The sequence below is a fragment of the Aquila chrysaetos genome, chromosome 6 (genome assembly GCF_900496995.4).
Source record: "Aquila chrysaetos chrysaetos chromosome 6, bAquChr1.4, whole genome shotgun sequence".
In the NCBI taxonomy this organism is placed as follows: Eukaryota; Metazoa; Chordata; class Aves; order Accipitriformes; family Accipitridae; genus Aquila; species Aquila chrysaetos.
The window spans coordinates 11,483,178-11,623,752 of record NC_044009.1 but is presented as its reverse complement, the minus strand read 5'-3'; the positions used below and the strand labels follow the sequence as shown (position 1 = coordinate 11,623,752).

General features: G+C 45.0%; 5 protein-coding genes across 21 annotated transcripts in view; 2 read left to right on the top strand and 3 right to left on the bottom strand.

Annotated features, from left to right (window-relative positions):
* SH3BP4 (SH3 domain binding protein 4) overlaps positions 1-37,565 on the top strand; it is a 39,184-nt gene extending 1,619 nt beyond the window's left edge. For 2 of the 3 annotated variants that reach the window (XM_030018240.1, XM_030018242.2), the window contains exons 2-5: positions 22,026-22,248; positions 24,704-27,066; positions 34,538-34,726; positions 34,974-37,565. In XM_030018240.1, the coding sequence (XP_029874100.1) occupies positions 22,131-22,248; positions 24,704-27,066; positions 34,538-34,726; positions 34,974-35,198 (2,895 nt within the window). In that variant the 5' untranslated portion in view covers positions 22,026-22,130 and the 3' untranslated portion in view covers positions 35,199-37,565. Of the gene's footprint in view, positions 1-18,071; positions 18,152-22,025; positions 22,249-24,703; positions 27,067-34,537; positions 34,727-34,973 lie in introns of those variants that run through there. The other variant, XM_030018241.1, reaches the window with a different exon arrangement.
* Positions 37,566-45,561: 7,996 nt separating this feature from the next.
* On the bottom strand, positions 45,562-81,511 carry LOC115343050 (UDP-glucuronosyltransferase 1A1-like). 4 transcript variants are annotated; one of them, XM_030018509.2, is made up of 5 exons: positions 80,591-81,511; positions 49,407-49,538; positions 49,055-49,142; positions 48,022-48,241; positions 45,562-46,600 (listed from the first exon to the last, which is right to left on the bottom strand). In XM_030018509.2, exons 1-5 carry the CDS (start codon positions 81,434-81,436, stop codon positions 46,303-46,305), a joined length of 1,584 nt encoding a protein of 527 aa, XP_029874369.1. In that variant the 5' UTR covers positions 81,437-81,511; the 3' UTR covers positions 45,562-46,302. The 4 variants fall into 4 exon arrangements, with proteins under 4 accessions (XP_029874369.1, XP_029874366.1, XP_029874367.1 ...); XM_030018506.2 differs by lacking the exon at positions 80,591-81,511 and adding an exon at positions 61,035-61,957; XM_030018507.2 differs by lacking the exon at positions 80,591-81,511 and adding an exon at positions 59,233-60,155.
* LOC115342546 (UDP-glucuronosyltransferase 1A1-like) lies at positions 65,713-66,606 on the bottom strand. Its single transcript, XM_041124084.1, has one exon. It carries the CDS (start codon positions 66,604-66,606, stop codon positions 65,713-65,715), a length of 894 nt encoding a protein of 297 aa, XP_040980018.1.
* Positions 81,512-84,753: 3,242 nt separating the features above from the next.
* USP40 (ubiquitin specific peptidase 40) lies at positions 84,754-125,348 on the top strand. 12 transcript variants are annotated; one of them, XM_041124328.1, is made up of 33 exons: positions 84,754-85,051; positions 85,104-85,234; positions 87,847-88,063; positions 88,599-88,666; positions 89,680-89,793; positions 90,378-90,542; positions 91,129-91,275; positions 96,146-96,289; positions 97,246-97,374; positions 97,892-97,993; positions 98,333-98,440; positions 100,171-100,489; positions 101,009-101,090; positions 102,139-102,310; positions 103,079-103,163; positions 104,335-104,405; positions 105,559-105,878; positions 106,834-106,960; positions 107,724-107,781; positions 108,463-108,516; positions 110,204-110,292; positions 110,948-111,034; positions 111,834-111,870; positions 113,521-113,585; positions 114,186-114,260; positions 117,614-117,740; positions 118,698-118,792; positions 120,047-120,165; positions 120,569-120,634; positions 120,871-121,081; positions 121,203-121,298; positions 122,167-122,261; positions 122,683-125,348. In XM_041124328.1, exons 3-33 carry the CDS (start codon positions 87,865-87,867, stop codon positions 122,789-122,791), a joined length of 3,735 nt encoding a protein of 1,244 aa, XP_040980262.1. In that variant the 5' UTR covers positions 84,754-85,051; positions 85,104-85,234; positions 87,847-87,864; the 3' UTR covers positions 122,792-125,348. The 12 variants fall into 12 exon arrangements, 11 of the variants coding, with proteins under 11 accessions (XP_040980262.1, XP_029873928.1, XP_029873930.1 ...); XM_030018068.2 differs by adding an exon at positions 85,584-85,681 and having other exon boundaries at positions 84,754-85,234; XM_030018070.2 differs by lacking the exon at positions 85,104-85,234 and having other exon boundaries at positions 84,754-85,029.
* Positions 125,349-128,298: 2,950 nt separating this feature from the next.
* LOC115342876 (anterior gradient protein 3-like) lies at positions 128,299-134,155 on the bottom strand. Its single transcript, XM_030018072.2, has 8 exons — positions 134,112-134,155; positions 133,872-134,018; positions 132,749-132,812; positions 132,329-132,381; positions 131,085-131,161; positions 130,517-130,580; positions 129,758-129,841; positions 128,299-128,616 (listed from the first exon to the last, which is right to left on the bottom strand). The coding sequence occupies exons 2-8, from the start codon at positions 134,008-134,010 to the stop codon at positions 128,567-128,569; spliced, it is 531 nt and encodes a 176-aa protein (XP_029873932.1). The 5' UTR covers positions 134,011-134,018; positions 134,112-134,155; the 3' UTR covers positions 128,299-128,566.
* Between the last annotated feature and the right edge of the window lie 6,420 nt (positions 134,156-140,575).

Below are 140,575 nucleotides of genomic sequence, written 5' to 3'. Positions count from 1 at the left end.
GGCTATGCAGCTGTTCAGGAGTAAATGCCTCAGCCACAAGGGCAGCTTGGCGATCCTTGCACTCGGAGCAACTTCGGTACGAAGCAAGATGGTGGCAACCGTGATGCGGTTTTGTGCCTCTGCCCTAGGTAAGCCATGTTGCATCGAAGCCTGTTATGGACCCAGAGGTGTAAAGGGGTGTGGCATGCAAGAGCACGCAAATGCCTAGCGCAGCATCCGTGCTCTGGCATTGGGGATGCTGAGGAAGCATGTGTAATGGCCATCGCTACCCCCCAGCCTGCCCTTCCTGGCTAACACTACCTGAGATTTGCAATAATTAAGTTGTGGCTCTTAACGAGCAGAGCAGCAGCTTGGGTGGAAGTTGGAGGGGGATATGCGTTGTGTTGACATCTGTGTCTAGACAGCAAAACATCCTCCTCCACTCTGGAAGAAGGACTCATCCTTTATTTCCTACTGCCTAACTGCAGCAACGGGATGCTCAGATTTGCTTAAAACCAAAAAAAAACCCCTAATACTAAGAGTAATGTCCTCCAGGGATGTCTTGTAGCTCTGAATATTTGCATCTCATCCTGGCTTTTTCTCCCACGCGGCAGTTTCGGCACCAGACCTTGCACAGGTGCCCTCGTGCGACATCTCCAGTAGCACCTTTTCTCTCCTTTTCTCCTTTTCCTCTCTTTTCTCCTTTTCTCTTACCCTTTCCAGCGGTTAGGCGCTTGCCCAGGGTCACTGTGCTCTTCCTACGGCGAGCTTTAACCCCCTGGGCACGAGCAGCAAGAGGATGCAGTTGCCCGTGATGCTCACTGGTGCCGCGTGCTGTGGACCTGCAGCCTCCGCTAAGCGTGTGTCCTTCCGGGTGGGGATTTTTTGCTGGCAAAGATGCCAGCTTTCCATATATATATATTTCCAAAATAACTCCGGTCGGGCTGTGGAAGAGAGCATGCTTTTCAAAAATAGCAGCGTTGTTACTTTTAATCAAATAAAGCCTGAGCAGCGCGGTGCTGCGTGGAGTGATTGCAGCCGTTGCTTGCCTCTGTGCTTGACATCCTAATTATGTTTTCATTTTAATGAGAGGAAAACTATTTGTGAAGCAAAATATTTATTTTAGCCTGGTGGGGTTGTTCAGAAGAGCTTGTATCTATGTTAAGGAGGTGGTTTAGACACTGCATTTTTTTAAATGAGAAAAACATTTTAAGTACAGCAAGAAGCTTTTAATCACAGAAGCCTGTCTGTGCAAAGGGAGCTAGCAGCTGTAGAGGTCAGGACGTGAAGGGGAATTTGCATCCTCCTTATTCTTCTTATTTTCAAGAGGTCTGAAAGTTGCATCACCTTCTGGTTTGGTGGGTGGATTTCTGACGGCAGCTGAAACAGAAACGAATGCAAATAACCTCACCTCGGAGTCTCTCAACCTTAGGTTTGGCACCTGCCTTTTCTCTCCTTTCCAAAATCCATTCTGAAAACACTCGAGCTTTGCAGACTGCCCTGGAGCCTCCCCGGGAGATGCTAAGGAGGTGGGATGGGTTTCCAGCAGGTCAGGTTTGCCATCCCTGCAAAGGGTTGACAGGGCTGGCTGTGACGCTGCTCGACCAAGGGTGGTCCTCGCTGGGTGTTTAGGCACCCAGCAGCATCGTGGAGGGGGTGTTCACAGCAGCGGAGGGGTTCTCCAAGCAGAGGGCTTGAGCATCTCTTGCGCATTGGCTGTGGATGGCAACTCTCGGAGGAGTTTTGTAGCCAAATGTTGGCTTCCCGAGTGACCAATGACGAGCCAGGTTTGAAAGAGGGGGATCAATCTGCTGGAAAATATATTTGTGCTTATGAAGTGGAATATATACATTGCAATATATACAGCGAAATGTTCTTCAGTGCTTCATCCTTGCAGGGCTTTTGTTCTGGTTTGCTCTTAAAAGTTGCTTGGTCAGGACCTCCTAGAGTCAACGGGACAGGGGCAAATGTCAGGTTTCATAGGTGGCTTCGGTAGTGTCATGCATGCGTTGCTGTGGATGCCAAACAGATAGCTTGCTCCTTGTGTTGCGGTGATACGCCCAGGCCCGGTGCCAGGCTGGTGGGTTTGTTGCAGGGGATTTTATGTAGGCTTGCAAAGGGACAGCCTGGGGTGGGAGATGATGGCTTCAGCAAGGTGTTTATCAAGAGCAATGTGCAGCCGCAAAGCTGGGTGCTGCGTGGGGTGCCCTGCCCTCTGAATGATGCCCCGGTGCGGTACGGGAGGCATTTCCACTGTCAGCACCAGCTGATGGACCCATCCAGGCAGCTCCCTAAAATTTGTAGAATGAGGTTTTAGCTTAAAAAGCACAAAACGAGTCCCCCATCGTTCCACTCAGGACCTGAGCGCTCCTGGTCCCTGTGCGAGCAGAGGATGGTTTGCTTTTGCTCTCTTCTTGCAAGCACGGCGCGAACAATCCCTGCATTAACCCTGCTGAGGGGCCAGTGTTCGGGCACAGGGCTGTCATTGTTAAGAGGACGTCAAAAGCACTGTGCCAGCCTTGGCTGGGGCAGGGAGCACGCGGACCTCTTGGAGCTGGCACGGGGAAAAACCTGCTGCCTGCCGCGGACGTGACTTGGAAGCAAACCCCAGAGGGGCAGCGAAACCCTGGGGTGTGCTGGGGAGCAGCGGGAGGGTTGCTCCTCATGGGGATGATGGGCCTGGTTTCTCTCCCTGAAGGACCTGAAGGGTCGGTACGGGGATGCAAGGGCAGCCTTGCTTCTTAATTACGAAGCTGCAGGGTTTATTAAATTCAGAAGTGCGAATTGCAGCCTGAGCTCACTTTGTGGCCATAAGTAATGTTCGGGTTTTAAAAATAAAAAAGGAGAAAGCACTTGCAGGACCTGTAACTTTGGCTGATGGGAGCAGGTCCTCCAGTGGGCACATACATGTCCTGACAAGCCCCTTTCCTTCCAGCCCAGAGCCTTGGCTTTCTAAACTAGGCGGAGAGACTTGCTCCCAGCAGGTCAGGTGGTCGCATCTGGTTTTCATTGAATGCTCAAGTGATGTGCCGGTTCCAGGAACACCGCAACCATCTGCAGAACCACGCTGAGCAATAATTTTTGAGGATACCTGTGGCATCTATCACCTCCTATGGTCCTCATTGCAGCCTGGGGTCCTTAATTTCTCCCGGTGGTCCTTGGAGTCAAATGATTTCAGTGTATTTCTGCTCCCTTGGGCTTGTAAAGAAAAGCGTGGGAGTATGGAGAGGGGTGTATTCTGATGGCTCACAGCAACAGGAGCATGAAGGAGCTCATGAAACCCCTTCACTGCTCCAGCTGGTTTGCAGGTCCGGGAGGCAGCCACGCTCCCCTGTGCATGTTGATGGTGTTTCCAGGGTGAAGTTGGGTTTTGATGGGTCAAAGAGCTGACCAGAAAACTTCAAACTCTCTTTCATCCTGTCCTTGGATTCACATTTTTGTCGTCTGCTAGGCATGTTGACATTTTGGGTGAGTTGCATGTTTTTTGAAGAAATCAGTGGTGTCCCACAAGCAGCATCTATTATCTTTAATCCCTTTTTTTGGTGGAAGCCTAGCAGTGTCTATGGGCTGGCCAGTCTGCTGCTCCTCCGTTATGAACCCCTTGGCCAGTCCCCCCCAGCCCCCATGTGAAATATTTCTATTTTTAACCTGCTGATTTCATTTGGATTTGTGCAAGGGTTTATTTTCAGTGCCGAGAGGTAGTCATTCCCAGCTGGCGTATCAACGGGCTGCTGGGGAGCGTAACGCTCTCATTACCGATAGAAGAAAATGAATTTGCAGGTCCTAAGGCTAAATGTTCCTGCATGCTCCTACGTGAATAGGTGCTCCTGCTCTGCCGGGACGAGGTGTTGCTTCAGACCCATCAGCAAGAAGGCGGTGCACATTGCATCCCATCTCTTCACCGGTGACGGCTCGGCTGACGCACGCTGTCTGCATGTGCAGATGATGGATGTGAGAGCAACTTCGTAGCCTCAAACCTGTGCATATTAAAATACAAAGGCAGAAGGTGGCTGAGTCACTTTTTTTTTAATCTCTCCTGTGTTTCTTCATCATCTGGGTGCTTTTGCACAAATTGGAGGGACAGTAATGCACGTCTGGTTTGTAGTCCTGTTAATGATGGGGGGAAAGCTGCAATAATAATAATAATAATGATAATAAAAAATTATGTGAAAGCCCTTCCTTTTCACAGTTCTCTGCAGGCTCTGAGGTTGCTTCCTCTGCCCCCTCCTCCTGCCCTGTGGGAGGGTTGCCCTGGGGAGTGTCCCATCATTTTCAAGGGGGGAGATCACTGCCACGAAGCAAAAACAGATGTTTTCTAGCTGACTCCAGAAAACACCCTTTCGACACAGCAAAGAAGCGCGGCTGTGGTATGTAGTTGTTAGCCTGGGTTGCTCATCCTGTGCTGCAAATGAGCCCAGTGCAAAGCTATCCTTTCCTTCTCCCTGGCTTGCTCTCCAGGGGTAGATCCAGCAGCTGCCTGTATAAAGTGCTTTAGGTCATCTTTTAGTGGGAAAGCGTTTGCATGGTGTGTGGCCTTGTTGGAACGACGCTGGCTGTTTCCTTAGGAACAGAAAAGGCTTTTTTGGAGTTGAACAATGGTGCATCCCCGGCTCGGTCAGTGGAAGAGCAAGGCAGGAGACGTTTTACAGTCACTGCTGCCGTTAGCTTGCTGGTGAGCTCGGTGAGGGCTTTGGAGGGTTCATTGCCAGTTGTGATGGTCCCCTGTGATGGTGGCCCACAGCAGGTTCTGCTTGGCACTGCCAGCCTGATGGCATTGCACCGGCAAAGTGTTGGGGCTCGGGGAGGGAGCATGAGCCACGTTACGTTGAGTCAGGGGGGTTGAATTTGGAATAAGCCCACGGATGGTCAGTTGGACCTCTTGGCTGCAGGTTGGCATCGGTGCAGACGTGGTTTTGGCAAGCGCCAGGGCTGGCTGGAGCGTCTGTCGGTTTGCTCTATGTGGCGGGTGAAGATGCTCGAGTTGTCCATCTAGAAGACACCTACACCAGGTAAAGGGTGGAGGAAAGGAGCATAAAGAGCAGGAATTTGAATAACTGATATGGTGGTCACACAGGGAATTGAGACCGAAGCCTCCCAGGTCTCACATACCTCCGGGAGTAAAAATAATCTGTTTGAGCTGGGGTCATGTCTTTCTGGGAGACGTTAAAGCTTTAACTCCCGTGTTATTCCCTGCTGCCGTGCTGTCGTCTTCGTTCGCATCCGTTCCCAGAGCAGCCGGGGGGGACGCTGGGTCCCTCGGCGCAAGGGCTACCGCAGCTATAATTAAACAAAGAGAAACTTTTTATTTTTTTGTAACTGATCCAGCTTCCGGAAAATGGCAGCTAGCTGAAGGGAGGGAAACAAAACAAGCTTTCGCCCGGCCAGAAAAAGCGTCCTCACCTCTGTGGCATTTCCTTGCTTTCTCTCCCCCCCTCGCCAGCCTCCCTCCCCAGCCCCTCGCATCCTGGCTGCGGCATTGAAAACCTGCCATCAGATTAGCTGTGCCGGGGTGGGGTTGCTCTCCGCAGGCATGAGAAGCGTTTCCCAGCCGGCAGCGTGCATGCAAACCGAGCCTTGGAAATTGCTCTTCTCTCTTCCCCAAGCGCTGTGCCTCCTGCCCCAAACCCCTCCATGCTTTTTTTACCCCCTTGCTCACAAAAAGCAACCGTAGTATTTTTTTCTGTGCGTGTGCCTGCGCCTTTGGTGCAGATTGAGCTATTAAAGTCCGTAAGAAAGCGCAGGGAATATTTCCTACTGTACGTGGGCTGGGAGCAACCGGTCTTTTGCAATTCATTGGGTTTGGAGTTAGGAAAAAAGTCGTTGGGGGGGTATGTCCCACAAAAGGAGATGAGGAGACGCACGGGTGCGTCCTACAAAAGGAGAGGAGGCGATGGGGGGGTGCATCCAGCAAAAAGAGAGGAGATGGGGGGGTGCGTCCCGCAGCTTGTCTTCCTGAGCGCTGGCTCCTCCTCACCTAGGGATGCTGTTGGCTGCAGATTTATTGGAGCAGCCTCCATACGGGTGGTACCTCTGTAGGCATTCATCCCACGTTTGCTCGGATGGAGGAGGACAAGTAGGTTTTTTGCAGAAAGGGGATGAAAGCACTTGGTCCCCAGCAACAGGGTGGGTTGTTTTTTGGGTGGTTTTGGTTTGGTTTGGTTCTTTTTTAATACCAGCTTCCTGGGACACGGCTCCTTTCCAGCACTTTGCGGCAGCCATCCTTGTCGGGGATCAAAACAGCAGCAGCCACAAGGCAAGCCTTTCTTTTGGCCTTCACAAACGTTTTGCTTGGTTATCTCTGGGCAAGGGCCGCAAACAGACAAAGTATTTACTGTCCCTAGGAGATGGCGATTACCTCGTCAGCAAAACGGATAGCCCGTGCTGCCGGCTCTGGCCTTGGCCAGCTTATCATCCTAGGAGTTACGGGCAGCGTTGCTCGCTTCCCGGAGCTTATCACGTCTGCTTTGCACCGGACCGAGGGAAAGATGCTCTGGGTATGGGACATCAGGGTGGTGGGTCTCCTCCCGTGCATCCATCCGCTACAGCCTTGCCTTGCCTGGGTCTTCTCCAGCTCCACTGGGCATGTGGAGTCTGTCCTGTTCAGCCTGGAGGTGAAAAATAAATGAAGGTTTGGGGGGGGGTTCTGGGTTTTGGGGCGTTTGGGGTCTTTTTATTTTAATTATTTTCTAAGTTGCTTGGAGTCAGCAAACGCTGCTGAGAAACAGCTCAGTGCCATCAGTAAGCACTTCCAAGTAATTTTTTCCATCTCTGCTGCTGCTCCCGAGGTGTGGCCCATGCTCCCTGGAGGGAGCTGGAGCTGCTCCGGAGCGGCGCGCCTGAAAGTTAATCGCTGCCGAAAAATGCTTTAATTAACTCAATTAGCCAGACGGTCCATCTGGACTCTTGCAGCGCGTGGTGAGATCCCGTGAAACAAGGTCGCAACTCCATCCTGGTGATGGGGATACACACGCACCCCCCGACTCATTTGAGTCCCTGGGGAATGTGCTGTGGTCTCCAGCACATCCCCCATCCCTGCTCTTGGACCTGCAGGGAATGGGAGATGTTTTTCCAGGAGATGTGTAAAAAATGGCATGTTGGCATTAAGTGCAGATCCCAAATGCTTTTGGGTGAGCAGGGCTTACTTGTTTGTTTGTTTGTTTGTTCCTCTGCCTCGATTTTTAGCACCTTGCCCTGCAGCGGGACAGCCCTGCGGCTCTTCGGAGGTGCGACTGGCCAGAGCAGCTGGTGCCTCTCCAGCTCCTGCTCTGCCTATTAATAGGAGCTATTAAAATGTTCACCAAATCCAGGATGCAGGACATGACCAGGCATGGAAACAGTGAGCAAAAAAAGCTTTAGCCCAGCACGCTGTTTGAGCAGAGGAATGCAGGGCCCTGCAGAGGGGATTTGGGGAGGGCGAGTGTTTAACCCCCTCCCTCCAATTGCTCCGCAGCAGCGGTGACCTTTCCGTCCCGGCTTTACCTCCATGCATCGACCCCTGTTTTAAACCCTCGCCTTGCAGGCATCCTGGGGGAAAACTGCCTGCCATCCTGCTGCTGGTTTTCCTGCTACCTGGCCATGATGGGAAACCCCAGCACAGGCGGGCAGAGATGCATCCTTTAAGTAACGGGGAGGGATGCGTGTCCTGAAAGGTTTGGGTACCAGTGGATAACGCTGGGGGGAAACTGAGGCATGGAGCATCAGCGTTGCCTGGGTTCATGCAATCTGAGGGTTGAACCATGGTCTCTGCAGTCGTGGTGCCTGTGCCTCCAAAAATGGGCTCTAAAATCACCTCAGAAGTGCATTTGGGGTGGGGGGTGGGCGAGTATATCGCTGTGTCCAGATTGCCCTGCAGTCAGGCAGGATAAAAGGAATAAAAATATTTGCAGTCTGGCCTAATTTTTAAGGGATTGTGACTTGAAAGCGGTGATACCAGTGCTGCATCAGATGGTCCCCTCGCTCGCTCAGGGGAAGGGGAGGCGTTTTGCTTTGGGAAAGGGCGGGTGGTTCCTGGCTTAAGGCTGCATTGAGGCAATTCAGCTTGTTGAAGCAGGGCAGAGGGTAATTCCCTGAGGGGAGGCTGGCAGGCAGAGGTGATGCTGCTGTGGGGATGTTTGTAGGCAGAGCATCTTCCTGTGGGCTGAGCATCTGTTGCCCAGTGCTGGGGCGTCCCGCCTGGGTGGCCTGGGGAGGTCCCAGCTCATCCCCGGGTCTCAAGCAGTGCAAAGGCAGAGGAGTCCGAGCATCAGCCTGATTTCTTTCTCCCTTTGTGGATGGGATATGTGGGAATCATTTGGACCCAGCGGTCTGAGCCTAAGCATTATAATTCCTACATAGTGCTGCAAATGCTTCTTTCTCCCTTTTGCCTTTACGTATAAAATCCTCATCCCTCTTCCTGCACAAAAAAAGTGAGTAATGTTAGAGAAATTTGGGATGAGGCCCAGGAAATGATCGGATATCCGCCTAAGCACATCTCTGACTTCTGAACTAAAAGCTCCCAAATGAATAATGTGGCAGAAGCAGCAGCAGATTTTGAAGGATTATATTTTATGTAGGTGCTCTGCTTTATCTTAAAACTTCAGTCTGCAAAAATTGGAAATGGCTTTTTTTTTTTATCACCTCAGTATATTTGCTTTATGCTGAAGTGCTAACACGTTGTTAGTTGTCCTGTTGAAAATGAAGCTGACAGTAGTAAGCACTAAATTAAAAGTAATAATAATGCCAGCTGTCTTGTGAATGCACATGATGTGTTTTGGTTGATAGTCTTTATGTGGGCTCTGTGAGCTGTAAATGTTGTTTACTGGGATTGTGCATGGAAAAAAAGCTGAATTCAGTGTAAATGTGGAGAGTTGGGAGGCTAAAATGCCAGTGGATGTTGCCCTTAGTAATAATGGGTGGCCGTGGCTGTGTCTCTTTTTGTTTTCTTTTCTCCTGGACAGTGCCAAAAAAGTTTCCATTTCCTTCCTGTTGATTGGGTACTTAAGTTATTCTTCTAAATATAAATCTCTCCTAGTGCATCAGCTGTGCCTGGGATTTCACTTCTTTTATATGTCACTTCAAGCAAGTTTTAATTAAAAAAAAAAAAGAGTCTATCTGCATTGGTTTGATAGTTAGGCACTCTTTTCCCATCAAGAGCGTGTCTAATTCTGGCCTGACCCTGGCCCCTTTGACAGCAGAGTCCTTCAGGCTGCATGTGGGAATCAGCTGCTTGTGCTGGAGAGCATCCCTCAGCTCCTGGAAAGCTCTTGCTGCATCCTCTGCTTCTTCTTGCAGAGCTGCTCCATCGCTGGCACCAAGATCTGCTGCACTGCTGGACGCGAATGGCGTTGAGATATGGAAGAGCTTGGTCCTGCAGGGAAGAAAATCTGGGGTGTTGCTGTGAAAGATGCTGAGAAAAGGAGGTGTTGTCTAGGCGAGTCGGTGAAGACAGCTGTGGATGGTGGCAAGCTGGTTGTACCTGGAATTGTCTTCTCTAGCCAAAAGCCTGCTGCTTGTAGGTCCTAACCCATTTTTTAGATATGGAGACAAAAAGAAAATACACACATCACTGTGGTTATCAAAGCAGCCTTGAAACAGAGCTAGTGGTGGGATTGAAGTTGCTTTCCATAGAAATCAATAAACGGAGCAGGTTCTTTGCTGCATGTGGCCCAACGTTCAGCTGACCCAAAGCATCTGTCCCTGAATACGTGGGGCTTTTTAACCTGATTTTAGTCCTTACTTTCTAAAATGAGGCATTCTTCTAGAGACAGTGGACAAGCTTTGGGCTTTTCTGTATCCCCCTCCCTGGCTGTTGCTAACGACTTTGTCTTTTTTCCTCTTAATACGGGTGCTTTTGTGTTGGCCTAAGACAACCCCGTACCACAGCTGATAACGCTTCACCCCTAATTCAAGCTGCAATAATCTGAAATGCGGTGGTGTGGTCTGTTACCTTTGAAATCTCAGTGGGAATGAATGGAGCACCCGGCTCTCAGGCTCAAACAGGGAGGCTCTGAGGTTCCTCAGGGCCTCATGTCTTGGGCTTGAGAAGCGAGGGCAGGTATATCTCCTTACGGCCTCACCTGGGGCTGACTTCTTGGAGACAGTGTAGAGGGAATAACTTGCCTTTTGGAAATATTCCCTCCGTGGTGGCTTAGAGTTGCCCATTTTTTAGGGGGTGCCCTTGCGAAGATGCATCACCATGGTTTGATGTGCATACGGCAGGGTGTTTTGTGCTTGCAAGAAGTGCAATGCAGAAAGTTGTAGAAACCGACTCTGCTCAACCACAAAAGCTCTGCTTTAAGCAGGGAAAAAACTCTTCCATTGCTTTTAAGATGACTTTCAGGTGTCGTTTTAATTTTGCCTGTTGACTAGCACTGCAAAGACCGTGTCTGAGATTCAACTCTGCTTCGTCTGGCAACGAGAGCAAATTTGAGCAAAGGTGAGATTTTGCCAAATTTATGTAAATGACTATTTCTGTGCCCAAGCATCTTGCTAGAGAGGGGCATCTTTCCCCAAAATGTCTCACCCATTTTGTTAAGGATAGTGTCCCAGCACAGAGAAGCAGCATGTCTTTGACATTGCACGTGGTGGAGACTGATGAGAATGGACTTGGGCTTTCATTTCATACCGCATTAATTTTGAGAGTTTCCAGACAAGGGCCTCATGCATTTTTAACTGACGTGAAACTAAACAGTTCAAAGTGCGTAACTTTGTTTGTAGATAAACCCTTCCAATAAATGCTCGGGTCTTAAAATGATGAAATCGGTTTCTTATCAGCCATCTGACCCATGATGATGGGATTGAGCAGCTTTTAACCTGGCGAGACCGAAACAAAAAACTCTGAAGTACAGACAGATGGGGTGGGTGGTGTTATTTTGGGTTTTTCCCTTCATGGCACTGTTGATGTTATGGAAAGTGCTTGAAGCCACTGCTTGGATTATATCTGGCATCCCTCACCCCCAGGTTGCGTTCCCCTCTAGTTAATTTGCAGGTTGCACGAAGCCTCTGTGCAGTTTGATGGGCTTTAATTTCAGGGGTAGCTAATTAAACAAGCAGGCGTGGTGTTTGCTCTTGTGTTGCATAAACACTGGCCTGTTTTGGTTTATTTCAAACATCCTCCTGGCTGGCAGAGGTGGGTGCCTGCACCTGGAAAGCTCATTCCTACCTGTGGACAAGCCCTAATCTAAATTAAGGCAAGGATTTTGCTGCCGAAAACTGCCTGAAATGAGCCACAGGGTCTTTTGTGCCGGTGTAATGAGTCTGGTGTTAAAAGCATGCTCTGAATTGAAGCGGGAATGCTTTCTGGGGTGAGTCTGCAACTTGCTGGGTTTGCAGGTGAGATCAAATCGAAAGACCAGAGCTTTTTGCAGCAAGTCCTAATCCACACCCTGGGCTGGAGCAGGCTTCTGTCCTCACGTCTGCTTCTTGCCACACACCTCCAGAATGGCATCATCACCTGGGGGTTTGCTCTCCAGGTATCGTGATGCTCTCAATGAGCTTGCCCTCTTCCCAGCATGGGTTCGTGGTCTAGAGATTTGGTCAAACATGGAGCATCCCATGGAGCAAGCAACCCCAAGTCCAGTTTAACCCTGCATGTTGCTTTCCTATGAGACCATCAGCTCCAGCAAATGGTTAAGCTGTTTAAACCCAGGTATTGTGGGGAATCTGGTTTGGAAATGTTTACCAAGGACGAGTGCTTAAAAAAACCACTGGTTTGAGGAAATTCATTGCAATGTGCTGATTGCTTTTGTTTCTGCCTAACTCAGGCTTGTGATGGTTTTTGGCTCCTGTCAGCATTTTCAGCATAGCTGAAGGTGTCGTGTAATCCACCAACAGATCAGTACCTGGACTAATCAGCAAGGTGTGTAAGAACATTAAATCAAGGGTAAGCTTTTGCACGAGCTCATCGCTTGAATGTGTTCTTCAGTTTGATAATCCAAAGAGGTTTTATTCGTTAGTGAGAGAATCTGGCTGCTAGGTGGTGGCTGCTCGGTGTCTGTGGGCATGCTCAGGCAGCGAGCTGGGAACAAAACCCTGCTTTTTTTCCTAAAATGGACCTCCTGACCGAGGTCAGGAGCAAGTCCAGCTGACCTGGGGGCTGCAGCCGTGTCCTCGCTGCCTGCTTACAAAGTCACCTTTTGGGTGACCCATGGGTGGCTGCTGTGTGCCCATCCTGCCTGCGGCATCTGCGTCTTGAACGCAGCACCCTCTTTTTAAGTGATGAGCAGGTCAGGTAAGTCCAGAGGACCAAGCAGGACCGATTTTTTTGGTCACGCTGGTGGGACTGGTTTCCCAACATTGCAGCCGAGAACAAGGAGAGCATGTGGCTCTGCGCATTGCACCAGCAATTCAGCTGAGAACAGCTACTTCTTTCCATCAGACAAAGACGAAATTAGTGAAGGGTGATGGAGACAGGGCTCTGAAGTGTTGTTGCAGTTGAAGCTCTGTCATCGTCTCCACTTGGGGAAGCACAGCTTTTCAGGGACTTGGTTGCTTCAGCTTTTGACAGCTCTTGAACTCCAAATTAACATCCAAATTATCTAAGTAAGGAGACACTGCTGGGACTGGGACCCTCATGGGTAGCATGATAGGGAGTTGCTCCCAAGATTTTCTCAATGAAAGCCTTTTACTGTGCTTCAAGTTTTCATTGCCCTGGTTAATTTGGTGTCTTGAGAAGGGGAAGAGGGGTTTGCATGGCCCCCCTCAAGTGTTAATCAGGTGTTAATGAGACGGTTCTTGCAGCACCCGTGGAGGCAGGAAACCATTTCCCCTCCTTTTGTTTTCCGTGGTTGCCCTTTGTCTGCTCTTTGTGGATGTTGACCCGAGATCTCATGGGTGACCATAGCTTCTTTTTCGATCATGGCATCACACGGGGAGCAGTGCTTTTTCCTGGTGATGATCCTAGATAGGGCTGTAGCACAGCGTTCATACCATTCTGCCATCAACCGAGAGCGTGCCACCAACAGGCAGAGTGGATGCTGGCAACAGCTGACGAGCTTTGTCCAGCATCCCTGCTCTGGAGCAGCTCGTGCAGATGTCTGTGCCAGGGTGCAGACATGCCCTTAGGTTAACCCACTGATTAGTCTGCAGTGCTTAAAAAAGAAAAGGAGAGATTTTCTTCCTCTTCCAAGGCAGAGGATGATGACTATGAGCCATGGGCAGGATGTCTGGTGTCAGACAAGACCATTTTTTCTTTAAAAGTGTCCCTCTGTGGCCAGCAGCTGGACTGTGGCTCTGGAAATCTGGGTTTCATTTCTCCTCTGCCACCGACTGCCTGCGTGAGCTTGTGCTGTTGCCCAATCCAGCTCAAATCTGAGTTCTTCTGGTTTGAAAGGCACTCGGTCCTTGCTTTTGGCCCTAAGCATCCCTCAGGAGCAGTCTCGTTTTGGCCGCTGGCTGAGCTCTTGGGCTTGCAAAGGACTTTGGAGGGGCTGCAAGGGCTTGGAGGAAGAAGGTGCTCTCCTGGGCTCCTGTTCCCTCCAACTGTTTTAAACTTGAGTTTACAGCTTTTACGTTTAGCCCCTGGGAGCTCAGTGCTGGATATGATTTTGGGTTTTCATGTTTTTGTTGGTCTCTATAGGGACTTGGCAGGAGCAAACTCCTTGTCCTGGCAGAGGAAGGTCCATCCGCAGCTCCCTGTTAAAAAAACAGAACACCTTTGGGACTGCCCCACCTGAATTAGGAAGTGTTTTTTCCTCTTGGAAGAACATTGAGCAGACAGTAGGGAGAGGGTGGATCAAGACTGAACTCTGCCTCTTCTGATATGAGGGCTAGTGGACGTCAGACGGAGCTGGTGAGAGCCTATTCCTGATGGAGGTGGGTATTCCATTGCCCAGGAAGCAGACCCATGGAGTTCCTTGCTGAAGGACATCGTGGAAGCAAAAAGTGTATGTGGGTTCAAGGAAAGACTAACCTGGGCAAGAGGTCCAGCTGAAGTTGCAAAATGGGCAGAGCGTCTCTGTCGAGATGTTCTCCTTTGGTCACATTGCTTCACCATGAGATGTTTGCGCAGACACTATATTTTTCTTGTATTAATTTTGTGGCATGGAGAAGTCTGTTTTTAGCAGCATCGGCTGCACCGAGGACTGTGCCACTGGAGACATCCGTCTGTCTTGCTTTGTTGGGGGTGCCAGAGGGGGTGACTGGTCTTGCAGCCCATGGTAGCCTTGAAACCGTGGAAGCAAGTACAACTTTATTTACTTCCCTGCTATATTATCAGGACTCGCGTGCACGTAATGGTTTTATTGCTGTGAAGCATTGTTTTCAGGTAGTAGGACCTGGGCTGTCAGCCCAGGAGCACCCTTTTTATGGCCCTATAAACCTCATGAGGGTTCCCGCTGTGTATAGCACTGCCAGCACCTTCCTACTCTTGCAGGCATTTTAAACCTTTGCCACACTGGCACCATTTTCAGTGATTTTTGGGAGGGCTTTGAAGTTGCTGTGGATGCTCGAGGGTTGTACCTGCACCTCTGGGAACCTCCTGTGCCTTGGCAATCAGCACATCTGTGCTACTCTCTGCTTGATGCCAAGACAGCCAACTTTCCTTACCACGAGTGGCTCTCAGGCTGTACCCGACCCAGTCTTGCTGGCTTCTGCAGTTCGTTCTCCTGACTTGGTGGCTGATTGTATGGGACACGGGTGACCAAAATCAGTGGATGGGTACTGGGCTGGAGCCTGTGCTTGGCAGCAGCAGGAGGTCCTGCTGGGAAAACTCTCTTCCCCTACCCTCCCGCTCCCCTCCCCTGCCAAAGACACCTAATCTGTATTTGAGTCACTTGAAAGTCAGCGCTGGAGAAGGATATCCAGAGGGACTCGTGCTCCAAAGTCGTTGCTATAAAAGGAAACTTTCCCATCCTTCCTGCTTCGCTCATGAAGGGTGACATCCCCATCAGGGAGGCTGTAACAGACACCAGGTGCCAGCAGACACTGGCAACACATGCTTAGCTGTAATTACTTTTTTTTTCTCTTTTTTTTCTTTTTTTTCTCCCTTCTACCTCTGCCTCATCAAACCTCCTGTGTTTGGCTTGCCCTCGCCTGGAAGCAGGCTCAGCCAGCAGGAGCTGAGCCAAGCTTAAAGCTTGCAGGCAGGATTTTTCCATGGGGCTTGGCAGGGGCTGGAGGGGACGGCGTAGCACGGGGCTCTGCTCGCCAGCTGGCTCTGCTGCCGTTGCGATGCCCAAGCAGGGATGCTGAGTGCGAGCATCCCCGCCACTTGCCATGCGCAGTGGGGATTGGGTCCAAAGCAAACCCCTGGGAGATGAGGGTGCTGCAGGAGGGATGGGAGGTCCCGATATTTCCTCAAGTCCCTTGTTTGCTAGAAAAGGGACAAAACAACACATCTTCTGTTCTGCCACATCGGGAGCTCCAAGGCTTGTTTGGGATGTACGTGAGTTCATGCTAACGTGTTCTTTCTGGTACAAAGAGCTTATATTTTGTGTTGTCTTAAGGGGTGGTTTACCTTTGGTTGTTTTTTTTTTTTTTTTTGAAGATGAAAGCATTGGCTTTGCAAACACAAGTGGCAAAGTAGGAGGAAGAGATAAGAGAAAGGTGTCAAGGTCGGGAATCATCAGCGTATGTGGCATTGCTGGCATCGAACGTGCAAAATGCCTGGCCCAGGCTTCTGGAGGGAAAAAACCAATAGCAGCTAGCTCTTCCCCACCCATCTTCACCAGCAAGTCTCAAACTGCCTTACTGAAGAGGTCAGGATCGCAGGGAGCGAGATGCTTTGTCTCTAGGACAAAGGAGAGGGAGGAGGAATTGTCCCATTCTCCCTCCTAACCAAAAGCTGTTGTTCTCTGCTGGCGCTTGTTACCACCAGATGTTTGGAGACCCTTGGAGGCATCCCACGACCAGAAGACATCTCCCTGTGCTGCAGGGCATCTCCATGGTGTCCTGCAGTGGTTTGGCTGGGCAGACCGGTGGATGGGGCAGATGCCAGGCTGAAGGTCACTTGGTGGGGGTAAGGGATGGGGTTGGACAAGTCAGGGGGTCTTTCCCAACGCTGCATGTGCCCTGAGAGGACCTCGGGCCATGCCTTCCTCACGATAGCTTGCGGCGAGTGATGGATACACTACATGGCCACTCATGGAAGTGGGGAGTCAGCCATGAGCCCATCCGTCTGGCACTGACCTCAGAGGTGAGCTGCAAGAATGTCAGTCTGTCCGCCTTGCCAACACGGGTGGCAGGAAGACACCGGCAGTTTCAAAAGCTGTCCCAGTCTGGTAGGAGGCCGTAGAGGGCCTGGTTGGGTCTGTGCTGATGTTACTGGTTTAGAGGATGTTGTGTTTTTTACATGTGCTGGAAGATCTGGTAATACAAGCATGGAAAAAGTAGGCAAATTCCTAGATGGTCAGATCATTTTCTGGTGGGTAGAAGTGTGTTGAGCAACTTAAGCCCAATGGCCAAGGTTGTGTTGTAGCATAGTCGCAAGGAAGCTCTTGAAGGTGAAGAATCTGCAGGGCAAAACCAAGTTCTTAAATTAGACTGTTTGCTAAAATTTGGCAATTTTAGCCCAAAAAAGGCCAAAAATGGCCTCTTTTGGAGGCCATTGCACATTGCCATGACAGAATCCGGTTTGTGCTGGCGCTCCCAGGCACATCTTTTGGCTGTCCCTGAGCAGGGAGTCGTCAGCTCCCTCCGGGCTGGGGTGTCCCCTGTGCCTGTCCTCTGGGTTTCCAGGAGGAGTCTCTTTTGCGACTGCTTCTGTGGTCTTGAGTCAGTTAAGGTTTTGTGACTGTGATAAAAGCAACATTTTCAGTAAATGCATTGCGTAGGATGAATGTGCTCTGTGGGTAATGCTGTGGCTCTGGGAGATGAATTTCTAGCTACAAAAAGTTAAATTCACTTGTATTTAAGCAAAGTTGACTGTTTTTAAAAGAAACCTCCAAAAACGCTTCTATGTTTGTAGGAGAGCCGGAGGATCTTGACTTTGGAGAAGGAAAAGGCAAATTAAAAGCCATTAGCAACAAGTGCTTGGAGTTGGTCTTGGCTTTGATGTGGGAAGAGGATGATGAGTGATTGATTAGAAGCTCTTTCTTCTCTTCCCACCTTTTAGTTTGTGGCCAAGGGTAGGTGGAAGGTTTCCCCTGAACTTGTACCATGGGCTTAGGGCTTGAGGGGCTTTTTATGTGTTTCACAGGGAGAACAGGTGTGCAGGTATGGTAGTTATTGCAAGATTGGCCCATCTTGTGTCACGGTGGCTCCTGTTCCTGATGCTTCGCATGGACACATGCGTGCTGTGATGGGATGGACCCTGCAGCTCCCTGGCTTGGCTGAGCTCCAGGGAGGGCTGGGAGCTGTGGGATGGGCAGAGATGTGCATCAGTCCTCCCCACCTCCCTTTGCTGGTGGCAGGTACCGCGTACTACCCTAGCTTTGGCTGCACTTGGACAGACCTGGCTCCATTTCCAGCCCTGATAGTGCTTGGTACCACTCAGCCCTGCCAGCCCTCCCAGGTCTTATCAGCCCAAATTCTTGGCAGTCAGGAGTTTTCCATCATTGAGGCTTTTGGAGGGCTCCTCTCCCACCTGCACTGGGCTGCAGTCAGTGCTCATTGAAGACCCCCCCTTGGGCAGCAGCAGATCCTGCTTCCCACCCTCAGGGTTTGCACTTTTAGGTGTTCATGTGTTTTTACTGCATTTCTTTGCTCGTGGACACAGGGCTTAATACTGCCAGTGAGTATTTTTCCTGGGAATGCTTTTCTCTGCTAACCCCGTTCAGCATGGCCGGATGCCCATGCTATGTCTCTGCTCAGTGTCCGGGCAGAGGTGGGTCCATACCGTAATCCCATCAGGACCAGCTTGGCATGATGGATGGAGCTGGGAGCGTTGGGAAGGACGGGGCTCTGCTGCCGGCCCCGCCATGCCACCATCAGCCTGTGCCGGGGGGTCTCAGGAGGCTCCCCTGGGTCTGCGGGGCCAGGACGGGAAACCCTGTGGTTGGGTTTCCGGGCTAAGCCATACCAGACAGTTTGCAGAAGTTATTTTTAACCTTTTCTGTGCCACTGCACGCCGGGAAATGCTGCTGTTAGAAAGCTGAATGCTGTGCGTTCAAATGCTGCAGGAAAGAGTCCTTGGGGGTTGTTTTCTTTAATAGGTTTTAATAAGTTTTTTTAAATAGGTGCTACACCGTCACCAGCCCTAGACCCCCCCCAAACCTGCTGCTGCTCCATGCCTGGTGGAGAGGAGATCCAGGAGCAGGTAGAGCACTGATTCAAGACCCTGGAGATCCTTGCTGCTCCCCAGCTTGCTCGTAACAGCGTTTCTACACCTTGAGAAGTAGCCAGCCTCTCTGCAGAGAGGAGCGTGGCTAGGTCTGCATGTTCCATCTGTCCCTTCCCAAAAACGTTATTCACAGCCCCAGCTAATGCAAAGTTAAATCAATCCATGCTCTGCAAGTCCTTGTTGAAGACAGCTCTGCTGTTCCCCTGACGGGTGACTCACAGGATGGGTGTCCCGTGATGTCCCTGCCAAGCAGAAGCCCAGCAGATGGGCAGGGGAGGTGACACAGCTGCTGCGTCACCCCACGCGATGCCGGCGTAGGAGCAAGGGGTATCCAGAGAGAAGCCCTGCATCCCCCCACCGCGCACCATCCCTGCCGCTTCTGTGCCCCAGGAAGCCGGTGAGGATTCACAGGGTGCCAGCCAGCAGGTGTGGGAACGTGCTTGTCGGGGCTTCCCTAAAGCTTTGCCCAGCCCTCAGCAAAGCCTGTTTAGGATTTTGGAAAGAATAGTGACATGGCTGGTACTGTGGGGTGTAACCACCGTGGAGCCCCTCCCCGGGCAGCTGCTGCCTGCATGCTGCCTGCAAAGCTGCCTGTTGGATTTGTCGGGATGAGGGAAGCACGCAGCAGGTCCTCCTGGCTTGCAGGGTTGGATTTTACCCTGCAGCACTGCCTTTCCCTCGTGGGAGGAAAAAAATGGTGTGAAAAGCGGGTGCGGGTGCCTTTGAGCTGGTTGCATGACGAGATGCTGTTGCCTTTCTTGCTCGTGCGGGACGAGCTCTGGTTGCTCACCAGTTTCCTCCCCCCCCATTCATTTTGGATGCTGTTTATGGCTTTGGGTAAACAGATGGGGCTGGGTTTTTCCTAGTCTATATTTAATCCTAGTCTATATTTAAAGTGCTTTCAGAGGAGTTTGCAGACCATTGTCTCAGCCATAGCTGTAGAAGTGATTTCTAAACAAACCTTGCCCTGTCCACCCTTGTTTCCCCCCACCCGGCTCCCAACTGTCCCCTTTTATTCTCGCGTAGCCCAAGTTTGAAGGCTTGCTGGTTATCTGTCCTGCCTCTGCATTTAGAAACATCTCGGGTCCGTCCCCTGGGACTGTCGGCTCCAAAAAACGGCTCCCACCCCAAGTCCAGTTGTGGGGGGCATGTGCCCCCATCCTTTTGTGTGTGTGAGAGCATTGCTACATCCAGAGCGGACTGAGACGCAGCCAAGATTCTGCTTTTGGGAGAGGAAATACCTTTTCATAATCACTCATTTTAATGTATGTTCTTGCTGCCTTTTGAGACTGCAGGGTGCATGTAAGGGGGATTTTTCCAGCTGTTTTTCCACACAGTCACATCTGTCCAGACCTTTAGCATAAAGCTTCTCATATAGTTACATAAATACAGGACGGGGGAGCATCCCTGCAAATGCCAGGCAGTGCGAGGCATGTGGATACATCGGTGAGAGTTGTCAATGCACAGCTGTAATGATTGATATAAAAAATTATTTGGCACTGGACTACCAGGCAGGTGTTTAAAAATATATTTGTGGCTTGCACTTTGATTCATGGGAGAAATCACCTACCTGTCCCTGGTTTCTTTCTTGCTTCGTGCAGTGCTCACCCAGCAGGGGTGACGTTTAGGGTGTCAAAGTGGTTTTGTTTTTTTAACAGGATTGTGTGCAAGCATCACTAAAATTAGTGAAAACTTTGCCACTTGAGCTATTTCTGCAACGACAATGCTGTGCACCTCATGCTGGATTTTTTTGCCTGTGGAGCTGTGGAAGGCTTGAACCCTCCAGCTAGGGAGAAAAAAAAAAACCTAGCTAGTGTCTGCAGGGTCTCTTTAGGGGGAGGCAGTAAGTGTTTAGGGTCTTTGCATGCCAGCTGGAAAACGTTCAATCCCAAACAGTGCCTCGCATTAATGAGACACAACACCCTGCCCGCCATGGTGGTGCTCTGCAAAGGGGTGAGCTGAATGGGTGATGAACCGTGCTAGCTAACGAGAGCGTCTTTCCTCCCTTCCTTGCTTCCCACTGACTGCTTATTGCTTTTTCTTGCCGCTGATGGCAGCTCCAAATCCCCTGTCTTACCTGGCCCGGCTCTGATAAGCACAGTCTTGACTCAAAGCCTGGTTTCTCTGTATTTAATGCCTGCCAAGCCCTCTCCCCTTGGAGTGCTCCCAGCAGGACCCGAAGCAACACTCTTCTCAAAGGGAAAAGTGTTTGCACACAAGTTCTCCCTTCCCTTTCTGGCTGGAGCCTGGTGCATCCCTTCCAGCTAACTGCATTCCCAGCATACCGGCCCAGGGGATGGCTTGGGAAGCATTTCAAGCAGGCTGGAGTATCTCCTGCTCAGGCTCTCCCCTGCAAATTTCCTCTTACTGCATTCCAGAAAAGGGCACCGAATCCTTCAGGGCTTGCTGCTGCTCTTCCTTGCCCGTGCCGGTGGAGAGAGACCCGCTGGTTTAATAACAGCTGGCTGCAGCCAAAGCAATCGGCGCTTGTCTTCGCGTTTCCATCAGCTCAGTATTCCCACCTAAGGAATTTGGGTTTGGGGGTTGTTTTCTGCTTGATCTGATTTTTCAAGCAGAGGGAGAGAAAAAAATTGCATGGGAGGGGGAGAAAGGAAAAACAGTGTTAGGAGTGGATGAAAAGCCCTTTGGGTGCTAGACTAAAGCAAGGGATTTGGATAGAACTTGTAATTGCGCAGGACTTTATTTTTAAGAGCTGTTGGCGGTTTGTAGCCAGGCTGGAGTTTTATGGCAAGTTTGTAGGGAGCAGGTTGTAGGGATGCCTGTAGGGATGCTGGATGGCAGGATTTACCAGGATAATGCCAGGTATGTCAGACCGCATACCTGCTCCCTGACACAAACCTGGAGGAGCAAAGCATGGCTCAGGCTCTGTGCTCTCCAGCCTTGCCTTCAGCTAGCAGAGAGGCACCAGGGTTGCCTGCTCGCCCACATGCTCCTGGCCTTTCTGGCCACCCTCCAAGCCCCAGAGGACACAGGTGACACCACAGGAGGTCTGACCAGCGCTTGCATCAGTCGCGGCATTAGCGGACAAAATGCCGGTGTGTTCTGCGGGCAGCGGGAAATGGGTTAATTTTCCTCTCACCTCTGGCATGCTGATGCAGCTGCTCTTCTACAGGGTTTCTGGAAGTGTTTTTGCAAGTGTTTCTGGGGAAAAAAAAAAAAGGAGAAAAAGCCCCATTATTTTTATTTTGCCTCAAGTGAAGCAGGGCAGTCAGTGCAAGAAGGGACGTCTCTCTACCTGGACCCTGCCTGGTCGGCTGGGCAAAGGGGAGGGATGCAGGGAGCAAGCGGGAAGAGCCGGTCCCCATCCCAGGAGATCCCAGTGCTGCGGTGGGAAAGAGTGATGACACGGCTGACCGTGCAAAAAGCCTGGTCCTGTGGGCCCTCCATGCTTGCTAACCACTGCCCTGGGGTCCCACAACATCTAAGCGCTTGATGGTTTTATAAATATGTATTACAGCAATGTGCAGATGCCCTGAAAGCTCTTACAAAATGGGGAGAAGGACCAATTTATGAGCCTGGGAGCAATATATCCCCAAATAACTCTTAAAGGCAAGAGGGATGCTTTGTACGGGGTGGTGGCCAGCAGTAGCATCATGCAAGACCAGGCTCCCCTCGCTACCCAAAGCCCTCGGTGATTTGTTGGCAGTTCCATGCTTATTAGGAGCATCCAGGTTATCTTTCATGATGCTTTATGGAGAACATGAGGATGTTCTCCTGTACCACCACCGCAGAGTTGGCGTGTGCCCGGGGAGACCACCGTCGGCGTGTGGGTGGCATGGTGGGACCCAGAGCCTTTGCTAACGTGCTGGGGTTTGCTTCTCTCCCCCAGGCTGGTTCCCCAAGGTGACACCGGGGTCCCCGTAGCCGGCTCCGATCGCGGAGAGGCCATGGCCGCCTAGCGCTCCCCGGGACCACGGGGGTTGGCAGGCCAGAGATGGCGGCGCAGAGGATCCGGGCAGCCAACTCGGGTGGCCTGCCGCGGTGCAAGTCGGAGGGGACGCTCATCGACCTCAGCGAGGGCTTCGCCGAGACCAGCCTCTGCGACGTCAAAGGTGTGGAGGGACGGCTGGGCACCCCCACGGGATGGGTTGGGACGATGCCCCCTCCTCGGTTAGGGTGTACCCTCTCACCCCTAGGGTCCAGGAAGGGGTTGGTTAATAATTAGCAGATGGCAGCTGATGGGGAAGAGCAGCAAGCGCTGATGAGCGCATCCACGGGTACAAGGATGGGCATGGACCTGACACCAAGAGATGTAGCAGCCAAGAGAGGTGACAGCAACAAGGCGGTTGCAAGGGTTTGTTTTCGCCTTCCCTGGAGCTGGGAGCTTGCAGGTTGCTTGAATAATCCTTTTTCTTTTTATTGCTTTTTCTTCAGCTGCATTTACCTTACCCAGCATAAAAGCCGTGTTCAGTGAAAGGGGAATTAACTGTTCCCCCGGCAGAAACGGATCCCAAGAAATAACTCTGGGTGGAAGTTAAGCATGTGCCGAGGGCCTTTAAAAATAAACATGCACAAAAGCGATTGCTTTTGCAGGTGTAGCAAGAAGAGACCCAAACATCAAACGCTCTCACTGCAAATTAGATTGTTTTTAATGCAAAAATAGGAATTACTCATATTCTCCAAGGGTTTTGCTGGTTTCAGCACATCCGTGTTAACCCTGCTGCTGTGCCGGCTGCGTGCACAGCTGGGGGGCACACAGGGATGGCTACTTGCCCGTCTGATCGGACGGGATGGGGAGACCAAAAATGCCCCATCCTGCAGACAGCTCCGGCTGCCGCGCCGAGTTAACGGTGGCTTCCTACCAGGGTGGCAAAATAGTTTCAATACAGAGTTTATATATAGTTTTACGCTGAATAAATGTCCTCACGACTTTGCCTACCTGCTGGCGGAGGAAGTGGGTTAACGATGAGTTGTTTAGGATGTGTACAAACTCTTCTCTTAATATTTGATCCCTAGCATATGCTTAAAGACTTTTCCTGCTCATCTCTATCTTCTCTTGCCTTGTAGTTTCTGTGTCCAAGAAGTGCTGCCAGCCTGCAGCTAGTGACCGAAGGGACGCACAGTCTGATCTGCCATCCATTCATCTCCAGGATTTTAGGGGCTGCCTGTGTTTCTTAAATCCCCCTTTTCCCTCTAGAGAGCTCTCGAGCCTATCGAAGCAGGTTCTCTTGCAGCTTTGTATTGGTGAAAATCCAGCTCTCCTTGTTTTCTTAGGTCTGTCTAGTGAGATAAGACACATTTGAACATTGATGTAACATCATCTACAGCTTGTTTCTAGTGCTTTTTACAGGAATAGGTCCTAAAAGTCAGAGCAAAACCAATAAATACAGTGACAGTGTAAGTATCTGTAGGCTTGACCCAGCTATCTTGCTTGTAATTGGGATCCCCTGGCAAGATGACTTTCACCTGGCACTGCTGAAAGTGACATTGGAGATGCTACTAGGACCACAACAGCACTGCAGGATGGTGATGCTGTGCTTCTTTCTGAGGGTTCAAACTACATGACGTTCTTTAGAAATTGAGTTAATTTTTGTTGAGGAGCTTTGAAATATAGGTGCTGTGTAAAAGGAATGAGATGCTGGGGTTTTTGGCTGGTGTGATGTGAAAACGCAGGAGTATGACATGCCCTTAGATGTTTCTTTCACTGAAACATGTTTCACTTGTGCAGGACAGGGGTTATGGCAGAGTGAGAGCACTTTTAGCCTGTGCTGAAAGTTATCTTGGGTTTACGTTACCTTGGGTTATCACATCATCTCTTTGAAGAGCAGGCATTCACCAGCAGCAGCACAGATAACTATTTGCAAATGGAGAGTGCAATGGCAGTGCTAAAGAGCTGGTGGCCAAAGACCTTGAGATACCACTGAGCAGATTGGTAGGATAATGGCTCTTCCCATGTAGCAATCATTGAGAACCCCCTGTAATTAACTTCTGTTATTTTAAACGTGAACATTTAAGGGGGTGCCTGCCATTCTAGCATGTGCCTGTAGGAGCTTAGATCCCAACACGCCAGGTGAAAAGGAGAGCTGATAAGAAGCAACTCCCACTCCCTCAAAACTCCATCCAACACATCTTCTTGTGAATCGTTCATCAGGGAGTTTAGTGAGGCTCTGGGATGCTGGTGACTCGTAGAGGAGCAGCTGCATGGGGCCCTACATTGAGGGGGAGGCTTGTTGCTAAGGCACTTGTCTGCATGGCGAAGATAACAAGTTGCTGCTTCTCCTGTCTTGGCTCTGGTTGCTCTTCCCAGCTGCATCAATGCCCATCCCTTTAGATCATGAACCCTTTGGGGAAGAGGAATGTGAATGTATCAGAAGGAGCAGAGGGAGAAGTTTTGTTTAAGAATTTTAGAGGGGAAAAAAAACATACCTCCAGGTTTGAGAGGTTGTAAGACTACCTTACTTCACTGCTTAAAGTAGCATGGATTGCTGACCTGAAATAAATGCTTGCAAATAAGTTGTGACTCTCTTGTGGATTGCTTACAGTGCTGTTTTCTTCTTGGCTTTGCAGTGCCTTCTCCTAGTGCCTTGCTGGTTGACAATCCCACGTCCTTCGGAAATGCGAAGGAAGTAATAGCAATCAAAGATTACTGTCCGACTAATTTCACCACTTTGAAGTTCTCCAAGGGGGACCACCTTTATGTCTTAGACACGTCGGGAGGTGAGTGGTGGTATGCTCACAACACCACAGAAATGGGTTACATCCCTTCCTCCTACGTACAGCCAGTAAACTACCGCAACTCTTCCTTAACGGACAGCGGGATGATAGACAATCTACTGGAGAGCCCTGACGAGGGGGTCAAGGAGTTAGACCTGCTTGGAGAATGGACTGACGTGAAAAGAAACTCTGTGAAAACCTGCAATAACAACCCGTTCTTGAACGGAGTCCAGACAAACCCATTTCTGAATGGGAATTTGCAAACAGTGCCCAGCTTGGACAAAGAGTCCAACTCCAATGTCGCCGTTGACTTGCTGCTTTTTGACACGGGGGCTCCTACTTCAGCTGTTTCCAGCTTGGCTGCTAATAGCAGCCTGGGCAACATTTTTGATGAGTTTCCATCCACAAACAGGCTGGATCTGGAACAGCCTGTGAAAAGGGACAATCCATTCTTCAGAAGTAAACGCTCCTATAGTCTGTCTGAACTGTCCGTTCTTCAGGCCAAGTCAGACGCTCCAGCATCATCGGGTTTCTTCAGCGGTTTGAAGTCTCCCACCCCTGAGCAGTTCCAGAGCCGGGAAGATTTTAGGACGGCGTGGCTGAACCACAGGAAGCTGGCTCGGTCTTGCCATGACTTAGATTTGCTTGGTCAAAATCCTGGCTGGGGTCAGACGCAACCAGTGGAGACCAACATTGTCTGCAAGCTGGATAGCTCTGGTGGAGCCGTTCAGCTTCCAGACACCAACATCAGCATCCACGTGCCAGAGGGCCACGTGTGCCCTGGGGAAACACAGCAGATCTCCATGAAAGCGATGCTGGATCCACCGCTGGAGCTGAACAGTGACAAGTGCAGCACCATCAGCCCTGTCCTGCAGATCAAACTCAGCAATATGGAGGTGAAAACCTTCATCATTCTAGAGATGAAAGTGTCGGCAGAGGTCAAGAATGACATCATGAGCAAGAGTTTGGTAGGACTGCAGTGTCTGCGGAGCGACATGAAAGAGGGGCCATACACGCCGATGCAGTTGAGCTACTCATATGGGGACACGATCCAGGTGCAGCTGGAGAACCTGGAGCCTTGCATGTACATCGCGGCAGTAGCCCAGGGGCAGAACATCCTCTACCCTTACACCGTTTGGGATTACATCAGCAAGAAGATCACGGTTGGCGTCTATGGCCCAAAACACATTCACCCGTCCTTTAAAACCGTCGTGGCCATGTTTGGGCACGAATGTGCCCCCAAGACTCTCCTGGTGAACGAGGTCACAAGACAGTCCCACAGCCCAGCTCCTGTCGCCCTCCAGCTCTGGGGTAAGCATCAGTTTGCTCTCTCCCGGCCTCAGGACCTCAAGCTCTGCATGTTCTCCAACATGACCAACTACGAGGTGAAAGCTAGCGAGCAAGCCAAAATTGTGCGGGGCTTTCAGATGAAGCTGGGCAAGGTTAGCCGCCTTATCTTCCCCATTGCGTCCCACGACCCCAATGAGCTCTCAGACTTCACGCTAAGGATACAGGTCAAAGATGACAAGGATGCCATTTTGACCCAATTCTGTGTCCAGACGCCGCAGCCGCCTCCGAAAAGTGCCATCAAACCGACGGGGCAGAGGCGGTTCCTCAAGAAGAACGAGGTCGGAAAGATCATCCTTTCACCTCTGGCTGCCACCGCCAAGTATCCAGTTTTTCAGGACCGGCCGGTGTTGAGCTTGAAGTATGGCAAGCTGCTGAAGACGGTGGTGAGGCAAAGCAAGAACCACTATTTGCTGGAGTACAAGAAAGGAGATGTCATAGCCCTCCTCAGTGAGGAGAAGATCAGGTTAAAAGGGCAGCTGTGGACCAAGGAGTGGTATATTGGCTACTACCAGGGAAAAATAGGCCTTGTGCACACCAAAAACGTGCTGGTGGTTGGGAAGGTCAAGCCCAGCTACTTCTCTGGGCCAGATCTCACCACCAGCCTGTTGCTCGAGCAGATCCTGAGGCCCTGCAAGTTCCTGACCTACATCTATGCCTCTGTGAGGACTCTGCTCATGGAGAACCTCAGCAGCTGGCGCTCCTTCGCTGATGCGCTGGGGTACTTGAACTTGCCGCTCACTTTTTTCTGCCGAGCGGAGTTGGACAGCGAGCCGGAGCGAGTGGCCTCCGTCTTGGAGAAGCTGAAGGAAGACTGCAACAACGCTGAGAACAAGGAGAGGAAGTCTTTCCAGAAGGAGCTCATGACGGTGAGTCTGAGGTCTGACGAGGGGTCTTAATTCCCTGCTGTGCAGCGTGATGAGGGTGAACGAGCGGTGGAAGTTTCCTGATTCAGTCTGTAGAAAATTAAGTCCATCTTTAAGGTCTTCTGCAGGCTGCTCAGCACAGCCATGTGGAAGTTCAATCCTGTGGTTGTACGCGTTGGTGGGCTCCTAGTTTAATGGGATCATGGCCATAAATGAGGGACAAGTTGAGTGAAATACCATAAATACATGTTGTGTGAGGGCAGCCAACAGGCTTGCTTTGGAAGGTATCTAATCTGAAGCCCTTCAAGATCAAGGTGATTTTGGTCCAGTGTTTTCATAGCACTCGACAGGTCCCTGCTGCTGGGTATTTATGTTTGAGCCTTCGATGATGTACACTTCTAGGAGTTACCTGAAAGCTGCTGGTCTCCTCAACCCCAGTGTCAAAGCGTGCATCGTTGAAGGCAATGCTGATGGAAAACTGCAAAAAGGGCAAGAAACACAAAAGCTTTTCCTATACGGAGTGAGGTTGGTGAGCCACATCTCAGGTCACATACTTTTGCATCACTAGGTGTGTCAAAGCATACTGGAGAAGGGTTTTACAGCTGCTGTGAAGAATGATGCTATACCTTTGCCTTCATGAAACAACCTCAAATTCCTCTATAATAGTGTCAGGTTATGTCTGCCCCGTCTCTTTTTGAGTGGCAGCTAAACCAAGGGCACCTCTACGTCCAACTGTGGATCGTGTTTGTAAATTGAAATGCATGGCTTGCTTCTGTCCTGAAAGGCATTTGGGGAAGTGCTGCCCGCAAGTATTTCTAGGATGCTGTTTGGAAGTCTTTTGCGAGAAATCATGTTCATGATCATTTCTAGCGTTTCATATGAAGTGAGCCAAAGAAAATCCAGGATGAAATGTCTGGAAGAGCTTTGCAGCTCTCGCCTCTTAACAGGCTCTCCTGCAGAAGCAGGATAACTGAGTTATGGCGAATCATGTGGTTTAAAATGCCAATCAAATTAAGGAATAGCGACAGCTTCGCTTGGCCATGATGGGTGCAGGCAGCAGCACGCAAAATGGAATAACAAGTAGGCAGCCTGGGTAAAGAGGACTGGAGCCAAATGAAGTATTTCATTTCCCAAACTCCCTTTAATAAGGGGGAAATTTGAGGATTGAATACGAGGGGTGTAAGGTGTTAGGAAGAGTACAGAGCCCTTTGTTACTCATGGAAATATTGTCCAGCGAGTTCCTGGTGCCTGGCTATCACTTTGTGGCCCATGGGGCAATGTTTTAGCTTTGACTTTCGGGTGCCAGGTCAAGGCACCAACGCTGCTGCTGTTGAGCCATTCCTCTGGCCATCATACATGATTGTCTCTCTTCTTTCTGGGGCCATCCAGGAAGGGAAAATACCCACCGTGCCACCGTGGTAGCCAAGGCTGGTGTCTGGCCCCGTGGTTCCCCCAAGTAGGGAGGGTTTGCTCCTTTAATCATTAGCCTCGGTGAAGGATGGGATGAAATCTGTGCTCCTCTTGTTGGATGCTTCCAAGGGCTTTGTGCTGTTTGCCTTACTGATTTGCAAACCTGTAAGTGTTTCTTTTATCTATTCCCTTTGTCTCCAGGATTCCCAGCCAGTCTGTAGGTCATGGAAAATCTATGCCAGACCTCAGTGGGGAGACAAAGGGAAAGATAAGGCTCTTCAGATACTCAGGGAGCAACTAACTCAAGGGGACAGCCGTAAGCTGCAGGAAAACATCCCGCTCCCCAAGGGATGCCTGGAGTGCAAAGTCCCAGAGCAGGTTTTATTTTCCTTGTTTGAATGGAGGCTAATCCTGAGCGTTGGCTCTGTTTCCTATTCTTTGTGAGTCTGAGCCTGTCGATAAAGGATGAGCTCTCTTCCTGGTGGAAGATGATGCTTCTTCTAAACCCCTTGCTGCTGTCAAATCCTCCTTAGCTTATGGAGAAATTAGATTGAGCCTGGTTTAAAAAAAAAAAAAATTAAGAAATAGATGTTTCGGGGGATGACATCAGAGCAGTAATGTATTTTATTGTGTTTAAATCTGATTTCATTTGTAACAAATGGACTCACTTTCTGGCATCTGCTGGCAAGAAGAACTGGTTGGGTTAAGCTCTGATCTGACTGTTTCATCTTAAAGTTGGTTGTCTCCTCTCAAAGGGACTGTGAAGGGAGAAGCAGTAAGTGCTTCTGACTTCAGTGTTGAATACATAAATTGCAGTGGCAGAGCCATGTACCAGCAGCCAAGCATGGAGAAGCCTGGTCATAATGACTAGTTAATAAGTAATCTGCATTTAATTGTTATTTTTCAAATCTGGTGCTAGCAGTGGTGTGTGAAGGTAGCTGGGGGAACGTTGCTCAGAAGTTAGTCATCACATCAGAAAGAAACCTACCTATCCCCTCCGTCCTTTCTGCCCATTGAAAGCACACAGATGCTCTTACTAAAAAACCCTGCGCACAGATGCAAGAAGACCTCATTGCAGCTGGGCCACCGGTACCTGGCCATGCAGTGACTGCACTACCTGGTGCTCGGGAGCTGGGGTTAGGCCTGTCATGGGACACGGCATTTCTCTCTTTCTCTGGATTTTCGATATAGTGTTTTTATAGAGCCTCACATTTATCATCCTTTCCAACAGATGCTGCTGTTGGGAAAAACATGGGTCTTCTGGGAATGCCATTGGGCACGTCAGCAGAGAGTTGTGGAAACAATGAGCTTTTTCTTCTCCAGGGTGCTTCTACAGATCATACAGAAGATGATGTTGGGATGGTTTTTTTTTTTCCCCTTTGTTTTTTACCATTTGTTCTGACTGCAGGTATCTGCATGCTGCCTTTCTTCTACCAAAAGATACTGTTTGTCCCTGGTGTGTGCAGATCCCAAAGAGCTGCTGGTAGGCTCAAGCAGTCCTTAATGTCATGCAGAGCAGGGTGTCCATCACTTGGACCTTGCGCTGGCACGCCTGGAGCATGCCAGCCCAAGGTTGCTCATGTTGGGCCCCTCTTGCTCCTCCATCCTGAAGCAATCTGCTGGCTAATGGTAGTCCCTGTGCTGAATTTAGGTCCAGAGCGGAGAGCCCAACTCCTGCGCTTCTGCTTTCATGGGAACAAATCCCCACCACACATATAGATCCTGGACATTGTTCCTCTGAGGAACCACGCTGCACCCTGCTGAAACTGGTGGGGATGTTTTCTGTAGGGCATGGCTTGTCCTTGCATAGCCAAGTTGCTTCCAGCACAGAAGGAGAAAGAGTTGCTTGCAGGCTTCCAGCAAGGTCTTTTCATGCACAACACCTGAAAGCCTTGCCCTGTGCTCCTGTCAAGAAAGCTGTAGAAATGCCACCCGACACCTTTCAGCTGTCATGTTGTCAGGCTCCTTGCTCTGTGGACAGCATAAGCTAACCCACTTTTATTTTCTGGGTCTGGCAGGAAATCTTTACTGCCTTCCCATCCCCAGTGCAGCAGTTGCAGACCCTGTGTTCTTGCTCCCATGCAATTTTGCTCTTGCAAAAAACCAACCAACCAAAAAAACCCCAAACCCGAAAAGCCGCTTGCGGTTGCATTGATGGTACTTTCTCCAAGCCACCTGGGAGTGTGGCTGATGGCACTTGGTGTCATTTCAGAAGTGATGCCTTAAGCACCCCGAGACTCAGCCGGGCACCATGTTCAGGGAAATTGCCCCACAGAACCTGTGCCTGTGTTAGGTAAAAAAAAGAAATCAGTATTTAAGATCGTGAGTGTGTACCACAGTATTTTAAGTGTGTGTGACTGATGATTTTGGGGGTGCTGACAGCCAAAAGAAGCTGTTTAATGCCTAAAGCAAGTGTTGTTTTGGGGAGCGCTCGTGCAGAGGCGACTCCTTTGGCCAAAAACCTGACCCGTATCCTGGAGAGGACGGTGGAGACAGGAGCCTGTGCACGAGCATCCTCTCACCCTGTGGGTCTTGCTGGCCCCTTGGGAGCCCAGGACCTTTCTCCCCACGTTTGAGGAGGTCCCAGGGGGGAGCTGTGGCACGGTGCCACCCCAGGCACATTGCCTGCCTGCCACGCTCGGGTCGCATCCCTGCCCTGGCACGCATCCCTGCAGCAGTTAATGGGACGCTAAATATTACTGCTTAGGGTAACCGTATCTCCGCTTCCCCCACCGACGTTTCAGGGGGGTGACTAATGCGTGATAACATTTGGACCACCTGGGGTGCTTTCCAATTTAAATGCTATTTTTTTTAAAAAGTTATTAATTTAAAAAGTCCATTTCCATAACAGCTTGCACCACGCTTGGTGGGCACATGTGAACTCGGCGATGCTTTCCGCTCCAGAGCACGTGAGGGTCAGGACTGGATGGACTGTGGGGAAGCTGCCTATTTGTGCATGGGGGAGCGAGCAGGGCTGGAGGCTCGCAGAGTCGGGAGTGAACCGTGAAGGTCGCAGTGATGGGCATGGGCAGGGGTTTGCCACACATCTGCAGGTGGTCTTTGGGGTTGCCTCTGTCTTCTGGCTTGGCTTGCTTTCTTCCAGATGCTGGTTTCCATCATTAGAGGATGGGAAATGGGATTCTGCATTTCAGAGCCGGGATGCAAATTCAGCCTCCCTTGGATGCCTTTTAAGTAGAGGCGCTTCTGTGCCTCTTTGAACTGGGATTTGAATATCAAACCATCTCCTTTGCTGTGTGCTAGTCTGGTGGAGCAGGCTTGGAGTTCGCTCTGCTCCGAGGTTAATAAATGCTTTGGAGGTCACCGGCGAGGCACAGCCCACGTCACGCCTCAGCAGGGAGCACGGCTGGGTACTGAGGGACAGAGATGCAGCGGGTGTACCCAGCTATCCAGGGAGGCTTGTCCAGGGTGGAGGAGGAGGATGGAAAGAAATTGTAGTGTAATCCCAAAAGCGCCTGCTGGAGGATTAAGTCTGTTGTGAGCCCTGCTAATCCCAGCCAGGCAGTCAGGGCTTCCAGGAGAGCCCTGTGTTTTATGTATTTCTGTGATAGAGGGAGCGAGTTGTGCCCAGGCTAAAAAAAGTGTGTTGCTCTTACCACTAATATTCCCCCTTTGGCTCTGACCTTAGTGGCCCTGTGTCCTCCTTGCACCACATCCCCACCTGGATTTCGTGCTGTCCCTATCTCCCATCACCTCTGCCCACCCTCCTGCATTTTCCCCAGCCCATAATTTGTGTGCTGAGCCTCCCCAGCTCAAATCACCAGGGTAAAAGCACAGGAACTAGGTGGTTCTGTGGCCATCAGTAGGTTTCAGAGTTAACGTTCTGTGTGGCAGGGAGCAATCCATCTCTTCCAAAGCTGGTGCTTTGAGTGATTATACAGTTCTGAATTACATGGCCTCCCAGCTGCTTTACCTGATGCTGTTTTCTTGTTTACTTCGAGCAGCAGAAGGAACAGGAGAATCTGTCTCCTGCAGCTCTATCCTTCTTAACCCCTGCAGCACATTTTGCTCCAGGTGGCCTCCTCCACTGCTTCAGACCTGCTCGGCCTCTGGCAAGAGATGAGAGCGACTCATCTAGCCTGCTTTGCTAAATACCAGGTTGTTCTGGGGTTTGCATGCGGGTGATCCAAGCTGCCTGGAAAGGCAGGTTTGAGGATGCTAGATCTGCTCTTCATTAGGACCATCCGAATCCCCGCCTGCAGAGGAGAGGGTGATTAATCTGGAGGCTGGGTGGTAAGGTAGCATTGCTGGAGGGGAGGTGGTTACAGCACAGGTGTGAGATCTAAATGCTTCTTAATGCCCTTTTTAAAAAAAAATTAATGCTCTTTTGAATGTATTTTCCTTGCTTCCTTAAGAAGAGGGTTTATGACTTCTCTCCTAGTACAGGAAACCAGTGTAAGCACTTTGGAGGAGCAAACAAATGTGGGTCTGCAGCTGTAATTAGATTGAGCCCAGCTTTAAGCTGGAAACAGATAAGGGAAAAATCAACATGCATTTGCTTTGCAAATTGCTGGAGTGGTTTCAGATGTTCCCATCTTCCCCCAACTGTGCCTGTGAATCCGCCTATGCGAGATTTTAACCCTTCTTCTGCCCCAGAGCCAAAACAGCTGGGGTTTGCCTAGACCCTCCGTGCCAGGAGACGATGTCAAGACCCACGGTGGCAGAAAGCAGGAGGATTCTGGCTGCATGGGGACCACCACATCCATGGTTTCTGTAATAACCAGCCCTGTGCTGCTGTGAAAGTGTGGGTGATGTTTCCGATGGGGACACGTGCCAGCATGGTTCCTTGGGTGCTTGCTGCTGTTCAGCATCCTTCGAGGGGGCTGTCCCTGCATCCCTGAGCTGTGGTTTGCCTCTACTGAAGTGAACACCACCCCTTGGTGTTCACCTGTCCTGGAGCCACCGTCCTGAGTCCGCTGGTGCCACAGCTCCGGATCTGGCCATAGGAAAAAGAGAGGGTACTTGGCAAATTATTGCCCAAGGCAGGGTCTGGGGTCTGTTTGCTTGATTTCCATGTTTTAAAAAGGGGATGCCCATTTCGTAATGTAAAACACCTTTCTGTAACCACTTGAGGTTCAGGGTGGGATTTGCCCAGGGACGGGGGTTGCTGCTGAGGTTGTTGCAGTCCATGGGCTCTGGCAGAGGATGGGGGAGCCCTGGTGAGTGGGTTGTTGATTCTGTCTGTCAGATCCTGTCCTCTGATAGTTGCTACTTAAACCCTTCCTTTCATGGGCTGCACTGTGGGTTTTCCCCTTTTACAACTTGCTTTCCACTTTGAGCGGATGTTAGTGTGATTTGGTACCTAAAGATAGGAGCTAACCCTGCCCTGTCATTTTTTTCCTGGCTAAGTTATTGCTAGCTAGAAAACTCTTGACTGCTGCAATTCCTCTTCCCCACTTCTTCAAAACCATTTGCAGAAAATCTCAGCTTTTAGGTCAATAAATGACACAGAAGGAGGAGGTTTCTGAACTGGCACGGGAAGACAGAGGGGCAGTGAGACGAGCAACAACATCCCAAGCCGAGCGATGGTCCTGTAGTGCTGTCAGCTGGCCCTTCGCCTGGGTCTCACCCCAGCCCATCTCCTCCCGAGGCTGATGTCCAAGTCCTATCCCAAAACGTACTGGCTGGCCCGTGCCTGCACACCCACCCATGCTGAAAGATGGTGCTCCTCCAGGCTCGGGGAGCCTCAGGCTCATGGACCATGCTGGATTAGTTACCTTGATTAAAGGCATCTGTTCTTCTCAGCCCCTGGGATGCTTTAAACTGCTTATGGTGGTGCCTGAACATCTTGAGGGGTTGCCTGAAAATAAGGTTGCGTTGGCCAGCCCAGGCTGCAAGCCTCATTGAAAAGGGGTAGGGCGCTTGGTTCAATTAATGGGATTACTCGTCTGTTGAGCCTGGTGGCCTAATTTCACCGGCTGTTGCTAGAAAGGGGGTGGGAGGATTTTGGGGGTGGCTTCTCGATGGACTTCCCTGCATGGTCCCATGGGTCACCTGCCATCTACTGCCTGCCTTGACTTGTTTGGTTTTCACCACTGTCCTTCAGGCCCTGCTGAAAATGGACTGCCAGGGGCTGGTTGTCCGGCTCATCCAGGATTTTGTGCTGCTGACCACGGCCGTGGAGGTGGCCCAGCGCTGGAGGGAGCTTGCGGAGAAGCTCGCCAAAGTCTCCAAGCAGCAGATGGATGCCTACGAGGCCCCGCACCGGGACAAGACAGGGACAGTGGACAGCGAGGTGAGAACGGATGGGTCTTGGTCTCCATGGGTCCCCTAGGGTTGCAGATACCTCCAGAGCACATTCTTCTGGAGCACCTTGGGGGGATAAAAGGGATTTGGGTGTGCTGGGGTAATTTGGGGGTGTTTTTTTCTCAGGAATGTGCTTGTTCTGGGATGGGGGTGTGTTGGGGATGGCATCGCTTGCTCGCTGGCCACCCAGCCTCGCTCAGCTCTGATCTCCTCGCCCCTCTGCCCCATCACTGCAGGCCATGTGGAAGCCAGCGTACGATTTCCTTCTCACCTGGAGCAGCCAGATGGGCGACAGCTACCGTGATGTGATCCAGGAGCTGCACACCGGGCTGGACAAGATGAAGAACCCCATCACCAAACGCTGGAAGCATCTCACCGGCACCCTGATCCTCGTCAACTCCTTGGACATGTTGCGGGCAGCTGCCTTCAGCCCACAAGACCATGAGGATTTTGCAATCTAGCTCCTGCAGCAACATTTTTGTCCACTTCTCGTTTGCTGGGGTTTTTTTCTGTGCTTTTTTCCCTTTTTTTTTAAGCAGTTGACTTCAAAAAGAAGTGGAGGTTGCTCTCCCCAGGTTTTAAGAGGCCAAAGTTTGCAAGTTCTCCACTGGGACTAGAAATCAGCAGGAGACATCCCTCCTTGATGGGAAGGCATCCAGAGGGGAATGGCTTTTCCTACAGCATTCATACCGGTTAAACTATTTCTTACTAAAAAAACTTTAAAGGGGGCAAGGGAGTGGGGAGGGATCACAAAAGAGATCACATTTTTTAGGCATTTGCAAATAAAAGTCTAATTTTTGTAACAAGCAGTAAAGGTTGTAACCACTTTGGGGGGAAGCTGTGGTTGTTTTTTATGTTGTAGAAACTGCTTTTAAATTATCATTTTTGAGATGAACGTGAGTAATGTAAATATGTATTTTAAGAAGAAGCACAGTAAATGCCCTCCCCCACTGTCAGGCTTTGGCAGACTCCCAGACATGACTGTAAAGCACCCTATGAACTCGGGATGTCCTCAGCCCAACAAGCATCTTACACCAAAAAGGAGCTTGCTTTTTTTTTTTTTTAACAGGCCCTGTGACCCGTTTGGTTGTTTTTTGTTTTATTTTCATGTCTCTGCAAACATGCATTTTCTCATTTGTGGACAGGGAGATGCTCATCGCCTGTTTGCAGATGCATGGGTACTGTTTTTAACCAGGAGAAGCGGCTGCTGCCCCTTGCGCTTTATCCCACCCGGGTGCTGCAGGACATCTCTGGAAGAAGCTGGAGGTTTGGGGTTCACCAGAGACCTCCTTAGGAGGTAGACCAGGCGGATGGTGAGAGTGGCTCGCCCTGCCATGGCAGCAAACTCTCCAGATGCTCCTGCTTTGGAGAAGAGGCCAGAAAAGGGGATAGAATTGTTGCCATCCATATATCCCTTTACACACAGAAACAAAAAAAAAAAAGAAGGAAAAGAGAAGATGTTTCTCCTAATTTGAAATCCGAGCTCACTGGAGATGTTCCAGATGTGCTTCGTGACTTAATGCTCATTGCCGTTGTTTTCAGAGGGCTTCAAGTGGGGCTCTTCAAGGCTCCTAAAGTCCAGTTTAACTTGTAAATAGTCTTTGCTATAAACCTGGTGCCAACGAGCTAAATATTTGTGGCACAGAGTGCCCGGACATTTTCCCCCGTTCGTTTTATAGCCGAGGCTTTTGAATGACCTCCCCTCCTCTTCCCGCTCCCCAGCTTTCAAATATTTTACATGGGAGGGAAATATTTTTTATTTTTGCACAGAACAATTATTTTAAGTGCAAAGTCTCTTTATAGTGAAACGCTGCTACCACAGAAAGGTTAGTTTTTAAAGGATAATTTTCTTTCAGGTTAATAAAAAAAAAAAAGAGAGAAAGAATGGGAAAGGCATCCAGTGGATCGTGCCAGCACAGCGGCCTCAGGAGGGAATGGTCTCCTTTCCTCTTCCCAAAATCACGTCCCCAGAAATGATCACTCTCGATGGACCCCACAAGAAGTAAATAGCACCTTAAATTTCTCCTCAGGGGCTTTAAGGAGTTTCCTATGCAACTTAACATAGCACAGAGAGAGGGTCTGTCAGCAGCCAAGCCCACTACCCATCCCCTTTCTCTTTCCCTAAGGCACCCTAAGAGCACATTTTTCCATGCACGAGCAAAAATCCCCATTGCAGTAGGGAATACCTCCTGCAGGAGGGTGCGTGCAGGCAAAGGGACAGCTTTCTCCTGAGGTTTTACCCATATCTTGGCTTTCACCATTCTCCTGGCAAGGTCCGGAGCTCTGCAGAACGCCTGTGCTGGGGACCCCTGAGGGTGTCAGCAGCAGGCGAGGGCAGGAGTTGGAGCCTCCTGTGTTTCAGGGATGTCCCTGAATTATTTCAGTTCGTTTTGGTTTTTTTTAAACCCCCCCACCTTGGTTTTTCTAACTACCTCAGGTACTCCATATACCCAGCTTAACATTTCAGCAGCAGCCTAAACCATGCTGTGCTCAGCTCGGATGGTGTGCACTCTGAGACCCGTGGGAGCACAGCCGGCGCATTTTGAGGCCCGTGGGGTGACCGCTGCATAAATTTGTCCCTGTCCTCGGTCTGAAATCTAGTCCCTCCTCACATGCTGGGACTGGGTGTATGTCCCTTGGATGCCTTCTGCCTGCTAAACATCAAGGCCTTCTCCAAAACTTCTGTCTGGGCTCTGCATTACCACCCTTTGTGCAGTAACTGGTTATTGTACTTACCTTTTAATGTTCCTTTTTTTTTTTCCTTTTTTAAAGAAAAAAATTTTTGGAAAAAAAAAAATACTCCAATTAAAGCTGTTACTATTCCAGTACTCCCGAGTAGACATCTACTGTTGTCTCTTCATCTCAAAGCAGCTTTGATGCGTGGGATTAATTTAGTAGGTTTTCCACCATGCCAACAGCATGTTCCTCACAGCACATTTCCACACCTAGAGCCAGCAGTCCCCTGGGGCCGATCTGAATCTGATTCTCCTTCCCAGTGCCTTTCCATCCTGCCCTCTCTGGGGTAAGGTCGCTGGAAACCATCTGGCCTCCCAAGCTGCTGCTTATGTTCAAGTACTAGGTAAGAAACTTTCTGAAGCGGGGAAAGCTTTGGTTGCAGGATTTGTTCTGGCGTGGAGGTGTTTTTCTGGTTGTTTTCTGAATGGAGAAAACGTCCTTGTATTTAGCCAAGGCAGTTGCAGTGTTCCTGATATGAATGGAGTTCAGATTTCAAGCCGTGAAAGTGAAATATTCAGCTATCTGGCTGTGGCTTCAGTTTGCCAAAGGTGAAGAGGAGACGCGACGGTTTGATTTCATCCTTAGCAAAAGCGGCTTGTGGTCCAGCATAACAAGGTGCATCTGGGCTGCTGAGCCAGGACCACTGTGTCTCATGGGTCGTGAGGAGGACGTGTCGCACACAAGGATGTGCTTGGACCTTGCTTGGCACCCGTTGCTCCATCCATGCCTGGATGGGTGTGACTGTCCTCTCCTGAAAGCTTCGGTCCCTCGTGAGGAGGGTGAGCTTGCAGGGGGATGCACGCTGGTGGCTAATGAGCTCGTGAAGCCAGGTACCAGTGCCTGCTGATACCAGGCCAGCTGGCTCATGGAAGGAGACTGGAAATTTCCTTCTCAGCATAATGTGGCTTGATTTCCAAAGCAAAACCAAGGTCTAGCCTAGGAGAAGATGAAGAGAGCAGGGAAAAAAAATGAAAGTAAGCTTTTTGTGGAACTCATGAGCTAAGGAAGGTACTGAACACCCCTTTGCACTGTCAAAGGGAACGCACAAGCCAGTTCTTCCCAGACTCTTGCAGGGATGATGCACCAGGAGCCAGCTGTTGGCTCTCCTCCTTTTGTCTCCTGATGTCAGCTCTCCCTTGTTTCCCAAGCAGATACTTTCCCATCTGTCTAACCCATTTAATTTTTCAGCCCTACCTTCAGGAGGGTGTTGGCCTCCAAAACAGGGTGATGGACATACTGCCAGCATGCTTCTCCCTCCCAGGCTCGCTCAGCCCTTGCTGCATCGTTCCCCCCCCTTGCTTCAGTACCCAGAGCTGTGGCCATCACGGGATTTGGGCTGTGGTTCAGACACCGTCCAGGCTCTTGGGGCTTCAGTCAATTCATGACCCCAGTTGAGGCTCCCTGGAGAGAGCAGGGTGGCAGGGCGAGCACTGCTGCAGCCCAAAGGCTTGGCTGCAGCTATTGGAGAGTGGCTGTGTCGTGGACAGCATTTGGGCTTTAAAATTGTGCATTTGGGGCGAAGTTTTAATCAGGAGGATGATGCAGTTGAGCCACTATTTTACTCGTTGCTGCTGCTTCTCAGCCCTCTGTTTCCTACAGATGCTTTCCTAGAATGGTTCGTTGCTCATTTTGTCCAGATACACATGCTTTGAGATACGCGTGAACTGAGAAGAAAACCAGGGGAATAACAATCCCAGATTCAATTACACGTGTGGATCTGCTGGTCCAGTAACGATGCCTTGGCTTGCTTCCTTAAAACCCACAGATGGCTACGTATCCTATTGCCTGCCTTTCTTTTCCCTCATTTCCGATTGCTAGCAAGTTTCCACTGGTAAGAAGCTCTCTTACCTCAGCTGCCCGTCCTTCCTTGCTTCCTTTCCTCTGTGAAGTTGGTCAGTGCCAGCAACCCGTGGCTGGGGCGGTGGTTGATGTTGGGAGCCTCACAACGTAACGTGGTGTGAAAATCCATCCTCCAGCACTGGTACGCCCGGTAAGAATGCAAAAAAGTGTGTGAGATGATGTCCCAGTGATGGTCTGCTGTGGCATATTCTGAATTATTTCTGAATTATGTGCATAAAGAGTTGGTTTCTGCTGGGGTTATCAGTCCCCTCCTGATGGCCCTGGTACTGCAGGTTCACCCCTGGGATGGGTGGGAAGGATGCCCCACCATGGGTGCCTCGCCATGTGGGCACCTCACTCCTACATGGTCTGGGTAGGAAGGGCACCGGTCATCTGATTTGAGCAGTTCCCCATTAGCTGCTTCACTGCTGACTGACTCCCTCTAATATTTCAACTTCAAGGAGAAGATGTTGGCTTTTCTTCCTTGGGCCAGTCAGGGGAATGAGCTGCTTCAGTGCAGGTCACCTTGGAAATGCATTTGCACCATTTTCTCCACTACTTCAGCCATCAAAATTGAATGATCAGCTTGCATCAGCTCAGCTTGGCACTAAATGACTGAAGAAGATATGTCAGAAGGGGAGGGGAAAGAAAAGTCACCTCTGGGTTATCGGTATCTGTACAGAAGAGCTGCTGTATCTGTGATTCTTGCTTTGTCCTCACCAGCTCTTAGTGTCCAGATGCCCAGTGCAGTTTGCAATGAAAACTAGAGTCTACGATTAACAACCCTGGAGGTCTCTGGGCATCTGCTTTCATCCCTAGAAATCCCTGCTGAAAATTAATTCCTTTGCTTCCTTCCCAGCTCTCAATTAAATGCTTGTTGTGGATTATCGGCTGTCAGGACACCTTTATCTTGCAATAGGAAGAGTGGGTCATGAGTGCTTAGAGGAGAGGAGCTGGTTAAAGGGCTGCTTCTAGGTCTTCCTCTTGTTGGCAGGTGTCTTTTGCCACCAAAACCCCATCCTTCCCAGGGCTGTCCCCTGCGTCCGCCCTCCTTTGATGGCCGTATCGCCTGTGCAGGCACGGTGGTTTGCTTTGTGGAAAACCCTTGTAGAAGACACCCTCAGGGAGGATCCCATTGCATTGCTTAGACTTCTGCCCTGGGTGCTGGGCTCTGCCGGCATCCCAGGCACGTCTGGCTCAGCAGTCCTGTTCCAGATTGGGGTTTTCTTGTCTGCTGGACCCTTATGACCTTTTCACCTTAATAACCCAAGCTAATTTAATCAGGCCTGATCCCTCATAAAACATGGGCTTGAATGACTGTAAATTAACAACGGAGACAGTTATCATCCCTGGAAGTGCAACTCTCATTGCGCGTTTGCAGCATGACCTGTTCAAGTCTCCTGTCAAAAGCCCTTTTTTTTGATAACAGGCTTTACCCAAAGCATGCCCTGGGGCTCGCCTCTTCACAGCTCAGCAGGCTTAATCCATTGGTGAAATGCAGGGACTTCCAAGCAACCAATGACACGTTTGGGTTTTTTTATTATAATGGGGGTGAAAAAGCAGAATATAAAGGCATGTTTTTCCCAAAGGCTGTGTGCAGAGGAGCCTGGCCAAAAGAGAGGCAAGCCTCACTTGTTGAGCAGTCAGTTCTGCAAGGGGTGACTAATTGCTTGATCGGGGGTGGAAGGACCCTGATGTCCTACATGAAAAGGAAGGAGCTTCTGACTGGAGAGATGACTGTATTATTTTTATTGCTGTTTAACAGACTCGCTTGACGTCAGGAGCGCCGCTGGTTGTGGTTTCCCCTTCCTTCCCCTGCCCATCACTGAATCCATCCTGCAGCCTCCCTCGTGGTATGCTGAAATCATCTCGGACCCACCCCTCCAAGGAGTTCGGACCAACCATTTGTGGCCAAAACTCAAAGGACAGCCCCGCCGTCGCTTCAGCAGCCTCCGGAAGATAATGAACCTTGGGTTTCTGCCCTGCTTTGATTACCCCCCACTGAACATTAATTAAACTTTCCAGCAGATGCTTTGCGAAGTCCCGTCCGGCACAAAGCGAGTCACTGGGATGCAGTCCGGTCCCTTGCTGGGAGAGAGCGATGAGCCAGAGAGGGATGCTTGGTAACAGATGCAGCTTGCTTGGATCTGCCCCAGTGAAGGGGGGGGACCGTGTTCCACCCCCCCCACGCCCCCAAGATAATCTAGGCTGGTAGCATTTCAGGGAAGAAAACTGCTCCATTTGTCCAGGCTGGCTTTTGAAGACAGGTCACGCGGTTACATAAGCCAGCCAATATCTGGCCGGGGGGATTTAGGATTTGCCAATGCCTGAACAGCCCATGCTGATGACTTGCTTTTGTCATCCTAAGCAATCAGCTCTGGCATATGAAACCTTTCACCCATTCTTAATAGAAAGGGAATTGATGCTGGGAGCAGTTGCTAGTACCTGTCAAAGCAGAGTTGTGTGACAGCAGCTTTTAGCATGAGCCGTGACACCTGCCATAGGCAGGGCAGGAGTTCACTCTGGGAAAGATGAGCTCAGAGACAGCATTGCCTCTCCTAGAAATACCAGCACCCTCAGCCAGTGAGGAAACATTTGTGGATGGAGATTTCATCTTCTCTTTCCTTTGTAAGCCCGGTTCAGTCCCAGCAGTCCGTGGCACCAGCAGCGGCGGGGTTATGCACCAAGCTATGGACCGAGTCCAGCTGCCACATGGGCTTAACCTGGCTCACTGAGCTTAAATGCTAAAGCCAGAGCAGTTTGCTCCCTCTCTGGGTTCAGCAAGCTACATTCTTCCCCAGGGAGGGAGAGGCTGTCCTGCGTTTTGCGCCTGGTTCACTGTGGCAATTGCTTTTCCCCAGGTTTCATCATGCTTACCTATAAATAACTCCTAAAACCACCTCTGCAGGTGATAATTAATTGGAGAGCTGCGTGGCTGCTCCAGCTAAAAGTACCTGGCTTGCTAGTGTCGGCTCCCTGCCATCCTCCAGGCAGCACTGGGGACTGGCACTGGCCGACACGCAGCATGTCACGGGATGGGACGTCTCCAGTGCCAAACTCCAGGCTCACCCACGGGGATGCTGTATGGGGGTCTGCAGGGATGCTGCAGGGATAGCTCCAGAGAATGGTGCAGGGGCCAAGCCATGTTGTGGGGCAGCCTCAACCGTTTCCCGTGGGTTCTGTGGGGGGCCGTGTGGTGCTGCACTGCTCCCCAGGCTTTCAGGGAGGAGGGCAGGGCTCTGGACCATCATAGTCATTACGCCTGCAACCCCAAAGCAGCCTTGTTTGTGAATGCATGTGGTTTGAGTTGTTTTGTTTTGTTTTTCTTTTAAATGAGGCTGGTGCTGCTCCTGGCAGGTCGGCATCCCTTGTCCACACTCCTAAGAGAAGTGGGCACACACACCGGACTTGCTCGAGTCTCAAGCTTTCAGTGCTTTCCCATGGTGGGAAACAAGGCTGAAAGGGGATTTGGGAGCTCCTGTGAAACCTTCCAAACTGGAGTCATGGCTGGCTGCCGGCAGCAGTAAGTATTTACTTTTTACAAAGCCACCCAGAAGATAGATCTTTAAAAAAATCAAGTTAAGTAATTGTAGGTCTGAGTGTGAGCATCCAAGTGTGAGCACGCAGGGCGAGGCAGCACCGGGATGTGGTGTCTGGACACATCTGGACACATCTGTGGGTGTCTGGCCCTGGGAGCCCTGCACAGGGGAGGAGGAGGAGGAAGTGCTCGTTTGCAGGTCGCTGCTCTTTCTTGCTCTGCCCTTGAATAACAAGTGTATTTAACTTCTCAGTGTGTCTTGCAAGGGGGTGAGTCCCCCCTTCAAGTGCTGTGTCCCTATGGGACAGGGTTCTTCTTGGGCCCATGCACTGGGGAGGTAGAGGAGCCTGAGAGCTGCCCAGAGCTCCTGTGGCAGTGGAAAAACCTCACCGTTGCCCTTGGGGACTGGAGGGCTGGGGTGAGGCTGCAGAAACCCTGTGGCTGCAGAAAAATGTCAGCAATTCCTGTCATTTCCCGTGGTCCAGCTGGTGGGAAGCAGCAAGAGATGCCAGCTGCGTCTTCCTACTGGAGCCAGGGCTGCTGTGTCCCTGAGGACACCCCCCATCCCAAAACCAAAGAGGCTCTCACCCATGTTTTGCAGCCAGGGGGGTCCGAGGGTCACCAGAAGAGCCAGGAGCAGCACTGTCTCGCAGTGCTTTTTTTCCCAGCCTTACTGTTGCAAGCCGGGATGTTAAAATCCAGGCAAAAATAAAATAAACACTAAAAAAGTCCTCGGGTGGGAGTAGAAAGCAACAGCTCTCCTCTCCTTTCACAGCTCTGCAGGGGTGCTACGTGAGCGCTAGGCGATGCCGAGAGGCTGCTGGAGGTGGGAGGTGTTTGTGCCTGTCATTTCTCCAAGGGCAGCGAAGGGATTTTGGCTGCTGTCTCGCAGAGATTTGGAGGGTTTGCTGGAAAAGCTCAGGCTGCAGTTCCTGGAGCCCTGAGGCGATGTGGAGCCTGCGCAGCTCAGGGAGAGGAGCAATGGCTGGCCCTGCCTCGGTTTCCCCTTTGGAGAAGTGACCCCGTCTCAGCTCTGTTGCTTAGAAATACATTGTGGCCAATGGTTTCTCCTTCTCCCAGTAAAGGAAGCAGGGGCTTGGGGGTCTCTGCCCTGCTTAAGGGACAGCACAGCTCTATATGGCACCCAATTAAGGGGCAGTAAGAGGGGATGGCATCCGCAGCGTAACTCTTCCCTTGAGAAGGGCTGGGAAGGCTGTGTTGCAGTGATGCTGCAGCCCCTCTGGCTCCCTCCTCTGCACTGAAGCTGCTTGTCCCATGCACTTTGGCTCCTAATTCACCCTGAAAATCATCTCTGTGCAGCAGGGTCCATATTCCTGGAGCACAGGCGGATAAACAAGTCTCTATTGACTTCTACTGACCCACCTGGCCTGGCTTGGGGGGAAGGATGGCGTTTTGCTTGCTTCCTCCTGTTGGCGATATCGTAGTGTCCTCTGCTGGGCATGATGTGACAGTTGTCCAGGCCTGGCCTCACACGTCCCCTAAAGTGTGCCAAGGGAAAATAAAAAGCAGGACAAACTAGGCTAAGGAGAGCAAAGGGAAAAGGAGAGGAGGAGGATACCTGTTGTTTTGCCTTGGTTGTGTTTAAGATATTTCCAAAATGAAATGAAAGCCATGGGATGGGGTTTTTTATTCTTCTTCCCTTTCTTGTAGCTCCTTTTCTTCACCTACGCAAGAGGGTTTGAGTTGTTAAAAAAGAAAAAAACCAAACAGCTGCAATCACTTGGGAAATTTTTTTAAATTCTGTTCATCTGATCTGAAATCAAGGGGTTTTTCTTTCGTCCATGCAGAGAAAGTCACTGGATCAATCCAGAGCCTGTTTGCAGCAGGGTACTTGGAGAACTTCTCCATAAGGACATTTTAAAGTGCTTTTTGCATCAGACAGCTGCTGGAAGCCAGCCCCATGCTCAGAGATGACTGAAACCACCACGGCTGGTGGTGTGATGGGCATTGCAAGTTCCCACTGGGTCTCATTTCCAGATGCACAGATGCGCTGCTGTCACCTGACTCCAGCTGGGACCGTGGGGACAGCCAGAGCTGTCACTTCAGGAACACGAGGAGCCACGAAATCTGCATTTTAAAAGGAGGTCAGCTCTCATGCACCGTGGGGACTCTCTGCATGTCCCAAAGAAGGGTTTCCTTCTGTTTACTGGGGGTAAGAGGAGGGGAAGGAAAGGCAGAGGATGAAAAGCAACAGTTGGCATCGGTCCTGGACAGGTTGCCGGTCGTGTGGGTGCGCACAGGAATCAGGCACTGCAATGGGGACAGGCTGAGGAGGAAAGGGACTGTCTTCTTGAACTTAACAGCTTTCGCTGAAGTACCTTCTTTTTCAAACAGCAATAGAAAATAACAGCACCAAGTACTTAGCACCAGGTACTTAGCATGGCCTGTGCTGCCATGAGGTACCGGGATGCCCCAGCCTGTTTTGAGCCCTGAATATTAATTTAGGTTTAAGTACTTTTCTGACTTTTTCTACATATAGTAGTGGGGACTGTGGCAGCCTCAGGATGTAAGCTCTTAGCAAGGACCAAGTCGCCAAGCAGTGAGACAGTAATGCTGAGAAATGGCTTTTGTGCATTGAGGTGGCTTTCACACTGTGAGGTATTGAATCTTCCCCTTCTCCAGCTCTCTCCCCATGATTGAACAAGCATCCAGCCCTGTATCTCTCAAGTCAGAAAACACAAGAGCCGTTATTGTTAGTATTGGGGATTTATTTATAGGGATGGGGTTTGGGTCTTTACCTGAACATAGCTTAAAAAGAGTAAATCAGTTGGGTTTTATAAACATTGCTTACAAAGGTCTCATCACCTAACAGGTAAGCTCCAGATACAGCACTCTGCCTGATGGGGAACTTGGGTGAAACATCAGTGGCTTTACAACCACTTCCCTGCTGAAACCTTAATTTTGTTCGGGGTATTGTAAACACACACAAAACCCATTTAAGATGTGCGTCTAGCTTGGCTTATGTGACATGTATTGTCAGTGTATAACATTTGCCTCTTCTATAACAACAGCTATACAAAGATTTCAAAGTGCCTGATAAACCTCAGTCTTACACTAGAACAAATGGTTCTGCTAAAGCCCCTGAAGCAAAGTCTTATGAAATCCCTATATATCTCCACTGCATATAGAGGTAAAAAAAAAGGTCAATGTGAGTCCTCTGTACACCAAGACGTGGAATCCAGGAGCTTTGGACTTCACACTAATATCTTCCCAAGTGACTGACACAATCCTATACAAATTATTTTCAACAACCGATTCTTAGTTAAAGGCAAAAATTACATCAGTGAAACAATCCTACCCATAGTGCTAGTTTAAAGGAACACTATTATTTCTTGACTGAAAATCAGCAATTATTTTAGTGAAATTTGAGATGTTCTCTAATCCTTCTGGTCTGGAGCAGAGGCCTTATCTCCTACCACTGGTTTCATCTGCTAGTGGGACTTTGATTTGGTTGGCTTTCTTGTTCTTCCCTTCTTACAGCAGCACCTGCGGCAGCAGAACAGACAGCACTTAAAAGAAATGAAGAGGGAGAGGAGCACCACGGCGAGAAGGAAGGCGATGACATCCAGGGAGTGGTACTGGATCCAGTTCAGGTCGTGAGCAGCAGGTCGCAGGTGTGGGGCCCCTTTGTGTCTCATTACAAACTCCACCCAGTGCACAGCCAGGTCCAGGGGGTGGATGGGTCTGTCGAGGTGAAGGTCTGAGAGACGCTTGATGTTCTCTTTGTACCTGTCAAGAAAAGATGTTGGGTGTTTTCAGTGACTTGTGCTTCTGAGACTGAGTCCCCAGAAAAAAGGGATGCAGTGTCAGTTGTCTGACGGCCCACTGGGGGCTTCTCTGGTGTGTTTCCCCACCACCACTACCCCATGAGAAGGATAATGGCAGAGTTATAGGACCAGAAAAGTGCTGTTTTCAATGACCAAAAAAAAGAGGGAAAGGTATTAGAAAAGAAGAAAAAGAAAAAGCTTAGTTTGAGCTGTCAGCAAAACCTCTGGGGTGAAGGTATCTGGCTGAAAGTGAGACTGGGTGTAGAAAAGCCATCCAGCTGTTCAAGATCAAGATGCATCATCATCATCATCATCATCATCATTATTATTATTATTATTATTATTATTATTATTATTATTATTATTATTACTGTTGTTATTATTATTGCTATAAGAACAGTGGTTAGGAAACAATGGCAATAAGGTGCCATTTCTCAGAAACACGATGGGGAAGAGGATGCCAAGGACCAAGAAGCCCTAATGACAACAGCGAATGAGAGCGAGAAAGAGGAGGGTATGTCTTAAAGCTCCCCTTTGCTGTGATGCCTTAAAACACCTTAGGCATGCTGACTGTGATGTCTAGTGTGGTTCCCTGTACTGCCTCAGCGTACCCTTGCATTTTCCTCCTGCTCTGTGCTGGAATTGTCCAGCCTTGCTGAGCCAGGCACCAGCTGACTGTGCTCATACAGCTCCCTAGGAGCACTAGGCAGGGGGGAAATGACTGACAGAACTAGTCTGTAAAATAAATGAGTGATAATAACTATGTTTAGATGTTTAGTAAACCCTGCCAGCCAGAAGACAGTGCTTCCTGACACAGTACAGCCTCTGGACTATACTGAGGCGCTGCCACTTGCCTCCTTCCTCCTGCTGCTGTGCAGACAGCATCTCTAGGCAAGCCTCGTGCAAAGAAAATCCACCAGGCAGCTGAGCCTTTCAACCTTTTCAGGTTCTCCACTGACTCATGTCACCACTGATTTGGGGTAAAAAAGCAGTTTGCCACATCTCCCTTCACTGATCGCCTTTTCTGCCACATTGTGTCAAAGCCCTCTACATCACTGCCTGGTAAATTTGGCTTTAAGCGGGTGACACATCTTTTGTCAATTTGATTTATTCCGTTGCATCTATACCCCGTCTTCTCTGATACCTGCATCCTCTCATATCAGCCAGTTCTTGTCACCTAATGATTATACTCCCGGGCAGTGACAAGGATGGTGCTGTTACAGGGACAGGATGAGGTTAACCCAGGGCAAACATCAGTTCTCAATGATGTAACTTTGATATAAGAAGGCATATAAGAACAGATTAACATTCTGTTAAGCTGGAAGCTAGTGTGCTGGTGTTACACAACAGTAGAAGAAGAAAGGCTGTGATTCTATTACTGACTTTTTATCATTAATAACTGCTTTCAGGGCAGTGGATATGTCCTTTGAAGTCATTTCAAGTATATTCAGTGTCAGTCCTGCTCCTCGTGACTCTACTCGCTTGGCATTGTCCATCTGGTCTCCAAATAAAGGCATCAGTACCATCGGCACCGCATTGCATATGCCCTCGTAAACACCGTGTGAGCCTCCATGGGTAATAAAGGCACGAGTCTTAGGGTGAGCTGTGGAGGAAAGAAACACTTGCTTAGCTATTTGATTTGTTAAGTCATGGTAACACATCCCTGGGAAAAAACTTGCACAAAAATGGCACTGGTAGCTATAAACCAAGAACTTCGGGCTTTCATACACATCACTACTTTTGGACAGACTTAGGGCTGCAGAGAACATGACATTACAAGGGATTGAATGAACCTTGGGTTGTAGAGCTCTGTCTTGGTTTGAGTAATCTCTGGAAAGCCTTGGATAATCCTTCAAAGCTTCTCAGATTTTAGGATTAAATCAGAGCCAAGTGAGGTTAAAAATGGTGTTACCATTGCTTGCTTTTTTACCATGTCTTCCATTTGCCGGTTTTGCAGATCTCCCACAGCCGAGGCCTGTTGTCTAACCAACAAATGCACTCCTAGCAATAGCATGTACAAATTTACCACTTGAAAAGCCCGACGACCTGTCTAGAAATGCTCACTCAGGCACCTTAAATTTTCTTTTCAGTCCAGTAGACAAAAACACGACAAAAAAACATGGCTGGGTGTTGAGACTGGCTAGTTCGAGATACAGGCCCCCCATTTTTGACAGTGAGGGTAGTCCAGCATTGGAACACCTTTCCAAACAGTGTTGTTTCATAATTTGGCAATTTTGAAGTTTCAATCAGATAAGTTTCTAAAAGACGAGCTCTGGTTCAAACAGCAAAGGCTGTAAGGAAGTCCTGTGACCCACAGTGATACCAGGAGTCAGCACAGATGATGCTAACGGGGCCTTACAACAGCATTATCAGATTAAAAGAAACACCGGTATCACTCAAAGTATCTCAGACCTACCTAGAAGATCATTCTGTGGCAGCCATTTGACAAGCTTTACGTTCTTCGGCAGATTGGGAGGCACCTCTCCCGTGTATCGCCACAAAACCTTTCAAGAGAAGTAAACACAATGTCAGTTCTCAGCAACTGGCCTCTTGCTGCTTCTAAGTGGGTTTGAAGAGCACAGCTAAAAACATCTGTGGTGCACACAACCTGTTCCATCATGCAGAGCAGCTGGGGTGATAGTTTCTTCTGGCATCAGGGAGCAGGAAAAAGAAGGGAGGACCAAGCATACTGAAAGCTGAAGGTAATCGTACTGTATTTGAAAACAGTGTTGAATTGCTGTGCTGGAAGGGGAAGAGGGAAACCGTACCGTTTGAGGGACTGATGCCAAGGCATCTGCAATTTCTGTGGCTTTCTTCATAGGAATCTCAGAGACCATGGAGCCCAGCGAGAAAACAACAATGCCATGTTCTCCAGAGGCATTCACAATAGCTTCAAATTCCTGCCAACACAAAGCACATCCTTAGTCAAAGTCCCTTCCACATCATACACTGTAATTTTGTCACATTCCCACAAAACTATTTGTAAAGGCAATAAAATGAACAGTCAACACAACAAAATTATGATCAGGAAAATTAGTTAACTGTATGAAAATGAGTCCCAGGGGAAAAAAATGGGCACAGGTGGATGAACAAATTTATAGAGGTGCATGAGTGCTTGCAGAATTGAAGCCCGAACTGAGATTCAGTATGAACATGAGAAAAAATTTACTTTAAAACAGCCACATAGCAAAGCCTGCCTGCTCAAAGACATTGGTTTCTGTGCAGTAAAAAGATGCTGTACCAATTAAGGAGATCAATTCATCATCATACTTTTCCTGGCAACCAGCCCCCAGGTGAATACATTGTGGTTTATTTTCACATTTATTGCAAGTCAGATGCTCTGGCTTTAGAGTTGATGCTCTTCTTTTCAAACCATGCAGCTGCAAGAGAGAATTAAGATTTTGAAAAGTGTTCTGACAGCAGATAGCTCTAATTTCTAATATTTGGATTTATTGGATCTGCTTTGAGTATGATAATATTGAACCACTGCCAATTTTTTTTTACCTGTTCTGTTTAATTTAAGTAAAAGAAGGACTAGGAGATCTGTCACTGGAATCCAAGAACAAAAGGATTCCGATGAAGCATAGAAACAGCTGAAGGCTAAAAATCCTGTGCCACAGAAAAATATTTGGTAAAGCCAGGGAAGGAAAGACAAAACTGGAGGGAATTGCTGTGGGCATCAGAGTTAAATGAGTGGAGTAAAATAAACTAATGTTCCCATAAGTCTGGCAACTGAAATATCTCTAGATTCTGAGGGGGTAACCGAGATTGACCCTCTTAGTTTACACTCTGTTATGTATTTTTGTGGCTGACCAGAGTGCCGTGGCCCTTTGCTTGGACTGGATCCCAAACAGAAGGAGCCATCGAAGGTTTGCTGATAGCTGCACCCTGGACAGCAGACCTGGCACTCTCCTGGGGGCAGACAAGGTGAAGTGTAACACTCATTTTGGGGCTTGGTTCTGTCTTACCAGATTTCTCTGAAGACATGCTCTCCATTAAGGTGTTATAGATGTCTGGTTGGGAACTCAGACCTCAGTTCTATATAAACTCACAGACATCTGGGAACTGCAAAATCCTCCCCAAACTGCAAATGTGCTTTTGGTACAAAATTCTTTGGCAGTTCCTGATGCAGTGGAACAGATACAGCTATTTCAGGGTGTATTTAGCCCTATTTATTTTCTGTGGGACTAGTCACATCAGTTTTAATCTGTTCTTTAAATGTTTTTGTGTGCCAAGGTCTGACTTTCTGCTCAGAAATGCCACTACCATTATGAAACTTTTTGCAGCCCTGCTTTGGGAATAGGTGGGTTATTTTACTTAAGACTTTTTAACCAGCAGCTGCCTGTATCAGTGGGTGCTATACACAACCTTTATGAAAAACCTGCAGTGGACACTCACTGAAAAATAACAGAAAGCACTAAGAATTAGGAAGATTTCTTAGTGGAAAGTGGCAGATATCGCGTATTTAGGAAGTTTGGCATAGTTCAAGCAAAACACAGTTGCAGACCAGATCTGGGACAGAGTAGTTTACACAAAAGAAGCAGATCTCTTGCAGCTTCATGGGGTGGTGGGGATTTCATTCAGGTCTGCCACTGTCTGCAGTTCTTGCGGAAGTGGTCCTCTGCTCAAGAGCAGAGGACTAGGATGCTTTGGCCTGCTGCATTACCTTAGCTAGCACCAAGTCTTGTAAACAGGTATACAAAACAAAATTACTGGAAATAGGCAGCCAGAAAATACTGGGGAAAAAAAACTGAAGAAGTCCAGCTTTGTGTGCATGCTTGTCTGGGAATCTGGAGGTCTCCCACAAAGTAACGTACTCCTCAATGCACAAGGGAGGCAGAGGTGCAAAGTGCTTTCCCAGCCACTTCCACCTTGCTCTTTTCGCCTGCTATTATTTGTTACTACCAGGAGCTCCATCTCATGGTGAGAGCAAACACTGCAGCCACAGCTAAACTAGGGAAAAAAGGTAACTAACCTGTGATAATGCTTTTTCCTGAGTGCAGCTTATGCCTCCGATCAAGACCATATTAGGCATTAGGGGCCTGGGGTATTCAAACACAAAGTCATATTTCATGAGCCAAATAGACGCGTGGCTGAACAGCTCAAGCACCGTTGCCTCTTGTTGGAGGAATTCTTTGATCAAATGATCATACGGTGAATAAAGCAAGCTGCAAGCTAGAGAACTGCTCAAGCTAGCTATGAGATTGCCCACGCGCTGGAGGAAGGCCATGTGGTCCGTGTAGCGAGTGAAGAACCTAGGAATGTAAGAAGGAGGATTTGGACAGAGGGTAGCGTGGAAGTCTAGGCTGCATGGCAGTCCCCGTACAAGGTACACCGAAGGTAGGGAGAGATGTTCAGCCACTATCTGTCCACATGGAAAAAAAGGATCCATAAAGACAGCATCAAATTTGCTTTCTTCAAGGTATTCGATCAGCTCTTTGTTAGACAGAAGACGTTTGCAGGAATCAAAGAACATGGTTGTAATATTTGCCAATTTTGAGAATTTTTCCAAGAAGGGTTGAGGTGTGAAACTGCTATAGCCCAGCTTTTTAAATTCTGCCTCCACGTACTCCTTGGTGTAAGGCACAGAGTATGTTTTCATGGTATAATGCACTGATGAATCTATCCGCAAATTTATCTCTGGTGCAACCACCACAATTTCATGTCCCCTCTGTCGGAGCCGTCCCACAACTGGGTGCATGCTGAGCCAGTGGCTGCCATCGATAGGTACAACCAAAAGCTTTCCCCCTTCAGAAACAGTCCACAGGAGCAGGAAAAACACAACCCAGGAGGCAAGAGAATTAAATCCTGGATTTGAAGAAGCCATTTTCCTTGTGCTGTCAGCGAAGTTTTAAACAGCTGCAAAACTATTGCAGGGGATGAGGACTGAATCATGGGGTACTTTGCACTTTAATCTGAACTAAGGTAAGTGTTTAATTTTTAACGGACTGTACGTTGGTGGGCAGAAATTAGGGTAATTTTTAACTGTGGGTAAAGGTCGGGTTTATCATCTGTGCACAGTGAAGGCTTTAAGTAACTGGGCACTGCAAGGTGAAGTTGAATGCTTGAATTAACATTAGAGGATTCAAATGCTCAAGGGAAAAGTGTCATGCAATTGGCAGTGTGTCGCACTGAAAGGCTGAACAAGAGTCATGATTGGGAGGTAACACCTGACCCAGCAATCACTATCTTATTAACATCCAGTTAATGATGAACTCCCTGCCTTGAGTCTGCTCAGCTGATTGGACACAAAACTTGGAACAAAAGCCTGAACTTTGGATTACCTTGCACTGTCAGAGTCTAAACAAGAAGCAATGATTGACAGAGATTTGATATACAGTGGGTTGATAAGGTGTATCTTCAGATTTGTTTCTAGATCGTAGTAGTTATCAAAGTGAAAGCCCTGAGTCTACAGTAGTAAACGTGATGCAAGGTTTGCAATAACTTCTGCTGTTGCAACACCACTGCAGTCTGAAAAACAGAATAAATGACTGGCATCTGCACTATTTGCACAGCCTACTAGGGAGATTTAAACAAGCTAGGGAGGCAGGGCAGATAGTACAATCCTGAAGGCTTATTTTTTCTAGTCATCCTCTCATATGCTATCTTACATTGTTGCTTACACAAATTCAGAGGCAAAAGAATTCCCTCTTCCATCTTTGATTGCATACCCCTGGTTTTGGGGTATTCATCCACATTATGAATCTCTATGGCACACTATAAGTAGCTGGGTATATACATACAGAGTTAGTTCCACATTTCCACTTCTTGTCCAATCAAGTCTCCTGCAATTAATCAGTATTCCACAACTGTTAGAGATACTAAATTGTATGACCTAGAATTATTTTGTCATTTATCTAGATACAGCATACGTGCCATGATTGTCTAATATTGTGGTGATACACTTACAAAAAGCTACGCTATACCTAGGCAGCTACATAGCTTAGACAACTTCACCTAAGGTCTCCCAGAGAGAAACCCTTCAGCTGCTTGCAGGGAAAGTCTTGTGATCACTTATCAGAGCCTGAGATTCCCACTCCCAAATCATGCCATCCTGATATTCAATCACATATTGCCTCAAGCACAAATACTACTACAGGAAGTACTTAAAAAAGCAAATCTTAAATAATTGCTAATAAATGCTATAATACCCTCAACATAAACAATGACAAACCTTTGATAATGGCTTCTTCTGCTCACAGTTGATGCCTCCAATATAGACCATATTTGGCATTATTGGGCGCGGATACTCAAAAACAAAGTCATATCTCATCAGCCAAATTGATGCTTTGCTAAATAGTTCCAGTATTGTTACTTCTCTGTGAAGAAACTCAGCAGCTAAGTTCTCGTATTTGAAATAAAACAGATAGCAAAACAAATGCTCTGAAAACCCAACCAGGAGGTTCTTCACACGCTCCATAAATGTCATGTGGTCTGAACTGGATGTGAAAGTCCTTGGCACGTAAGAAAAAGGACTGGGACACTGGGTGGCTTTGTAGTCTAAGATACATGGAAGACCACGCATGAAGTACACTGAAGGGAGAGAGAGGTATTCAGCAACAATTGGTCCACAGGGCAACACAGGATCCACCATAATGGCATCAAATTTGCTCTCCTGGAGGTACTTCATTAGTTCTTCATCATATAAGAGATGCCGACAAGTAGAAGAGAACATGGTGGTCAGTTCTGATATATTGCTGAATAAAACTGTAATTTTTTCTAGAAAGGGAGGGTTGTCAAAACTTTTTTCACCGATGGAATGGTAGTATCTATCCACAAACTCCTGTGTGTAAGGCACAGAGTATGTTTTGATGGTGAAAGATTGTGAGCTTTTCATGAGCAAAGTGGCATCAGGAATCACCGCAACAATTTCGTGCCCCCTATCCCAGAGTTTCTCCAAAACCACACGCATGCTCAGCCAGTGACTTCCATCCTGAGGCACAACCAAGAGCTTCCCACCTTCTGCCAAACTCCAGAAAGGAAGAAAAAGAACAAGCCCAGCATATATCTGGTTCCTCCACATAACTGTCATGGGGCTGTCAGCAGGAAAAGAAATGAACTGTTCCTTCTTACTTCTTCCAAGCAACATATGAAAGCAAAAAATACTTGTACCTCATTTATAACTTGATGGTCTTTAATCTTTACCTCTACAAAATGTTTACTAAGAGAGGTTGTTGCGAGTTCAAAGATCACATTTTAAACAGTGATAAAAGCATTGATAAGAGTGCTATCGAGGGATCTAAAGCCAGAAGCATTTCCATGCATTTAAGTTATCTTAAATGATTCAGAACAATTAGCAGGGTCTTTGATTAGCAGAGGTAGCAGTTGTTTGCAGAGGGATTTTTCTGGGTCAGGGTTGTTTCAAGTGAGTCACTGTGCACTTGACTGTCCTGTGCTAGATTCAAGTCAGGAATCAACTTTTATGGCCACTGAGCTTCTCCAGAGAGCTTATAATGCAAGAAGTGTGTTGCACTATTGACATGAAAGACCTAAACCTCCAACTTTCTCTCTTATACCTTTGCTCAGAAAGGTGCCTGGAGTTCACACAGGATGTTCTACATAGTAAGCAGGAGCTGGCACACCAAGCAGCGGTGTCACCAAAGTTTGGGTAACATATTAACCAAACACCTTTTTATAAAAATAATGATGCAGCAGAATGTGCAGTTCCTGCTCAAGAGGAGCCGTAAGAGTTTGTAGGTGAGTGGCTCGAGGCCAAACGTCTGTTTGAAAGCAATGATTCAGCAGAATATGCGGTCCTTGCTCAAGAGAGGCCATAAGACTTCATAGGTGAGAGACTACGGGCCACATGTTTTTGAAAGTTCTTAATAATAGTTACTTTTAAAAAGAAGTTCATAAGGCTTGGCTGTGGTATGAGCCAAGGGAAGTCCACACTTGTGTCCTGTGCTTACCAAAAGAAAGAGAGAACAGAGTTTCTAAGCTGCTTCTGCATGTGCTATGATAAGATTTTTAAGGCAGAAAAAAACCCAAACCATGTTGGATGTCCTGTTCTCTGTAATACTCGACCGCAGCCTGCAGCTACTCGATGGACAGTAACAATGATGATGCGCCAAACTTTTCCAGGTAGCAATAAACAGTATAATTGGCCACAAACGGCAGTTTGAGAGATTTGGACTGAACATTTGGAAAAAGCTTTTTGAAGGTTTTGAAGGTTGGCCTGTATAAGAGCATGGCTGACGTGATCTGATGTGGAAGACAGTCCCACTCCAAGGACTTGTTTAGCTATCCAAATCAGGTTGATTTGAATGGGATTTAAGTGCCTACTTATTCTTGAGAACCTGGGTTGAAGCTGCAGCAAATGATGTAATGGAAACCCAGTGGGTAGATGGGTGAATGAAATAGGTGCCTATAAACAAATGAATGTCCTTAGATAGGGAGAACATGCAAAGGCACATGAAAACTTTCAAGATAAATCTCGAAAAGCAGATATCTGCAGTTTGTGCTTAAAAGAAGTATCTGACCAAGCAGATGTCATCTGCCATGAAGGCATGTTTTATAGAAAGGGAAAAGGTGGATGCCAAAAGTTTGCAAGTTTATGAAAGCAAAACAAGAAATAGGAATGGTAGCTGAACAAGAGCAATTGCTGGCTAGAGAAGAGAGACTGTTTTAGACCACTGCCCAGTTAGTTCCCAAGCAGCAATCTGCTCCCCCTGGCCAATTCCCCCCAGTTTATATATTAGGCATGACATCTGTGACCCCCCCAACTAAGCACACCTGATCAGAGCGAGCTCTGAACAGTTTCTTCATGCTGTGCAGCAGCCTGGAAGAGTTGCCTTGGAGCAGGGAGGAGTGAAGGGAAATCTGGTTCATGAAATGGCTACCTTTGCCAAAGGTACCTGGCTGTGATAAGCACATCCAAGGCTAATACTAAGTGTGTCCTAAAAAGTTTATTTTGATAGGAGATTCTCCATGTGGCATGTTAAAAAAAGTGATTCTCATAAGCCAGGAAGGAGGACTCTAATGTCTAAGGAAACTGCATTAAAGAGGAAGGAGTTTCAGACATCAATACAGTCCCATTCTGCAGCCTGTTGAAGCAAAACTTTCCCTCCAGCTGACAGTGAGGTGATATTAAAAGACCAAAAACTAAAGGAGGTGGACAGAAGGTATTCTCATGTGCCAGAGAGTTAGCTGCAGTACCTATGTGTGCATTTTCATGTTTCAGCGATAGAGGTAAAGATCTGACATAACAAGGTGATACAGCATTACATATGCCCTCTGGTGGCAGTATACACTCAGGTAGTTAACCTGGAGTTGCAGACATACTGTTACCCTATGCTAACATATAATGGGCCCTCAAATCTCATATTTGATACATAGTCACTTCCATGTAGTCTTTAAGTACTGATAACATTTCAGCCAAATGTGTACTATCCGTGTAACAAGAACATAAAATGCTATAGAACAACATTAAAGAGGTAAAAAAACCCAAACCAAACCCTTAAGACTAATGGCATGTTCATAAGAGTTTCAAAGTTGTGTCACTGGATTTTGAGCGACACACAAACACCCTTTCATGTGTATATGAGTCCAGAGACTGAAGTCCGCAAGTTCAGCCCATTCCAAAGGCAGGGGTGAAAAGAGAGATCTATCAGGAGAAAGTAAAGTTAAAGTACAAAGTTGAGTGCCAAGGTTGTACGCTGGAAACAGTACAGTCAATATCCCCAGTTAGGGGAATACATGATTACCTCTTTTGTAAGTCTACAAATCCTGGCAGTCAGAATGTACCTCTTATTAACCAGCCAAATCCTTTTTAAATTCATAGGTTTTGTCTACAAAAAACACTGCTGGCGTTGAGAGGCAGATTTTTTTTTTTTTCTTTTTTTTTTTTTTTTGGTGCATGGTGTGAAAAAGTACTCCCTTTTGTTTGCTTTAAGCTTGCTGCCACCTCATTTCAGTGTTAGTCATAGGTCAAGTATTGGGAGAAACTGCTTGTCAATATCCCTTTCACCTTTGCTACACTTTTCAGGATTTTACAGACCTCTGTCACAGATCCTCTGTCATAGTTCTTTTCATAGGTTTAGCTATATGGTTTATTCCATTGCTGCTTTCCTAGACTGAGTGCCAAGTTTAAATCCTCTTAAAAATGCTTCATTTTTATTGCGTGATATTCAGCTTTTTCTGAAAAATAAGCCCCATTTCACTGTTTTGCAAAGTCAATAGCTGAAAAACTTACTTAACAGAAATAGTTATTTCTAAAAATAGAAGCTATGATGTTACTTTGCAAACCACAAAATATATTTGAATACACATTTTAAAAAATCTTGACTAAATCCAAGATTCATTTTATAAGAAGAAAGTAACCTAACTTATACTTTATTTTTATGATGCCAGTTGATATTTTAAATAAGGAGTGTCACTGGCCTGGGATATGCAGAAAGAAATCCACAAGCTGGAGAAATGGGCCAACAGGAGTGTCATGAAGGTGAGCAAAGGCAAAAGCAAAGTTCTGCCACTGGGATGGGATAACCCCATGCCACAGGACAGGCTGCACTCCAGCTGGACAGACAGCAGCTCTGCAGAAAATGACCCCGGGTCCTTGTGGACAAAAAGTTGAATATGAGTCAGCAGTGTGCCCTTGCAGCCATAGAGGCCATAGAGGCAATAGCATCCTGGGCTACACAAGTAAAAGACAGGTAATCTCGCTCCTCTGTTCAGCACTTGGGAGACATCTGAAGACATGTACCCAGTTTTGGGCTCTCCAGTACAAGAATGACATTGACGTGCTGCAGCAAGTCTAGCAACAGCCAAGAAGATGGTTAGAAGCTGGGGACCATGATGTGCAAAAAGGGGCTGAGAAAGATGACCTTGCTCAGGATTCAGAAGAGAAGGCTAGCAGGAGATCTTAAGGTCTCTTAAGAGATCTTAAGGTGGTCTTTAACCACCTTAACGGAAGGGCATAAAGAAGACAAAGCTGTACTCTTCCGAGCAATTGACAGGGACAGGACAAGAGCCAACAGACACAAGATGCAACACGAAAAATTAAAATTGGATATAATAATAAATCAGATATAATAAAGTGTTTTCACTATAAGGGTCATAGGAGGTAATAAAAACTTGACAAGACATAGAATGGAACAACCAGAACTAACTGGACCTGCTTTGACTAAGAGGTTGGCTGAGAGGCCTGCAAATGAACTTCCAGCCTAAGTATTTTATGAGTCTATGACAATTCAAAACATAGAGAATCCTTCTTTAAAGAAAAAAAACAGGAATGTAGAGGAAATCAGCAATGACAAGTTGGACCCCAGGATGAGCAATGGTCTCCTCAAATGAAAGTCTACCTTGCACCGCATCAACAGTCCTGAGCAACCTGCTCTAAAGTCAAAGCTGGCTTTAAGCAGAGGCACGTGACCAATGGAGAGTTTCCCAGAGCTAAATTAATTTACAACACTTTCTCCATTTTTATACCATGATATTCAGATACCTTCACTGAAAGGAGTACTGGCACCTCTTTGCAAAGGAAAAGCAGTTTGAAATCCTTTTACGCACAGAGACCTTTCTAACAAAACCTGTTACAACTTTTCAAAGTATGCAAAAGCCTGCAAGAATGACAAGAAAAAAAAGAGTACGACCCACCTGAGTCAGCTTCTTGGGAACACAGTTTACTCCACTAACCATAATCATGTTGGGCATCAAAGGTCTTGGATAGTGTAAAACAAAGTCTAGCTTCATGAGCCAAATGGAAGCCTGCCGTAAGAGATCTGGCACAGTCACGTCCCGCTGAAGGAACTCAGAAGCTAGTTTTGCGTATGGTTGAAAGACAAAATCACAGAGAAAATAATTTGGGAGTTCAAACATTAGATTCTTCACCCGCTGGAGAAAGTTCATGCGGTCTGTAAGGTCTGTGAATACTCTGGGGACATAAGAAGGGGGACTGGGACACTGAGTGGCTTCCAGTTCTAAGCCACATGGTATTTGCTGCAAGAGAAACACGGAAGGGACTGAAAGATGCTCAGCCAGTATCTGCCCGCAGGGTAGTATTGGATCTGTAAAGACAGCATCAAACTTACTCTCCTCAAGATATCTGACAAGCTCTTTGTTGTACAGTAAGTGTGTACAGGTAGACAGGAACATGGCAGAAGTATTTTTCACTCCTTCATATATTTTAACAATTCTTTCCAGAAAAGATCCTTCTTCAAATACATGCTGGCTAGTTCTCCAGAAAGTGTGATCCATCTCTTCCTTTGTGAAAGGGACTGAGTACATTTTCATAACAAAATTCTTTGTTGGCTTTATGTACAAACTGATTTCAGGTGCAACAACGACTATTTCATGTCCCTTCTGCCTGAGACCATCCAGCACTTCCCGCATGCTGAGCCAATGACTCCCGTCCACCGGCACCACCAGCAGCTTCCCACCAGCAGCCAAACTGAGCACAGACAGGAGCAGAACCAGCGTTGCCGTGACTTGCGGATGAGCACTAAGCACCAGGGCCATTTCTGCACAAATCTGGTGAGTGCTGCCCAGAAAGAAAACCACTGGTGGCACTGAAGCAACAGCACTAACTCCACACTTTTAAGCAATCTGTGCTACAGCCTAACTTTTGATCCTTGGAGGTATTTGCTGTATGGTAAATGTATAATCACTGATTTGATAAAAGGCTGCACAACAAGCACTGGGGTTCAGCAATCTACGCAGGTGGGTGGTAAATGTGGTGGATGTAGCAGATAAGCCCCATCTGTTTCTATTAGAAAACCTTTGGCAGCTCTGTTGCCTTTGAGCAGGATCTGCCAAGCCACCATAACCCCTTCAAGCTCATTGATTTTTTTCTCAAATCTCACATAGCTATCACCAAGGTGAAATCTTCTGAGGCCTGCCTGTAAACAGAGACGGCGCTGCTTCTCCTGAGAGTCCACAGCCTGCAACATTCCTCCTTATTCCAGCTTTGGAAATACCCATGTGAAGAAGCAGACAAATTAATTAACAAAGAAAGAAGTGGTAAGGCAGCAAGGGTACACCAGGACAGAAGCCTGACATGCATTTCTCAGTAAATACAAGACCCTGCTACAACAATTTGCATAGTTGTATGGAATATATCTAACTGCAAGGCTGTGACAGCCCCTCAGGCTTGCCTGCTGCTCTTCCATCACTGACTAAGGGAGAAAGAGAGTACCAAGTTACTCAACATTACACAAAATGGCTTCACATACGTGTAATGAAAAAGGCATCAACCGAGCATACTTTATAAGTGAAAAGGTATAGCTGCCTACACAGAAAATGGGAAGTGAGGAAGAAAGTGAGAGAAAAATAACTTATTTCATGAGTATTTGCCTAACTCACTCTAAACGGGAACTTGATTCCTATCTGCACCACAAAATTCCACCCTTGTGAACACAGAAGTCTATCACAGCAAGAATTAAAAACAGAGCATGACCCACCTGAGGTAGCTCCTTGTGAGCACAGTTTACTCCTCCAATTACAATGATGTTGGGCATCAAAGGCCTTGGATAATCTAACACAAAATCTAACCTCATGAGCCAAATGGAAGCCTGCCGTAAGAGATCCGGCACAGTCACGTCCCGCTGAAGGAACTCAGAAGCCAGTTTTGCGTATGGTTGAAAGACAAAATCACAGAGAAAATAATTTGGGAGTTCAAACATTAGATTCTTCACCCGCTGGAGAAAGTTCATGCGGTCTGTAAGCTCTGTAAATACCCTGGGGACATAAGAAGGGGGATTGGGACACTGAGTGGCTTCAAAATCTAAGCCACACGGTATTCCTCGTAAAAAAACCACGGAAGGGACTGAAAGATGCTCAGCCAGTATCTGCCCGCAGGGTAGTACAGGGTCTGTAAGGACAGCGTCAAACTTGCTCTCCTCAAGATATCTGACAAGCTCTTTGTTGTACAGTAAGTGTGCACAGCTGGTGATCGCCAAATCAGAGGCTCTTTTCATACTTTGGTAGATTTTAAGAAATCTTTCCAGAAAAGATCCTTCTTCAAATACATCCTGTAAAAATACCTGGAAATTTTCATCCATCTCTTCCTTTGTGAAAGGGACTGAGTACATTTTCATAACAAAATTCTTTGTTGGCTTTATGTACAAACTGATTTCAGGTGCAACAACGACTATTTCATGTCCCTTCTGCCTGAGACCATCCAGCACTTCCCGCATGCTGAGCCAATGACTCCCGTCCACCGGCACCACCAGCAGCTTCCCACCAGCAGCCAAACTGAGCACAGACAGGAGCAGAACCAGCGTTGCCGTGACTTGCGGATGAGCACTAAGCACCAGGGCCATTTCTGCACAAATCTGGTGAGTGCTGCCCAGAAAGAAAACCACTGGTGGCACTGAAGCAACAGCACTAACTCCACACTTTTAAGCAATCTGTGCTACAGCCTAACTTTTGATCCTTGGAGGTATTTGCTGTATGGTAAATGTATAATCACTGATTTGATAAAAGGCTGCACAACAAGCATTTATTTCCAGCCAAGTCCACAGGATTGGTGGTGTGTGGTAGATGCACCAGATAAGCCCCATCTGATTCTATTAGAGGAACAGTAAAGAGTGTCCCAGGAAGCAAGCAGGGGTGGTTCTGGGTGGCAATGTATTTCTGATAGCTTCCCTCTGGCTGAACCTTTTGCAAGTGCAGGAGATGTGTCATATCCACATGACCATTCAGCCTTGCAGAGGTTGCTCGCTTCCCCCAAGCAAGACCTTTCCCCTCTCTCTCTTTGAAGAGTCATCTCTAGGAGGCTTATGGCCCCATAGCAGATGTGGAAGAGCTGTTTAAGATGGTTTCTAGACTGAGAAGACTGATGAAGTTGGAAGCAGGATGCCAGGTTTGTCTGCAGGACACATCACCCATATTAAGCAGTACTTCTAGTCTCCGAGACCTGCCTCGGGATGGAGGAGTTGGCTTTGTGAGCTCGGAGGGCAGAGCAGAGATGTATGAACACTCTTTGAGGGGGACTTTCCATGAAACAATTCAGGGCCTAATTCTGGCTTCTTTTTTGTCACCGGCAAATCTTGCATGGTGTCCAGCAGCGGTGGAGTTGCACGAATGCTCAGGTGGTAAATTACAGTGTGCAAGAGGATGTCTGTAAGATGCCACAGCCACATCTGCCACTTGGAGATGGGTGGAATTGCCACACAGGCTTTGTGACCTCACCCCATGGTGCACAAGTCCAAAATCATATGACAGAAGAGAAAGCCAGGGCACAAAAAAGAATAGCACAACTCTCCAGGCTGTCCCACAGAGCAGCAGAGGAGGCTCTCCATTAACAACTGCATGCATTGCTATATTCTACACCTGAGGCACCCAGAGTACATGCCACATCTGAGAGGTTAGCATAATCGCCAAGGCTGCATCCATCCCCTCAGTGCTAGTCATGCTGTGTTGGACATGTCAAATCAGACCTGCTCCACGGCTCCATTCATTAGGATAGGACTGGGGTTTTGAGCCTGGAAAGAGCTTTTAAGGTTTTCTGAGCTGTCCCATGGGAGCTGCTCATAAGACAAATCCAACACTTTGTCCTAATGTCCACAAATTATGACAATCACTTTGGCTGGTGGATACAACATCCCATCACCGATCTTCACTAGAAGAACCTAGAGTTTCTCTTCAACTGAGCATACTTTATAAGTGAAAAGGTATAGCTGCCTACACAGAAAATGGGAAGTGAGGAAGAAAGTGAGAGAAAAATAACTTATTTCATGAGTATTTGCCTAACTCACTCTAAACGGGAACTTGATTCCTATCTGCACCACAAAATTCCACCCTTGTGAACACAGAAGTCTATCACAGCAAGAATTAAAAACAGAGCATGACCCACCTGAGGTAGCTCCTTGTGAGCACAGTTTACTCCTCCAATTACAATGATGTTGGGCATCAAAGGCCTTGGAGAATCTAACACAAAATCTAACCTCATGAGCCAAATGGAAGCCTGCCGTAAGAGATCCGGCACAGTCACGTCCCGCTGAAGGAACTCAGAAGCCAGTTTTGCGTATGGTTGAAAGACAAAATCACAGAGAAAATAATTTGGGAGTTCAAACATTAGATTCTTCACCCGCTGGAGAAAGTTCATGCGGTCTGTAAGCTCTGTAAATACCCTGGGGACATAAGAAGGGGGATTGGGACACTGAGTGGCTTCAAAATCTAAGCCACACGGTATTCCTCGTAAAAAAACCACGGAAGGGACTGAAAGATGCTCAGCCAGTATCTGCCCGCAGGGTAGTACAGGGTCTGTAAGGACAGCGTCAAACTTGCTCTCCTCAAGATATCTGACAAGCTCTTTGTTGTACAGTAAGTGTGCACAGGTAGAGAGAGTAATGGCAGAGATGCTTTTCAGTCTCCGGTGCACTTTAAGAATCTTTCCAGAAAAGATCCTTCTTCAAATACATCCTGTGAAAAAGAATGGATACTTCCATCTACATCTTCCTTTGTGAACGGTATCGGATACATTTTCATAAAAAAATTCTCTGATGGTTTTATATGTATGTCTATTTCAGGTGCAACAACGACTATTTCATGTCCCTTCTGCCTGAGACCATCCAGCACTTCCCGCATGCTGAGCCAATGACTCCCGTCCACCGGCACCACCAGCAGCTTCCCACCAGCAGCCAAACTGAGCACAGACAGGAGCAGAACCAGCGTTGCCGTGACTTGCGGATGAGCACTAAGCACCAGGGCCATTTCTGCACAAATCTGGTGAGTGCTGCCCCAAAAGAATATCCCCAGCTCCATGTTTTTAAGCAATCTGTGCTGTGCTTTCTCCGGATGATCTTTAGACTTATTTGCTGTGTGGTAAATGTATAATCATGGGCATGGCAAAGACAGAATAAGAGGTGTTAAAGTTCAGCCAATTTAGCAGATAGTAATCAGAGCAGCAGCTAGACTGGGAAACACCCACCTCTTTGTATTGGAGGAACACTGGGATTTAAGGAAATGAGGGATCCTTTAACAAGTGATCTGCTCCAAAGATCTAATTAACAGATCATTAATTTTCCAAACAAGAATTTTCAGTCCAAGAAAATTCCTCCCCTCCTGCCAGTCCAAATCATTTTCTATTTGTAAAAGCTTAGAAAAATATTAATGCTTCACATGGGAAATGGTCTGGTTTCTTTATCAGTTTTATATCTTGACGCTGTAATGAAAATGCAAAATTGGCTATCAAAGTTCATTTCACTGAAAGGCCTCCTTTTGGAAGGACGAAGTAGGGGCTGGAAGGAGAAAGGACAAGGACACGGGGTTTGCCACCTGTATTTAAAACTGAATTAGGAACTCAGAAATACCGTTCCAGATCAGCTTGGGAAGAGTATGCCCCAGGGCCGTGAAAGCAAACAACATTAAAGCATAGGCAGGATTTGCAGACAGACAGCCCTAATTATGAAAATTATTGCACAGAAGTAATTTTGACAATACAATAATTTAGTACGGAGGTTGATATTATACATCAGAATTTTTTTTAAGTACATTTACTGAACTACTGCAGCTCTACGTACACCCTTTGCAGGGAAACTTTTCAGAAGGCAGCGTAAGCTGTTGCAGATGTGCAGTGTTGGCCAGCAGCTATGAAAACGTCCAACAGTTTTGCAGAAAATTTTGTAAGGAATCCATGCAGTGAAAGGATAAGCCTTGGACTGACAGAGCAACCAGAACATTACCTGCTGACTGATGCGTTATGACACTTTATTTCTAAATTATGAAAGGATGGTTCTATTAAACCGAAAAGATTAATTGTTCTTAAAAATCAACTGTGACAGTAAAAGAAATAGTTTGACTTAATAATACTGATCTGGCAAACACCAGCAGCAGACCTGCCTGGTAAGACAGCAATCACCGTCACTGGTGGGTGTGTGCCTCATTAGTGAGGGTGCAGTGAGGAACTACTTCTACCTAGCCCAAAGAAAACAATTATGTAAGCAAAAATGCTTATATCCTGCTAATGCTGTAGAAGAGTACCTGCAAGAGTGGGAGAGAATTAAAATCAACCCAGTTTTTCACCTATTTTCTTTGTCTTTACAGTATACCTCACTGCACATATAAATCCCACAAACCCACGTATACAATTATATACATACAGAGCATTTGCAAACAGCATTCTCCCTTCAGACATTAATATATTTCATCAAGGAAATCACTGACCTGAGATAATGTTTTTTTCTTTCCACAGTTTATACCTCCAATAAAAACTATGTTGGGCATCACTGGCATGGGATACTCAAAAACAAAATCCATTCTTTTAAGCCAAATGGATCCATGGCTTAAGAGCTCCTTCATTGTTACTGGTCTGTGAAGAACATCTGAGGCCAGAAGTTCAAATGGCAAATAGGCAAAATTGCAAATAAATGATTCTGATGACTTGAGAAATAAGTTTTCCACACGCTGGATAAACGTCATGTGGTCTGAGTTGTCTGTAAATGTTCTTGGGACGTAGGAAGGGGGGTCAGGACACTGAGTAGCCTGCAAATCAAGACTGCAGGGGAGTCCCCGTAAAAAGAAAACAGATGGGATAGAGAGATGCAGAGCCAGTATTTGTCCACACGGTACAACAGGATCTGTGAGAACTGCATCAAATTTACTCCCTTCAAGATATTGCATCAGATACTTATTGTGCAGTAAACTGCTACAGGAGGAGATGTAGAGATCGGAGATGACTTGAACTTTTTCATAAAGTGCAGTAATTCTTTGAAGAAAAGGTCTTCTCTCAAAAAGATCATTCGCAAATGAATGCATGCTTGCTCCCAGTTCTTCCCTAGTTAAAGGCACTGGATACGTTTTGAGAGTGTAATAGTCAGATGCCTTCACGTTCAAGTTTACTTCTGGTGCAACAATGACAATTTCATGCTCTTTCTGACTGAGGGCTGCCAGCAGTGAGCGCATGCTGAGCCAGTGACTCCCATCCATTGGCACCACCAACAGCTTTCCACCATTAGCCAAGCAAAACAGAGACAGGAAAACCAAAACCCCCACAGAAACTACGTAACTGTATTTACTTGCATGAGCCATGTTCCTAGAAATCCGAAGCCTGTTCATCTGCCCTGACCTAACAGATTTTAAGTAGACCCACAGTCGTTGTTGTCCGTCCGTCTGTCATCCCCCGCCCCCTCCACCAGATTCTCACATTCCCCCTTAACGATCCGGCTTTTCCAGCAAAACCAGTCACCAGTAACCATTCAAGGCATTGATGAATCATTAAAGAAACATGATAAATCAACCTAGGTTGGGCAAAACTGGGCTTAGTATCTGAGGCTCCCTTGGGATGGGTCCTTTCTGATTGTTTCTCTGTGCTGATTGATGTTAAATTGAAAATAAAATCAGACTTTGCAAAAACAAAATCCCAAGCCTTTGAATAGTGCTGGCACTTGGAAGTAACTGGGCTTGCTGAAAGCAGGTATTAAAATGCTTTCTTGCTTTCCTTCTTTTCTTTCTTTCTTTTTGATAAGCATTTTACAGCTGTTCTGAAATGCTGTTCGAGATTATGTTTGAAATTATGAAATCATGCCACTATACAGCACAATATCTGTGCAAATCCTAAGGAGGAGGCCTGTGATTTACATACAGCTCAGCACTGGGGCCAGATACACCACCACGAACAAATTTATTACAATAAGCAACACTGAAGCGGAGGCTTGCATTCAGGAAGGAAAACCGCCAACTGCTATGCATGACACTTCTTTTTTCTCGTCCTGACCTATCTCTCTGTGCCTCTCTCGATCATTTTCTTCTTCCAGGAGCAATAAGAAGGAAAAGCCGCACAGTTCCCCTTATACCTAATACAAGAAAGCTTGGACAGAAATACCCAGTAACAGCCCTCTTGTTTCAGGCCAGGAATTGATTTTAAATGGTAAGAGGTGGTGTTATTACTTCAGATGAAAAGATAAAAGCAAGACACCATGTCTGAGCAGTTAACAAGTACTTGTGATAAACTTGTCAACCTGCAAGACTGTATTTTGCCGTTAGATCTAACTGTGATGCAGAGGCATAGTTGGAAGACAAGAAGAAATCAGGACTGAAGAATCAGTACTTCTGCAATAAATATTACTGCTGGACTATGATCTTTAGCCCCTGGGCAAGATGAGAGCAAGAGTGAGCTTTGCCTTCAGAGGAAAGTCTGATTTTAACCTGGAGCTGCCACATGGCCTTGCCTGCAGGCAGGGTGCTGCTTTCCCAAAGGGTCTGCCTGGGTTTGTCCTGAGGAGCCATTAAGCAGCTCTGATGGACAGAACAGATAGGAGAAAGCACTACCCTGATAAAAGTGGCCATGGTGGGGATTGACAGGCAATTTGAATGCGACTTTTGTGAAAAAGCAAGATATGAACACTAGCAGCTCAATAGAAATAAACAGTACTTTCAATGGGCAGCATCAGGGGAAGTACCGGGAGGAGTAAAGCAAAGCCTGAGGGCTGTTAAGGTTGGCTCTGGGGAAGATGTGCAAATATAATAAAATATTGTAAAATGCAAATATATTTTCTTGTGAAGCTTCACTCATTCATGTTCAGGAAGGCCTATGAATTTGGGGGAAGAGTAAGAGTGGTGATAGGCAGGAAGAATCCATTCCCTAAGACTCAGGGAAGGCTGGCAAGTGAAAAAGGTTCAAGGGAAGAATAGAGGAAAGTCTGTTTATTTTTAAGCAATGTTCACAAAGGACAAAACTTTATCCTTTCTGGAAACCAATGTGATTTATTGCTGAAACGGCTGGATGACACTAACTACAGATTCATCATCTGCTGAGGAGAGCTGTCTCCTCCTATGTTCGTCTTACAGCACAAGCAAGCAAGAATATACATCACATGCAGCAACAAGCTAACATATATCATGAACACCAACAAGCTAACATACATCACATGCATGCCTTTATCAAGTACTTTTTGGACCACAGATGCCCCAGCAACCACCCATCAACATTTCCCTATCCAAAGCGGATGTCTCCTAAAAATGCAGTTGAGAATTCAGCTATCTAGTTTTTGTGATGGAAGCTGTTGTTAGACCAAAATCTTCACCACAAAATATTAGCCTTCGACTCAAACAGAAGGCTGCTGTTACAGAAAAGAGCACGTGATGCTATTGCACATAACTCAGTGAGTTACTTTTCTGACTGGATAAGCAGCTAATGCTCTTGAAGAAATATTCTACTGCCTCTTATGTGGGGCACAGAATTTTTGGAAGAGCTGTTATAATTCACCTGCCCTTTTTGCATTAATTCCTAGGCTAGATGCTGTTTGTGTACCTGACTTCAGCTGGAATTAAACTCAGCATAGCATGTGATCCCCTCACCAAACAAAATCCATGTGTTGGGCAGACCCAAGAAAAGGAGGTGGAATCACATCCTGTTCTGGTCCACTATACCACTCTGTTTTTCATGTGGATTGGCTATACAGAAAGCATTAATCTAAATTACCTCTTTAGGTAAGAAATGTCCATATCAAACACAGTATTAAACCTCACCCAGATCGTGCAGGTGTATGACTGCCAGAACTTTTCCCTTGTTATACCTTTCCCAGCCAGTCACTGACCTGAGATAATGGTTTCTTCTGTCCACAGTTTATGCCTCCAATGAAAATCATATTGGGCATTACAGGCATGGGATAGTCGAAGACAAAGTCAAGTCTCTTCAGCCAAATGGATCCATGACTTAAAAGCTGCGTAATTGTTATTGGCTTTTGGAGAAAGTCTGAGGCCAGGCTTTCAAATGGTGAAAAGACCATACTGCAGGTGAAAGTCTCTGAAATGCTGATGAGGAAGTTCTTCACTCTCTGAGGAAACGTCATATGATCTGTATTGAGTGAGAACATTCGTGGGATGTAGGATGGTGGGTCCGGACTCTGAGCAGCATGAATGTCTATAGCACACGGGATGCCCCGCAAGAAGAAAACAGTAGGGATAGAAAAGTGCAAAGCAATTATCTGTCCACAGGGTGTCAGAGGATCTGTAAAGATGGCATCAAATTTACTTTCTTTGATGTATTTCATGATCTCTTTGTTGTAGAGTAAGGAACTGCAGGAAGTTTGAAACATGGCAGAGGTCTTTCTGAAATTATCCCAGGTATTAAAAAATCTCATCAGGAACGGCTCTTCGCTAAAACAGTTTGCACTAAGTGAGCGCATAAGTTCTTCCATCTCTTCCTTTTTGAAAGGTACAGGGTACATTTTCAATTCATATATCCCAGAAGAATCTATCAGCATTTTGCTGTCTGGTGCGATGACAACTATTTCATGTCCTCTCTTGCTCAGCTCGGCCAGCACTTCCTTCATACTGAGCCAGTGGCTGCCCTCCATCGGGATCACCAGCAGTTTCCCAGCAGTGGCAAGACTCAGGCAGCACAAGAAGGGGACCAGCACTGCCACCAGCATGTTGCAAGTTAGATGGACAGGAACCCATGCACAAGAAAGGCCAGGGGTGGTTCGCAAGCTTTTGTAGCTATGCTCCACCTACGCAAACACACCACTTGGCAATGCTTTCTAATGATACCTCTGCCCTTTTGGCTTGCCTCACATTTCAAGTGTTCACAAGTTTGCATGCAGTGGACTCACAGTAGGTGACTAATGATTATAAAACCTTGAGATGAGGTTTGTACTTCAAAAGCGGGTTTGCATGAGCACGAGAAAGGTGTGTCTCCTATCATACACTTCGCTTGCCCAAGCTGAGACTACAGCTCAATGCCTCAGCCTTCTCTTCTTCCTCCCATAGTAGGAGCACAGCCTCTTGACACTTCTTACCACCCGCAACCCAGCACCTTTTGCTGACATTTAGTGACAACGTGCTCTAAGGTGCATGGCAATCCATGAAAGAAATGCATACACAGAGTGAATGGACAGAAACACTGCTGACCCCACATGGTAGTACTGGGTCTATAAAGTAAACGTAACTTATAGTAAAGATAAATATGAGAAATCAATGTTAAAGTACCTGGGTTTTGTTTTTTCCTCAGTTGGTACAACTGAGAAAAATGAATATTTTTTTTTCATTGATGCAAACATGCATTTTTTTTGAAGTAGCCAACAGAAAATCTTTCCCCATCTCTAAATATAACTTCCATCTAACCTCTTATCCTATCAGGTATTAAAACTAAATTGCAAAACAGCACTTCACCATTGTACTTCAGATAACATAAACCAACAACACGTTTCTAATTCATGAACTTATGAGTTCATGGCCAATGTCAGTTCAGTTCATGACTGAAAGAGTTCATCAACTCTGTGGGTCCAGATCCTTCTCAGCTGTAAACTGCTGGATTTTTAAATGTTGGTGATAAACTCTCACCATAAAAGTTTATAAGTAGGTGGCTGAGCAGGTGCCTTTCGGATACAATTTGCTCCTCCAAGACATTCAGGGCTCTACATCACTGGTGGAGCTTTCTTTCACATGCAGTATCTGCATGCTTATTTTCAAGCCTGGTGGGAAAGCTTTGACCTTGTTGAGAACCTGCCCTCCAAAAAGAGCAGCCAGCTCCATCACCTGCACTGTCTCCATATCGGTAGTTTCCAACATAGGATTAACTTAATGGGAATTTCCAAACAGCTTGGAAGAAGGTGATGCATAGAAACAGACCTGTCGCTCGTAACCTCTGACAAGGCTGTCAAATGTACACTAGAAGAAGATGCATTCAAGCTAGACTGACAGATGAAGACAGACAGTCATGCATGTCTTATGTGGGACATTTACGGACATCTGCTTGGGTCTGTAATACCTAGTCAGCAATCTTTCCCACTCCTGACTCCATGTCCTTTTGAAAGACCCCTTGTGAACAACTGCTACTCCTCTTCCTTTATTCGAACATATATAACCAGTTAGAGTGAACCAAGTGGCACTGGAGACTGTCCTGGTAAGAGGATTGGCTCTGCCACTTCCAACACAAGCACTAAACATACTTATCAGGACAAAAAGGGAGGTTATTAGGGCTTTCTTCTACTCTACTCTGTTTCGGGGTACTCACAATTTGCAATACTTGAATATCCCTTTCCTGCTTTTGATCTGCTATAGAATATGCTGTACATGATTCAGAGACCTGGTTGGTACCCAAAGACCTGAATGGGAATTTACAGAAGACATCCACACACAGAAAAGCTTAAAACCTAATTAAATAACCTATAAAAAAGGGGGGGAGGGTACAATTTAAAAAGGCTTTCTTTTAGGGGTTAGATATTGACACCTTGACATAATGGCAGAGATGTGAATAAATCAGTCTGGCAGATGGATGTGACAGAAAAAGAACTGATGAATAGCTAAAATCTTAAGTCCTATAACCTTTAGTGTGTATGAAAGGAGAATGGGTACATGGAAGTATGGATGGGCAGTCCATGAGACAGCTGGGAGGGGAGGACACCATGGGGCAGACAGAGAGCAGACTGTGCTTATGGGTTTTCCTAAGGCTACTCTTTCAGAGCAATATAGCCAAGCCCTGATCCTGGCTTTGGTTGCAGGGACAGCTCTTACAGAGATGGACACGGCATAAGAAACTTAGATGAAATGGAAGGTAACAAGTCTGGCTTCCTGTTGGGGAGGAAAGTTTGCAACTCACCAAAATTCAGGTGAGCTTCAGTTCAACAAAAGACCTTATCATTTGCATAAAAGTTACATGTCACTTAAATTCTCATATCTGATAAGGATTTAGGTTTGCCAGGATATGATATAATCTGAATGCTGGATATTAGGAAATAACATTTCTGCATCATGCAGTATTTCTCATTAGCTTTCTATCTTTAAATACCAAAGCGTTGGCAGTTAGGTTTTAATGTAAGGATGTTTAAACATTTATGCTCTTGCCTTTTCAATAAAAACAAAATAAAATTTTATACCTGAGACAGTTTTTTCTTCTGATCACAGTTTATCCCTCCAATAAAAACCATGTTTGGCATCACTGGTCTCGGGAACTCAAACACAAAATCGTATCTCATTAGCCAAACAGATCCACGGCTTAGAAGGTCTGTAGATGTCATTTTCTTTTGAAAAATCTTGTATGCAAGTTCTTCAAATTGAGCGAATATGGGCTTACAGTAAATGAACTCCAGCATATGGACCAGCATGTTCTTCATGCGTTGAGCAAATGTCATGCTATCTGAATTATTTAGGAAGAGTCTAGGGACATAGGAAGGAGGGTTTGGACACTGGGTGGCTTCAGAATCCATACCGCAAGGAAATCCCCGCAAAAAGTAGACAGAAGGAACTGAAAGATACTCAGCAATTATCGGTCCGCACATCATAATCGGATCCGTGAAAACCACATCAAATTTGCTCTCTCTCAAATACTGCATCATGTCTTCATTGTGCAAAAGGCTCTTACAGTTGGTGAAAAAGAACCCGAAAATTTCCGACATGCCTTGATACATTGTAATAATAATATTCAAAAGAGATTGTTCAATAAAATGAGCACTAACAAATGAATTGAGCAGAACAGCTAAATGTTCCTCTGTGTAAGGTATTGGATATACTTTCACTGTGTAATTCTGAGGCTCCTTTGATTTCATATACAAACTTGATGACGGTACAACCACAACAACTTCATGTCCATTTTGCTGGAGTTTCCCCACTACTGGGCGCATGCTGAGCCAGTGACTTCCATCCTGAGGTATAACCAGGATCTTTCCACCTTCAGCAAAGATTAAAGATGATGTCAGAAGAAGAAATATCCCAGTACATTGGTAAAAACACTGAAATGGAAGAGCCATTTTGGTGGAAGTAAACCGGAGAGTTCTGCTCTGGAGGCATCCGACACAGTCTTTTATATGAAGGTCCATGCAAGCTTTAACTTTTCTGCAGGGAACTTATTGACTGCAGAAATAAATATTTAACTTCCCAATATTGTTGTGGTTACCCTTCAGTATTGCAATTGCTCATGTAACAGGGAAGGAGAGCACACTGTTCTTGAAAAAAGATGTCCCCCTTTGTACTTTTTGTTAATTTTTAAGCTTGGAAGTATATCAGCACACTCCTTCCTTCATGAAACTAAGACGACCAGGGATGTCATCTTGTAATAATACTTGTGGTTAATACCATTGACTTGGTAAGTACCCAGTGAGAAAATAAGCCTGGTTTTGCTTTCAAAAGGCAACCTTTAAAATACACCCAGCAGAATGAATGGCAATTGCAACACCATTTCTTTTATGCGCTAGCCTAACTGAGAACACCTAACCAGTATGTAAAAGGCTGATGTTAAATTCCCACCTCCTGGAAGCAGTCAAACCTGCATGTCTTATGAATATATCACAGCTACCAGGATGTACCATGCAATCCCAAATCTGAGGAGGAGAAGAACAATCCTGTTTGGCTTTTCTCCCCATGGTACTAGATTGAAAAAATGAACTAAATGATGGGTTCAGGGCAAGCGAAGGGAAAGGAGGCCAGTGTAGACCTTCTAGGACACAAAGAAGGAGCCTTGGTCTTTGGTCACTGTCCTGAAAACCCTTTTTATATATTTTGAGCAAGACAAAATTTAGAAGGAGATATATCTTTTACTAATCCCACTGGTAACACACACACGGAAAACCCCAACAAGCAAACTAGGCTTCTGAGCTCTCCTCCTTTCACAGATACAGGCAGTAATGTAAGCAACCACATACAGGCGTCTCCTGGTCCTCTTCAGCTATAAGCCCTGACAGAGCTGCAAATTCGCCTTTCCTCTTCCATGTTCCCTTCTGAGCAGCAGCTCAACTTTGATGAGAAGAGAGATCCTCTCTTGATTAAATTAGCCAGGAACTTGGTAGTTGGACCTGTGGGTTTGAATCCACTCACAGGAAGGCACAAGCTGTCCCTAGAGTTCATGCTTCCTGAGGGAGGAACTGCCTGCTGGGCTGTTATAAAAAAACTAGGTGGAAATACCCCAGCTTGGGTTTCCAGAGAAAGCTCTACTAGGGTGGTGTGATCCCTTGTTTGCTGGCATTCACTGCTATCCTCTGGAAACATGCAGTGAACTGAGGCCCTCAGGGCTTTGCTGGAGGGATGTTTTGTCTTTATGCAAGTAAAAGCAATGCCAGACCAAAGCCTTTTGGGTGGTGCTAAGGAAGACGTCCCTGTGAAGAAAAGAGCTGATGAAAAACTATCAGCAGCACAAAGTTATTCCTGTTCCTTCCTTCTGTAAGTGGTGGTGGGATTCCCAGCATCTTCGGTATGGAGAAACAAACCCTTACAGCCTTAGGCAATGGAGTTTGTCTCAGTAGACACCCAAAGGGTGCTAGCACTGCTCTGTGTAGCTCCACACTGTCACACTGACATGGAGGAACCAACTTTAGACATGGAGGACCGATTTCTAGAGAGGGCCAAATATGGGGGAGTGAGAGGGGGGAGACAGTTTTGCAAGGCACAGACTGAAAGCGTGAGACTGAACAGATTTATGAGTAATTCTGATTAAATACTGGAGATTTGGAGATAAAGAATTTATTGCAACTGCTGTGACAGGAACTGACTAAATCCATTTGGAACTTGGTACTTGGTGTGTTTTTTACTCTGCACTTGGATATGATTTTCAACAGCAAAATTAGCTGGCTGAAAAGAGCCAATACAAAGTTCATCTTCCAGTGTCTGTAAGAAACTACAGCATGGCTACACTTTCTTATGGACTCAACAGACTCCCTACTTTTTGTACCAGACCATTAGAGCAAAACTGTGGAAAAGGTGAGGCAGCAACAGGAAGGACAGAAATAAGAAAAAGAGAAATTAGAGGTAAACAGAGAACAGATGAATGGATAAAGAAAAGATGAAGTTCTTAGGTTAGCACAGAATCAGCTGGGGTCAGATCTAAGCTGGGTAATAATTATTCAGAAAATTAACAGACTGGCTCACTTCTCAAAGCAACATGGTGAAACGGGGAGCCAAAGGAGCCTTAGTAGATATAGTAATTATCTAGCTTATAATGAAGTTAAAGAAATTTCAATAGAGGTAGACATGGCCCAAGGGGATGAGAAGTGATGCTTAATGTTTGCATTGTTGGTCCAAGAGGATGAGAAGTGATGCTTAATGTTTGCATTGTTGAGGCTGGCTGGGACAGGAGATAGTCCCTGATAAGAAGCAGCAGTCGACCTCAAAAAAACAGCCAAGACTGGCCTTGCAACTTTTGGAACTAATTTTAATATGAAGCGGGGATAGATCATGCCTATGTATAGCCGTATTGCAAAACTCCATGTATATGTAACACTTGACTGTATAAATTTGAAGCGAACTGCCGCGTCAAGTGTGCACGACTTTGGTGGGACTACCCCCCTGCTGCCCAGCGCTGAATAAACATACCTACTTTACAATCATCTCACTGATTGTGGAGTCTGTTTCCCCACGTCAGTGGTAGGTTTACATGTGTTTGTTGTTCATTATGCAGTAGCAAAGGGCACCTGGACCCCTTTCAGGTTACAAGGGTGGGGTGCTCATTACCGACTCCTGTTGTATGTGCAGATGAGCACCAGAGCAGTTTGATGAACAGAGGTTTTAAAGAGTGAGACCCACGTGCCAGCTTGGAGGAAAGGCTTCCCCACTGGATACTGAAGGACATAAGTTTTATGTTAAACAAGGCTGAACCTTGGGTGACCCACGAGTGCAGATTTGTTTTCCTCTCAGAAGTATCTCTTGCGATAAGGCTTGTGTGGGTTACTCCAGGGTTTGGCTTTGAGCTGGCAAGGAGCATTGCAGCAATGGAGCAGCACTGCACCAGCGTGAAAGCAGCTCTGAGGAGTTCAGACTGCTTGGACCCTAAGCCATAACCATGTTGAGAGGTTTGGGTGCAGGTGTGCTTATGCCTCACTGTATGGTTGCTTCAGCTGGAAAAGGTACTAAAACTCTCTCAAAGTGCTTATCTTTGAGTTGGACTGGTTGTGATGTGTGGATTTCTTCTAACCTGAGCAGCAAACAATGAGTGGCACAAAAGGAAGAGGATAGCAAATGGATACCTCAGCAGCTACTTGTTAATATGAGCAGCGCTAAAACTAGAACTAAAAACAAATGTTTTTTGAGACAGCCTGGAAATGTTGGTTTCATCTACCAGATTTGTTTTCCTGTTGTTAGATGAGATTGCTCACCCTCTTATGCTCTGGCTCTTGCAAGCAGGTTGCTCAAATGCAAGAGTGTGTGGATGATGTAATTTGATTTCCCAGGTTTCTGGATGATGGATCAGGCTTATACATGGAGGAATCCTTGTGTAATTGAACCCAGCCCTTTTTTTGATACAGAACAGTGCCAGGCAAATGCAGGTTGGTAGCTGCTGACATGCACCTGCCTGATTCCCCCCTTACGTTTTACATCGCTACGGAGATACACTGCCATTTGCCTGCACAGGATAAGATAGTATGTAGTTTCACTAGCATGACTTCAGAGGAAAAACAGGTCATAAAAGTGATGATATGTTGACTGCAAGTTAGAAAGTAATCTTAAGTCTTTGCAAGAGCAAGAAGCAGCACATGCAGCTAAGCAAATCACAGAACACAGATCATTTCTAGGGCAGCCCTTTCCTAAGCCATAAATAGAAATCATATGAAAACGATAGTATGTGATCGTGAAATTAATGACTGTATCATAACAGAAAGGTGACATTTAAGGCTGCCCAGGTAACTGTAATTGGAACATTTCCTAACTTCTGTAGGGCAATGTGTTTGATATTTGTAAATATAATACTCTATAACCTTTCTAGATTTTTGTGCATAGACCTCTGTCAAATACTTCACCTTTAGACTTCCATTAGAGGTGTTTTAATTTAACCAGCAGACAAACTTCCCATGGAAAGGGAAACTAAGGCAGTGGTTCCATTTGATATGAGGGAATTTTTGTCGAAAGAACTATTTTACAGCTTCCTTCAGTATCTCTTCTTCAAAATATGGGAGGCAAAGGGATGTGGACAAGAGCAAACTGAAGAGGACAGTGAGATGAACCGTTTGGTTAGAGCAGCTGTTTCAGGTTGATACATACTGTGCATTGAACACGAACGATGCATGACGGTTAAACTTTCTTTTTCAAAAGTAGTGCTGCTTTTACTTGTCTGATGTTGTGTATTTTGACATTGCAATATAAGACAGATGAACAGTATTGCCAGCTTTAAAGGTGCTCAACATCCTTTACAAAAGCATAATAAGCAGATGCTGACAGGATACCAGACTGCTCTGAACTGCCACTAAGTTCATCAACACCTTGAATATTGCACAAAAAAAATGACTCTAGTATTTGGTTCATGAACGGAGTGATGACTACTACTTCAGTGCAGAAAATGAAGAGTTCCCCTATAGCTGTACTAATCTTAGCTACCCATGTCAGCAAATTAACAGTACCTGCAGACACGACAGGATCCCTTCTGAGGTCACACAAAGTGACGTTTGGGTTGTGCAGGCTTTTGAAAAGCATGTATCTGTGTACCAGGTATGTGTGTGCACTTTGGTACTGCTTACTGTATTATTTGGCTTCTTGTCAAAGTCTTTGAATTCCACTTTAATCGCATATTTCAAAGGACCAGTTAGAAGTGTCTCCTTATCAGAGCTTCCCAGATTCTGCTGGCTCTGGCAGGAGGGTTTCAGAACAGGACCTGTCTTCTTAATCCTTGTGCTAGAGGGACAAACCACAGGGTATTTATTCAATTACACTTCTCTTTTACTACCTACTTAAATCCGGGGTTATTTTAATGTTTTAAGTTAACTAGTTGTTTAAATAAGTAATGGGTGGTTTAGATTAAAAAAAAAGGAACAACTTTGAAAGGTTGCTATAGTTTACATTTCTGAACTTTGTTTTGATCAAATCATATGAACTTTGTTTTTATGAGCTGCCCAAAAAAGCAACTTTGCATTAACTTTGGCTAAAGATGAGATATTCATCAAAATGTCTCAGGGCTCACAGTCTGAGTTCATTTGCGATGTCCCCCTAATGAGGGACCACTTACCATGCCAGCCTTCAGGTACTTCTGGAGTCATTAGTGCATGACGCTGGCACAGAACGTCTGCTCAGTCAAGATATTGGGTCTGATTTCCTGCAACCCTTGTATTAAACCTCCAGACACAGTAGGACTTGGCAACTGGATTTATGTGTCTGTTAATGAATATGTAACTGCTACTGAGACAGATGCCTATGCAAAGTGCAGGACAAGAGGAAATCCAGCCTGAGGCAGCCAGTGCGGTTATCTGGTTATCTTAGTCAATGAGTAAGCGCAGTTTGTGTTGCCCCAGGCCCAGTCCTGTGGTTGCATGTTCTTCCTCCCTCTGAGACTGCAGGCCACGGACAATGCTTACAGCTCAGGAGAGTCAGGGAACTTGGGATTTAATTCCCAGCTCTGGGCTAGATACGACACATATGCCCAGTTCAGCAAAAGCATGAGCTCCTCAGCGCCCTGACGCCTTCAGCTCCACAGCAGGTACTCCATGGGGCCATGTCAGACGTGGCAGAAAGGAGCCCTCTTTGGGAATGAGGCCACAATGCCTGATTTCTCTGTCTGTGGAAAACTATGGCAAGTGGTGTAACAGAAACATCTGTGGCTTAAGCTCCTCATGTGAGAAAAGAAACCACATTTTGAATCTCTCGTTCTCTCTCCCTTTCCTAGTCATCCTAACTTTTTGTTTTCTTGTCTGTTGGGCAATGGGCTACCAGGTTTTGGAGAACTATCTATTCTTACCATATGATTATATTTCTGAACAGTAATGGTCAACTCAGGGCTTATCACTGTGTATGCATAGGTAGATTTCTTTCTCCCATATGACCCACTTCACATTTGTTTACACTCTACTGCATTATTGCCTTGTTGCTGGGCACTGTTCAAACTGAAACAGGGGAAGTTCCTCTGCTGTCTGTAGGAAATGTAGCTAGAAGAGGCAGACTGAAGATAGGAGGAATACACAAGGTTTTTCAAGGTTTGGAAAATGTGATTTCCAGCAAATGACAAATGTCAGTGTGAAGATGGGAGATGCCAGGTATAAAATGAGGGCAGGATGGTTCTACCCTTGTAGCAAGCTACAAACTGTTTGCAGCTTTAAGACCTTCAAGATATAGAAGTAAAGACTTATGTCATGGAACCAGTAAGAATTTGCCTCTTAAATCTCAAACTACAAAGTGCCACTCTCTTGAGCCTAACTTGAGAATGCCTTATTTATAATAGTATTCTAATATTATAATTTATAATAATATTCTAATATTCTAATTTATAATATTATTCTTTATTAAGTTCAGTGGACTCTGCATAAGCCTGTCAAACATTATAAAAGAAACCTGAAAGAAGAAAGAAAATACCCTTCAGCTCAAAGATACTGTACTGCAGTTGTGCAGTGATATTGTGTGACCACAATTCAGAAGTGAGGGAGTAATTTCATAGGAAAGAAATTTGTGTCCTGCTTTGTGCCTGGAAAGAAATGTCTGGTGCTATTAATTGTTTTAGAGACTATATGATAACTATCAAAATAGATTTAAATTTCTAGATTAGCTTTAAAAATCCTGCAGAACAATTCTGGTAGGAGCAAACATCAAGAAATAGGTATGAAAACTTATCTGAGTTTTGCATACAAGTGTGTTTCACCAAATACACTACTTTAGATTAATTCTTCCCATTTCAAGGTGACATTTATATTTCAGCATGATCTACAAACAGAAACAACATAGACAGCCAGTTTGGAAACTGTATGTCATGAAAACACAATCAAAGCAAATTAACCGACTTTGCTGAGCTTAGAGTTAAAAACAAAGGAAGACTCTTAGAGCATGGTCTTTGAGCTTTTGGTCAGGTGAAAGAAATATATGTCAGACTCCATGAAAATGAAATCAAAACTGCGTCTGGTTGGTGAATGTTATACACTCACTGAGGACAGTAATTTGTAGCTGGTAGGTGAAGTCCATTTTTTGTTGGACTTCTCAGAAAATCCTCATTGATTCAAGTAAGTCATCTGCCTCCATCGAGGTAATTTGATTTCACCCTGTGGAAAACAACTGCCAGAACCTGGTTGTATTAAATCATTACCAGAAATAAAAAAAATCAGTAGCACTAAACTTCCAGAAACGATGTAATCGGATTTCATTGGAAAATGTATAATTTGGAGGAAAAAGAACATACCTCAGACAGTGGTTTCCTCTGAGCACAGTTTACACCTCCAATAAAGACCATATTGGGCATCACTGGTCTGACGTATTCAAACACAAAGTCAAATCTCAGAAGCCAAATGGAAGCAGAGTTCAGGAGGTCTAGCAGGGATACATCTCTCTGAAGAACTTCAGAGGAAAACTTTATTGCATCTTCGTAGAAACCGTTACAGTACACAAGCTCCAGGAGGGAAACCAGTGCATTTTCCACTCTCTGGAAAAAGGTCATGTGGTCTGAGTTGAAGGTAAACAGTCTCGGGGTGTAGGACAGAGGACTTGGGCACTGCGGTGCTTCGTAGTGTAAGTTGCACGGAAATCCTCTCATGAAGAACACAAATGGAAGAGAAAAATAATTAGCAAGTGTTGCTCCACACATAAAAATGGGGTCTGTCAGGACAGCATCGAAGCCACTTTGATTCAAGTATAGCAGGGTCTCCTTACTGCTGAACAGGTTCTTGCACTGAACAAAGAACATACGGAAAACGTGCACTGAGCTGTTGTATAGTGCTAGAGCGTTCAGAGGGAAAGGCAGGTCCTTCAGGTGAGTGGCAACGTACTCATGAAAGGCATTATCCAGCTCTTCTAATGTGTAAGACACTGGGTACGTTTTCACCGTGTATGCCTGTGTCGTTTCCATCTGCCAGCTTACTTCTGGTATAACCACCACCACTTTGTGTCCTCTCTCACTGAGCTTTTCAACCACTTGCCGCATGCTAAGCCAGTGGCTTCCACCCATGGGCACCACCAGGAGTTTCCTTCCATCTGAGAGGCCAGGCAGGAGGAAGATAAAAATCCAGGCACAGCAAAGCCTCAAAGTCATGTTCCTGTGGTCGGAGTACAGACTGTGGGAGAGTCTTCTCCCTCAGGCAGTAGCTTGAAGATGCTTTTGAATGAAGCCGATCGGTTTATCTGTTGAGTTGTGCTGCTTTGTCATAATCTTCTAGTTAATGATTCACTGCTTTGGGTTGTGGATGGTTTGGGTTTTTTTGTCATTACTTGTGAAGCCAAATGCTGTGACCCTTTCCTGTCCTGAGAGTCATTGGAGTTCCTCAGTGTTCAACAGAGAACTAGCTCCTCAACATGGTAGTCAGATTTCTTAGGAATTCTCTCTTGATCGTTGACGTGTCCTGTCTTACTCCTTGGCCAGGACCAAGGAAGGCAAGTTTGGTGTGAAAAAATCCAACACCACAGTAACAAATGAAAACAGCCTCAACAAATTTCATTGCTGTTTGAGACATGGATGTTCAGATCATTTCTCTGAGGACAGAACAGGACACCCTCAGGGTAAGGGGAAAGGGCAGATGAACCAACTCTTCTGAGCTAGCAGGAATCTGCCGTCTACAATGACACCAGCAAGAGACTCTGAGAGAGGCTGACCTGGCAGCTGAGGCAGAGATCTGTGAAGTTGAAGCCCAGATTCTCGCTTCAGAGCAGTAATGCAGTTGTTTCACAGCCTATGAGATGGCCTTCAGGCAGTTGAAAACTCCTCACCACTTGCCTATACATCAAGTAGAGTCCAGACATAGGACATGTACTAAATGTGTTTTAACAACTACAACTCCCTGCATGGCTTGGACTGTTCAGTAAAGACACAGGTGTGAGCCCAGGTATCGGACCTGACTTAGCTAACGAGCAGCTTCAGTGCAAGTGTGGGTTTTCAAGAGCCTTCAGCTTCACAGCATTGCTTTTGACGTTAATGGTGCCAAAAAGATTAGAAGCCTAAATAGCACTGTGACATGGAAAAATAATGAAATGTAAGATATTTAGAGCCATGCAGCCTCTGTCCCTCAGGAACACAACTTCTTTTATCTCACTTCCATACCATGGTCAATGCAATGAAATTAATTATGTATCATTTTCTTCATCTTTTCCTATCAGCCTTTTTATTTCTTTTTCCCACTTTACTGACATCTGTAACTTTTTCCTTGTGTAGGGAAACTACTGAGTAAGTGGCAAAATGCAGTTTTCTTTCAGGCACTTGATAACTTTTCAGAAAACAAAATATTTGAGCTTCAGAGTAGGGGGAGAAGCTCTGAGGTAAAAGTGAAAAAAATACTTTCAGAATCTTTTATGTTATTATAAACTGTAAGAAAAAAAAAAGATGGGTAATAACTAAAACGTTATTATTTCCAGCTTTATATAAACTGCACTTAAAAATGATCATTGGAAAAAAGACTGGTTTAGTAAACAGCATTTTTTCACAAAAAGGTTATTTTTATTTTTTAAGTTGTTTTTTTTTGGCACCCCGTCATTTGCTGGAGAGGGGTAAGCAGACAGCTATTAGGGAAAATTCCTGCCCTCCCTTCCCTTCTGCAGCAGGATGAATTTGCCATCCAAACCTTGCAGCACCCTTAACATGAAGGGAGTGGGCACAAAAGCTAGTGCAGGACAAGCAAAGCTAATCAGTACCTTAGAGGTGTTCCTGAGTGTTTGCCAGTGACTCCCTCCGTTGGCTTGGTTATCTGGCAAAGGTTGCTTGATGAGTTAAACTTTGTTGGGTTCAAGGGAGTGCGAGGTAAGAGTTGCTTACCCTTCACACATGGTCGCCAGTGCAAGAAGGTGGGAACTTCGAATTGGGGAAGAAGCTGCATAGCTGGGGGATGCCAGGGGAGGAATGGAAAACCCCAAGGGAGAGGGGCTGTGCTGGACGGCTGCAGCGGGGAGGAGGGACGCTGTGTCAGCACGACTGCTGCCTGTGGCCCCACTGGCACGATGTGTGTGATTGCAGCAGACCACAGTGAGAGTCAATGCTGGCAGCAAGCGATGTGCCAGCTGGGCCACTCTAGCCATGGTGGCAGCTGTGACCGACCACCTGCTTGTTTCAAAGAGGGAGCTGGTCGTCTCTGACTACTGGCCAGGCTCATCTGTATTTGAAATCCCAATGCCAGTACAAGCCCTGGCCTGCACCTGGTGGGGCCACACGACCTCAGGGAGGGAACTGGACCAGAAGGGGCAGGAGGCGAAGCAGCCCCCACCTCCGTGAGGGCTCTTCCTTGCAGCAGAAGCCCTTGTGCTACAAGGCTGGTACGCTGAGCTTCATCCCTGGCTACGTTTTTTGGAAGGCTTTGTTGCAAATACTTTGATAAAGATTTGATTAAAACAAAATCGTGAGATAGGAGTGTGAAGTTTGCAACGTAGTTATACAGACTTAGGAACATTACAAAATGTGCTAAGCATAATCATAAGAATACAAGTATTGTTGACAGTCAGTTAACCATCGAATTCTAACACAGATTGGTTAATTATAGTGGTTTGTTTTAAGAAATCGTTATGGACCTTAGTTCTGTTGCTTAGAAACCCTACTTTGATCAAAGTTCCGGTTAATGGATTATGTGAGATCGACCAATGATTGTTTTAACATAAGAATATTAATAAGGTAGCATGATTAGAAGGCCAATCATAGAAAAAGAATTAACATAGAATGTACTTTTGTGTAATCTAATATAATGGCAAGAATCGTACTGTGCAGAATCACCTAAGAAGAGGTCAAGAAGCGGACAAGTGAGGAAGACTATGGAAGACCACCAGAGGGCTTCTGAGGACCACCAGAGACCTTCAACGCGCTTGCGTAAAGGACATTTACATATGTTAATAGTTTCTCAGGAAACTAATGATTATGTATAACATTTCTCGGAAATCTAGTGAATATGTATAACAGGTGTGTATTTAACCTGCATAGTTAAACCAGACAGGTGCACACGCTAGGTGGAGCGATCCCCCGTGTGCCCAGCACTGCAATAAGGAGTGCCTGCTTCTTAACTTCTCATTGCTGTTAAGGAGTTTTATTCCGGATTTCGGCAACAGCTTCAGCAGGGCCTGTCCCTGGTGGTGGCCTGAGAGGTCTCGGTCATGGTGGAGAAGTGTTGCTCTCCTCCCCCAACGGTCCACCACCCAGCAGAAGCTGGGCCGGGGCAGGCTGGGCCTCCTCCAGGCCCTCAGGCTGGCGAGGCCGCGCAGGCCGCGGGGTCTCCACGGCAACCCTTGCCCCCCCGCCCCCAGCAGGCTGACTCCCACCATCCACCGCGGCCTCCAGGAAACTACAGCCCCCAGAAGGCCTCGCGGGGGGGCGCCTTCCCAGCGGGCAGTGCGGCTCCCCCTCCCCTCCGTCACGCCGTGACGCTCCGGCGCCGCACTACGACTCCCAGCAGGCTGTGCGCGGCCGCGTTGCCGGCCGCCCCGCGGTTCGCATGGGCTCCCGTGCCCGGCGGTTCCTTTCCGCTCCTTGCAGGAGGCGTCCCTCGCTCCGGGCGGGCCGCGGTTGTCTCTCCGGGACTTGGCGAGGAGCGTGAAATCCCGGAGCGGCGGAGGCCTTTAGGTTCCAGCGTGCTTTGCGCGGCGCCACAACAAACATGGCGGCGGCCGCGGGGCCGTGGCGGTAGGTGCCGGCCCGGCTCTGGGTGCTGGCTCTGAGGGGTGAGTCGGGCTAAGCGGCGGCCGAGGAGCCGCGCCCCGCCAGCCCCGGCGCTGCGGGCTGGCCGGGGTGCGGGCGGCAGGCCCAGGGTACCGGTCCTCGTCCTCTCTTCGCTACCGGTGAGAGCGCCTCTGAAGACTGGGCCCAGCTCCGCGGGGGCTCTGGGACTGGAGCGTATGGGAGGTGGAGAGAGGCAGGGGGAGCCGGGTGAGTTCAGCCTGAAGAAGGGAAAGCGAGGTGGAGACTGTACTGCTGTCGGGAGGGGGCATCGGCGCAGCCTGATTCTTGTCGGGGGTGCAGTGGGGTAGGATGAGAGGTGCCAGACCCAAGTTACACCGTGGGAAGTTCCCATCAGAGGGAAGGAATAGAGCGCAGGGGCTTAGAGGGGTTTGGGGATCTCCTTTCATGGAGTTATTCTGACTTTGGCAGGGCAAGGCCCTAATAAGCGATGCTTTTTGAGGGTGTTGGACCAGAGACGTCATCCAGAGTTTTGTTCTAATCTATATTACTGCATCCAGAGATTCATTCTAATCTATATTGCTGTATGATTTTTAAGGGAAGGAAGCTGCTAGCAGCAGTGCTTTGAGGATCCAGAAATAAGGAATGAGGGAGGATTTGGCACTGTCCTGCTGAAGTGGTTCTCTGGAGTGGTGGGTGGGTACAGCAGACTGTCAGTAAGATGATTGCTGTCTTCTAGATTTGTGCTTTTTTATGGTGAACAAACCTATTAGGAGCAAGCTATTGTGCATTTGGGTGAGGAAAATAGGAATAGTCATCATCTTTGAATGGTTAAATGCTAAAGTGCGGCAGGTCTAACTGGAAAAATGAATGAAGGCTGTGAGACAGTTTGGAAAGAGTGCTAAACCTAGTAATTACGTCTTGAAGTATGGGCGGTGGGACCTTTACAGACTTTTCTTTTTTAGGCAGTCAAGGTATAAGAGCTGCATTCAGAGGAGAAAAAACTAATACAAAGACATCAAAATTATTTCTTTCCTGTCTATGTTCATTAAGAAGTATTTCCAGCCATGTTATTTTATTTTGTGAGGATTTATAAGGGGATATCTATTGTGTGAAGTGGTGAAGAAGCATTATAGCACAAGCAGAGTGAAGAGTGTCATGCTGCTTCATAGTCAGCTGCTCTGAGCATAGCCTTTTGCCTAAAAACTGCTCTATTCTGGGAAGGACTAAAATGGGCTTAATGTAATGCTATTTTATAGAAAGTTACAGGAAATGCCTGACGAACTACCAGTTGGTTGAATGGGGAGCTATCAACTTCATTTGGATTTTCAAAAAGCATTCAACAACTTTTGCCACTGAAAGCTTTTAAAGAAATTAAGCTGACATAGGAGAAGAAAGTTGTTGCTTGATTAAATGATTAGCTAAAAGATAGGATACAAAAGGTCAACCATTACAGAGGGGGAGTTTCTCTGTACTTTTGCTAGGGCCTGCATTCAGTGTATCATAAACTGTCAGCAATAAACAGCAAATGCTGAGATGATTAATTTTTCTTGTGAAGTCGACTGATACATTGCAGTAAAGACAAGTGCCATCAGTGAAGCTTTAAAGTCTTTATGCTAATAGGCCGCTGAATGAAACAATAGCAGATGATATTCATTGTAGGTGAGTCCAAAGAGGTGTAGCATGGGGCAGAGCTGATCACAGCTTTACAGTTATATATACACATGTATTTCTGTAAAGTGCACGTATAGTGGTCGGGTTTGAAGTGAACACACAGGAGTGATAATTGGGGCAATAATATATGTTGCTTAAAAAAAAGTAGTTTAGTGCTCAGCAGTTGTACAAAAGAGAACAAACCAGAGCATTATTATTTAGCTATAGAAGGCCATGGTTTGCGCACATCTTGAACATGGTAGGCAGATGTGGTCCTCTGATCTCAGAAACAGATAAAGGAGAACTTTAAGGCGTTCAGAGGTGGTAGATAAGGATAATTGAAGATAAGGGACAAGTTCTGTTGTAGGAGTAAATACATCTTTGTGGAAGCTTTTGTCTGGAAGAGATGTCTGAGTGGAATATGATAAAGATCTGTAAAATTGCACATGAAATGAAGGTAAATAGAGGAATGATTATTCGCTGCTTCAGTATAACTCCTTGATTACTCACTGTTAATGCAAGAGCTACAGCATACCAAGTGAAATTATGGGGTGACAAGTACAAAACAAAAGTGAGCTAGCTTTTGGAGTCCTGGGACATGCTAAGAGGTCGTAAGGTTTCCAAGAAGGACTGAAAAAATTTCCATAAGAAGAATTAGTTGCCATTGAGTTTCCGGCTTGAACATCTGGAAGCAAAGATAACATTTCCATAAAATATCACTGTATTTTTTACTATTTATTGCACTCTTCCCATCTGATCTGGCCAATACTAGAGACAGGTTACTTGTGCACGTGGATTTTTTTGAGAGACAGCACAGGGATTTTGATGAGTTTGAGAGGCCTTACATACCTTTCCTGCAGGAAGCTGGGCAGCTTGAACACTAGTTGATTATGGATGTTTAGAAGGATGTATTTATTTTGCTATGCATGTTTTTGCTGATGCAAAGTTGAAATGTGATGTATTTGGTTCTAGTTAAAAGTCTGTTCAGACCTGTGCTAACATAAATGCTTTTAATTCACCCTTTTTTGTTACGTTAGTGCACCCTTTTATATGGATCTGACATTCACTTTTAGAATAAACAGAATAAGATAAAAAAAATTTATAAATAAATTTGTCAGTCATGGATGAAAGGCTCATCTTGGAGGATTAGAGGTGGGTGGATTCAATTGCGGTTTTTATAGTAAATAGATTATTTTATATTTTTAAAGGACTGTTTTGCCTTCACAATGTTTGGGGACTTATTTGAAGAGGATTTTTCCTTTATTTCAAACAATCATTTTGGAAAAGGGAAGAAATCAAAGCCCAGAGATTCTGAGCCTCCACCTCCCAGGGATTTCACCAATCTAAGTGGTATCAAAAATCAGGGTGGGACCTGCTACCTCAATTCCCTTCTGCAGACTCTGCTTTTCACACCTGAATTTAGAGGTAATGTGTTCAAAATCTTCTTAAAATAACGTTGGAATTGATATTTTATACCTGCATTTCTAGTTATTTATTAAAGAAACATGACAAACACATTGTTTTCAGGAACAGTTTACTTCAGTTCACTTCAAATAAGTTATTACAGAATATTCAGAGCTATTGGTCTGTAAAATTAGTATCATCACTTCTGCACAAAATGTAAGTATTGTAAACGTTACCTTTTCTTACAGGTGGGTGGTTACAGTTTGTGTAAATAAGAGGGGTTATTGCTGTCTGTAAAGTGTCATTCATTTTTTTTTAATGCAACCACTACAATTCCTGAAAAAATATTTTGCCATCTAAACACCTTCATGCTTACTTCTGCTTTATTGTTATAGCTTGAACCAGTTGCAAGGATGAATGATGTTCAGAAAGGTTGTTTAATGTCTTAATTTGCCAAAAAGAATAGCATCATAATGCTTGGCAGCTAAAATACAGTTAATCTTTAAGGAGGGGATATTGTCTTTTTTTAAATAGGCATTTTTCTTTACAATTACAGAGGCGCTGTTCTCTCTAGGACCTGAAGAACTTGGGTCTCTGGATGATAGCAGTAAACCAGATGCAAAGGTATTTAAAATTTTCTTGTCATTAGTCACTGCTGAATGTTGATTCAGAAGAACATTGTTTCAATTCACATGAAACTTCTTATGAGGATGAATGAAAGCCGAACTCTGATACTGCAAGGCAGTTTGGTTGGCTGATACTCAATTTTTCACACAGTTGTAAGTTTTCAGTGCCATAAGTGTTTGCTTCGGAAGTAAAATACTGAGCCTGTCTCTGCTGAAATTGATAGCAGAGATCATTTTGTCTTCAAGGTGAGCAGGAGCAATCCCAAATTCTGTACAGTCCTTTTTTGGATTTTTCTCTTCTGTAATTCAAGCTACAGTGTTTTGACTTATTTGTGTCCAGGAAAAAAAAAGTAAATGTGAGCAGCCTAAATGACTGCACTGAGGCTGTCTGAAGATTTAACAGCCCACCCGTGCACGGGATGGTATGGGACTGGAATTTAATCTTTGTTTAAAAAGTGCTTACTAAAGTTGACTACAGAATTGCATTCTTTAGTTCTCGGGTTAAAGTGGCACAACTGGTGGCTTGGAAAATTTTTTTCTTTGTAAGTCAAAGATAAATATAGGTAGCTGATTAAGCTTACTGACGTTAACCGTTCTCCTTCCCATCTCGTTCCACCCCACCACCAAACACCCTTTACTGAGCAAGGAGTAGCACACATTAAATCTGTATGTCATGATGTCTTGTAGCTGAGTTCTTAGGGTTTAGTATTATGGAAAACATCAGAGGAAGTTGTCCTTTTTTATGATGGTGATGGCTTAATTTTAATCTGTACAGTTTTGCTTTATCACAAAACGTATGTTCCATGACTGTATTTGCTGAGTAAGGTGAGGCACTGTAGATTTTGGGGAACCAAGTCTGACTGATGTTTTGGTGTGAATTGAGTAACCTGTGTTATGAAAGCCATAGACAGTGGTGGTTTATTACAAGTTTTGTACTAAATTATTTTTATTTAAATGATTGGTTTGAAGACTTTTTCTGATCTTTTGGGTATATTTGGTTTTTATTTCTAGGTTCGAATAATTCCATTACAACTTCAACGGTTATTTGCTCAGCTTCTGCTCTTGGACCAGCAGGCTGCATCTACAACAGACCTTACTGAGAGCTTTGGGTGGAACAGCCATGAGGTACAAATCACCATCAGTGACACTATCATTGATAAACTTTTTCCTGAATGGAGATGATTTTTACTTTTTTTTAGGTCTGACATTTAAGAAATATCTTGAAATACTTCAAGCTGTGGAGAAAGCATTGAATTGGGTCAGCTGTTGTTGTATACTGTTGTATCTCCCCATGAAATACATGCCAATTGTTTACAGCAAGTAACAGAAGAAAATAGTTCTGTTAGATACAATTTCAGTAGCTTTTTCTTTGTTTTTACAGGAACATTTTTCCAACAGTAATTAGGGTTCTTGTCCTCAAATACTTAGATTCTTACCTAAATTGAACTGTGTAACTCATCTTAGAGTTTAGTCTAAATCTACCCAAGTGAAAGTGTCTTATGTGGGTTATAGTAGCTACTTAGAAACCATATCTAAATTAAGAATAACAAGTAATAATAACGGTAGTAATTTACTACTCAAGGTAGTAAATACATGGGTAGTCATTGAGGCAGCTGTCTTTGTCACACTTAATACATGTTGTTTTTAAACAATAAGCAAAGCAGATGGCACTATTTTATTTCTTCAAGTTTGTTTTTTTTATCGTGCAGGAAATGAGGCAGCATGATGTGCAGGAATTAAATCGGATTCTGTTCAGTGCTTTGGAAACTTCCCTTGTGGGGACTTCGGGTCATGACCTTATTAAGCGATTGTACCATGGGATTGTTGTCAACCAGATTGTTTGTAAAGAGTGCAAGAATATCAGTGAGAGACAGGTAAAGCCAGACTATTTTCCAGGATGGGTTTCTGTTCAGTCTGTTGAGGATACTTTAAATGTTCTTTTTTTTAAACTCCAAAAATAGTGACATCTTACTTGCGTGTCACTGGTGGTCTTGTTGAATCTAGGTAGTGTGTATTGGTTAGAGTGCCACAGACTTGAAAATGTGAAAATTACATGTGACTTGTTGTTAAGTCTTGGCTGGCATTACCTAAACCACCTACATCAGGCTGTGACTCAGAGGTAAAAAACATAAGTGTTATTGCATCTTCTGAGTTGGCAAGCGTTGCCTTTAGAAGGTGTAGTTGGCAGAGAGCTGAACAGTGGGGTAACAACAGTAAAACATACCTTTACAGTCTTTTATGCTCTTTGTAATTTAAAAAAAGTTTGGTGGTGTTGTTTTGTTTTGTTTTGTTTTTTTTAAATTAATTTATCTTCTGTGGATATATGGGGTTTTTTCCCCATCAGCAATGAAAGCAAAATGAATGCTTACTTCTGCTGTGGTGAATGGGATGAGTATCTTTCTAATGTACTGTGAACTTACACCACTTACTACCTTATTTTTTTGTTGTACTTCTGCATAGGAAGATTTCTTAGACCTAACAGTAGCAGTAAAAGGTGTAACTGGCTTGGAGGAGGCCCTGTGGAACATGTATGTAGAAGAAGAGTACTTTGAAAATGAGAACTTGTATCGATGCGGAGCCTGTGATAAACTTGTTGAAGCTTCAAAGGTAATGCATTGGCAATTCTCAGTGTTCAGTCTGCTGACAGTTAGAACTTTGTTTACATTGCTGTGTCTGCCCTCTGACTCAGAAATAAAAAAAATCTATGTCTTTAATCAGACAGTATACAACAAGAGGATGCCAAAATCTGACCTGTTTTTTAAACCTCAGCAACTATGTCAAGAAAAGCTCATGTGACTCTTGATGATTTGTTAACTTGAATGTTGTTGCAGTCTTTAATCTAGCCAATGGTGGATGGGATGGCATGTGGTTTCAAGAGTATTGCCTTATTCACACACCTCTATGGGCACCTGGCTTTGGACATTTCAGAGGATAGGCTAAAAGATAAGCTAGACCCTGAAGAAAAAAATAAACAGATCCATGAAATGAAGAAAACTATGGAAATTCTCTCATGAAGAGCACAAATAATGGAGAAAAATAATGAGTAACTATTACTTTGCACAGTTGAATCTGTTGATCTAGGTATTGCATTGTTTCCCTGAGGCCAAACAGGTTCTTGCAGTGATAACTTAACACCTTAGTAGGTGTTTTCAATATGTTCTGTAGTGCTAGAGCCTTCAGGTGAGTAAGAATGTATTCATGCAAGGAACCATCCCGCTCTTCTAATGTGTAAGACACTGGGTACGTTTTCACCATGTATGCCTGTGTCGTTTCCATCTGCCAGCTTACTTCTGGTATAACCACCACCACTTTGTGTCCTCTCTCACTGAGCTTTTCAACCACTTACCGCATGCTAAGCCAGTGGCTTCCATCCATGGGCACCACCAGGAGTTTCCTTCCATCTGAGAGGCCAGGCAGGAGGAAGATAAAAATCCAGGCACAGCAAAGCCTCAGAGTCATGTTCCTGTGGTCAGAGTACAGACTGTGGGAGAGTCTTCTCCCTCAGGCAGTAGCTTGAAGATGCTTTTGAATGAAGCTGATTGGTTTATGTTGAGTTGTGCTGCTTTGTCATAACCTTCTAGTGAATGATTTGCTGCTTTGATCTGTGCTCAGCTATGGGTGAGAACTGTTGGGTTTGAGTTGTTTTTTTAAAAAATACTTGTAAAACCAAATGCTGTGACCCCTTCTCCTGTGCCGAGTCATTGGAGTTCCTCAGTGTTCAATGGAGAACTCTTGACATTAAGCCTGTGATGTTCATTGAGAGTGGTCCCCAGGAACTCAGGGACAACCAGACTGGAGTATTCCTTTTTCTGGCCTGGTTCCCTGCCTTCACCCCTGGGCACCTTGGGAAAGCTTCAGATGCTTGACACTTGTCTATATTAGTATCCTCCAGAGGAATTGTGTATGTGACCCCAAGTGCTTTGTTAAATGGTGGTGTGTCTGATAACACTGGTCACTGTATGCCAGTGCAGCCTGCAGCATCCTTGTGCTGACAGCTTGTCCCTGTTTGTTGGTTTATGACAGTTTGGACTGGTTTTCCCAACACAGTAATTGAATTTAAGGCTTCTTATTTGTCTTCTCATCTATCCCCTTAGGCAGGGCCAGGGAAGGGCAGCCCAGTGAGAGCTTTATGAGAGTTGTAGGTCTTTGAATTGCATTTCTCCAGAATGATACAAAGTGGTGTTTGGTTTTCTTCTTTCATGTTGTAAGTCTTTTATAAAAAGTTGCTCCTTTTTCCTGTTATTCCCACTATTTTTTGTAAAGGGGAAACAGACGTAGACAGCTGTTAGTGCACTCTGATGTATTCTGTCATCTTCACAACAGCAAAGCTCTTTGGCCTACTGTGGTGACTCTTTTCTGCAGCAGGATGACTGCAATCCAAACCTTGCAGCACTCTTAATGTGGAAGGGAGTGGGTGCAAAGGCAAGCTGAGGACAGGTGAAATTAATCAGTGACTCAGGAGTTCAGAACCATTTGCCAGTGCTTCATGTGCCTCCTTCCAGTCCCTAAGGGGAGCCTACAAGAAAGCCGGGGAGGGACTTTTTTACAAGGGCATGTGTCGTGGTTTCAGCCCAGCCGGTAACAAAGGACCATGCAGCCGCTCGCTCACTCCTCCCGCCCCCCTCCGGTGGGATAGGGGGAAGACGGAGGAGAGAAAAGAAAAAAAACTGGAACCTCGAGGGTTGAGATAAGGGCAGTTTACTGGGACAATGCAAAAAAAGTTACAACGACAACGACGGTACTAATGAAAGAGTATACAAAAAAGAGTGATGCACAGTGCAACTGCTCACCACCCGGGACCCGACGCTCCGCCACTTCCCCCAGAGAGAGCAAGAGAGCGCCCTCCCCCTGGCCCACTCCCCATTTATATACTGGGCATGATGTCACATGGTATGGAATAGCTCCTTGGCTAGTTCAGGTCAGCTGCCCCGGCTATGCCCCCCCACCTCCCAGGTTCCTGTAAAAATTAACTCTATCCCAGCTGAACCCAGGACAACATGTAGTGATAGGACAAGGGGTAATGGCTTTAAACTGAAAGAGGGTAGATTTAGATTAGAGGTGAGGAAGAAGTTCTTCGCTGTGAGGGTGGTGAGGCAGTGGAACAGGTTGCCCAGAGAGGTTGTGGATGCCCCATCCCTGGAAGTGTTCAAGCCCAGGCTGGATGGGGCTTTGAGCAGCCTGGTCTAGTGGAAGGTGTCCCTGCCAGTGGCAGGGGGGTTGGAACTAGATGATCTTTAAGGTCCCTTCCAACCCAAACCATTCTAGGATTCTGTGTGGCTTGGTTATAAGGGCTTGTTTGAGTTAAACTTTGCTGGGTTCAAGGGAGTGTGAGATAAGAGCTGCTTTCCTTTCATACGTGGTCATCCATGCAAGAAGACGGTGCGAACTCTGAACTTGGGTAAGAAATCACATAGCTGGGGGATACCAGGGTATGAATGGACAGCCTCAAGAGAGGGGCTGTGCTAGAAGGCTGTAGCAGGAAGGAGGGATGTTGTGTCAGCATGACTGCTGCCTGTAGCTCTGTGACCCTGCTGGCCTGATGCACTTGATCACAGCGGACCATGGTGAGAGTCAACACTGACAGGAAGTGAGGTGCCATATGAGTCACTCTAGGCTTGGTGGTAGCGTTAGGAAGGCAGCTGCCTAACAATGCGACCACCTGCCCACACCTAGCCTGTTTCAAAGACAATATGGTCCACACCTACCCACTCCATTCCTCCCTTTCTTCAGTACACTGTGAGTCTTTGGATGTTCTTCTTTGCCCTCTTTTGTTTTGGCCTCTAGGGAATTTAGTAGTTGAAGAATCTTGTGTTCCAGAACTTGATCAAATTTTAATGGTACAGTCTGATTTTCACCCTAAACTTGGAAGAGCATGCAAAATCATTTGTGCCACTAAGCTCTGCAAAGTAGTCTCCGCAATTGACACAAATGAATTACCTAATTCAGAGACTTTCTTAAGCCATAGGTATGTTCCTGGGCGGCTCTCTGGTATGGCTCTTCAAATGGAGAGTTGGGTGGAAATATTGGAAAGGCCCAGAAGTGTGTTCATTGAATCTACACTTACATTCAGAGGTGATACAAGACGATTGGTTTTGCTTTGCACCAGGGTTCCTGATGCTCTCTCAGACCAAGTTGTTCAATCTTGATTAATATTCTTCCTTAATAAAACAGATTATGTTGGCTTTCCTGCCTTGAAGGTCCTCTCCCGTATAAATGAGGGAGACTTTAACCCTTGCTTAGTTGTTCTGTGGCTGTCTGTAGGGTCTTCCAGGATATACTTACGCCATGCTGCTTAGGCACAGCATTGTCCTTGTTTACCGTACGTAGCCCACAGACCTTGGTCAAGGCCCTTTTCTTCAAGCAGCCTGGCAGATCTTAAGCAAAATGCCACTGTGATATAATCTGGTGACATTTTTCAGACTGTTTCTGTTGCACTTGGAGGCAGCCCAGCAGTCACTCAGCAGCAGGCTGCAAAATACATGTGGGAGTGATCTCTTTTTCTGGACAATACACACCTGTCAGAGCTAGTTGTGTTACAGATAGGATCATTTCTGACTTCCGCATTTGAAAACACTGTGCCTGTATGAGCCCTGACCTGTACTTGGGGTCACACAACCCCAGAGAACTGGAAAACTCCTCAAAGGTCATTGGAATAAACCTAAGGTGATGTACAAATGCTGTGTTTGGACAAGATGACCAGGAGGGGCCAGAAGAGTAATAGCCCCAGCCTCAGTTGAGGTCATTTCCTTGCAGCAGAAGCAAGCATGTAGGCTACATTTGTAGTCTGAGCTTCATTTGTAGTGTTTGGGTTTCGGTTTTTGGGTTGGTTTTTTTTTTTTGGAGGGGTGGCTTCAGGGCCTGTGCCAGATGCTGAGTGCCCCACTGTTCATCTTGGAATGATGAAGCTACAACGAAGCTGTGTTGCTCTTCTGCAGCACCTGCTGTTCTCAGCAGCAGTTGAGTGTTTGTGCTTTTTTCTCTGGGCTCTCAAGGTCTGTGTGGGACTGGTGGTTGCAGGTGCTGTGCAAGGGGCCAAGAGCAAGGTTGCTGGGAAGATGCTGTATAGTCTGACTTCATGGGTAAGCACAAACCCAGGGGTTTGAAGCAGTTGCTTCTTAGTATAAAATTCAAGAAAATCCTCTCACAGAGAACATGTGAGCTATGGAAATGAAATTACTGACTAGCGTTTCAGCAATGTCCTCCTTTGTTTTCTGTAGGAGGATAAAGCATGGGTCTGGTGATCACCATGCAGTGAAGGTGTAGGTCTTAACAGAGGGGAAGGATCTTGATTACTTTTAGGATGTCTAGTTGGTAGGGAAACTGAGAATTAGGGATTACATTTTAAAAATGAAAAAGCAGATCATGTCTGCCTGGTTGTAACGAAGCTTTGTTGGAAAATAAACAGTTGACAGTAGCAAGGTGCAAACCACTGTTGTGTATAACTTTGTACTTACAATTTTTTAAAATCATTTTACAGTCTGCTAAACTACGCAAGTTGCCACCCTTTCTCACCATTTCTCTCCTGAGATTTAACTTTGACTTTGAGAAGTGTGAACGATACAAGGAAACAAGCTGCTATACGTTCCCTATCCAGATAAATTTGAAGCCTTTTTGTGAGCAGGTTTGTACTGTTACATTTGTTAAAGTTTCTATATACTCTGCAGAGAACCGATATCTCAAGGCCAAGTTCTCTTTTATTTTGCATTTTGTCAGGGCAAGGAATTTGAGAAACTTTGTGGGGTTCTCCTCTGTGCCCGATTCCAAGTTTTTGGAATTCCAATTTGTTTCTGAAATACCACTTTCTAACTGAGTGGGAAATACCTTGTAGCTATACAGGGGGAAAGGGTATAATAATGACCTAAAACTTAATCTGATATTTGTTTGAAAGGAAGATTATCACCTGGATATTGAAATTCATTTTTGTATTGTCATTATCTGATAATGTCATGTATAAATTTTGCTATATATGTTTCAGGTGCCTGTAGTTATTTCATTTTTCTTAGGAATCTGTCTTTGCATTTATATATATGTATTTTGATTATAAACTGAGCTATACCAGTGCTTGATGCCAATTTTTGATCCTTAAAATATGTAAAGAATATACTTAATAGAGGCACTGTTCTTGAAAAAGAAATTTTTCTGATCGAAATGTTGCAGTGCAAGCTTGGAAATTTTTCAGTGTTTGCATTTGAGGAAGTCTTTTTTTTCATTTGGTTTGTGTATATAAATGTGTTGCTTGTTTTTTCTCTAGTCCTTTTAAGCAAAATAAGCCTGGTTATGAACAAGCAGGTTGAGCTGTTCTATTATTTTCATCAGTATGTCATTATTTTAAACTTTGAATTTCTAATATTGTTCAGAATCATGCTTAAAAAGTTGCTTAATTAAGCCTGTGCCTTGGTCCATAGTTTGTGTCAGTCTGTACTTGTGTTCCCCAGCACTGAAAAGCCATTTCAGTCTCTGCGTATGCGAATGCACAGTGAGAAATATCTGAAGCTATGCTGATGGTGTAAAACTGTCCTTATATGAAAGACTTACTGATATATGTTATTGTTACTATTATTGTTTTTCTTTTTAAAGACTGAAATGGATGATTCGGAGTACATGTATGAGCTCTTCTCTGTTATTATACATAAAGGCGGCTGCTATGGAGGACACTATCATGTTTATATCAGAGATGTGGATGAATTAGGAAACTGGCAATTACAAGTAAGTCCTAAAGGTTTTTCTTCCTTGCTTGATATGTCTCATTTTTCAGAAAAATATTAAGAGCTAGTGGATGAAATGTATATCCAAAGTAATGAATATTTTAGCGAGGCATTTGGTCTCTTACCTCATTGAGAAGGCTAGTTTTCCACAGTATGTGATCTCTATCAAAATTTTATTGCAAATTTTAGCTTTCCAATCTGCTGAACTATCTCACTTTATTGGGCTCACTTTTTCTGTCCCAAATGAATTAATATCTTTGCTCAAGACTAGCACAGTTATTTTAGTGGATGACACTGGCTGGCTGTAAATAATGCAAATGCTTTTTCTGTTAAAAAAAACGATGGTGGATATTCTGTATGACAATATACAGTCAGTAGCGGGTGGCAGAGGTAGCTTATCAGAACTTCCTTCACACTTCTAAATTGTGCATGCTAATGTTAGTACAGACGATAATCGAAAACTGCTAGTTGTGTGTGAAGCAACAGTATTTGTGAGTCTTTTTATTTTTCTTATACAGGAAGAAGAAGATAGGCTGATTGAAGATACGGCTTTAAGAGATAATGAAAATGCCAAAGAAGTAGAAAATCCGTTGGCGGTGTTGAAAGGGATTTTGTCAGAGGTATGGTATGTAATGAGTTTATTGCTTTGATATTGATGTTTGGGAACATAGAAGAAGGGATTAGTGTATGCAAGAGTGGGCAGGTTTAGTTGTACAGAACTCTTCTGAGCTTATTGTGAAGCACATAACCAGACTTTAATACTAATAGTGGCTCTTCATACAGAAAATGGCCCTTTTTGAGTATTTCTGAAGTTGCTTACCTAAGCTGTTGCAAAAGGTGAATTTTACATTGTTTTATTAACAAACAGGAGTGATTTAAGCACTTCAGAATTGGCTGCTTTGTGTTGATCCCTTGACTTTTGTAGCCTTCGTTATCCTTGGTTTTGTATTTCTCTGTAGGAAGAATCTAAACAAATGCCCGTGGATCAATTAGGGCAGAAATTATTGGAGAAAAAAGGGATGTCCTGGAATAAGAAATACCGAAAACAGTATGGAGCATTACGAAAGGTAATATGCATGTATGTTAGTTTGTTTTTACTGTTAAGATAACTTTACATTTATATTCCTATTGAATAGTCAGTAGGATGGTAATTGAAAATACTGGCCCTTGGACTAGCAAGACAGAGCACGTGTAAGAGAGGTTTGTAAGATAAATTAGTAGACTGGAGAACATGGACAAGATTCTAGAGGGATTGTCTGCCTGAAAGCTTGTATCTTTTTTTTCCATCTGTATGGTTGGCCTATAAAAGAATTAACCTTACCTGCTGAACCTTGGTTCACTTGTGTCTGTGGATGAAGCTGCAACAACAGTACTACCACTTGAACACAGAAACACTGATGAGAATTAAAGAAGAAATACAGTACCTCTTCACAGTCATAACAGAAATGAGGTTTTGAAAATGTATGCCACTTCTTGGTTGATGAGGGCATATCCATAAAATTAACACTTCCAGTAAAATCTTGTCGAGTAGTTTACTGTATTTTCTAATGCTTTAAGGAAATACTTGAGCGTTTGTGTTATAGATATGTGGAAAATTGATGTTTGACTGTTTTTAGACTAGAACCAGCAATGCAGTTTTCACAACAATTATTTAAAAGTAGTTGTGAAATCTGAATGTGAATCTTCACTGGAGGTAGATGCTTTTCTGACTTTGACAGGGAAGTGATAGAAACAAGTTGTGAGCAACCCAGTATTAACCATTTCAAAGTTTGAGTGCTATTGTGAATATTACTAAAGCTGACTTTTCACAAGTGCTGGATCTATACCAAAAGCATATTGATCAGTGCAATACTTGCCTTATTGAAATAACTGTAAATTGTTTTACACTTTTTGAAGTATCAAATGAGTTTCTGATTACAGTTGAAACTGAAATTCAGATTTTGGGGGGTTGTTTTTGTTTGGGTTTTTTTTTTTGAGGGGGGTTGGGTGGGTTGGGTGGTTTGTGGAGTTTGGGGGGGGACTGGAGTGTGGTTGGTGTCCAACCCGTCCCTCGCCATCTCTCAAGAGCCGTGATTTTGTTTTGTGTAATTTGGACACTAATCTTGTTTGAAGTATCTGCATACCGCTAAAATGAAAGTAGACAACAGAGTGGATAAGCTGGGCGAAATGGAACGAGTAGGTTTTAAGTTCTTGAGCTGCCACAATGAGCAGCATTAATTTGGGTAAGGTACAGCTCAGCAGACCAGAATTGAGCTCAAGATCCCTGTCTGGTAAATACAGAAGGGAGCAATGCCGCACATACTAGGGTGTGGATGTAAAAGAGCTAAACTAGTTGGGATGTTACTGTGTGTCTGATAAAGCAGAAGCTTTTTGATTGGCATAGAGTATCACTCCTTATGCTACCTTTCCCAGAACAGAGAGTATGCACTTGTGAGAAGTGTTTTAAAGGACTCCAGTGTCTCAAGCAATCCTTGAAATTCAGAAGTTAATCTGATTTAATTCTTAGTGATGCATGTATGTTGAAAACAATTCTTTTGCAATTTCTTGCCTGGTAGTTTGAAGTTATATAAGAAATGAAGTGAGCAACAGCATATAAAAGATCAGACAGATAAGTGGTGGTAGGGGAATTACATTTTCTGTCTAAACTGAGGAAGTACGTGAGGAAGTATCATAAAACCAAGTTTGAAGGGGTTGGGCCTGTGTATCAGTTTGAGAATGAATCAGGTGAAGTAGCTAATGCAGGTTGCTGTATTTAAAACTGAGTATCTTCTTCATCTTGTTGTTGCTTTTGTTTTAGTATTTGCAGAATCATCCTCACATATTTCAATTCAGTCCTGATGAAAATAAGGTTGGTCTGAAGGAAAAACACAAGCTCCTGTTTAAGTCAGATTCTCAAGGACAAGGTCTCCAAAGCCCTCCTCGGAAGAATGATGTTCAGTGGAATTCAGAAAAAAAACCTACAAGGCTAAGGGACAGTTCTGGTTGCCATTGGTTTGATCTGAATGATTCAAAGGTCCAGCCAATCAAGGAGATGGATATTGAGAAACAATTTCAGGGTAAAGAGAGCGCCTACATGCTGTTTTATCGAAAATCTCAGTTAAAAAGACCGCCTGAAGGTACACAAAGCTCATCGTGATATTCTGGGGGCTTCCTTCATTGGCAGTTTGTTTTCTGGAGGGCAAAGGGCCTTTCTGTCCTTTCCAAAAGTTGAAGATAGAGTTTTCTTTCTAGTGCTCATTTGAAAAAGAAAAAAAAGGGGGGGGTTAACCAAGATACACAGAGGTTGCCTCCAAGGAGGTGGTGACCAGTTAACTGGCTGTAGCTGACACTAACGTTTTTCTAGTACGCTTCACAAATACCAGCAGAACATCTACTGAAACAAATACACGTTGTTGCTAACGGCATTTGTGTATCATTTTCCCTGAGGGAAAGATTGATGGGAAGAAGTAAAAGCACTTGTTTGTTCTTTGTATCATCTTGTGGTTTAATTTTCTCTGTTACGAAAGGATACAACATTATTGCTCTGAATTTTCAATGATTACCCTACTGTAATATCTCATCTTGATCACTTTTATTGTTTGCCAAAACACATTTTAAGCAGCCGAGGCCAAACTAGCCTATATTGTTTGTTGCAGCGCGAGGAAATCCAAGGTACCAAATTCCTGAACACCTTCTGAATGAAATGAATGCTGCTAATACTGAGCTGCAAAAAAAGAGGTATATTAATGTAACTGTACCAGTCTCTTAAACAGCATTCTTAATCTGCAGATATCCAAAGTGATTTAAAATGAAAGAAACTCATTGAGTAGAGCCAGATACTAAAATGATTCAATGTCATAGAGATTAATTGAGGAATACAACTTGTATGTCCAGATTCTGCCTTCTGCTGGTTCCCTGCCTCCCTGTTAGTGGTGTCACTAGGTGTTCTACAGAATTTCATGGGAAACTTACTTACAGTTTAAAATTATACCTTTTTTTGTGAAAATCAGGGCAATTCTGGAAGGAGGATGGAATATGTTATCATAATTATGTTTATAGAGGGAGTTCTCCTTTGGGAGAAGGGGAATGACTTGCTTTACTGTGAAACAACAGATAAATGGTATCCTTTGCCAGAAACGTAGAGGAAAGAGATAGTGGTATTCAGGTTGGTTGAAACTCCTCCTTCTGTTGAGGAACACACAGAACTGATAATATGCCTGAATCACAGTAAAGCTATCAAAATACAGGCACACACACGAGACACAAGTCCTGTGTGATATATCTCCTCTGTGCAAGTTTCACTCCTTTATTTTTTAAATGGCATATTTGCTGCTATGTTTAGTTAATAGAACTGCATAAAGGTATAAAGGAGGAAGGCATGGCTGTGTCTGTCCTCACTCAGTTTCCATGCAGTTTTTCTGTCTGCGTTTCAACAGAGTACTGATCTGGAACACAGCCTGAAAAAAACTACAGTCTCCATATCCCTAAAAATGAAGTTTGCCATTCTGTTTAGAAAGGTAGAAGCAAGGTGTAGAAACACACAGAACGTACTGTTATAGTGCTTATGTGGAGGATGTCTACGCTAGCTCTGTATTGCACAACGTGTAAATCACTGTCATCTTTGAGCACCTCTTTGCATACCCCTTGATGGAGGGGGGAATGTGACAGTGAATTTAGCCATGAGGGTATCAGTTCCAGGACAACTGCACAGAAGCATCTCTGTGATAAGCTAGCCGTTTTTGGGGTGTTAAATTCACTGGTTTATTATTGTGTTATTCTTTCAAAGAGCGGAATGTGATTCAGCAAACAATGGCATTGATTTACATCTCCATTTGAGCTCATGTTATAAATTTCACAATGGGGCTTTGCATCCTTCACTTACTTGGAAAGAGGGTGTTGTGGATTTGACTATTGATAGAAGAAAAACGCTAGGAGACCTTCGACAATCAGTATTCCAGGTATTTGCTATGTTAAATGAATTCAAACACTTAGTTATAAATTTTCAACAGTAAATATAGTTTTAGGGGGCTAAAAACTACATGTGTTTACACAGGAGGAAACATTAGTTTGAGGTCTGTTCTCGAAGGGTTGAAGAAACCGTGAAATTGATGTAACATTAACTATGTAGACTTTAAAGCTCTCATAAGCTAATAATTTATATTTGGGCAGCACATACATGGACATGGATTGACACTTTGCAGAACTCCAGACTTACTCTTAACATTTCAGTTTGTGACAGATTTGTCTTTGTATTTTCTAGGAGCTAGCTGTCCTTAAAAGGAAATAATCAGAGTAGTTTAAGAAAAAAGAAAATTAGTTAAAAGATATTTATCTTAACTCTTGAAAGTGTTATCTTTGCATTTATTCTCTACTTTGTTAAAGGAATATGACAATTTATAAAATGCTTTTTCATAGATATCTAAATCAAAGCTAACTCAATGTCAGGAAACGCTGCTTTCCCTGTAGCTCTGCCTAGCGCAGCGCTCTCCCCCTCTCTCGCGCCACCCCGCCGCCCCCCGCGCCCTCTCTCTCTCGCCCGCCATCTCCCCACCGCTCTGGCCACCTCTCGCTCTTGCACCCCCTCGCTCTCCCCCTCCGGCTGTCTCGCTGTTGCTCGCGCCCGCTCTCCCCCACTTGCGCCCACTCTCTGTCTGTCATCTGTATCTATCTATCTATCATCTATATCTATCTAATTTATTATTATTTTTTTAATTCTTCCTAATTAGATGTTGGAATCTTGGGAAGGGGACATGATTCTCAGTATTGCCAAGCCTTTACCAGCAGGACTGCATCTTTACCAGATACTTGATGGTAAGACTATTGCATACAAGGCTTCCATGTTACTTATATGTTGTATTTACTGCAGACATCGAGGATTTCATATGTAAAACATCTTGGAGACGTGTATTACTGAACACTCTTCAAGCTCAAACTTACATGCAAGTCCACTGCCAAGTTATTTAGGATACTCTTACGAGTGAAATATGAAGAGTTTTGATACCTTTATATGTAATCTTTGTTGTGAAGTGCAGTAAGACTGCAGATCTTATGCAAGTTAAACGTATTTGCTGACAAAAATACATCAGTCTGTATTTTGACCTTGATTGCTTATGGATGTTTGCTTTCATAGTATTTACCTAGTAGGTGGAGGAGAGGGTATAAGAGAGGAACCAGGGTGACATCAAAGAAAAATGTAGATTAGACCTAAGCTGAAGTAGGAATTTTTGTAAAGGAAAATACTTACATAGAGAGTATGTTAATTTATTAAGAGTACATTAGTATTTTAAAATCATGAGTTCTGTCTCCAGCTTTGCGTTGTTACGCAATTATAGGTGTTAGTCTTCAAAAGCCTTTTCAGCCATTTAAAAATTTTATAGCCTTTGTGGTCTGTTTCAGAAAATTAGGGTTCTACCAGAACATAACCCAACTTTCCATGATGTTGACGTCAAAATACAGAGGCACTCATAGCTGCTGTAAATATTCCTCAGGACGCTAGTACAGTTCTTTAAATGACAGTGACTTAAAAAATCTGAATCTGACTTACGGTAGGAAGGTAAAAGAAACTGCAGCATGGGCATTAGTATTTCAAAGAATGGGCTTGGAATGTACAGTATGTGACTCGTTTATTAAATCCAACCTTTTTATTTTAGATCTATTGATTTGCTCTTAAACTTTATGTAGATAATCCTGACCGAGCAGCTTTGCCAACTGCTAACTTGGGCCTCAGTTTGCAAGGGAAATTGAATTGAAACCTTTGTGCTGCAGCCCTCTTTACTCAGTGAGAGTGCTGTAGGGGTGTGTACCCACTTGCGTTGCTCTTGCTACATGAGTGAAGCCTAACTTACCCACTGTAAATGCTGAACACAGAGCATCTTTTGTAATGATATGCTTGAGCCAGAGTAGAATGTGCCAGCATATTTCAGTTTACCAGCTGACCCAACTTTTGTGGGGGGCAAGAACTTGATGATTTGCTCCTTTTTAGGAGATGAGCTGACACTGGATGGCATTGGGCTGGCTGATGGAGCAGACATCTTTGTGTGGAATGGAAAAGAGGTAAAAGAACCAAATACCCTCTCTCCTTGTCAGTGTCTGGAGATTGCATCTTACCTCTTCAGAAGTTTTGGAAATGTTGATCTGTTCTGCAGATGTGCTACTGACATACCAGCATTAGCTTTGGGGACATCTCTTCAGCCTCATCTAGGATACTATGTTTTTACAGCTTGTCAGTAGACCTTGAGGGATGTATGTTGTGCTGCTTGATAAAATTATAAACAGAATTATAGCATGCAGAATGCGATATGGGCAGATTGATGGTGCCTGTAGATATCCAATGCCAGTTACATTGGAGTGTATTCTGAAAACATCTGGTGCCTCTTGGAAGGAGATCAGTTGATAGTAATGCAATAACAAAAACTTATGCCCTGTGGTCAATCATTCCACATATAAAATTAGACCTGTCAATGACTACTTCTCTGTATAGTCTCCCTGAAATACTGTGCTCCTTTTCTAGTGTTGCATCTTCCTTCTTAATATTAAGGCTTCTGCTTAACTTTCAAATACTTGCCTCAGCAGTTATGTAACACAGCATTTATTCCATCTCTGTAATGGAATAAAATTTTACTTTTAAAAGAGTTTTGTCATAAAAGTATACATTTTCTTTCTGATTTATCAAAAAAAACCCAAAAACCTAAACCAAACCAGAAGAAAACATCTAGTAACAGAGTCACTCTTGTCTTGGTTGTACTTGTGGTCTTCACTACTCCAGCTTTCTGTGTGATTAAATTGCCTTCAGCAAGGAACTATATTCTTTGCCTAGGTTGAATATCAGAAAGGCCAGATTTTAAAATCTCTTTTGATCTGCTTCAGTCACACTTTTGGGTAGTTCTTTAATATCCTGAGGGGCTAAATTCCTCTGTTAATCTGATGGAGACCAAGTGTGCACTGGTTTCCCTGCTACTGTTACCGATATATTTACAATGCATGCAGACTTGGAACAGACCTTAGCATTATGTTTTCTTTTCCCAACACCCTTGAGTTACTCTAGTTGTTTGTTCAGTAGGCATTTGGTCAAAGGTTGTTTATTTCTAATGAGGAGAGAGGGTCCATCTTTTTGTCTCAGTAATTTTATTGTTGTCATTTATTGCTGTCCAGTCTTTTCTGTATTTTATTGATCACCACTGCATAAATCTTGCATTCCTTACTTCAGGTTGGTGGAACAAAGGTCATGACGGGTGCTGATCATGAACCTGTGGTCATAAACGTTCTTCGTTTAGCAGAGTATAACGAAGGAGGGAAGGGTCAGCATTTCACAGAATCGCAGCACGTCTTTTCATGCAGCACAAAACTGGGTGATCTGCGCAGAGCCTTAGCACCGTCAGGAGGAATCATTCTAAAGAACGGCTCAGGACCAGATAAAGAAGCCAAGAACTGGGAAGTCTTTCTTGAAGAAGATATGAAGGAAACAGTGAAAGGTGTTGGCCTGATGGATGGATGCTCAGTACTAATCTTAGACAGCCATGACCAGAGGTAACCATTTTGATTACAAGTCTAATTAAACAAAAAAGCAATTTTGGCAAAATCAGTTCAGTTAAAATTATGCTAGCTGTATATATTCTTTTAACTACTTGTCACTTTGAGCTTTTTAATTCAAGATAATATAATCTTAAGTTTTGGAGGTCAGGTGCTTATCAACTATTAGATATTTCTTTGCTCTCGAAGTGCACATGTAGTCACATCCTTTGACTTACACTTGTAAAGGGGAAAAACCTAGGGAGAACAACTTGTGCCCAGTGTGCTGGCACATCTTCGGCATAACCTGAATTTCTGAGGCTTGAGCTGCATGGTTCACTGAGGGACTTGGTGGGATGAGAGAACAGAGCAATATCAGAAGAGTATGCAGCTCTGCTCAATCTGCCAGTTGAATCTGAAGTTGGCAGGGGCAAATTTCTGGTCTCGTTTTGTTTCCCGCTGTATAGCCCTGAGGTTAGGTTCCCATTTTCAGAGACGTGTATGTGCTCGTTACCCAAACTATGACTTCCTAGTTAAAACAGTAAGAAAAAATTGAGATTAAATCAAGCAGTGAGAGGGTTCTACACCAAGGACTGTTTCTGTGTTTATATACGGTAGCAGAAAGAGAGAGAAAATCTCAAATTTTTACTTATAAGTAGGTATGCTTTTACAGTATTTTTTCCAGAAGCCTTAAATCCAGCCTCAGAAAGTGACTTTAGACTCTGAAGTACCTTCAGAAGCTCAAGTCCCATTGAAAGCCAGTTGCCAAAACATAGTTTTTACTGGTTTACTCAGTAACCAGCCCAGAGGTGCCTGGATGCTGCCTGAGGCCTCTGACTCTTACTCTATAACATGCCATCACTATTAATGACCTAGGCATTATCACTTTGAGAGCTTTGGTATTTAGCAGTCTAGCCCAGACAATGTGTAGTTTTCCTGTCTTTGACCATCTTTGCACTGCTCATTTTTACAGCTTCGTGAATATGTCAAGTGGCAATTTGACTGCTTTTACATATGACATCAGCTGGCTCCAAGTTAAAAACTTCTGCAGAACACAAGATGAAGAGAAACATGTTAAAATTACTGCCACTATTGAAACAGTAAGGAGTCTGATTGTTCAGGGATATAACACAGGCTGTTTCCCTGAAAAGCTTGGCCAGTGCACTTGGGCCAATTAATTGGATTTAGTGGATTTAGCCTTGAGGCTGAAGTTTTTCTGTGATGAAAATAGTGTGCAACTCAGAGTTACTGTTACTGGGATACTTAGACTGCTGTGTAATAAGACTGTAGCATGGGTAGCTTAAACCAGTGTAGTCTACATTAGTGTGTTTTAGTGTGAAACAATTTTCTCTTTGGACTGTCCTGTAAATGTATGTTTGTTGAGGCTATGTCAGTAAACAAAACCTAAAAGAGGAGGAAAGTATTATTTCTTGCTTTCAACATAGGATAGGAAAAAATGCTGGTTTTCCCCAAGGGGTGGGCTTTTCTAGTACCTTTTCTGCCTTTTAAGTTATTTCTTGTTACAGAAAATAAGAAGTACTACTTAGTTTTGCTCACAAAATTACTATTTGTGAAATATTAGTCTTCTGGTAAAACCAAATATTAAATACCACTTTCTTTTCTTTGGAATACTGTTTTTAAGGAAAATTTCCACAAATGTGTTATGATACCAGTACATTTATTTATTATATATATTCGGTAAGATAATGTTAAATGTATTCTCATCTGTATATAGTGTTAACAGGAATAAGAAAATAACTAGGATGCATTTCAAGTGAAGGCTGTACTTTGTGGACTGGCATTTGAACAGCAGGTGTGTTACTGGCATCCTGTGTTAGAGGTGTTAATATTGCTTTCTTTTAGGTAATGTCTGATATCAAAATGAAAGCAATACGGGAATTTCAGCTAGAGGAGGAGCTAGGTAAGTGTTCAGCTGCTTTACTTTTAGATCTGATAACGTTAGAATTTACTGGCTGGCATCCTGCTTTTTGCATCAGTCCGTTCAAAACAGCAAATCCATTGCTGTTAGGAGTTTTTTGGGAAGGAAGGAGAGTGCAAAGGACTTAAAATTCATCTAATTCTGAAGAAAATTACTATTTTTCCTAGCTTAAAAATGAATCAGTGTAAGTCTTGATTAAAATACATTTTATGAAGCTCTTACTTTTTCAGAAGCTGTTTGAGTAGGAATAATCATGTTGCTTTACTGAAATATTACACTCAGAATTGAAGAAGAATGTTTTTTTTTTTTAACCTTATTCCTTTCTTTGAGACACTCCAGTTTTCTTTCTTTGAAGTTTTTGTTGATGTCTTTACCTTTGGAAGCACTTGGTCGGTTTTGTAGTATTACTGATTGTGGCTAACAGCTGTCTTCAAAAAGAAAGTAATCTTTCACTGAAAGGATAAAAACTAAGACTGTTCATGAAGTCTCTAGGAATCTCTCTCCAGTTGTACTTTTGATCTAATACCTCCAGATGGAGGCCTCTAAGATAAACCTGTTGTCATTAATCTTAAATACGTTCTCTGTCTAAACTTCTGAGCCAAATTTCTTCTTATTTGACTTACTTAATATATCCATCTCTCTTTCCTCCCCTTTTTGTTACAGCAAATGACAGCTGTCTTAGACCTGTTAGCGGAAATGGGAAACTTCTGTCTCCAGGTAAATATATTTAATCATCATTCTGTAACAAGTTCAATTGGGAGACTTTAAGCTTCCCTTTGTCCTCTCCTGGGCGAAGTACACACACATAACTCCACTGATTTCCAGACTTAACTGAAGCAGTTGTGTGGGGTGTTTTTTTCCAGTTTTACTGTTTATTAGTAGTACCAATACAAAGGTAAAACTTAAACTTAAGTGTTCAGCTTGGTTTTATTACTTGCATCCCTAATGAGTAAAACTGATTAGCATACCTGCTGTTGTTTATCGACCACTGGCCGTATGCTTCAAGGCTGTGGGAATTAATAGAAAATTCTTTTTCCCATATTTATTTTATAAATTGAAAAATCTCTACATTATCTGTTTTGAATCATATTTAATACATTTACAGAGCAAATTTCTAGATATTCCAGGAAGCAGAGTCCTTGTTCCATGTGTTTCTAACCTATATTTCCTGAAACAAAATGGACTAAATATATTTGTTAAAGTTTGATGCGTAAAATTGGATTTCAGAACAGCTTGAGCAGCAAACTTGATTGAGTCCTGTGGTGATGGAGGAAGCACTATTAGGTTCCTGTTTACTATGAGAAGGCAGCTTGTGTCTGTGGTGTATTAAGCCCACTGAATAACATGTGGATTTCTGCTTCCATAAGAGTGGAGGAACATGTTCATGCCATAGCCTGCTCTTCGGTTTACACGAGCATGCGTTACCACCTGTCACTATATAACTGTGCTCTTGATGGGCAGTGTTCAGCAGAAAAGGACCCACAGCTTTGCTTTTGCCGTTATTGGGGCAGTGGTGAGAAACTGAGTGGATCAGCTTTGTGCTTGCCGGGAAGTGTTTTCTGTATCTTTGCTATTTTGCTAATATATTGCATTAGTAAAACATGGCCAGGAAGCCAAGGAGAGATTAATTCCTCTCCATTCAGCACTTGTCAGACAACACCTGGAGTATTGTGTCCATTTTGGGGGGTCCCCAGCATGAGAAAGAAGCCCTTACAACCCGGAACCAGTCCAGAGGAGAGCACCCGCAATGGTTTGGGAGCTGGAACATGGGAAAGAGGAGGGAAGCTGGGCTCTTCCAGGCTGAAGAGGAACAGGCTTGGGGGAAGGAGGAGTAACTGCCATCTTTAACTCCTTAACATGGACCTATAGAGAAGGCAGAGCCAGATTCTTCTCAGAGGAGCACATGGAAAGGATCAGAGACAGCAGACACAAGTTTCAGCAAGGAAAATTCCAGCTGGTATGGGGGGGTCAGGGGGGGCAATATTCACATTGGGAGTGGTCAAACAATAGACAGGGAGCCCTGGGAGGCTGGGAGATATCCATCCCTGGAGGTATTGAGAGCTTGACTGGAAAAAGCCCAGAGTGAACTGATCTGACTTCAGAGCTGGTTCTGCTTTGAGCAGGGATTTGGACCAGACAACCTACAAAGATCCCTTCCAACCTCAATTCTTCTGTCACCCCATATACAAGGGGTGGTGGGGAGAAATCATTATACAAATGTTGCTTTGCTGTCATCATAGGAGGTTTACAGATCTGATGTAAACACTGTGGAAGTGAAGTTCTCTAAATGTCACTGAACATTTTTATCTTACTCTAAGGAGCAGCATAATAGAACAGATATTTTCAGGAAGCAGCAGCTTATGATGTTCTCATCATAACATCATTGGTTTTGTCCTTCCTGAAGTGCCTGAGGATTATACTGTCAAGGAAGCGGAACTGAAAATGGGAAGCTTGCTAGGGCTGTGTCATGGGAATGCTCCAACTTCTACTCAGGTATAGTAGTGCTGTGACTGAAAAGAGTCTCATGCTCCTTTGATACTTTGTTTACATTTCCCAATATTTCATGTAGTCCTCTTTTTACTCTTGTAATGGTTGTAAATGACATGGAAAAAATGCTCAGTGACACTAAGAATTATACGTATCAGCATGAAGGCTCACACCATTTATCTCAGTTGCAGAAGGGCAAGAGCATATATATGACCAGTTAATATAGCTCATATGATTAATGGTAAATCGTTTATCATTTGTCTGTGGTTGTCCAGCTTCTGTGCTCTGATGTGCATGTACTTTTGTAAAGAGCATAAAGTAAGAAAAGGGGGATATTGCTCTTGATATCTACAAGTTATAAATATGCAAGAGAAAAAATAGTTGTATATTTCTAAAGATCAGAGTGCTAGCAGGTTTTATCTCTCATTTGTAGCAGACATGTACAGATGGTTAAAGAAGCTCTACTGATGGCCATAACTCAATTGCATATGCATAACTCTGTCCTGCTTAGATTGTTTACTTTAGCCCAAAGTAGTTTCAGTGCTATTTGACTGATGGCAGGCTTGCAATAGCTGGTATATGTGTGTGCATCAGGGGGTGTTATTTCACAGTATTTCCATACTTAAATATGTATTCTGATAGCTTATACTTGCTTTTTTAGCTCTTCTTATATTTTATTGTTGGGAGTGACCAAAACGCAAGCCCTGAGATGGAGATAGTTGTGGAGGAGACTGCCTCTGTCAAAGAGGTAAGTCTAGCTGCTTTTAAAAGCTTTTGTCACGCCTAGGTCAGGTCTGTTGCTCCTGGAGAACTTTGCCTTATAACCATGCGTCACTTCAGGTCACCAGGAGACACCAAGGCAAAGGAAGTGTTTCAACTTCAAAAGGCCAGCGGGGAAGAATGTCTTAATCTTTCACCAATTAGTAAAGAGACATCCGTGCTTTTTTCCAAGAAGGAACATAGCCTGGCTGCTTCATGCATGGCTAGCCGCTCCTTTTGTACACAGCAGTCCTCAGAATGATAGGCAATTATGGCAGAACCTGCCACAATTTCTTGTAGTTCATCAAACTCTGAACACACAGAACTGGAGTGAGAGGAGTCAGGAAGAACTGCGCGCAGAGCGAAAGAAGCAGTTGTCAGTACTGCCAATCCAGACTTCTGGCTCAGAGTGCCAACATCTACGAGTAGTGACTGGGAAGCATTGAGTTTGCAGGTTTGATTTCTAAAAGGTGCATCTTCAAACTCTGGAACAGAGCTTGTTCAAGTAAAGCAGCAAACTGACAGCAGAGATTTTTTTTTTTTTTAAGTTTGTAAAAGCTGAGTCACCTGACATAGTAAATTTCTTGCCTGAAAACAATCTCATACTTGAAGAGATTAATACATAGCTCAAATACACCATGTCTATGTAATTATATTGGTTTTAGGAACTGATCAGGAATCAGTCGCTCAGTTTTTATGTTGGCAAATTCTAGTGTAGATTTGCTGAAAACTTTTTATTTCCCAACCTATGCTTTGAGACAAGTCTCACCATATGTTTCTTTTTTCAGTGTCTAAATTTAATGCTGGAAAAATCTGGATTATCAGGTTAGTTGTATTGTTATTTAATGATTTTTTTTTTTTTTAAAGGAATTTCCAGATTTCTAAGACAGCTCTTTCTACCCTAAAACTTAGAAGTTGTAAGTTTGTTACAATGGTCTATGTGTCACTGTAGTGTGAGGAGGAGAAAGAACTATAAACTTGCAGTCTTACTCTGATAAAAACTGGCTGTGCAGTTCCTCTTGAAAATCAGTTTCAAGCTTTCTACTTAATCAAAGTATGGGAAAATCCACAATTCCTAGACTATTTGCTTGGGTGCATGTGCAGGTGGAGGTGTTTGGCTGTTTTGATAAGATTTGCTGTCCTAGTGGGAACCACCGCATGAGATTAACTATAAAAAATAGGGTTTGGTCACTTTGCAAAAACAAGTTATTCAAAATGAGATCACAGTTTGGCCATTATTTGGGAATCTGAGTGGTAGCAGTTACTTGTTACTAAGCTTTTACGTGAGGATTAAGGGAGAGATATAGACAGCACTAGCGTGACACATGAATTTCCTGGCTGAACATCTCTTTTTGTTGATGCTGATGCGGGGGGAAGGAGGAGAAGAGACTTGGAGTGGCATTGTTTTCCAGCTTTCGTTCTAAACATTCATTGAATACTGAATGTGTGTTACAGTGGAGTGATGGCTGCAAATTCAGCCATGCTCCAAAACCCATAAAAGTGCACCTGAAAGACATTATTGTCAGAATATACATTGAGTAGCCCAAATGAAAATTAAATAGTGTGCCCTTGTGTACATGTACGTATGAGTTGAAGTAGTTAATAATGTCTTGAAATAAACTTAACCTTTTTCATTTCCCTATAGTGTAGGTTTACTGCCAAGAAACAATGGTTCTCTTTTTATTGCTGTATTTTATATTACCATTTTTAAACAATTGAATTTGACCTTGTGTAGAGATTCGTGATCTGACTGCTCTCATTCAAAGAAATGTCAGACTTCAGTGGATTTTGATGTTCTTGCTGTTTAAAAAGACTGCAAGTTTGGTTTGGTTTTTTTGTTTTGTTTTGGTTTTTTTTTCCTCCATGGAATTTATTGATGAGATTCCTTCTGGGCCTGAGATTTTTTAGTTATGACAGTCAGATTTTACACCTTGCAAAGAATAAAGTGCATTTTCATCAGTTATTTTGGTCAAATTAAAAAGTTCAATTGTATTTGTTCCTTCTGTAGCTGGTGCACTTTATATATAGGTGATAAATCTAAAGTATTGTAGTTTCTGGACTACACCATCTTTTTTTTTTTTTTTCTCCACCATGAAGTCTCCTGGTAGACAGTTGGGGAGGGGAAGTTAGATTTTTCCTTATAGTATGGTTTTCATTTTAATGAGCCTGTCATTGATTCAAATAGTAAATTGACATGGGAATTCCTTCGCTTTCCTCTTAAACCAGGGAAATCAATTAGGTAGGTGAGAAGGAGACACTTATGCAAATAAGAGAAAACCATTTCCAAACAGCAAAGTGTTTCTGGGGTCTGGGGAAGGACATGAAGGTGGTACCTCATTCAATTTGTCAGAGCTTTGTTTAAAAAACAAGCAAAAGAACCCCTTAACGCTTGTTAAGAGTTTTTTGTAATGTTTTTTCGAAACAACATTGTTGGCTAACTAGTTTTGCATACGTATGTTTTTGGTTTTTTGGTAGGTGACAACTGGCATTTGAGAAGGATTGACTGGTGCTATGAAGCAGGGGAAGCATTAAGTCAGGAAGTAAGAGCATCCTATTTTTGACTTGAATCATGCAGTAGTTTATGTACTTCATTTTTGTGTAGAGACTTTCCCTGAAGAGAACTGCATTAAAGCAAATGCGTGGGGGGTTTGTGTGTGCTACATTAGTACACACACTGTTTTATTTTCACAGGGCTTTATGAAGATAGTGTTGGGATACCTATGGTTAAAATGCAAATCTTGCGCACCTGCCTGTTGTGTTCAGGGACTAGGATTAAGCCATATCCACATAGCTTTTTCTAAAGTCTAGGCTTACCATGCATTAAAGATACATCTACAAAGAAGCATGAGGTGTCAGTTGGACAGCTGCGGAGGTGCAAAGGAAATCCACAGCTGAAGGGGATGCACTGGAAGGACTCCTGCAGAGCAGACTCCTGTAGGTGCAACACTTTTTTGCGTGCAGCTGCAAAGCTGTCTCCAAGCAGTGGATGTTAAATGGGTATTTCTGTGCTCTTCGGTGGAAAAGCAAAACACCTTGGACCTTTGGCAAGCATGGCTTGAAAAACTGCCAATGTATACTTTAGAAAACAAAGCACAAGAACATGTAGACTTACAAGCGTACTGTGCTTGCTTTTCCTACAGAATGCCACTCTGAAGGAACTTAATGTTTGCAGTGGAGATACTTTGGTTGTAACTGAAGGAAAACTTCCAGCAAAGGTAAAATGAGCGAGATGGTGTTCTTTAGTCAGTTGACAGTGTCTGGAGACTTGGATATGATAGTTGTTTCTTTTTTTCCCTTGCTGATTTTAAAAATACTTCCATTGGAAAAATTCCGGTCGGCCGTAATGAGCAATGCTTTTTGCAGTTTTACAGCTTTTTTGATTTCAGTCAACGCTTATAATATTCTTAGTCTGTCTATATTTATTCTTCTTTCAACTTCTCTAGCAGAAGGCTTTCCCATTGCAGCTTCTTTGCCTAGAAGTGTGTTAAGGTTAACAGATCTGGAGGAAATCAGTATTTCTGGCATGCAAGGTTCTTGCGAAGGCACAACTTGTGTGCTACTACTTCCTCACAAAGTGATAAAAAAAGAGGAGTTTAAGTGTTTGCCTTCAGTTCAGATTTGTACTGAGGATGGCGTTTGAAAAGGGCCCTACCGGGAGATCCTCTTGTCAGCGACGATTATCCAAACGGAAAGATTCTTTGCTAACAAACCTCAAGCAATATCATAGGACGGTCAGGGTTGGAAGGGACCTTTAAAGATCACCTAGTTCCGATCTTTCACTAGATCAGGTTGCTCAGAGCCCCGTCCCACCTGACCCTGAGCTCTTGCAGGGATGGGGCATCCACAGCTTCTCTGGGCAGCCTGCTCCAGTGTCTCACCACCCCCGTGACCAGAGGCCGTTCCCTCAGCCTGCCCCAGCCCCTCACCGTCTCCAGGGCCCTGGGCTGGGCCCACAGCCCGCGCACCAGTGCCTGTCCTGGACTGGGGAGACCAGGAGGGGACAGAGGCGTCCAGCTGCAGTCGCCCGAGTACAAATAAGAGAGGAGGAAAGCACCTTTACTGCTCCTTCTCTTGTTTTACGGGGCCTTTTAAAAATGGGCGGTAAACAAGTCTTGAGCAGAACTCCTAACGAAGCAGCTAGAAGGCACCCTAATGCTGAAGGCCAGCACTTCTTCCTGGCAGACCTGTGGTGGTCTGCTTCCGCAGGGGAAGAGCCGCCTCTCTGACTTCTTCGCTTGATCCGTTGCTGCTCTTTGTGCACCGCCGCGGAGGGTCTGGCTTCCTTCTCAGGCTGGGCCGGCGGCAGGGCGCTGGGCGGGCGCTCCTGCGCTGGTGTCGGCGTGCTGTCGTGGAGGGGAGGCCTGGTGTAGTGGTGCCAGGGGAGCCGTGCTGGAGGTGGATCCGCTTCCATCGGCTCTTCTTGGTCTTCGGGTGGATCCACCTCCATGGGCCCCGCACAGTCAGCCCGTGCAGCTGATAGTGCCTCCCCTCTGACACCGCCTCCTCTTCCTCCACGCTTCCTGCAGCCGCCTCTGTTCTCTCCGGCTCATGCTCTCAGCCACCCGCCTTGCTGCCGCGAGACCTCTTGGTACCAACCGTTCTTGGCAGGAGAGGGCCTCGAAGCTCAGAGAACTGTGGGCCAGCTGCCGGGGTCCCCTCTTTACAGGGCCCGGAACAGAAGGCAGTGAGGCGGCTTGTGACTTCAGGAGGCCACGGGATGGCGATGCATATGGCCGCACATGTCTGTTTTGGGAGTTGGGGGCCTGTGGCCTGAAAGATGCCCTGATGTGGGAGGAGGAGGCGGGTTGGAGGGCTGAGAGCCCCTTTGCTGGGGATCGGTCCCCTGTGCGATTCTGCTGCCCCTTGGGCACGGGGACTGCCCTCCGCCTGCCCTCGTGTGCCCGGGGCTCCAGCCCCCTCCTCATCCCATGCCCAGGGTGCCCCGGGCGAGATGGTGGCAACAGTGTTCCGGGAGGGTCGGGGTCCTCAGTGACCCCCTGCCCACCCAGCTCCCTGCAAGTGGCGCAGTGCCCCGTGCCTGTCAGCGGTTGAGAGGGGGCAAAGCATCCCGACAGCCCACAGGCGGGAAAGGGAGGCGCAGCTGCCCTGAGCAAGGTCTCCCAGCGCTCCCTGAAAGAATTGCCAATTGCCAAGTGTGTGGGCCCTTGTCCCCCAGCCCTCCCCATGGAGCATGGGGAGGTGCCATCTCTTCTGCACTGAGCCGTGAGGGAGAGAGGAAGAGAGAGCCTGGTGACTTTGGGGCTGCGGTGCCAGTGCAACACGAGGAGCCTGTCGGAGGGGTTCCTTGCAAGTGAATATCTTCAAACATAACATCAGTTGGGTTGTAGAAGAGACTTGAACTGTTGCTCATTGCCAAGAGGTATCTTCTAGGTACGGTTGCCAGGGAGTTACGGGAGGCCACTGATACTGATTATTCCTGAAGGCATGTTACAGGACTAGCTACAGTCCTAATCTAGTTTGACACCTGTGGTATGCGTGTCCCCATTTCCATCAACCTCTTCCCTCTGAACTTGTGTTGTCATATAGATTGTGTTTTCATGATTCTTGTGCTGAAGCTTTTCTGCAGAGATATAGTGGTGTTACAAGATTTCCAGTTTGTCCAGCAAATTTTGGAGTTCTTCACAAATACTGTTCATAAAGCATCTGAACTTTATGCTTTGTATGGATTACATAAAGCTCAGATTTTTGCCCTGCGTAGACAAAATCTCCTATACGTGGCTGTCTTCACATCCTGGCACATTTTCCTCAGACTGTGACCCAGCTATATCTGAGGAGGGGAAGGAGGGAAATAAGCACAGATGCTGTCTTAATGAGCAAATACAAGAGGCATGGAAAACCATGGGTCTGTACCCGCTGCTCTATCCCCTGAAGTATAGGGCATTGTAAGTTGAAACAAGGCTAAAAGACTTTGCAAGAGCCAATGGGCAGATAATATGGATCTTGGCAAGTCCATGGTGAATAAAGCTTCATAAAGGAGAACTAGATACTTTTAATATGTTTGTTCTCAGAAGAAAAACGTAGGATAAGAGCTTACAGCAGCGGCGCAGTGGGTGTTAATAGCCCAGTTCAGAGTTGCATCTGAAAGCAAGCAACCTCTCCTGGTCAGGAAAGGAGAAGTATCATCAATTTAATGTCCCTTCGTGGCCATGCAGAGCAGGTAAGAACATCAGTAGCTTCTGAAGCAGCAGAGTAGCATTGCAGTTGGTGAGCTTAGATGAATCCAGCTTCCTCTGGCAAGGTTGTATCTATGTCCAAATCTTCAGACAACAAGTGTCACTCAGTTGCATCTGTAATGTTAGATGCCATGACAGCAGAGCCAGGATGGTGAGGTTAGGCTCCATGAGGCTGTATTTTTTTCACTCTAGTCCCTGTAAAAGTAGGAAGTGAGAGTTCGTGATGTGTGATCATAGGTGAATGCCAATAAGCATGCCTTTACAAAAGCTCAGATTTGAACAAGTCTTTTCCTTCTTCCTGAGCTGAAGGTAAAATTTTTCATCGTCTGCATTGGAACACCGAAGCTACCTGGTACTTTCTGTTCACTTTTCAGGGTTTCCTGAAAATACCCATCTGGTGGTTCAAGTCTTCAAGCCATAAGAAACATGGAGAGAACACACAAGACCAAGTGAATGGGATGACGTGCAAGATGGATGCTTTGCAGGTGTCTCCTACAGGAGGTGAGCTTGATCTGGTTTTGAAAGGAATCGTATGGCCTGATTGTCTGTGATTGCACCGAGAGCTTTGAGTCAAAACCAAAATTTTAATCCAAAGCCTTAAAATGCTTTTGAAACCGATGAGTGACTGTACAAGTTTCAGCAAGTTTATGGGAAAGGAGCCACTTAGGAGACAGATGCAACTTTTTACAAGGCCATGAATGCTAGGTAGTGTTCTGATGTTCCTTAGCTATATTTGGTCAAGGGTAAGACTTCCACTGAGTTTTGCAGCAGGGGCTCTTTATTTGTCAGTAAGTAAAATGGCTTCTCCATACCTGATGCAGTGGCCGAATTGTAAAGCATCTCCTCAATGAGCATAGAGGTGATTGGCTTCAAATGCCAGGCTCCTAATATCATACTTAATTCACTTCAGGCTATGTTGCTTTTTGAGAAGGTGTAAAAGGGGCGATGAGTAAATATTACACAGCATAAAAGACGTTACATACAGTATTTTAACCTGTGATTCTTCTTGTAAAGGTCAAATCCAAATAAAAAACCAGCTAGGGTAGGAAAATCAAGTGAGGGTTGAGAAGAAGAAAATTAAGTGGGGACAACTGTGAATTGGAAAATGGGAAACAAACTGATTTTTCCTTTCTGCAGTTTTAACTTTCTTTGCAGCACACTCTACATTTCAGAGTCATAACCAATAATTAAGACTAATTTGAATAACTGGTCTTAGTTTTAAAATTTGATGTATAGGATCTGTTTGAACTCTTCCTGTTTGGCAACTAACAGAATGTATTTTATCAGCTGTATATTATGTTTCTTGAACTGCCCCCCCCCCCCCCCCCCCCCCTAAAAAAAAGGTCAGGTCCCTTCTCCAAGTGAAATCTCACCATGAAGTGACTGTTATCTCTTAGGACGATAAACAAAGTCATGTTAACTCTTGTGTTGTTTCTTTCTTCCTCCCCCCATCTAAAGATTCACCAGAATACATCCACACAGACATGGATCTTTGTTATGCTGGCAGTATAGAAATAGCAGGAGAAGCTTCTTTGGAAGATCTGAAGATGCAGGTTAGATGTTCTCCTGTATTGGAAATGTACAGCAACACTGTGATTAATTGATCTCTATTAATACCTATTTTCTATTTCCTTTTCCCTTGTCTCCAGTATGTTCTGATATGGCATTTGCTTATATGCCATGTTCAGTGGTAAGTACCAAGAGGCAGTTGGAGCATGTAGCTCAGAGATTTCCTTAGTATGTCCCCTGCAGTTGCCATTCTACCTCTCATGTGTCCTGACCTGCAAAAGCCTTGTTGCACTTCATCCAGAACTTTGGCTTGCAGCCCTATCGTTATTTCACGATGAAAAAATTCTTCATGAGAAGCACACACATACAAGCACTTCCTAAAAAGCCACTTTCCATTTCCACATTGTTACTGTATTAGTTTTCTGCGTTTTGTTTTTTTTTTTTTTTTTTGGTATGCTGAATCTAATGAATAAAGAATTGCTTTTGATGCACAGAAGGTCACGTTTGTCATTCAGGAAGGTATAGCTTAGTTTCTTTGGCCAGAAACTAAGGTGCCTTTTTATGCTTTTTTTAACCATAAAAGTATGATTTTAATACATGAAGAAAACCCAACCCAAACCAAACAAACCAAAAAAAACCCAAAAAGCAAAAAACCAAAAACCCAACCAAAAAACCCACCCCAAACCCACAAAAAGACATGAAACAATCCTATCACAAGGCTCTTTATTGTTTAGCCAGTTGGTTGTTCTACTTAAACTGCATGGGAAAGGATATCTCATCTGATTCTGATCCTGATCCATACCAACACTTACTCTTTTGGGTACGACTTCAGTTTCAGTCTCTGGCAAACTACTGCTATGAAAAACGGACCATTTGCATCTTGTGAACAAGGAGAATTGTCGTAGCATGGAAAGAGTATTGTGTCCTTGATAAGGGCTTAAAGGAGCTTGCTTGGCACTCTGCTAGAGACTGGGGTAATGATTCTGTCAGCCTCATTCCCTCCCAGTTATACAATTTTTGGTTAAAAAAAGAAATTTGGTACTTTTGAAATGTAAGTTAAGTTGAGAAATGTTGGGAGGGAGTGAAGTCCAACTTGCTTTGAGGTTGAAGAGTGACTATGTTGATCATAGCCCCTACCTGTAAGTCACAAGCAACAGCTGGTGTGGAATAAATCTTCATACCTTGCCCTATTTCTGATTGCTTTAGTATTGCACTGAGAATTAATAAATGGGTTTTCTTTTTTTTTTTTCCAAGGAGACTGGCTGCTAAAGTTACTGAAGAAATGTTTCTTTTTTCAGGCTATGACATTACTATGCTGCCAGGAGCAGATTGTCCCACTGCCCTCGTTTCTCAGAGCATGGACAGTGGACAGTAAGCGCCCAGCCAAGCTTTTACGAAACAACAAGCAGCAACTCAAGTAGGTTTCTTATTGAACACGCAAGTAGCATTGCAACAGACTGGCTGTTGACTGGATTGTGGGATGGATTGGTGGAGAAATAAATCAGCTCAGTCAAACGTCAACAGAAAGCTCATTTCTGGTTACTTCAATTTTTTGCTGAGCACGTTTTTTGACTCGAGAGCTGTGGAAGGGAGAGGTGTGAGCATAAGTAGATCATACCAAGCTTATTCTGCTAAGCTTTATATTAGGTGTTTTTAAATGCCATTTTTTTACTTTTCTGAGTTTTTAATTTTTGTTCCAATAGCCTCTTGCTTTGGTTTTCCAGATAAGCACAGGTCTACTTGACTAAAAGAGTGATTTATCTACTCAGGAATTTAGAATATATGGTTGGAAATGTATATAATCTTTGTTTTGTTTTCAGTGACTATAAGCTGGGTGCCAGAGTGGAAATCTGCATAGAACCTTTGCAAAAAGAAGAGCATTTGGGGTAAGATCTCAAGATACTTATTACAGCAGTGCATTTGAGATGAGACTTAATTGAGCACCTTTTAACTTAAATACTTTGTCAGGATTACAGATGTCAGTATGCAAGAAGACTTTGGAGCTTGTTTTTTGTTTTCCACAAACAAAAATAAGGGAGGGCGGGAGGGAGTGAAAACTGGGAATTCTGGATTCTGAAAGCATGATTCACAAAACCGCTCTATTTTCTCTTCCTGATGACAGCCCCCATGAACTGCTGCTTCGAGTCCAGATGGGCATACCAGGGGAGAGGGACTACTATGACTCCACGGATTTGGTGTGGGATATCTCCAAAGAATGCACAACCTGGGCACTGAGGCAACAAGTGGCTTCTCACTATTGTCTCCCTGTAGATAAAATTGAAATAGCCAAATACTTCCCTGAAAGATTTGAGTGGCTGCCAATATCTAGCTGGGTAAGATCTGGAATGACAGAATCCAACCGTTGTTTGAGAGAAGTATTTGTTGGTTTGTGCTGCAGTTCTTGAGCAAGCATATTTAAGCAGATGTTGGAAATCTGCTTTGATTTTTTTTCAGACACAGCAAATTTCAAAGAGGAAACGGAAGAAAAAACAGGAGAGTTTACAGTCAGCGCCTTACCACCTGAAAGATGGAGATATCATTGGGGTGAAGGTAAATTAACTTGGCTTTAATTGTTGCACAAGGATTGGGTTCAGGCACTGTCCCCTTTGCAGTATCTTAATTTCTTGCTGGTTTTCCTGCATCCTGCTACATCTCTATGAAAGTACTGGGATGTGGATCTGGACAACATATTGTGTGGACTGGAAAATTGTTGCTACTGGTGCTTTTTCTTCTTTTTCTCCTGTTCTTAGCCAGTCTGATGGAAGTTTTGTGCTTCTCCCCTTGTATCATGGTACTGGCACTAGAGGGCAATACCTTAGAGGGTCTTGTGCAGCTCTCAGCCAGTGCAAGCAGTCAGTTCCTGCTCTACACTTGAACACTACCCAGAAGAAACTGGATTTTTTTTCTTGCCCTCATTTTATTGACTGTTTTTTTTTCCCAACTCAGCGTAAAATCCAAGAACAGTGCCCTTTAAAAATCGTATTGTAAATTTAAACCCATTACATTTTCCAAAGAATTATTACAGATCTATTTAATTCTTTAAAAAATAATTACACAGTGGCATATTGAGCTCTGAATTAGGAATGAGGCTTATTTAGGAGACCTCCAGAAGAACATACTTGCTGGGTTTTAAAGCAGTAGGCAAAAAACTCTGATGCCCTATCCTGATGCATTGGACTATCTAGAGAAGTCCCTGAATAAGGCAAATTCACTGTTAAATGCAAAAACTGAACAGAGGAGTCTAAAAAACTTTTCTGCCTTTTTGAATTTTTTCACTTAATTAACATGAAGTTAATTGCTGTAAAACTAGCTAGAGGAGATGCACTGAAAATAAATTGCATAAACTGAGTAACATGTGGGAAAAAGTTTTGGTAGATGAAAAGTATAAGCTAATAAACTCAATCATTTTTCACAACAGAATCTTCTCCTTGATGACACTAAGGACTTCAGCACAGTGAGAGATGACGTTGGAAAAGAGAAACAAAGGCAGCTTGTGTTACAAAAAAAGAAAAGGTATTGAGTATTTACATTTATTTTTCTTTAGAAATATGCAAACTGTTCTTGGCTGCTTTTCAGACTGGCTTGATACTTGGATAATTTTTTGCGACAGTGCTTGCTTGGTGCTCTCAGAGCACACAGTTCCAGTAGTCCTGAAGGAAGTGCTCAGGTAGTTCAAACTCTTGGCTTTAAGTGCCATGTTCCTACACCAAGCCGCAATTTTTGCTCTTGCAACACACTGCAACATTTGTCCCTGCCTCTGGAGATGAAAAACGAACTGCTTGGCTGCACTGGCCTTGCACAGGTTGTAAATGTGGGCTTGCAAGGTCATTCTTACAACTAAGTGGAAATCAAGTTCCAGTCCAGGTTTGTGGTGCTGTTGGCGCTTAGGCTCAACTCTAATACTAGGCATCTTAAATTCTCTTTTTTTTAATAGTCGGCAAGCCGAACGCTTACAGGACCATGTTTTCTCTGAGGAGAAGCTGAATATTAAGCACCGTAAACCAGAAGTGGCTCTTTCTATCAACGTGGGTGTTTTCAGATAGCACCAGGAGATGATTTGCTGATCAGACCATACTACCTATGTACTCAGTTGGCTTGGAGTACCTCAACTGGACCAACAAGAGGGTCTTTCCTGAAGTGTCTTCAAGAATCACTGAGACAAACTGGATATATAGGTTTCAGGATAACTCTGATTTTCTTCTAGTCTCTCTTGGGGGAAGTGCTTTAGCATCCCTTTATCCATGTGGTACTTTTTCTCAGGCTAGGTAAATGCACTTTATCCATGAGAAGGCTGATTAATATATTGTATAACCTTTTGGTGACTGTTTAGTAATCACCCTAAATGCTTTTTTTTTTTTTTTTGATCAGATGCTGATGTCTTGCACCATCACTACAGCGTTGCTGGGTTTTTAATGCAGTCATAAACATCTCTTTTTTTAGATATTTTGTTTTTCATCTCTGGTCACTGAAGTTACTAGCGATACCAGAATTTGTTTTTGTCTTTTTATATATAAACCTAAGTCTGTAGTAGCTGGAGTCAGATTTCAGGAATGAAGGAAATGTGAAAATCTCTGGACAAAGTGTACTGAATTGGCAAAAAAAAAAAAAAAAAAAAAAAAAGAGTAAGTTCAGAATCTGTCAAGCTCTAAAACCTGAAGACCTTTTGCGATATGGAACAACAGTGCGGTAACCTATATATTTAAAATTGCTAGGGCTTTTTTTTTTTTTTTTCCATAAGCTTCATTAACAAACAAAAGAGATGGAAAAAATTGGCAGATCTGATTTTTGATCTTAAGTGGGTTTTATTGTACTCAAGAAAAAGGCTTGTATTTATTTTCAGTACTCTTATTCAGAGGACTTTCCCTCATTTCTTATTTTTTCAATTGTTCTAATATTCTTTGTTACATTTCGGAAGAAGTTTCTCTTGGTGTCACAAAGCTGATTTACAGCCTCCGTAACAGAAGGGGATGTATATGGCTGACGACCAGCTGAACTCAGTAACAAAGGTTCTTGAGTATTAAGTAAAATGTTTACCGAGTGCTTATGAGACTGGATCTCAAGAATGAGAACGTGTGTAACTAGCTGATGAGAGACCATATTTTTCTTACCCCTGAGGCTGGGAATTGGGGTTGACCAGAATCTGACACTTCAGCATCTTTATCAAAACTTTTTTAATGCTTACAATACTTAAACTGTGTTTCCCCCCACTGTATGTGACTATTCATAACTTAATTTCCCATCAGGTTCAGAATTTTCGTTGAGCACAACTAGTACTGACAGATTAACCCAAACTCTTGATGGAGTTAATTGTTTACAATCAAATTCTAAACATGTTTTGAATGATAAGGCGAAAATGGAACAGTGGCAGATAACATACAAGCATTTCTGTGCAGCAGTGACGTGCTGGTGGCATCTAACGTGTTTGGCTGTTAACGGCTGGGAACCTGTGCAAATGGATTGCCGTATCACATGAAGTCTGCTCTCAAACACACTGCAGAGCTTTGTTGAACTGCACAAATGTCCGGAAACATGTTCTGAAATGAGCAAAGCAATTGTTCAAAAATAGCTTTTGAACAAAGCCTGAGGTATCCTTAGTTAAATCTGTGTTAATGAGAGAACAAAATACAAGTCACTTTTGGGGACTACCATAAACGTTTAACCTGCTTTGTGTATATGTAGAAGATGCCAGTACAGCAGACTACTAAAATTTTGGCTAATATGAGAAGATCTCTCATTTATCTTTTATAGGTTAACAATATTCTGGTATTTCAGACAGCTTCAAGACAAAAACTGACACTCTCAGCTATCAGGAAAAAAAAAAGTCAAAAGCTCTTTGAAGCATATGATTATTATTTATTTCATTGCATATCTTCAAAATTCAGCAGGTGCTTCTGTGCTTTCTTAGGCTGATTCATTCAAGAGGAGGATATTTTAATTTCCTCACTGTTTCGGTTGTAGGTAGGCTTTACTTGAATCTTGAAATCCTAGTAGTATGGATAGATTTTCTGACTAAGGTGAGGGCAGCCAATTGCTTTCCCCATCTTATTTTGCATCGCCTTCTTCCGTATCAAGTGTTCTTGCGAGCCAAAAATGATCACACCTGCTGATTACTAAGGTAAGCAAGAAAGGTTTGTGTCTGCAGATTATTTCATTGCATTGCACTTACTTTGCTGTCACTTTAATTCCTCCAGTTCCTTGCTGGACAGCTGTACTGACCTCAGCCCTCCCACCTACCTGTTAATAACGCTAGCCTCTTCTTGAAAACACGAAGTTTGGAGAAATCTAAATATGGATTCCATGTGCTAACGTGGGGATTTTAGTATGTGCCTTTGTTAAAGTGTAATGTAGCAGCGCCTGCACTGAACCAATCTTGGATTATTTCTAATGTTGGCTCAAAATGCTATTTTTTCCTTAAAACTATTGTGGGTCATTCCACAATGAGAGAGTTCATTAAAAATGGGGGTGGGGAGAGGGAACACCTTTTTAAAATGGAGTCTTTGTGATTCCACGGTTTATGATGGTTATATTCCAAAGCCTGGAAAAGCTTTCGTCTTTATTTTTCAAGTGTTCTTCACAAAATAAAAAGTAATTTCTATTTGATTTGTCTGTCTATGTCTCACTAAATACATTGATCGGGAATAGCATGAATTGGTTTCTAACGTTGGATGGGGCACAACCTTCATTAAGCTTTAATTTCCAAATTTGTTCCTAAGACAGCATTCCGATCTCTGAGAATTTTCCCCAACCCGGCTGGGGTTGCGCTGTACAAAGACCTGGGTTCAGTTAGAGGACTGGGATTTTGGTGCAAGTTAAAGTGATTTTTAGCTTGTGTTTCTCCTCTTCTTCAGAAAGCATGGTCTAGTATTTACTTCCCAGTATTCCAGCTCCTAGTTTGTGCACAAATATATTAATCTGGTCTATTTTTTTAAGGGAACTAGCATAAATCATCTAGAGGACTGTGGCTCTGCATAGAGTAAGAAACATGGATTGCTAAGGAATGGTTATCTTTTGTATCTGCTCCTGGGGCAGTCCTTGTAAAAGAGCAAGTGTTCAGCTCTTTTCCTTTTCCTCATAACTCATTCTAGTTTGCTGAAGCGATTATGGAGCAGGAGGAAGTGGCCCACACAAAAAGCAAGTCCTCGCTCACTTCAATCCTCCCTCAGCGGCGGCTGAGCAGAGCTGTTGCGTTCTGAGGGGTGTTGGAGGTACAAACCCCAAGAAGGAGGAGCAACGGCGCAGAGGGATGGAGCTGGGGCAGGTGAGCTCTGACACGGCGGCTGCAAGCTGCGTGCAGGAGAAGCTCTCTGGTTCTGGGAGTTGCTGGCTGCTTTGGCTGTTTGCCCGAAGCTGAAGGGAGGGGGGTGCCAGGAATGCCTTCCAGCGTGGTTAGCTGCAATTTTGGGATTTTGCCAATACTTCTGCTGACATTGCCTGTAATTGAGGAGTTAATCTTCAGACCTTGCAGTATCCAAGGCCACAACATCTGGAGGCAACGATACCAAGCTGAGTTTGCAAGCAAGCTTAGAGAGACCAAGAGGTGCGAGCTCCCAGCCCTGGAGTCAGTGCATGGAAAGCTAACAACTAAACTGTTATCTTTCTGTTTTCTGGCTGACCCTTGGTCAGCACAGCTCTGTGTGCAGATAAATGCAAAGGATGTGATAATGATACAGCTCTTTCCGTGGATCTTTATTACGGCCAGGCAGTGAAGGCCTATCAGCTGTGTTTATTGAATGGGGTTTGCAAGTACTGCTGCTTCTGCTCCTGTTTGATCTAGGCGTTTGTGCCTTGTAAGAGCATCGATCTTGCTAGTTTGTGGGTTTCTTCCAAAGAGAGTATCAGCTTCGTGGTTAACGCATCTATAAATTCCTGCATTACAAAGCTTTCCTATAAACTTTAACTGCAGCCCAAACAGATTTTAATTCTGGTGGTCGTATTTCAGATGGTGATCAGTAGAGGTTAAACACCTGCTTTTGCTAAAATGTCCTTGCTAATCACTGGGGAGAAACATATTTAGAAAAAAGAAAACAAAACTGGCCTTAGGCTGTTGTGCTTGCTTCCTTGCTGAAAAGTTTTACTGCAGTTAAGTAACTCTTACTCGTTCTAGGGGTTAACCGTGTTTAATTTCCTCTGTGGCCCACTGCGGTAGCATCTGAGCAATGCCGGCATTGCTCACTGAGCTCTGAGGTGCCCTCTGCCCCTCTGTGCCGGCAGCCTCCCTCACGCAGGTACCCGCCAGGATGCCCCTCTCTGACCACCTCGGGTCCTGTGGCAGTACTCAGCCCATCATTGTCCTCTCTGAACTGCTCCCACCTCTGCTCTGAGCTCCAACCAGCCCTCCTGTCTCTGCTGGGTAACCCCAGGGTTGCTCTTCTCCCCTACGGCTGATCCCTGTCTTTATTTGCCCTTTTATTTGTCTCATCTGCAACTTCTCCCAGGGGCTCAATCTGCTGCAGGCCTTGTCTTCAAATTCCTCTTTAATTCTCTTTTTCCTGGTGATCACAGGGAATCGCTGATCACTTCTGAACACGCGCAGTCTTCTGCGTTTCACACAGAAGCTGCTGAGGGCACTGTAATTCTGCTGCCGTAGCCATCTCCTCTGGCTGCCATCGCTGCTCAGAGCCACATTTTGACTGTAAGCCCCTGCCAGCAGCCTGTGCTTACGCAACAGCTCCCAGGTGACTTCTGTGAATTATACCTGTGTTCTTAATGCTGAAAGAAGTTTAACCTTCCTCCCACCCACCAGCCCTTTTGCTCAAAAAAAGAAAGGTATTTGTTAGCTAGTGTGCTTTGTTTTGTTCCCATGGGATGCTCCTGACAGGGACAGGCTGTGGTGGGGTTTTTGTTTTTTGGATTGTAAGTAGGTGCAGCCACGATAGTTTCTGTTGAACCGATGCCTGTTTGTCTAATCCAGCTAATTAAGCTTAGTATGATTACTGCAGAAACAGCACAGCTGTAGCTGCAACATACACATCAAGCGTATCTTCCTTTGGGGTGGGTTTCAGGGCCATTAATGATTCCCCAGTCAGAATTTACTTGCAGTGATTTACAGATTCTTGATTTTCATATCATAGACTCAGTGTGCCCAGCTGGAGGCTGAATGCGCTTGGTTAACAGCCACATTGTGATAAGAGGGACTTGCTCAGTTCTGCAGAGTATCAATTTTTTTTTTATTATGGCCGTGCACATAAAATAATGTGGAAATCAAGGAAAAGAAATGTGGAAAGGAAATGGGCTGCTCCTTTATTTTTGTTGTTTGAATTATACAGCAAAATTTTTAACAAATAATAATAAAACCATTTTCTGAAATTCACATTAGTGAGCATGGCAATTCACAAAGCAATGAAAATACAAAACCCATCTTCACATATGGTTGCATGCTTTTGTTTCTCACTATACTAAAAGCCTTTCAAACTAGAAGACTTACGGCTTAAGAAGAAGAGGAAAAAAAAAGAAGTTGTGCTGTGGAAAAATGACTGCAACAAGTACAACGTAGCTAGGTACGCGCAAGACAAACTTAGAAAATGTATTTATAATCAAAGTGTCCTTTTTAGAATGACACCAGTTGGGGTAAAGAAGAGGTTGTGAACGCTACAAAAGACAGTTCTCCTCTATTAATGATAACTGTAAAGTCATTAAGATAGACTGCTACTTAAAAATCAGTGGGTGTATCTATTGCACCAAGTTCTCGTGACCGTGGCTTCTTGACAAAGGTCTGCGAGGGGAGGCACAAGGACGGGCCGCGTGTGCCGCTCTGCATCGCTCGGCACTCCCGGGGCTGTCATCTCAGCACGTGTGTGCAAGTCGGTGCTGCCCCGGGCTCAGAGCTCTGTGCGCAGAAGCAGCTTTGCTTGTCTCATGTTTTCAATCACTGCGGAGAAAGCACTGCAGATACTAAGGATGACAGGGAAGATTCCTACGTCTACACAGCTTAAGGTCAGAAATTAAAGCCACTCTGGATAGCTAGACTTCTAAAAGGTCTTTAAAAAAACTTTTTTTTTTTTTTTCAATTTTAATGAGTAGTTTTGACTAGTTATTTTGTCTCAGCAACAGGTGTTGACTGCAACTAGTGATTGGCTTCTAGAAAATATTCAGACACTGATTTGGGAGAAATTAATTCACCCCCCGCTCTTTCTCTTGGACTATTTCATTAACTCCTCTTGGTGGCAAAAGTGTATATAATGTTGTGTTTTAATCGATGCTCCAGTGTCAGAATGCCATTAGAATACACCAGTTCATCTGATGGTGTTCGTGGGGGGTACAGATGCTCTTTTCTGTATTCTGCAGGTGTCCCATGAGGTTCAAAGCTTTGTCTGAGTGTCAGACAAAAGTCTGTGTGCTGTTGGAGTGGAAAAACTAGAAAAGACTGTGAACCCAGATCACAGGGTTATTGTTAGCTGCTTGTATGTGGGAAGTGGTTTGTTCTGTTACCCACAGCTTTTGAATCTGGCTTATCCCAATTTGCTATAATCTGGGGATCGAGACCTCAGAAACATACAATTCTCAAAGTGTTATTAAAGTGGCCAGCCAGGAGAGGGGAGTGCAGAGACATCAAGCCTTAGGAATTAATTCCAGCCTTTGTGGAATATGTATTTTTAAACTTTGGTTACCCCTAGGGCGAGAAGTACTGAAACAGCTTCTGCGGTTCAGGTTATGAAGCAGAGCAGCAGCGTACTCAAGTCTGCAAGTGCCTTGAACTGACACAGGTGGGGTTTTGGGGCCAAACTTCCACAGTGTTTGGAAACTCTGCCAGCCTGCTTCAGAGACTGAGGACAATCTCACCATACTTTACTGCCCAGTTCTTCAGAAGTATTCAGCAATGGTTTTTCCTAGAAGGCACTTACACTAAATTTACTTCATTCATGTTTATAAAGGACTTTGAGCAAGTTTTACTGCAGAAATAGATCCAGCATTTCTCAAGATTCTCTTATACCCTCTTCCCTGAACGACATTTGTCTTGTATAAACTTGAGATGGCTAAAAAGGGATCAGTAAAGTGCCCATTTCACTCACAGGTCGAAATATCTTCTGGTTCGTAAGCGTACATCCTGTTCCCATATTTGCCAGTTAGATCAGCTCGAACTGTCATTGAAGGATCTTGAGGGGGAAAAAAAGTACAAGATATTAGCAACTCTGGCTTTGTGAAGTGGGGCTGTGGTGAATAATTTTGTGAGGATAAAAGCCTTTTAAAATGGTGTTGATTGGCCTTTTTATGGCTGGAAAAGTACATCTGGAAGCACCAGGCTTTCAGCAGCTGTACATTAATGAAGTCTACTTCTGAAACTCATCATGAACAGATCCTCTACGCACAAGCCTTGTCTGTTGGCTCAAGATTATTGCCCATTGTCCCCTTCATACCCAGCAGTTTGATGGTAAGTTTGCCTTTTGTATAGTTGTTGGTCACGGTTGGTGACGGGCCTTTGCTCTGCCCTTGGACAGAGCATTTGTCATTCATCTGAGGACAGGCTGGGAGTAAGAGGCTATATTCAGCTGTTGTGGCACAGAGTCACGTAGGCAGGCCCAAACTCTTAAAGGATATATGTTAGCAGTTAATAGCAGTGACATGCTGTTCATTTCCACTAGCGGAACGAGACTGTCACAGTCCTGTTTTTAAAAAGATGGTAGTGGTTTTGGGTGCCTGACTTAAGCTCTGATTGCTCAAGTACGCTGAAATAAGGCCCAATTTTTATTTGTGTGGTTAAGCTGTTCACTCTGAAAGTCTGGGTTATTTCTCTAGCTTCAGTGATGATTCCCCTGACCCCAGAGACTCACCCACAAAGAGGATCCGAGGGACGTAATGGCCATCAGGTGCCATGTTGTCATCACTGCTGGAATGCTGTCGGAGTTAGATAGCCTCTTAGTGACGGGTAACTGTCTGAGCGCTAGAAATGGCCTGAATCAGCTGAGCTTGCCTCATCTACCAAAAACTGACAATTCTGGTGTGATCAAGTAGGGACTTTCCCTGGTCTGTCCAAGCTGTCCCCTCCTAGATGCTTGGGGATGAGGACAGAAACCGCAGGCAGGTAACTCAGAAAGCCTGATGACTGAGTATTTTTTCCTTTTATCAGAATACTACCTGTGGTTGGAGTATATAAAATGGTATTTCCATACCAGTAAGTATGCATACATGTGTATGGCAGTGTCGCCCTGCCTTCTCTCCAAGGAGGAACTGCGTTGGTGTTTTGCAAACCCTGTTGTACATCCCCAGACAAGTGGGAGAAAAAAGAGAATTTCAAATACAACTTCAAAGCTGTGCAAAGTGAATCCATTTCTGCTTTTAATATGGCTTATTCCACTCCCCAGTAAACATTTCAATTAATATTTTAAAATACAAACTTACTACCAGATTGAGCATGATGAAGTCCTCCTGAGCCATCTGCTGGATTTCTGGGCTAGAAGCAAATGCTTTCCTTAAAGCTAGAAGAAAGAGAAATACATTACTTGGGTGGGAAAAAAAAATCTGGATCACTGCTTTTCATGGGTTTGCAACATCTTATATTGATCCTAAATACACCCAGTAAATGACCGGCACCACTTTGATACGCATATGTCCCACAAAGCATGGAGGACTTGGTTCTCGTAAAGTAAAATGCAAAAGACATTTAGTCCTTGAGGAACTGAAATGCTGGTGTACAGACATATTTCCTTCCCAGGGGCTGAACAGGTCATGAATGCATACAGCTTGGCTTTATTCGGCTGTCTACTACACTGCTACTACAGAGCATGTGAATTGTCTGCACAATTTATGCTGTATGCATTTGGGGGAACAAATACTTACAGAACTTTCATAAGACATGGTGGGGCCAGACTTCCCTGACAAACCTCACTTTGTTCTCGATAACCGAGGAGGTTATCAAGTGATAGTGAGTGGTCTGACACACTTTTTGGCAGGAGGCCTCATAAGAGTAAGAGGAAAGTGTATAAAACAGATGGTAGCAGATGCTCTTGCAGGCCAGAAGATGATTTGAGCTTTCCAAGGCTGTAAACTGTTGCACTTCTAAAGTTCTTGTCTGCAGATGAAAGTACGCCAATAAAGGCATGTTGCAGTCCCTGTGAATCGGTGAATATGAGGCTATAAAGATAATTTTCCTGGTGTCTGACTCTCCCTTTTATTCAAAGCCACAGTATAAAACTATGCAAGGGAGGCAGCGTGATGCCTAACCTCACTGGCTTGATATGGTCTACTTTCAGGGCCTCTTTCTGAGGGGATACAACTTCCCCAAGCTTTAATCACATGAGCTGATGATTTCCATGCTTGCTGGGGCCCAGGGAGTTGGGAGTAGGCAGGAAGGAGAACTGACAGGAGATCAGGGGTGTGAAAGAGGATAAAGGAGGAAAGCTTGGTGTCTACCTGCTTGTTTTGTAGCCAGGGAAGTTTTGACCCAGAGCATGTTACTGCCCAGAAAAACTTTACAACTGTTTTATTCCCCAGCTCTTCTCAAGGGTCCCCAGTGGATTTACTGTCTCTCCCTTTCCCTGCATGTGCTGGAAAGGCTTCACCCCAAGTGCTCAAATGCTTTTTAAGGAATGAGCACTGACAGATTTGGATCCCCCAGGTGGTTTGGAAGGGTTTGCTTTGCTCACCTTGGCTGTAAGGACACTCTTCCAAGTGGTGAATAACCATCAGTGGCTTCTTGCTGAAACGACATTGCAGGAAAGGAGTGGGGAGGCAATTCAGACCTCTTACAGACTGCACTTGCAAAGTGTTAAGGCACTGAGTTGCTCCAGGGATATATTTACATTGTGAGAGCAATAGCAGCCAGGCTAGCAGGGAGGTGTGAACACAGCCACGTACAGAGGGGTGTATCACTGAGAAGGTAACACTGGACGCTCTGCAAGGGCATTTGCTCAGCTCCTGGAAGGTAAGCTCTCACCAAGATCTTGTACAGCCTCCCTACCATACAGGAAAATACAAGGCACAGTCTGAACATCATGTTAGAGCATAGCTTTGTTCTGTGCAGTTAAACATATGAACCAAAAGGCATAACAAGAATTGAGGATTACCTGGTTTTTGATCGTGCTAAACCTTCTTCGTATGTCTGTGCCCATTCAATGTCATCTCCCCAGCCTGTTGAGAGCAGAGCACCCTTAGTTAATTTGCTAGTCAGTATGGATGAAGATGTTCTGCAGAATGGGGATCTGGAGCCGCACGTGTAATTGGGTGGCACAAACTAGGCACCTTCCCTCAGGGTGTCGAGACCCTCAGGGTGGTTTGTGGGTACCAGGAGAGGCCCAAGCAGAAAGGTGCAAAGAAACAGATGATAGGGAAGGGGCATGAAACCCCAGCCTTGATAGGGCTTAGGTGGCGGATTAGGATTAGGATTAGACAGGTATTTCCAGCCACTCAAAAGCTGAACCTCAGTTTCTCCCTGAACCCGTACACCCTCCCAAAGAGCTGAACCAGGCTTGCTGCTTGCCTATGGCTTCCTGCAGTAAGGGATTGCTCAACGGGCTGGGGGCTAGGGAGGGTAGGGATACAAGAGTGTTTTTGGCATGAGGTGCTTGGATCTTGCTTGATGGAGCAAAGCTTGGACCTGAGTCTGGAGCCCCTTGCAATGGCTACAGCACCCCGCTCATGCCCTGCATCACCCAAAGGAGACCCCAGGGAGGAAGAGGATGTACCTGCTTGCCTGTGCCTGACCTACAATGCTGGCAGGAAAGCAGACAGCAGAGGGGTTGAGCTGGCTGCAGCTTAGCTATGTGACTATGGTCTCCTGCGTACATGGCATGCCTCTTTAGGGGTAAGGGCTGCTGATGGGGCTGCCTATTGAGCTCAGCCTCTGCAAAGCTGATCCAGCAGCTGATCAGCAGCCGGTGTAACAGCCCGGCTCTTGGCCCCATCCCCAGCCCAGGTTTGGAGCAAAGCACCTGTAGCTGTTCCCAAGCACAGAGCGTGAGGACTTCTCCCCTGCTGAATGCACCGGTGCTCTTGGCCACAGTGGAAATGGCACCTGTGAAAGGTAGGTTTGGGCTTCTGCTTCTGATGAATAGTAACACAGTGGGGAATCTCCCAGCTGCTGCTCTCGGATATTTGCATGCCTGGATATATGAGTGGAGGTGCACACTAGCCACTGCAACAGGGAAGTACAGGTGCTTCAGAACTGCCTTAAGCATCCTAGTCGCTCACCTCGAGAGAGAGTCTGTGGGGTCCGTATCTGAGCTGAGCTTTCTTCCTCTTCATCAGGGAGCTTCTGGATCTTTTTCTGTGCAGCAACCGTTACACCATTGCAGAGAAGGAGGGAACACAGGAACGGAAAGGCATGCATGCTTCTGGCTGGCAACAACAGAGAGAAAGGACCAACTCAGGCAGGCAGAACTTGATGAGACAGTCTCATAAAGAGCCATTTACTTGGAACTGGTCTCTCACCTGGCAGCTCCTGCTGACGCCTCGACAGCAGTGTCCTTGCTGCAGCCTCTCCCCTCTGGCCCAGGTTAAGGCAAGGTCTCTTTATACCTCTGTAAATACAATAGCTGGGTATGGACGTCAGCTGAAATTCCAGGATATCCTGCTCCTGCCAAGGGGCAGAACAACCTTTTTACAAAAGCTTTCTTCAGTCAGCCCAGCAACATGCATGATTGTAATCAAGGTATATTGATTTATGAAAGCATTTGTGCAGAGTTTATGCTAGACACACCTAGCTCCTTGGGGGTCAACTGTGGGTCTCCAGGTACAGTGAAGTCTCTCAGAGTCAAACTGAGAGATACAGAGAGGATGCATACACCTCTCTTGACACCCTTCACACCAAGAGTGGTGCAGAATGCACGTTCCTGTAAGGAAAAAAAAAAGTTAAAGAAAATAAGAAATCACAATGTAAACAACATGATGTGAACTGAACCATGTAGCAGTAATAGGGAGCATCAGCATAATGAAAGGACCATGCAAGGATATGAGGCATAACTCTGTGGGATAAACAGGGCTTGCGTCACAGCCTAAGGAGATGGTTTTCTCCCATCGTCAATTTTAAGGAAATAAACACCACCTTTCCATGCAGGGTTGATAGCTCTTTGCAAAACTCCTGTTGTATCAAGTGAAGATGACCATAATTTCCATTGTGGAACCAACTACAGGCCTGTTAGGAAATCCTAGCTCTGCTTCCGTATGCAGTCATACTGCAGTCTTTATTTCTATCTGCTCTGTTGTGCTGAGTAAGAGAAAGGCTCCTTGTGAGTACCCCTTCTGGTGTCCCAAAGGGTGGGCTTTAGTGCATCATATGGGGTCAGGAGGTCACAGTAGGGTTTTAGAAGGGCTGGAAATACTGCATTCCCTGTGTTTCTAATGCTTGGTTACTCAACGAGAGGAAAGCTTGTTCTAATGCTGTTGTGTGCGAATCCCTTTCCTTGGCACTTTTTGAAGAAACAGCGTTTGCCTGTATTTAAGGTCCAGCAGGACTTGGACTTTCAACTTCAGTGCTTGCTTCTGTTGCCTGAATGACAAAGGACAACAGCCCTGGGCTGTTTCCCAGCTAGACCCTGGGGCTGGCAATGGCTGTGATCACAGAAAGGAGGCAAACCCTTCTTCTTTGGAGTCCGCAGTGCAGAAGGAGAGGTTGGAGCCAGCACGGCTCATGGGAAAGGAGAGACCTCTTCTTACCTTTGACTTGCCCTCTGTTCTCACCTCCTTATACCTTTTCATTGAGCCAGTGAACTGGCTCCCAGGCGTTGGAGGGTTATATATATATATATGTATATGTTCTCATATTTAACTAGTGGTTTTCATCTCCAGTTCACTTGCAAGGTGAAGAGGCAGTATCCAGACCTGGAGGGTCACAAAGCAAGCTCAGGAGCGCTGCCAGTGACTTACAGCACATTGCTAGCTTGAGGCTGAGGATTACAGTAGATAGGGAGTTGCTGAAATGTGCAAACATCGCAGGTTTCTTGAACCAGAATGGTACTGCATGAAATCTGGATATAAATTGCATGGGGAGGTTGAGTTGTGCAGATGAAGATGGATGGTCATTTCAGTAATATTCAAAAGCTCTGCTCGTTTGCAAAACTATACTATAAAAATGCAAGTATGCTGCTGTGCTCTGAACAACGAGCTTTTCTGATTACAAAAGAAATAAAAGCCAGCATGGACAGTGTTAGCAGAGGTTGGCAAAAGGAAACTAGCACACAGACAAAATTTAAAGACAAAAAGGTGGGGTGGATCCAGAGAACAAAGTGACACTTAGTAGAAACCCAGCTCTCATGAAAGTTACTGCTTTCAATTTCAGCTACAGAAGGGCAGATCAAATAGGTGCACACTGTACCTGCGGGCATGATATGTTACATGGCCTCAATAGACTCAGAGTGTTTCTCCTGATAAAAGAAATTTGATTGTGCACCATACACCCATTAATTGCAAAAATTCTTTTTATATGATGTAACAGAATAAATCAAACAAGCCTTTCCATTAACACTCCTTAGAGTAAACACGTTACAGCTTCCAGGTTGCTTATCATGGTTTGGGTCTTATCCAATACACCAAACACAACTAGCCAAACCAAATTTATGCTAGGGTCCTGAACGGTCCTTCTGCTCAGTATCTTAAGCAGATATAGAATCTGTACTGAAGTGATCAAAACCAGCAGGAAACATCTATCTAGGAAACCACACAGCTCTGCCTGTCTAGTTATCTCCACACAAAATGTATTTAAGGTGTGTTTATCAATTTATTGCTTTTATATCTGAAAAAATAACTCACAAAGGTAATTAACCTCATTTCTCCCTTGCTTTCCACAATGCAGCACTCCTGAGGCACAGCATCTTTTTGTCACCTTGAGGATGGGAATGCTACAGCAAGCCCGCTTCACCCCGATCCAGGCAGGATCAGCCAGTGAGCTGCGTCTGTAGCTCTGGGACATGTCTCGCGAGCTGGGTTGTTGCTGGATGGCAGAGGCAGGGCAGCGGAGCCTCTGCAGAGCTGAAGTCCTACAGATGCATCTCATGGCAAGCAGCCATGAAATGAAACAAATACCAGGGGCCATGCCAAGCCCCAAAAGAGGTATTTAAGAGGCCAGGACCTCAGCTAGCAGAAAAAACATTTGCTGAGATTCATCCTGTATTCAAAAAACTAAAAAGGTGTAGAAGATGCGTATGACTGTATTACTTGTCACCAGGTAGGGTTGTAGAAAGAAGTTCCCTCTGCCATAGACTTTATCCTGTTGGATGTGGGTCAGATTTTGAAGTGAAGTGTGTTTTGAAGTGCTAAGTCTCTTTGACAAGATGCTGAGCACTCTAAAATGTCTGTCTACTTCGTTACAGTACCAGATTGTAGCCAAGCAGTCACTAGCATCTGTCAGTGCATTGCACTGGTGAGCTGGAGCCCAGCTGCCCTGGAGAAGAGGGAATATGCACTGGAGATCTCTATCCAGCACACGGGAAAGGAGAGGAGTAGGTTCAAGCAACTGGTGGCTGAACCTGCATTTTGCAATCTGCAAGTCCAAAGTTGCATGGAATAAAACGACTTTTCTTATTGCAAGCGCTGGCTTAGCAATGCAGAGCCAGCAATGGGGAAGACCCTTGGCATCAGATGCCAGCTTCATTCTCCTTTCCAAACTGTGTAAGTTCCTTATCATTGACTTTTCTTGTAATTGGAATCAAATAGCAAATGAAAATGAGAAATCATTAGCCCCAGAGCTACAACCACCAATTTCTTCATGGCTTACTGGTGGGAGGACAGCTAAATAATGACACAGAACACACAGGGAAAATCTCACTGGTTTCCATTTTTGCAGGTGTTGGGCTCATGCAATTACCTTTTAGGACAAGGGAACTGTGTAAGTGGTCCCAGGTGGGAGCTCTGCTCACTGTGAAGTCCCATCCTTGGAGTCTGCTTTCTGAAACGTTCACAAGATGATGCCACATCCAAGTGTCTCTGGTATGTCCATGCCAAGTGAAAATGGTTAGTTTTCTACTGCAATAGGGTTGTGCTACTAAAGCAGCTGGGAAGAGAGGGCACAGTCACAACCCTTAGATTTCCAAGTTATAAAAATTGCCAGCGTGGCATAAAGTGTGGATTCATTTGTCTGAGTTTGTCAGATAAACCTGGGCTGCTGGTGGATCATGGCTGTTGCCCACCTAAGTGGGTGTATAGATGAGGCCCCATGGTAAGGGGACATCTGGCAAGCAAACTCTTGCTATTGTCAGGAGAACCAAGCTCAGGACTTTAGACAGGACACCAATTTTTCTGAATAATTTTGGAAGCCAGAAATCATATTTATGGTAAATAGTAAATATATGTAAATAGGCCTTCTTGTAAAAGAATATAAGCTGCTCTCAGGGAGTGCAATACACACTCCTTGAAGTTCTGTAACTTTGACAACCTCACTTCTCATGTGAAGATGCTGTGTCGCAAAGCTGGTATCAGTCCTGGAGTTGGTGGCAATGGGATAGGAGAGAGATCCTTCACAAAATAAAGCATGTCCAGAGATGCAGATGGTACGGGCTTCTACAGAACTCTATGGCAGCGATAGGCTATTTTAAATCTACATTTTTCAAGGTATCTTGCAAAACCTGCCAACCAAATATTTCAGGCCTGTGCAGCATCAAAATACAATTACTTCAAATCATCTAGGAGCAAAGATGTACAGCATGACAGTAGTTTGTGTTTCACCAGTTTCCTGCTGATCTTCAAAAGCATACTGTCTTCACAGTGATTTGAACTATACATGTGATATGTTTACCTGATGGGCTAGGAGTAATTTTGATGGTTGATAATAATCCAAAATGTGTGGGACTGCTGGACAAAATTCCAAATTCTGTATTGACTAGCAGCTCAAAAGGCAAAACATGGCTGTTAAGGGGTGGTAGTAATTTAAAGGGCAAACAAACCCACAGCTGTTTAAAGGAGGAGAGGGGATTAGAGAGTTCAAGAGCATGTTGAGAGCAGAAGGCTGTCTGCCAAGCAAATGCCATTGTTTCCACATCTCAGGCTCTTTCTATGGACTTGGTTTGGTTGCTGTTCTTGATGTTAGGGTAAGGGGTACTGTGTAAATGTTTATTTCTGCCTGAGGAACTGATTTTAATGTAAACTTCCCAAATCCTATGCTGTGGACGTCTTTGGGGGAATCCCCACTTGGATTAGAATTCTGCACAATTACGAAGTGGTTTCCCATTGCCTCTTTTAAAAGTCTTAAAACTGAGAAACCCAGTGAAGCATGAAAACCTGCTAATATTTATCATAGTCAGCAACAAAAATCTTGTTTTAAGATAATGCAGTCAGTATGTTATTCCATGTTACTAGTCTCCCAGTACCGGTTTCCTCAGGTCTGAATTAGATGTGTCTCTGATTGAGACAGACAGTGGGTGCTTTCTGTTGTCAGGCTGCATCTATATTTTTACAGCAGCATTTGGTAGGTCAGTTGATTGATAGGGGTTGGAAACTGCATGTATACATGCGTGCACTTAAGCTACTGAGTTCATAAGTTTATTGGAGACTGAAGATAGTAACCTGCTGTTTGTGGTATGTAGAAAGAAACTGAGGTAGGGAGCTCTCCATTCCCGGCTGCTCGGCCTCGAATATTTGGCCAGCAATGTGTACCACAGTGCTTTCTTGCTGCTTTCCAGCCTATTTCTGCAAAGAAGTTCTGCTGTATTAAGTCAAACTAGTGGCTGGAAAGGGCAGAGTCCCTTCCTTTGGGAGGAAGCAAAGGCTGGAGAAAAAGGCAGTGTGCGTTGACGTCTATTCCTGCTTGCGATGGTGGTGAAGTACTCAAAACAGCAAGTTTCTGTGCCGCTCATTTGGTGTTAGGATGGCTTTTGGCACATGTTGGAGATCTGTGAGTCTTCTCTTAAGCCATTTGGTATGCTGCTTTGTCTGTTATTGATGTTGTGTGGTCAGCTGAATTTCCTACTGATACCTCCAGGAGGATTGGTCTCAGCTTGCCCAACGTCTGTGAAGAATTCTAGTCAAAGGTCCTCAAAAAGACTAGGTCTCCAGACTAAACTTAAAGCTATCTGTTTTATGGCCTTCAGGTACTTTTTCAATTCCAATGCCTCCCTTTAGGTCCATGGGGATTCGTGGAGCTTTTGGTTCTTCAGTTAAATTGAGCTGTGCTTCCTCAGGGTACTACCTCTTCAGCAAAATAAGCATGCCAAAGGCCAAATTGAACAAAACCTCTGAGATTCCTTCTCAGGCATCTCAGACGCTTTGTAGAGAGCTGGTGGCAGAAATCCAGATAAACCACACGATTCCAGAACAAACAACCCACTTCCCCAGAGCAGCTTCTTCCCAGTCTTCTTGCTTCCTCTGAGACTTCTTCCGATGCCCTTGGATGTAGAAGCTGTCAACACCTCCTCTTCTTCCCAGGCCCACCAGATCCTGTAGTCCCAGTCCTGCCTGGGAATGTCATCAACCCGCCATTGTGTTGGGCTGGGGGAAGACAGAAATTGCTTCACTGCAACCACCTGCTCTCAGGAGCCCAGGTGTAATTATCCAGTCAGAGTGGAAGCTGTCTGCTTCCCTTCCTCTGCTGAAAAAATAACCTCTTTCCTTGCCTGAACTAATACCAGATAAATTTGCTTTGTAGCGTCTCTCTTTTTGTCCCCAAATCTGATTCATTCTTCTAAGGTTGTTTAGCAAGGCAGGGGAGCTGGAGCTGTAAGTTGAAGCACAGGTGGCACAGCCCCCATGCAGCCCTGTTGAAGTTCAGCTTTCAACACTCATGGTCATGACTGGCCAAGCAGAAAAACAGTATTTTCTTTCTCAGGTTCCCAAACCCGGTCAGGGAGATTAGCAGTGATGCGGAGGCTGGGGCACAGCCAGGTTTTTGCTTGTCTATGGGGGCTGCGATAGGGGGAGGACGAAGCGGGTTTGCAGGGAGGGTGTAGTACGCTGCCTGGTGGGAATGG

Bases quoted from the DNA above. Each gene is read 5' to 3' on its own strand.
- LOC115343050 (XM_030018506.2), bottom strand. From the start codon at position 61,895: ATGGCCCTGGTGCTTAGTGCTCATCCGCAAGTCACGGCAACGCTGGTT. The intron at 49,143-49,406 runs GTACGGTTTCCC...TTCTCTTGAAAG, and splicing joins TGGCATCAGTCCCTCAAACG to GTTTTGTGGCGATACACGGG. The intron at 48,242-49,054 runs GTAGGTCTGAGA...TTTCCTCCACAG, and splicing joins GCCACAGAATGATCTTCTAG to CTCACCCTAAGACTCGTGCC.
- LOC115342546 (XM_041124084.1), bottom strand. From the start codon at position 66,606: ATGGCTCATGCAAGTAAATACAGTTACGTAGTTTCTGTGGGGGTTTTG.
- USP40 (XM_030018066.1), top strand. From the start codon at position 87,045: ATGTCTGAGTGGAATATGATAAAGATCTGTAAAATTGCACATGAAATG. The intron at 101,091-102,138 runs GTATATTAATGT...ATTCTTTCAAAG, and splicing joins ACTGAGCTGCAAAAAAAGAG to AGCGGAATGTGATTCAGCAA. The intron at 110,293-110,947 runs GTATAGTAGTGC...TTGCTTTTTTAG, and splicing joins ATGCTCCAACTTCTACTCAG to CTCTTCTTATATTTTATTGT.
- LOC115342876 (XM_030018072.2), bottom strand. From the start codon at position 134,010: ATGCATGCCTTTCCGTTCCTGTGTTCCCTCCTTCTCTGCAATGGTGTA. The intron at 131,162-132,328 runs GTGAGCAAAGCA...TCTTTCTTCTAG, and splicing joins AGAGTGTCCTTACAGCCAAG to CTTTAAGGAAAGCATTTGCT. The intron at 130,581-131,084 runs GTAAGTTTGTAT...TAACTCCGACAG, and splicing joins TCATCATGCTCAATCTGGTA to CATTCCAGCAGTGATGACAA.